Source organism: Schistocerca cancellata, chromosome 7 (genome assembly GCF_023864275.1).
Source record: "Schistocerca cancellata isolate TAMUIC-IGC-003103 chromosome 7, iqSchCanc2.1, whole genome shotgun sequence".
In the NCBI taxonomy this organism is placed as follows: domain Eukaryota; kingdom Metazoa; phylum Arthropoda; class Insecta; order Orthoptera; family Acrididae; genus Schistocerca; species Schistocerca cancellata.
Genome location: NC_064632.1, coordinates 165,325,611 through 165,469,789, shown reverse-complemented (window position 1 = coordinate 165,469,789; position 144,179 = coordinate 165,325,611).

Sequence of the window (144,179 nt, the reverse complement as noted above, 5' to 3'; positions counted from 1 at the left end):
AGGAGAAGATAGACGAGGATGAGGAAAAAGTAGAGGATGTTGAAGAAAGCGTAAATGAAGGAAGAAATAGAGAAGAGGAAATAAAAGAGAGAGAAGTAGCAGTCGAAGCTTATCCTACAGAAAGTTCGAATTCACAAGGGAAATTCCTAAAAAGACTCATGTATGATTCAGCGGAGGATTCGTTGATGCAAGAAGAAGAAGAACAGAACCAACCCTTTCAAATTCAACCAATTGTGAAGGCCATGGTGAAGCATATCCCAGTCAATATTGTACTTGATAGCGGAAGTGAACTGACTGCGATCTCAGAAAATTTATTCATGCAGTGTAATGCCAATGAGGAATTGCCAGTTCAGAAAACACGTAAGATTAAAGTAAGAGGTCCTATTAGAAACAATGCTGCGGAAGTTACGAGACAAACAAGATTAACTCTTTCGTGTCAAGGTCAAAAGATCGAAGCCAACTTTGAAATTATACCTAAACTAACTGTAGATTTGATTATAGGTGCAGATTTTTTAAATGAGAGATGAGCGATAATAGATATGGGGAAAGGTAGCGTAACATTCGGGAATGTCACACTTCTCTTTGAGCAAAAGCTAAAATTAGAAGAAACACCAGTTATAAACAAACAATTAAGAATGATGCGAGATAAAGAGGATGAAGAATTAGAGTGGTATGCACAAAAGGGGGAATCGCCTCGACTCATGTTAGAAGTCCATAAAGAAATCGACGAAAAATTGCAAGAAGTTCTAGTAAATAATTAGCAAAATATTTCAAGATTATGTTGCAGATAAGATCGTCAGGAGAAAGAAGAATGAAGAGAGAGGAAGGTGGGAAAAAGAAAGTAGCTTCAATAAAAACAGAAACAAAAATAACACAAATAGTACCATGGATTAAGGTGAAGGGATAAAGTTTAGATAGTCTAACAGCACGAAATACTAAAATTCTATACACCACAACACTACACAAAAAATAAAAAAAACGAATTTGAGGATTTTTGTAGAAGTTAAGACTCAAAATATCTTAGAATTGTAATATGGAAAGGGCACCAAAATTTGTAAAGCTTTTTAAAAAGGCATAAAACAATGTAGGTACTAGACATACGTTAGATGATTATAAGTAAAACTTTTTGTAAGAACCATTGTAAAAACTCCAGCAGGGACAAGATGCAACAACCCACAAGTTGCAATGCGAGAAGTATCAAGAAAGAAAAGGACGTAATTAGCAAGTCACAATTCCTACAAGGCAGAAGCGTCGAGAGAAAGGAAAGGACAGCGAGACCAACAGAAGGCCCTTGAATCGGAAGTGGTCCGTAAATCTGCCCACTAAGCGGAACCCTGCTGGGACAGGACACGGAACCACACAGTGGCAGAACCCTGCAGAGACATGACAGGACACCGAACGCCAGAAGGAACCGGTGCAGGGACTGACAAGCAAACACCGGACTTTAACTGCTCGTAAACCCCGGAAAGCCCCCACTCAGCGGAGCGAGCAAAAAATGGCCCGGCGAGAAGATCGCTTGGGCAAGCCACCACTGGCAAAAAAAATATGTGTAAAAGTCACACTACTGCTATTAAACAGCACGCTGATGCACGAAACTGAAGAAAACTTCCACAAAGTAAAAATGACACGCCCAAACAATTTATCAAACTGTTACTAAGAGGAGAACTTCAAAGCGACTAGTTATCAATAAATATTTCCATATCCTGCCCAGAGAAGACCCAAGAAGCAAGTAAGAAGCAGAGAAAATGCAGGAAGAACAGAAGTTGAAGATTCGCAAGTTTGAGACCAAGAAAAAAGATGGGTGAAGAATAGACGACATACCTTCCCAAATCCCTATCCTATTGTAAACTAGTCGTCTGCGAAGTATTACAACGAAAAACGACCGCTTTCAGCGACACATAACGATGACTTTCACACATACAAAGCCAGTAAACCACGAGATTCTGCACTCACAGCTCCATTCCATTATGGGGCCTCCACAACAGCAACACACACTTGCAAAGCCAACAGGGAATGATGAATGAAGCTGTACATCAAATACTTGCCCACATCCATCTCGCTCAAGTCCATCACCTTCGTGCAAAAAACATTCGCCAACCTCATGCTTAAACATTCATAGGATTGTGTGAATGTGTGAAATCAAATTATGTGATGTAGGAATTGTGCAAAAGAAATGTGTAAAAAACTAATTAAGTTAAGCACACCAGACAGCTAATAAACTCAAAATAACAGTCATTGACTATGGACTTAAGTAAAAAATAGACTATTGATAAAAATAAGTCATTATTTCTGAAATGGACAGTATATAAAGAACAAAAGTAAGGCATAATAAACACCAAAACTATATGCCACTTCTTTTCTCCTCATAAATTAATAAAAGAATTACTATAATTTACTTATTTTCTCCTTATAAAAACAAAGAATAAAAAATTATCTTGTTGGATGTTTTCCCTTTTTTTTAACATTTGTACCATTTGTTAGGATAATATCTCAATACTTGTGTATGTATATTTCTTTGTCAAAGCAATTCTTGGAAATAATTCTTATTTGTTAGTGTAACAATGTAGAAATGAGTGTCTAGAAACAAAAACAGTTTACTTGTACATGATAGTTAGAAAATGTTTTAGGAATTGATTTTACTTAATTACTTCATTTGTAAAAACAATATTTTTAAGAAAATTGATGTGAAAGACTCCTCACTTACGATAACAATCTTCTTAAAAAACAAACTTCACAATTAAATAAAGAAAGAAAATAATTAAAAAATATAAATTAGTAATACAAACTCGCATAGAACAGAATAACGTGGCTGAACAGTAGGCAACAAAATTTAGATAACGGAATAATTTTTGACTGGCTTAGACAACAATTCAATCATTGCCTAACTTCAGTACAAAAATTAAGTTCGAAGGGTGGTGATATGTAAGGTGTCAGGCAAATCCAACACCTTCCATGAAAACCCTGACATGATAAGCAAATCCAGTAGTATGTCACATAGCTCTGAATAAACCGTGACATTAAATTAACCAAAGTAATACGAGTAACGAGTGAGCAAATGGAATACCACAGACTAACACAAGAATGCCTAAATGCATGTCATACCTTCCCACTGTGTGACAGATGCAGTTCCGAGGAGAAAAATGAGAACAGAAGCCGAGAGCAGAACCGTGTTAAGCTGAAGGCCCTACGATAAGGGACGGACACCCACGTTGCCAGCTAACCGCTAGGACCACCCCAGCCGCAAGTTTTAGCGTGAGACTTTTTCGCGTCTCTGTTATGTCAGGACCACCCCCCAACCCATGTTAAAAGATAGAGCCCTCCAGAAGAACAGTATAGATCTTACGATAATGCTAAAAGGACCACACCAGCTGCAAGTTTGAGTGTGAGACTTTTTCGCGTCTCTGTTATGTTGCAAACTTTAAAAACATTGCCCCATGACGAAAAGTATAACGTTTCTCATTGGATAGACAGAATGTTTGTAGGTGGAGCTTAAGGTTAACATTGAGACCCTGATTGGTCAGATGAAAACACAGCCAGATAGTTTTTTTTAAACCAACTTCGGTAAATTGTAGTAAGGAGAAGTTAGGACAAGAGTTGCTCCCGAGACAGCGAGGTGGGCAGAGCTGTGCTGTCCGCCGCCCCCTGGCGAACACCGACAAGGTAATGAACGCACGCGATGCTGCATAACAGCGCATAAAGCTTCACTCAGAACTGCAGAAGTCTCATCTGTTACACCCCCTTTTTGCGTATTACTAGTGTCGATCGTCAATTAAAGCTCATGGTGTTCACATTTGCCACTTGAAGTAAAAATCTGATACGCGATGATTTTTCTGTTATATAGTTATTGAGAAGCCACATCAGTCACTGTAATTTACGACAAGTTCGATAAGTAATTAAAGATAATTGGGGGGCACCGTAGACCATTTTGATAGTTTTCTCTCTTGTGAAACTTAATTTAAACCTTGATTATAGATGTGATATGGCATAGGTCATCCTTCGATCCACTGTAGAACTTGGAAACCCACTCAGGGAATATTCGTTCACATTTTTGTTGAACGCAGTTGGTTTTTATCATCCTGTATCAAAACATTTCCTTTTATCAATAGTGCAATTCATAAACAATGTTTTGTGAGTAGAATAAAATTTCCAGTGGTAAACTTAACTGCTTTTTCGACGTTATTTTACCAGCTAACTAAAATAGGAAGGCCTTTAACCCCTTCCACTAAATTTAGTTAGTATTAAGATTCTTTTACAGGGAGTGCAGTGGAGCTGACGCTGAAATCATTAAGTATTTGGTTATTTCATCGCTAGTCTCACTGAACTCTTCTGAACTCTACATGTCATGTGTGGTCTGGCGTCTCCTAACCAGCAACAGGTCCCAGGTTCAAAGTAGTCAATTCCCTTAAAAAAAAAAAAAAAAAAAAAAAAAAAAAAAAAAAAAAAAAAACGCGCAGTGCCTCATTGCGCGAAAGTGGTAGGCAGACACGATATAGAACAAACAGACACCACGCAGAATGTTAGATATGGTGCACGCCAGACAATAATTGTGCTAGGAGGAGTGAGATATGAGGAAGTGTGGAAGAACTGAATATTTAGGATAACATCTGGGAATAATGTGATAATTTCACTCGTTTAGAGGGACGTCATGCCCAATACCTATTGTTACGCATTTAGTTGGTGATATTTTTATCAAATGTTTGAAAGTCTCGAGAATGGTAGTCTACACAATATTCACGTAGTGCAAACCTGCTTTTGGTTTTAGCCATTGCCTATGGCAACCTGCCAGAATTTCACAATTTGTTATCGGCTATACATACTAACAGCCGGCTATTATCAATACCCACATCACTGGTTAGTGCGATGAAAAGCGAGCTTCTTGGCGGAAATGACAAATACATCGCATCAGCGTTTAAGACCCGATCTTAAAGTATGCTGTTGATATTGTACTATCGTCAAGAACAAGAACAGAACAGACATAGAGCACCTCAATCGGTTCCTCACTATAACTATTTAGCAAATAACTAGAGATATGTGTACAGAGTACTGACACAAGCACGCCAGCCCTTGTCACCGACTGACAATCGCAACAGCAACGAAACTGAACGATTCGATTTATATCCGATCTGAATGCCGTCCTAGAGAAGATTCTTATAGGACTTAAAAAACGGATTACGAATATTTTCGAGCGCGAAAACATTATTTCGATGGAAACCGGTTTCGGCAAATATTTGACCATCTTCCGACTCTCACACTATGATGGTAAGCGGTGGTGATGAATGGAGTGGGTGTTGTGACTCCACGAACGTCAGCCGCAGTCGAGACTGATAGTAGTTGATTTTTAAAGTACTTTTAGCCAGACCGCTGTTTCTCCACGAGAAATGTTCTCGAAAATTACTCTTATAAAGATTGATGCAGCTTTTCACTGTAGTTCATTCCCCACGATTCATTTATATATAACTGCAACACTGTATATCCCCTAGCACACAGTTAACATTGGGAGGTAGCAGGAATGTCATGAATTTATTTACTGTGTCAGGAGATGGGATGTGAAACGATGGCATATGTGCACTTGGGGAGAAATCTGAATGAGGTGATCTAAAATTCTGTTCTGTTCTTGTTCGCGACAATGTTACTAAAATACCAGCAGCATACTCTTAATATCGGATCTCAAACTCTGATGCCTTGTATTTGTCTGATTCCACCAAAGAGATCGATTTCACTGAATTTACCAGTGGGATGTGTATTTACAACTGTCCGTTTTTTGCAAGTATAACCGATAAAGAAATGTAAAAGCTGGCAGGTTACCACAGGCAATGGATAAAATCATAAGGAGGTTTGTAATACGCGAACAGTATGTACAGTATCATTCTCGAGACATTTTTAAGCTATACCACTGACTACACAGGTAACCATAGTGCATTTGATACGAAGTCCTGCTAAACATGTGAAATTGTCGTATTATTCCCAGCTACTGACCTAAATATGTAGTTATTTACACGTCCTCACAACTCACCCTTTCTAGCGGTCTTTTTGTGTGACGTGCTGTATCGTTCGTCTTTGCATAAAACAGGTGATTTCATATACTCGTAGATCTGGAAACCTAGAACAACCCATAGTAGCACTAGTCTGCTACCGTACTCAATATCCTGATGATCGTAAGCCAGTATACGGAATATAGTGTGAATCATAACAGAAGACCTGTCTATACGGGTCGTGTGCAACCTTGTTCAGCAAAAGACTATCCACACGAGCGTCTTGTTCTAGAAATCGCACCTGCATTCTCCAGAAATGAAGTCTTGTAGGAACATGAGATGTTTATACAACGTTTATAGATGCGTATCCGTTAGACCAAAGCAGCTTAGGTTAGTGCTCGCCAGATATACAACATGGTGAGAGCAGCCTAAAAAGCGTGTAAGGGTGTTGCAGTGTAGGTCGTGCTGAGAAACAGTTGTCAAACAACAACTCGATACGTTGAGCCCTTTGCGAGTTAATTAGCAGTGAAGTTAGCTAATCAGACCGTTGCGCTTGGAATTTCAAGCCGCCCGTCAGAGACAGTGTCGGCAAATGTCATTGCTTCTGGTTTTCTATAACCGAACAATTGGGCGATACAAAATTGGACATGGACGGGTGTAAGGATCGGACACAAGCCAAAGGGTGAGCAATCTCTCACGCTATCATCTACGCTATGAGAACAACTGACACTAAACTACATCTGAGAGGCTGCTTGAATCTGCATGCACAACGGCCTGATTGGCTAACTGCAATGCTAATTAACTAGAAAACGGTGCAGCGTATCGCCTTTTTTTCTTAACAGTTATTTCTCAGAATAACTCACCCTGCAACACTCTTACCAGCTTCTCAGACTGTTTCTCAACAGCGTGTATGTGTGGAACATTCAGCTTCCTAATTGTGGCGACTTTGAGTGCTATCACTGACATCCATCCTGCAACGAAATGTTACTACACATTCTGTCTGACTGATTGGAAAAATCAGAAGTAGCGAAACGGAATCGGACCTGAACTTCGTAAGTGGCTGATATTCCATACCTTCGGAGATCTATCAAAGGCTCGTGTCACGCAGAATGACTGCTGTACTATATGACTTCGGTACAATATTCGCCCAGTTCAGCACAAAATCGTTCAATTTCGACGTACAATTAAACGATTTCACCACTAAATTCACTGATTTCGACTATGAATCGTTTCGATGATTCCAATTTCTCCAACTGTCTAGTTAGAAAGTCCATCACGTTATATAATAGATATAGAAACTGCGGTATTGAACGTTAGATTCTTCGAGAACTTTTATTGCAAAAAGCATTAACAACTGGTCATATCATCCACTCCTTTCAAACTGTAATATGGTATAGCTACTATACACTCTTAGGTAACTGTAAATACCGATATCATGGACCCCCCCCCCCCCCCACCACCAATGAACCATGGACCTTGCCGTTGGTGGGGAGGCTTGCGTGTCTCAGCGATACAGACAGCCGTACCGTAAGTGCAACCACAACGGAGGGGTATCTGTTGAGAGGCCAGACAAACGTGTGGTTCCTGAAGAGGGGCAGCAGCCTTTTCAGTAGTTGCAGGGGCAACAGTCTGGATGATTGACTGATCTGGCCTTGTAACACTAACCAAAACAGCCTTGCTGTGCTGGTACTGCGAACGGTTGAAAGCAAGGGGAAACTACAGCCGTAATTTTTCCCGAGGGCATGCAGCTTTACTGTATGGTTAATGATGATGGCGTCCAGTCCGGAGGTTAAATAGTCCCCCATTCGGATCTCCGGGCGGGGACTACTCAAGAGGAAGTCGTTATCAGGAGAAAGAAAACTGGCGTTCTATGGATCGGAGCGTGGAATGTCAGATCCCTTAATCGGGCAGGTAGGTTAGAAAATTTAAAAAGGGAAATGGATAGGTTAAAGTTAGATATAGTGGGAATTAGTGAAATTCGGTGGCAGACGGAACAAGCCTTTTGGTCAGGCGAATACAGGGTTATAAATACAAAGTCAAATAGTGGTGATGCAGGAGTAGGTTTAATAATGAATAAAAAATAGGAATGCGGGTAAGCTACTACAAACAGCATAGTGAACGCATTATTGTGGCCAAGATAGACACGAAGCCCACGCCTACTACAGTAGTACAAGTTTATATACCAACTGGCTCTGCAGATGACGAAGGAACTGAAGAAATGTATGAAGAAATAAAAGAAATTATTCAGATAGTGAAGGGAGACGAAAATTTAATAGTCATGGGTGACTGGAATTTGGTAGTAGGAAAAGGGAGAGAAGGAAACGTAGTAGGTGAATATGGATTGGGGGTAAGAAATGAAAGAGGAAGCCGCCTGGTAGAATTTTGCACAGAGCACAACTTAATCATAGCTAACACTTGGTTCAAGAATCATAAAAGAAGGTTGTACACATGGAAGAAGCCTGGAGATACTGACAGATTTCAGATAGATTATATAATGGTAAGACAGAGATTTAGGAACCAGGTCTTAAATTGTAATACATTTCCAGGGGCAGATGTGGACTCTGACCACAATCTATTGGTTATGAACTGTAGATTAAAACAAAAAACTGCAAAAAGGTGGGAATTAAGGAGATGGGACCTGGATAAACTGACTAAACCAGAGATTGTACAGAGTTTCAGGGAGAGCATAAGGGAACAATTGACAGGAATGGAGGAAAGAAATACAGTAGAAGAGGAATAGGTAGCTTTGAGAGATGAGGTAGTGAAGGCAGCAGAGGATCAAGTAGGTAAAAAGACGAGGGCTAGTAGAAATCCTTGGGTAACAGAAGAAATATTGAATTTAATTGATGAAAGGAGAAAATATAAAAATGCAGTAAATGAAGCAGGCAAAAACGAATACAAACGTCTCAAATATGGGATCAACAAGAAGTGCAAAATGGCTAAGCAGGGATAGCTAGAGGACAAATGTAAAGTTGTAGAGGCTTATCTCACTAGGGGTAAGATAGATACTGCCTACAGGAAAATTAAAGAGACCTTTGGAGGAAAGACAACCACTTGTATGAATATCAAGAGCTCAGATGGAAATCCAGTTCTAAGCAAAGAAGGGAAAGCAGAAAGGTGAAAGGAGTGTATAGAGGGTCTATACAAGGGCGACGTACTTGAGGACAATATTATGGAAATGCAAGAGGATGTAGATGAAGATGAAATGGAAGATACGATACTGCGTGAAGAGTTCTACAGAGCACTGAAAGACCTGAGTCAAAACAAGGCCCCGGGAGTAGACAACATTCCATTAGAACTACTGACGGCCTTGGGAGAGCCAGTCCTGCCAAAACTCTACCATCTGGTGAGCAAGATGTATGAGACAGGCGAAATATCCTCAGACTTCAAGAATAATATAATAATTCCAATCCCAAAGAAAGCAGGCATTGACAGATGTGAAAATTACCGAACTATCAGTTTAATAAGTCACGGCTGCAAAATACTAATGCGAATTCTTTACAGACGAATGGAAAAACTGGTAGAAGCCGACCTCGGGGAAGATTAGTTTGGATTCCGTAGAAATATTGGAACACGTGAAGCAATGCTGACCCTACGACTTAGAAGCTAGATTAAGGAAAGGCAAACCTACGTTTCTAGCATTTGTAGACTTGGAGAAAGCTTTTGACAATGTTGACTGGAATACTCTCTTTCAAATTCTAAAGGTGGCAGGGGTAAAATACAGGGAGTGAAAGGCTATTTACAATTTGTACAGAAACCAGATGGCAGTTATAAAGAGTCGAGGGACATGAAAGGGAAGCAGTGGTTGGGAAGGGAGTGAGACAGGGTTGTAGCCTCTCCCCGATGTTATTCAATCTGTATATTGAGCAAGCAGTAAAGGAAACAAAAGAAAATTCGGAGTAGGTATTAAAATCCCTGGAGAAGAAATAAAAACTTTGAGGTTCGCCGATGACATTGTAATTCTGTCAGAGACAGCAAAGGACTTGGAAGAGCAGTTGAATGGAATGGATAGTGTCTTGAAAGGAGGATATAAGATGAACATCAACAAAAGCAAAACAAGGATAATGGAATGTAGTCGAATTAAGTCGGGTGATGCTGAGGGAATTAGATTAGGAAATGAGACGCTTAAAGTAGTAACGGAGTTTTGCTGTTTGGGGAGCAAAATAACTGATGATGGTCGAAATAGAGAGGATATAAAATGTAGACTGGCAATGGGAAGGAAAGCGTTTCTGAAGAAGAGAAATTTGTTAACATCAAGTATAGATTTAAGTGTCAGGAAGTTGTTTCTGAAAGTATTTGTATGGAGTGTAGTCATGTATGGAAATGAAACATGGACGATAAATAGTTTAGACAAGAAGAGAATAGAAGCTTTCGAAATGTGGTGCTACAGAAGAATGCTGAAGATTAGATGGGTAGATCACATAACTAATGAGGAGCTGTTGAAGAGGATTGGAGAGTAGAGAAGTTTGTGGCACAACTTGACTAGAAGAAGGGATCGATTGGTAGGACATGTTCTGAGGCATCAAGGGATCACCAATTTAGTGTTGGAGGGCAGCGTGGAGGTAAAAATCGTAGAGGGAGACCAAGAGATGAATACACCAAGCAGATTCAGACGGATGTAGGTTGCAGTAGGTACTGGGAGATGAAGAAGCTAGCACAGGATAGAGTAGCATGGAGAGTTGCATCAAACCAGTCTCAGGACTGAAGACCACAACAACAACAACATCATGTCATCGCATCTTAAGGGATCTAGATGTCTGCATACGCATTAACGTAGCTGAGTGCGGGTAGATCGGCTGGGGGAAGGAGCCCGGACCAATGCATGGCTCTGCTACGTGAGCCACCAATGGTGCGCATTTGAAATAAGATGGTGATGGATGACAAAATATTTTGTTTATGCTATTGGTCATTTTAAGCTTTGATTACTTTCGTATTTCCCCACCAGTTTTCAGTGTGGGTAAAACCAAAAGTGTGTTGCATTTTAAAATTTCACCTGTACTCCAGCTAATGTCACGTTGGTTATGCATGCAGTCCATCACAAACTGCATACTAGTGGTGGAAATCGGAAATGCTGTTCTGCTAATGTCACGTTGGTTATGCATGCAGTCCATCACAAACTGCATACTAGTGGTGGAAATCGGAAATGCTGTTCTGCATTTCGTGTTAGGCATTCGAATTACAGTACACATTCTGCAGTATCTATGTGCTGCTCTCTGCAGTGCAAAGAGCTGCTTGGCGGCTGTGGTAGCGGAAGTGCAGTGGCTCCAACTCTCCGAGGCGTGACTCCAGCGGCTGTGACTCTGGTAGATACACGGGTGACTCGGCTATACTTGGGAATGATACGAGACTTTTGGGGCAGCATGGGGCCATTAATGACAGTGAATTTTTCAATAAAAGCATCTGGTGACCAAAGAGGCAGGCTCTCACTGATGTGATATTTGTTTAAATAAACACATACCAGTTCCTTTTTTTCCTCGCAGTGGTGGCAGTCATTAAAGTATAGCACAACTGGACTGCAGCACCATAGGAGCGTGCATAATCAGAGACTATTTTTTATGGATTTTATCCATAGCGGATGCTGTTGAACTCCGTGAGTGTTCCTTTATAGGTTGTAGAAAAAATTTCCGCTACCAGTCACAATAAAAGGTTATTTATTTGTCGCACGACCTATTTCGGGCTTGCGTCCATCCTCAGGTGTTTATATATTCATGTACATGTTTGAATTGCTGCCGATCACTGTATAAATACAAAACTGTAATTGCATAATTTGTAATAGCTTTCAAAATTTGATGTGTGTAACGTCATTGTACTTCCTAGATCTAAGTTCTCTGACAACAGTGTGGCTCAAAACAGTTCTAGCTGTCATTTTTTAATTTTTAATTTGTAATAACTTTTAGTAATTTCATATATATAATATCATTGTACTTCCTAGATCTAAGTTCTCCACAAAAATGTGGATCGAAAAATTTCATAATGTGCACCAAAAAACTTCGCAGTCTGTAACAGCTTTTTATGTTTCTATATGTGCAACACCCTTGTACTTCCTGTGGCTAAGTTTTTTGACCATAACCTACATGTTTCTGTAAGAGCAACATCTTTACACCTGTTAGGTCTAAGTTCTTTGACCACAGCCCACATGTTTGTATGTAAACACAGTGTACTTCACGAGTGCACATCGCAAGTGAAATATGCAGCTAAACTTTATAAAACTGAAATATGGGCGTGAAAATGATAATAATTGTGTCACTAAGTGAAAAACCTGTCATCATAGCCTAACTATAATAATGATGCTTCATCTTTATGTAAGTACAAATATATTTTCGACAAATGCTGCCTTGCCACTTACAATTGTCCCACTTGTATCTGCTTAGTCACCAGCAAATATTTTTTTGTATTTATACAGTTATCTCCAGCAATATGAACATGTACATGAATGTATAAACACCTGAGGATGGGCGCAAGTCCGAAACCGGTCGTGTGACAAATAAATAACCTTTTATTGTGACTGATAGCGGAAATTTTTTCTACAACTTTTTTTATTATTCCCCCCCACCCCATTTAAATTTAAGATAAATATGGATAACCATGCACACTAGTTCAGTAACACAGGGTCCGCGATTCGGATTTCGGCATCGTACAGGCTGCAGCAGTGTCTCAAGATCCGTCACCTAGGATTCTAACATCGTATAGGCTGATCCTGTATGACAAAGTCGCCATCTTGGACTGTTGCGTCATTCTGTCTGGTGCAGTATCTCAAGAACCGCACCTTGGATTTAGATAATTACCCAGATTGGATTTTTTCATGCCATTTTACATTTCTACTTCCATATTACATCATACAAATGGGAAAAACCCAAGATTTTAAAAATTTCCCACCAACTTTTGAATTTCCTGTCATTATGCATTCTATAGTGTAACTGCTGTGTGTCAGAGGGATGGGTGCGCGGGGTGGGGAGAAATCTGGCAACACTCCATCATGATATTACTGATAAGGGGAGGGAAGATGGGGAATCCGGCGACAATGCAAGGTGGCACGGAACCCAGACAACTATACTACTGAAAGCGCTGTACTTTGGAACCCCTTGCAGACTCCCGATTCTAGCGAGCCCTATAATAGAAGTATAATATACTTTCTTATTCCAATTCGAAATGACAGCTTCAACTTTATATGTGCTACAGTCTTATCTGAATTTATAAAAACTGCTCTGGAAAAGTGAGGTTTTCCGAGCTGTGAAAAACTGTTCCAAGGTGCAACATAGTCATATACCTGGGAATAAATATTCTAGTCAAATTTTAAAGTGCTGCAGCTAACAATATCTTGTCAGTACTCTGTTTAACAGTCTATCTGTTATATCGTTATTCTGCTACACATCAATAATCAGAGGTGAAATCAAATTAAGAAGTATTTTCAAAAAGCTGTAACAAGCTAAAATCATTATTAAATAAAAGCTAATGCAAAATAACACAATTTTCCAGTTTCAAGAGAGAGATGATTGTTAAGTTGCTAAAGAAACTCAGTTCATTTGCAAATATCACGTGTTCCATGGTGGAAGACCTTCCGTGTGAAGGTACAAAACAGTGTATCTACATCTACATCTACATTTATACTCCGCAAGCCACCCAACGGTGTGTGGCGGAGGGCACTTTACGTGCCACTGTCATTACCTCCCTTTCCTGTTCCAGTCGCGTATGGTTCGCGGGAAGAACGACTGTCTGAAAGCCTCCTTGCGCGCTCCAATCTCTCTAATTTTACATTCGTGATCGCCTCGGGAGGTATAAGTAGGGGGAAGCAATATATTCGATACCTCATCCAGAAACGCACCCTCTCGAAACCTGGCGAGCAAGCTACACCGCGATGCAGAGCGCCTCTCTTGCAAAGTCTGCCACTTGAGTTTGTTAAACATCTCCGTAACGCTATCACGGTTACCAAATAACCCTGTGACGAAACGCGCCGCTCTTCTTTGGATCTTCTCTATCTCCTCCGTCAACCCGACTGCTACGGATCCCACAGTGATGCGCAATACTCAAGTATAGGTCGAACGAGTGTTTTGTAAGCCACCTCCTTTGTTGATGGACTACATTTTCTAAGGACTCTCCCAATGAATCTCAACCTGGTACCCGCCTTACCAACAATTAATTTTATATGATCATTCCACTTCAAATCGTTCCGCACGCATACTCCCAGATATTTTACAGAAGTAACTGCTATCAGTGTTTGTTCTGCTATCATATAATCATACAATAAAGGATCCTTCTTTCTATGTATTCGCAATACATTACATTTGTCTATGTTAAGGGTCAGTTGCCACTCCCTGCACCAAGTGCCTATCCGCTGCAGATCTTCCTGCATTTCGCTACAATTTTCTAATGCTGCAACTTCTCTGTATATTACGGCATCATCCGCGAAAAGCCGCATGGAACTTCCGACAGTATCTACTAGGTCATTTATATATATTGTGAAAAGCAATGGTCCCATAACACTCCCCTGTGGCACGCCAGAGGTTACTTTAACGTCTGTAGACGTCTCTCCATTGATAACAACATGCTGTGTTCTGTTTGCTAAAAACTCTTCAATCCAGCCACACAGCTGGTCTGATATTCCGTAGGCTCTTACTTTGTTTATCAGGCGACAGTGCAGAACTGTATCGAAAGCCTTCCGGAAGTCAAGGAAAATAGCATCTACCTGGGAGCCTGCATCTAATATTTTCTGTGTCTCATGAACAAATAAAGCGAGTTGGGTCTCACACGATCGCTGTTTCCGGAATCCATGTTGATCCCTACATAGTAGATTCTGGGTTTCCAAAAACGACATGACACTCGAGCAAAAAACATGTTCTAAAAGTCTACAACAGATCGACGTCAGGGATATAGGTCTATAGTTTTGCGCATCTGCTCGACGACCCTTCTTGAAGACTGGGACAACCTGTGCTCTTTTTCAATCATTTCGAACCTTCCGTTCCTCTAGAGACTTGCGGTACACGGCTGTTAGAAGGGGGGCAAGTTCTTTCGCGTACTCTGTGTAGAATCGAATTGGTATCCCGTCAGGTCCAGTGGGCTTTCCTCTGTTGAGTGATTCCAGTTGCTTTTCTATTCCTTGGACACTTATTTCAATGTCAGCCATTTTTTCGTTTGTGCGAGGATTTAGAGAAGGAACTGCAGTGCGGTCTTCCTCTGTGAAACAGCTTTGGAAAAAGGTGTTTAGTATTTCAGCTTTACGCGTGTCATCCTCTGTTTCAATGCCTTCATCATCCCGGAGTGTCTGGATATGCTGTTTCGATCCACTTACTGATTTAAAGTAAGACCAGAACTTCCTAGGATTTTCTGTCAAGTCGGTACATAGAATTTTACTTTCGAATTCACTGAACGCTTCACGCATAGGCCTCCTTACGCTAACTTTGACATCGTTTAGCTTCTGTTTGTCTGAGAGGTTTTGGCTGCGTTTAAACTTGGAGTGAAGCTCTCTTTGCTTTCGCAGTAGTTTCCTAACTTTGTTGTTGTACCACGGTGGGTTTTTCCCGTCCCTCACAGTTTTACTCGGCACGTACCTGTCTAAAATGCATTTTACGATTGCCTTGAACTTTTTCCATAAACACTTAACATTGTCAGTGTCGGAACAGAAATTTTCGTTTTGATCTGTTAGGTACTCTGAAATCTGCCTTCTATTACTCTTGCTAAACAGATAAACCTTCCTCCCTTTTTTATATTCCTATTTACTTTCATATTCAGGGATGCTGCAACGGCCTTATGATCACTGATTCCCTGTTCTGCGCTTACAGAGTCGAAAAGTTCGGGTCTGTTTGTTATCAGTAGGTCCAAGACGTTATCTCCACGAGTCGGTTCTTTGTTTAATTGCTCGATGTAATTTTCGGATAGTGCACTCAGTATAATGTCACTCGATGCTCTGTCCCTACCACCCTTCCTAAACATCTGAGTGTCCCAGTCTATATCTGGTAAATTGAAAGCTCCACCTAAGACTATAACATGCTGAGAAAATTTATGTGAAATGTATTCCAAATTTTCTCTCAGTTGTTCTGCCACTAATGCTGCTGAGTCGGGAGGTCGGTAAAAGGAGCCAATTATTAATCTAGCTCGGTTGTTGAGTGTAACCTCCACCCATAATAATTCACAGGAACTATCCACTTCTACTTCACTACAGGATAAACTACTACTAACAGCGACGAACACTCCACCACCGGTTGCATGCAATCTATCCTTTCTAAACACCGTCTGTACCTTTGTAGAAATTTCGGCAGAATTTATCTCTGGCTTCAGCCAGCTTTCTGTACCTATAACGATATCAGCTTCGGTGCTTTCTATCAGCGCCTAAAGTTCCGGTATTTTACCAACGCAGCTTCGACAGTTTACAATTACAATACCGATTGCTGCTTGGTCCTGCATGTCCTGACTTTGCCCTGCACCCGTTGAGGCTGTTGCCCTTTCTGTACTTGCCCGAGGCCATCTAACCTAAAAAACCGCCCAGCTCACGCCACACAACCCCTGCTACCCGTGTAGCCGCTTGTTGCGTGTTGTGGACTCCTGACCTATCCAGCGGAACCCGAAACCCCACCACCCTATGGCGCAAGTCGAGGAATCTGCAGCCCACACGGTCGCAGAACCGTCTCAGCCTCTGATTCAGACCCTCCACTCGGCTCTGTACCAAAGGTCCGCAGTCAGTCCTGTCGACGATGCTGCAGATGGTGAGCTCTGCTTTCATCCCGCTAGCGAGACTGGCAGTCTTCACCAAATCAGATAGCCGCCGGAAGCCAGAGAGGATTTCCTCCGATCCATAGCGACACACATCATTGGTGCCGACATGAGCGACCACCTGCATATGGGTGCACCGGACCGGAAGAGTATTGGTTAACCGTCCACACGTTATGTAACTAGTTTTAGAAATATACATAACTTTTACTCAGCATAAAACTCTGTAAATGAGGAATTAACATTATCCTGCAAATAGCTGTAATATATTATACAGCACTTAAACGTGTAGAACTCGTAATATTTACAAACGCTACACTGAACACGTTGTCATACCGCACATCGACAGACAGTAGAAAAAGCCGGAAACTACTTATGGTGGTTTCTAGTGATCATTCCTTCATGCCATTATGAAAGCAGTCACTAGACTGAAACAAAAGCATTTTGAATCTGCTTGATAAAATATATAGAAGACGAAATGTGATACAATTTAAAATTAAATATTATGTTTAGACTGTCAGGAGGTGTTCACACGTACAGAGACCTCTTGGCTGATATGTGCTTCAAATTTACTATGTTGAATCATCAGGAATGAGCGCTTTGTTCATACAATGCATCACACATCAGAAAGCACTCTGTCAGAAAGACTTAAATATTTCTTGTGTACTGCAACTAGACGTTTCTGTTGTGAACCTCATTCGGGGTCACGCACCGATCACTGTCGTTCCATGGTTTTCTTGAAGGAATTGTAATGTGTGTGAAATATTATGGGATTTAACTGCCAAGGTCATCAGTCCCTAAGCTTACACACTCCTTAACGTAAATTATCCTACTGACAAACACACACACCCATGCCCGAGGGAGGACTCGAACCTCCGCCGGGACCAGCCGCACAGTCCATGACTGCAGCGCCTTAGACCGCTCTTGAAAGAATTGATTGAGAATTCTGTTACTCGTCTTATCGCATAGCAGTGAGGAGGCACCGCTGAGGTTAAGTCCTGTTTCAAGCTCCCAAACGAAATTGATGTTTTTTTCACTGAAGAAGTTAGAGCTATCACGCGGCTGCCAGATTCTACCTGGCTATCAAAGTTATAATTTTTGGTAGACATCTCATTCCACATGAATGAACTGGACATTAAACTTCACTGAAACCATAACCTCGTTTGTAATCTCTACAGAGTAATTAAAGGATTTCGAAGAAAGCTGTCATTGTTTGTAACACAACTGGAAGCAGAAAACTTCTCTCGTGTCCACTGTTTCAAAGAGTTTTGTGCTGCAATACTAAAAGACCTCAAACCGTGACTTTCCGATGAAAAAAATATTCGTGAGTTGAAGAAGTGATTTTTGGAGAGATATTAAAATCTTGGCAGAAATGAGAGTGAGTTTCTTCTGGTCTAGAATTCGTTTAATTGTAGCCTTGATGATATGATAATTGAACTACAGCTGAAACTCACTGATTAGCAAGAAAGTGACTTATTGAAAATTTGTTGAATTTTATCGCTGCTTACCTGCTGTCGAGTTTCCGAAACTGAAGAAATTTGCTGCTGATATGGCATAAGTGTTTGGAACAACTTACGTCTGTGTGCAAACACTTTAAAAATACACTCCGTTAAGTTAGCACGTCAAACGAGTTTGACTGATGAACATTTGAAAGCGATTCTCTTGACTGAATGCAAGGATACCAAACCAAACATTGATGACATCTTGAAATCCAAAAGTCAGTTTCACAAATCTCACATACATTTTTCTGCTAAGTTTGTGAAATTCGGATACATGCACACTAGATCTGATGTGGCTGTCTTTTTAATAACTCTTTTAGTAAATAATTATGTGGGCTGTCCTTGTCTTTTGTGCACTGCATGCCACTCACCCATGATTAACACGGAATGCTGAATTTTATTCTTTATCTTTTTTTACCCCAGAGCTTGCGTCCTGGCTCACAAGCACTGTACAGAATGATGATGCGGCCCGTGCTCGACATTTTGTCAGGCATCTGGCCCATTGTGTTAAAACGTTTAGTTATCTCTGCCATACAGCAAACGCTTGTTCACAAGTATAAGCAAATGGTAGAGTGAATTTGCTTTAGTTCACTTCCATTCGCTCCGGTGCAAACCAGGCGCTACACTTGCTGTTTTGACTCGTGTAAGTCACAAAGGAGATACGACACTCCCATCAGGGGTGCTACCGTTTCATTACGCTGACATTTACGCTAGGTGTTCAAAACCTTCTGTGTCTAAATTACACAAACGGTAGGGGCTACGAGTCATCACTTTCAGACGAGAAATTAACAGCCTCAATGAATTTTTTTATTCACGCAAACAACTTAAAAGCAAGAATCGAAGACTTGTTTCACACCAACTGTTCCAAAATAATGACGGACAGTGTCACTGCACGCATTTAACGTAAAGCATTAACAGATCCGATCTCTGGATTAAAAATCAACCGGCGTAATGCTTGCATTGCTGCGACGTCAATACTTGCATAGCTACTCAACCGACGCTCTCTATTGAATCTTGTACCACGCGATCCAACTCCATGTCCTGAAATTCTACTGTTACAATAATGCTTCGCCAAAAACCTAGGCCAACTTTCCGCAGCTAGAACGACCGGCAATAAATTTCTTCAACTTAAAACAACGCCTATTGGAAAACTCTGTTTCTTCCCTCGTTCGGCTTCCCGGTCGGTACACTCAACAACACCACATATTACGATCACGTATGCAGTATTCTGTAGCGAGTAATCTCCTGCCAGCAGCCGAAAACTGAAAAGAGTTGTAAAATCCGCAGGAGACACGCCACAGATTACTGTCTACTATTTTTCAAATTGCACCACCCACGCCGATGCAGAAAAGACTTGTGCAAGTATCGCAACGTTTTGAACATGGCTTCTTGGTTCAGTGACCGTTTATAAATTAAAATTGAAACAAATGAGCCCTCGGTCACAATTTTTTAGTCTTAGTAGCTATGCCTTCATCAGAATTTAGGCATTTATGAGGTCTATAACATAATTACAAATTTATGGGAATTTTCTTTTATTTTATTCTGATGAAGGCACTCTTAGAAGTGTTGAAACCTGGTTAATAAGACTAAAAAATTGTGACCGAGGGCTCATTTGTTTCAGTTTTAATCTTGTGCAAGTAGTTTACAAACACGTAACTAACACAAATTTTGCAACTAAATCTACACACAGTACTTGGTTAAAAGTATCCGGACAACTGTCAGTGTACATTTATATGGAGTATGTCCACCTTCCGCTTTTATGATGGCTGTTCGTGACACTTGAGTGAGATGTCTGCATGTCTGTAGAGAAAAGGCAGCCCATTTCCTCAAGAGCCGGAACGAGAGAAAGCAGTCATGTTGGACCACAAGGAGTGCGAACCGAAGTTGGCGTTCTAACGCACCCAAAAATGGTTGCACTGCGTTCAGGTCTGGAGTGGGTAGGTCAGTCCATTTCAGACATTTTATTCTCCACAAACCGTTGCCTCACAGATGCTCTTTCATGATAGGGTGAATTGTCATGTTGATACAAGCAGTCATCGCCTACGAAGAGTTCGTCTATAGTACTCACAAGGGGACCTCCCCATCGCACCCCCCTCAGATTTAGTTATAAGTTGGCACAGTGGATAGGCCTTGAAAAACGGAACACAGATCAATCGAGTAAACAGGAAGAAGTTGTGTGGAACTATGAACAAAATAGCAAAATATCCAAACAACATCGAGGACAACGTGAGTTAAGGAGCGCCGTGGTCCCGTGGTTAGCGTGAGCAGCTGCGGAACGAGAGGTCCTTGGTTCAAGTCTTCACTCGAGTGAAAAGTTTATTTTCTTCATTTTCGCAAAGTTATGATCTGTCCGTTCGTTCATTGACGTCGCTGTTCACTGTAATAAGTTGAGTGTGTTTTGCGACCGCACTGCAAAAGCTTGCGATTAGTAGACGAAAGGACGTGCCTCTCCAATGGGAACCGTAAACATTTGATCGCAAGTTCATAGGTCAACCGATTCCTCCACAGGAAAACACGTCTGATATATTCTATACGACACTGGTGACGGCATGTGCGTCACACGACAGGAATATGTTGTCGACCCACCCAGCTTGTATACTTGGCGAATGTGTAAAAAGATTATTCTACCTTGCCCGATTTAGGTTTTCTTGTGGATATGATAATCACTCCCAAAAAAGCGATGAAAACATAACGGACGGACAGATAAAAACTGTCGGAAAATAAACAATTAAACTCTTCACTCGAGGGATGACTTGAACCAAAGACCTCTCGTTCCGCAGCTACTCACGCTAACCACGAGACCACGGTGCTCCTGAGCTCACCCGATCCTTGATGTTGCCTATCTTGCACATGAACTACACAGTTTGTATATTTTGCTTATTTTTTTCGTAGTTCCACACAACTTCTTCCTGTTTTCTCGATTGATCTGTGTTCAGTTTCTCAAGGCCTATCCACTGTGCGAACTTATAACTAAATCTGAGGGGGGTGCGATGGGGAGGTTCCCTTGTCAGTGCACATTGGTGTAAAATGGATTCAGAGCCTTCCGAATTTTCTGAAGCACAATAACGTCAACACACACTAAACAAGGAAGACGTGCCCGTGCCGCAACACTATCTTCTGCCTACTTCACTGTTGGCACTACGCTTGACACCAATTACACCACTGGCCATTAAAATTGCTACACCAAGAAGAAATGCAGATGATAAACCGGTAGTCATTGGTCAGATATATTATACTAGAACTGACATGTGGCTACATTTTCACGCAATTTGGGTGCATAGAGCCCGAGAAATCAGTACCCAGAACAACCACCTCTCCGGCACTGATAGGCCTGAGCATTGCGTCAGACAGAACTTGGATGGCGTGTACAGCTACAGCTGCTAATGCACCTTCAACACGATACCACAGTTCATCAAGAGTAGTGACTGGTGTATTGTGACGAGCCAGTTGCTCGGCCACCATTGACCAGACGTTTTCAATTGGTGAGAGATCTGGAGAATGTGCTGGCCGAGGCAGCAGTCGAACAATTTCTGTGTCCAGAAAGGCCCGCACAGGTCCTGCAACATGCGGTAGTGCATTATCATGCTGAAATGTAGGGTTTCGCAGGGATCGAATGAAGGGTAGAGCCACGGGTCGTAACAAATCTGAAATGTAACGTCCACTGCTCAAAGTGCCGTCAATGCGAACAAGAGGTGACCGAGACGTGTAGCCAATGGCACCCCATACCATCACGCCGGGTGATACGCCAGTAAGGCGATGACGAATACACGCTTCCATGTGCGTTGGCCACGATGTCACCAAACACGGATTCGACCATCATGATGCTGTAAACAGAACCTGGATTCATCCGAAAAAATGATGTTTTGCTATTCGTGCACCCAGGTTCGTCATTGAGTACACCGTCGCAGGCGCTCCTGTCTGTGATGCAGCGTCAAGAGTAACCGCAGCCACGGTCTCCGAGCTGATAGTCCATGCTGCTGCAAACGTCGTCGAACTGTTCGTGCAGATGGTTGTTGTCTTGCAAACGTCCCCATCTGTTGACTCAGGGATCGAGACGTGACTGCACGATCCGTTACAGCCATGCGGATAAGATGCCTGTCATCTCGACCGCTAGTGATACGAGGCCGTTGGCATCTAGCACGGCATTCCGTATTACTTTTCTGAACCCAACGATTCCATATTCTGCTAACAGCCATTGGGTCTCGACCAACGCGAGCAGCAATGTCGAGATACGATAAATCGCAATCGTGATAGGCTACAAACCGACCTTTGTCAAAGTCGGAATGCTGTGAAAAGCTAATCATTTGCATATAACAGCATCTTCTTCTTGTCGGTTAAATTTCGCGTCTGTAGCACATCTTCGTGGTGTAGCAATTTTAATGGCCAGTAGTGTAACATTCCCCAGACATACGCTAAACCCAGCTTTTACCATTGGATTGCCACAGCGTACATCGTGACTCATTATTTCAAGTCACTTGTTTTCAGTCGTCCTGTATCTAATGGTGTCGCTCTTTGGGCCACCTCAAGCTTCCCTTAGCATTAACTTCGGAAGGATGTGGCTGGTTCAAAAATGGTTCAAATGGCTCTGAGAACTATGGGACTTAACTTCTGCGGTCATCAGTCCCCTAGAACTTAGAACTACTTAAACCTAACTCACCTAAGGACATCACACACAACCATGCCCGAGGCAGGATTCGAACCTGCGACCGTAGCGGTCGTGCGGTTCCAAACTGTAGTGCCTAGAACCGCTCGGCCACTGCGGCCGGCTGGATGTGGCTGGTGAGGAGCTACTCGGCCATCGTACTCCATTCTTTTTGGACTCCCTACGCGCAGTCATTGTGCTGGCTGGATTGCTGGCAGCACTTTGGAACTCAAGCGTTACCCCTTCCGCTGATTTTTTACAATCACCCTCTGCAAAACTTGACCCTTCCTGTCCGTCAGTTCATGAGGTCTGCATGGTATTGCTTTGGGTGAGGCTGTTCCTTCGCGTTTCCACTTCGAAATCACGTCACCTACAGTTGACTTAGGCAGATTTAGAATGGCTGAAATTTCCTTGATGGATTTGTTACTCAGGTGAAATTCGACCACTACTCCACGTTCAAAGTCGCTGAGCCCTCCTGATCGACCGATCTTATTTATTTATTTAACCCGGCAAGGTTAGGGCCATCACGCCCTCTCTTACATCTAACCATGCGCTCCACATATTTTGCTTTCATATATTTAAGTAGGCATATTAAACTACGTCTAGTAAAAAAAGTGAAATAAACAATTACAAAGGTACACTTGGAAAAATACATACACATACAGTTTATACTCGTAGATGATAAGTACTGCAATGACATTATGAGAAAGGCAGATTTTAGATAGGAGTGCTAGCAGCAGGGGCTTTGAGGGAAAGTGGTTGTGAAGGGAGGGGAACAATCGGGACCTGATGAAACGCAGTTAAGGAAATACAAGGAAAAAGAAGATTGCATGGCTAATGGAGATAGAAGAAGAGGAAGAAGAGAAAGGAACAAGATATTTGACAGAGGGGAAGGTTGGCCTTGTGCATTAATTTTGTGGAAAACGTTATGAGGATGGTAGTAGGAAATGCCTGAACTCCTTCTTAAAAGCGGCAGGGGATTGAATTTTTCGCAAAGTAAGGGGCAGTTTGTCCCAGAGGCGAACAGTGGCAACAGAGAAGGAGTTTGGAAATGTTTTTGTTTTGTAAGTGGGTACAGTTAGGATACCAAATAAAAGTGACTTTGTGTTTCCATTATGACGGCATGAACGGTGTTTTATCTTTGAAGCAAGGTACTGGGGCGCAATGAGGAGCCGGTGAAGTAGACAGCGTGTGGCAGTCACGGAATTTGTCCGGCTGCAGCCACCCTGGCTGGGAGTAGGAAGCAATAACATGATCATATCGGCAAATGTTGCAGGTGTAACGCATTCGTGGTTAGTTGTAATCGCCTTTTATTTTCACTGCTCATGCCATGTTAAATTATATCACAATAGTGGAGGTTCGGTAGAATGAGTGCTTGCACGAGCTGGCGTTTAACGTCCTGCAGAAATACGCTCCGAAACTTTTTGAGAGCATAGAGACAAGTGGACGTCTTCTGCACACTGCGACTGTATTCTCTGCCCACTTGACATGCTCATCCAAAGTTACACCCCAGTTCTTGACTGTTTTCTGGTACGGTATTGGAAAACCGTCGAGCAGAATAGGAGGCAGCCGTTCGAGAAATCTAAAATTAATAATAAATCTTAGTTTTGAAAAGTGAAGAGTATATTTTGTAAGATACGTCGAAATAAACTGTAAGAGACAAAAAGTAAGATGCACCATGAAGGAATTATCCGAATGTGGCGTACATTTACAGACAAAAAATTTTTACAGTTTCTGAAACACTGATTTTTTTTTCAAGAGAAAGGGCAAGCCAGTAATTCATTGGTCCACCTGTCCATAATGCTCCAAATGTCGTCAACTAGGGAGAGACTCGACGACATTGCTGGCCAAGGAAGGGTTTGGAAAGCATGAAGGTAAGCAATAAAAACTCTCCCACTGTGCAGGTTAGCACTATCTTGCTGAAATGTAAGCCCAGGTAGACTTGCCATGAATGGCAACGAAACGGGGAGCATAAGATCGTCGGCGTATTTCTGAGCCGTGACGGTGTCGCGGCTGACCACCAAAGAGGCCCTTCTGTGACATGAGATGGATCCCGAGACCATCATCCTTCGTTGTCGGACTGTATGGCGAGCGACAGTCAGGTTGGTATCCCACCACTGTCCGGGATGTCTCGAGACACGTCTTTGGTGGCGATCGGGACTCAGTTTCGAAGCGGGACTCATCACTGAAGACGATTCTACTTCAGACAATTCTACTCCAGGCCGAAGGTGCGCGACACCGCCGCAGACGGGCTTATTGGTGTGCAAAGGTCAGTGTCAGGGCAAGGGGCTCCGTGATCCCAGCCTGTAAATGGTCACCGGGCGACCGCTACGGTCGCAGGTTCGAATCCTGCTTTGGTCATGGATGTGTGTGATGTCCTTAGGTTGGTTAGGTTTAAGTAGTTCTAAGTTCTAGGGGACTGATGACCTCAGAAGTTAAAGTCCGTTAGTGCTCAGAGCGATTTTTTTGTAAATGGTCCTTGTGGTCACTGAAGCACCAGTTGCAAATCGAATCGATGAATGTGAGGAATCCGGCGCTCTGAGTGCTTTTCTGACAGTAGTTCTGTCCTCATGTTCTGTCATGCCTCTAGGCGGAATACTTCCTTCTTGATGTTGTGCTCGGCCATGGGTCACCCATTCCTGCAAACACCATCGAGTAGTGGTATCGCCCCTATCCAGATGTCGAGCGATTCGTTGATTACGCCCATCCACTTCTTTGAGCCCAACCAACCTAGCCTAACCTAACTTAACACATTCACTCTCAGATGCTGCCATCTACGTGTATAGTTCACGTCCCTGTCTGCGAGGCATAGCTACTATCCAGCTAAGTACATTGCGTACCGTCTGTCCCAGCTGTGGGGTGAAATTGCACTGCAGAGCCAGAAAATCATCCATCGGCCGCCAAAATTTACAATTTTGCATTTTACGCCGATACCTGTATGAAGTGCAGTTTGCGTAACTCCTTCGTGGAGCGTAGCTTTTAGCTTTCAGTACCTCGGTCTGTAAAAACGGAACCTTTATAGTATCGCTTTGTTGTCGGGCTGTCTCACTGTCTGTCTGTCCGTTCTCTCGAACGGATAGACGTATCAAGCTCAAATTTATGACACACATTGATGTCCGTGGCCCTGGGCCGTGCTGCGACTAGCGATGGTGCTGTTTGTAGGTTTCCACCCTCTGTTGGAGGCCAGACGGTATCGTTTAGTTGGCATGGTTGCGGTTGTTTGTCTTCTTCTCATGTTGACTGGCGCTACTCGATTTCGCAAGCGTTGCCTGTCCGCTACTGCCAGTAGCGGAAGTTATCGATATGCAGTAATTGTTGCTCTATCTTTCGGGCGACGTCGTTGTTTTTGCTGGACGCGTGAGTGGGCCAGTTCGGTTGGGGACTCAGGAGGAGGCAGAACACGCCAGGGCCGCTGGCGGCACGCTCGTACTGCCGGAAGGAAGGGCTGTGGTTATGAGGGTGCACTACTTCGTCGTAAACCGGATCCAGGAAGCTTTAAGATGAGTGCATTTCAATACAAGTAGAGAAACCTCCACCACCGTGATATCTCGCGATTGTCCAGTGACTTGGGTTTGTGTTGCTGCTCGTAGTGTCGCCGAGACAAAGAGCAGCGAGTGGAGTGCTTGGGGGAGGCGTATCTGATTATCTTTCCTCGACTCCTTATTACTATTTACTGCGTTCAACTTGTTACAATTTGTTAAGTTCAACCAGCGGTAACTTTTCTTGCCTGGTGGCCGCTAACGCCCCAGTTACCTGCCCTGGGGGTTAGTGTACGTAACGGCTGTGTACGTTTCTTCGCTTTGCCGCTGCTGTCCGGTAAGGCGCGTAGCTTTGACAGCTTTCTTGATTGTAGGTCGGTCGGTGATCCTTCTACTCTGGTTTCTTTCTCGTTCTGGGTGTTCTAAACACAGTATTCTGGGGACGTAGTGCAGACCGCCGGTTTCGATTTTGGCGCATTGTTCCATCGTTGCATTTGGTTTATCGGTTGTCAGGTAGCTTCAGCAAGATTATCATTAATCATTCCTTAGACTGCCACTAGTCTGAGTTACCATCTTGCGAAGTGAATGCAACTCTTGGCTGCCTATCTCATCGCTCGCGAAAGTGTTTGTTGCTGGATCTTCTCAGGGATCGATTCCTGGAGCAACGTCTGTGGCCCCGTGGTTCTTGTAAGACATGTGTGTTCCAAAAGGTCTGATGGCCAGTAGTTCAGTGTAACGCTCCTTCAGCCCACGCTTTTGGTGGGTATGATCTGCCTGAGTACCCTTTAAGGAACTTACGTACTGGTCCTTGTGTTTTATTATTGTGTTGTTATTTATTACAGTACCTTGTAAGGCCTACATTAAACATTATATATGTCTAGTTAATAGTTCTGGTCGACTTCTGGAATAAATCTAGCAGTGCAGTGTTCAGTGGATATTAAGGATTCTGTTACAAAGTTTACCGTCATCTTATTTCACCCGTTTGGTGATCAGTTGCTTGTTTTTTAATTAACCTTTGCTATTGTATTTGCTGTTTTACAGCAGGTTTCTACATTCTTTATATTGTTGCCGTTCCTGGCGTGTATTTTAGCAGTAGGCCTTAAAACCTTATATATATATATATATATATATATATATATATATATATAATCATTTAAGACTGATTATGCCTTTCAGCGTTCACTCTGGAGCATAGCCTCCATGATACCCTATTCAGTGCTAACATTGGTGCCTCTTCTGATGTTAAACCTATTACTTCAAAATCATTCTTAACCGAATCCAGGTACCTTCTCCTCGGTCTGCCCCGACTCCTCCTACCCTCTACTGCTGAATCCATGAGTCTCTTGGGTAACCTTGCTTCTCCCATGCGTGTAACATGACCCCAACATCTAAGCCTGTTCGCCCTCACTACTACATCTATAGAGTTCATTCCCAGTTTTTCTTTGATTTCTTCATTGTGGACACCCTCCTGCCATTGTTCCCATCTACTAGTACCTGCAATCATCCTAGCTACTTTCATATCCGTAACCTCAACCTTGTTGATAAGGTAACCTGAATCCACCCAGCTTTCGCTCCCATACAACAAAGTTGGTCGAAAGGTCGAAAGGTGCACAGATAACTTAGTCTTGGTACTGACTTCCTTCTTGCAGAAGAGAGTAGATCGTAGCTGAGCGCTCACTGCATTAGCTTTGCTACACCTCGCTTCCAGTTCTTTCACTATGTTGCCATCCTGTGAGAACATGCATCCTAAGTACTTGAAACCGTCCACCTGTTCTAACTTTGTTCCTCCTATTTGGCACTCAATCCGTTTATATTTCTTTCCCACTGACATTACTTTCGTTTTGGAGATGCTAATCTTCATACCATAGTCCTTACATTTCTGATCTAGATCTGAAATATTACTTTGCAAACTTTTAATCGAATCTGCCATCACAACTAAGTCATCCGCATATGCAAGACTGCTTATTTTGTGTTCACATATCTTAATCTCACCCAGCCAGTCTATTGTTTTCAACATATGATCCATAAATAATATGAACAACAGTGGAGACAGGTTGCAGCCTTGTCTTACCCCTGAAACTACTCTGAACCATGAACTCAATTAACCGTCAACTCTAACTGCTGCCTGACTATCCATGTAAAGACCTTTAATTGCTTGCAAAAGTTTGCCTCCTATTCCATAATCTTGTAGAACAGACAATAACTTCCTCCTAGGAACCCAGTCATATGCCTTTTCTAGACCTATAAAGCATCAGAGCAAATATATATATATATATATATATATATATATATATATATTCCTGGCGTCTGATGCCTTCTTCTGTGTTTTATGACGACTTACCTTTAATATTTCAATACCTGTAAGTTGTAAATTGCAGCTAGTTTTTAAACAATTCTTAATTTATTGCCATTCCTGGCGTGTAAGGCCTTCTTCCCTGATCACTGTGGCTTGCTTTTAAAACATTATCTGCTGTATCTGTATTTAATGGTGATTTGCTAAATTGTAAGTCACTGAAAACACTGTTATTTACACAGTTGTTTATTCCTTCATTAATAACGTGTGGTATTTTTATTTATTGTTGAGTCTAGACTCTCTGGTTTAAAATAAATCATCTGTAACTGTAAAACGCAAACAATAGTAACTGATTACAGCCCCGTCCACAATCGTAACCGAATCCTGCCTTCCCTTGACTACCATCTTCACTGTCGATGGAATCAAGACAAACAACTATTTATGTCACATATTTTGATACTCGAAAACTCATTCGTTAAAAACCTATAGGGTGTTTCCCGGTGACCTAGAATTATGAACTTTGGTAAGAAGTAAGATTTTACAATGCAGGTAAAGAAAAACTCCGAAAACGGTTACATTTTTAATTATATCATACCAAAAAAAATTCTGTCATTTTTTTATCCATCCAGCTATTCCTGTGTTGAGATCCCTTTTTCTCTGTAACAGGTTGGAGTATCAAGTTACATACTAAAATCACATACTAAAATATATGGTCCTTTGGCGGTGTGAATAATTTAAGTTTCTAAGTCAATGCAGTCAAAAGATTCGGCCATTTAAGTCACATATTTTGATAGGAATTCACTCATCACAACCTATAGGGTGATTCCTGTCGACCTACAATCATGAATTTCGGCAAATATTAAGGTTTCACGGAAGAAGTGAAGTAAAGTATCTGAAAGTTGTCAAATTGTAAGTATATCACATACAAAAAATCTTTTGCATTCGTCATCCTTCAAAGGCATAACGGATAACATTGCTGCATACACACGTAAAACGTAGGATGTCACGTTTTATTAAGTAAAACCTCGGCATTCTATGGTCAAGGGGTTGGACTGTCACGCTGGAGATCTGTCTTCAAATTTCCCTTTCCTTTCTCCCAAATTTATAACTGTCCTTCCGGACATTGACGTGTCTGTTGTCCTTCTATAGTCTTGGCAATTGTCGTGCTATACATTGGCTATAGAACATGAGTCATGTTGTAAGAATATATTACCGCCGCAAGTAAATGTGATGAATAATGCGAGCAGGCAAGATGCATCATAGACCTCTCACAGAAATGAAAACAACAAAGAAACAGGTGTGAACTACATTACAACAAAGGAATTCAAGAGTCAAAACTTCCAAGACGGAACGCGAGTCATAACATGTGATAGTTGTGTAGAACAAGTAGGAGGTACATACTCGTACGTCTGGAGGCCTCTTCGTTACACTGGTAAAACATACGACACAGCGAAAAGAAACGTCAATGACCGGACGGATAGATTACAATTATGATATTCATGACTGTGGCCGCCTGTATTTTATTTTGCTAGAAGCTCACCTTGATGCAGCTAGATACAAGTGAAGTAGCATATAGTACAAAAGTGAAGAGAGGTACAAGCGACAGATGGTGCAGTATGTACCATTCCCGTGGGAGAGTCCGCCAATTGTATTGAACTTGCTTCTGATTTGTCGGCATGTTCGGGTGCTAGGCGCCAAAACGCCTAAATTCTCTTATTAATTACTTATATACTTTTCATTGTATTTAATCAAGTATTTAGGAAGACAATCTCTCATGGTTATCCTGTGAGTCTATCGCTTTTGTTTATTAAATTTCACTAGTTTTGAGAAACGTAAGAGTAACAATATTGCAACCGAAGTGCTTCGGGCAGCTTCGGGTCGCTTTGGCGCACCTGGGAGGCGAAGTACGAAGGCCATCCACAAAGTACATTACGTTTTGGAATTAAGAATAAATAAAGTATTGGAAATTTTTTTATTATATACAGATGAAAGCCACACTTAAATACTACTTTTTTACATAGTTGCCATTTAAATTAAGGCACTTATCGTAGAGATGGACGAACTTGGAAATTCCTTCGTCGTAAAATTCGGCCGCCTGCGCCTTCAACCACGTGGTTACCTCTTTTGGGACAGAAAAGGTGTGATTTTTGTGGATTTCCTCGAAAGAGGCACTACAATAAACTCTCAAAGGTATTGCCAAACTCTGCACAACGTCAGAAGAGCAATACAAAACAAGCGCAGGGGAAAGTTGGGCTCAAAGATCTTGCTGATTCAAGACAACGCCCGGGCCCACACGGCAAATGCCACTCGTGAAGTTCTCGAATCTTTTAAGTGGGAGTTGTTTCCTCATCCACCGTACAGTCCCGACCTGGCACCGAGCGACTTCCACTTATTCCCAGCAATGAAGAAGTGGTTGGCTATGCAGCGTTTTGATGACGACGCACAGCTTCAAGAAGAGGGAACCACGTGGTTGAAGCCGCATGCGACCGAATTTTACGACGAAGGAATTTCCATGCTCGTCCATCGCTACGATAAGTGCCTTAATTTAAATTGCAACTATGTAGAAAAGTAGTATTTAAGTGTGGCTTTCATCTGTATATAATAAAAAAATTTCCAATACTTTATTTATTTTTAATTCCAAAACGTAATGTACTTTGTGGATAGCCCTCGTACTTCGGCTGCGCTAGCCACCGTTGTAGAGGATCGGACACGTATCTCAGTATCGTGCGTTACTTAGATGTGAATATGTAATCGTCAGTCTGTTTTGGGTGTTCTTCAGAGCCGGTCATGTTGTATTATATATCGGGCATAGCTTAGTTGTGAATGTGTAATACTCACTCTGTCTAGTGCGTACAGGAGAGCCGGACATGTGTATCATACTTCGGAAGTTGGATAGAAAAGTACCATACAATTGAGAAAGCTATATCGAGTGTTGTAAAGGACAATGTAAATGTGCGAATATTTGACTAATAATCGAACAGGATAAATTAATGAGAAGTGTCGCCCACCACCATTGTCAGTACCCTCTGTAGATACAGAGACTAGCCTGGGCAAGTGGCATCCCCCAAAAAGCACAATCACAGTTTCAAAGTGACAGCGACCGATGATCTGTCTTCTGCGCTGAGGACACAGCTTTAGAAGACGACACTGTGGTGTCACCGCCAGACACCACACTTGCTAGGTGGTAGCTTTAAATCGGCCGCGGTCCATTAGTACATGTCGGACCCGCGTGTCGCCACTGTCAGTAATTGCAGACCGAGCGCCACCACACGGCAGGTCTAGAGAGACGTACTAGGACTCGTCCCAGTTGTACGGACGACTTTGCTAGCGACTACGCTGACGAAGCCTTTCTCTCATTTGCCGAGAGATAGTTAGAATAGCCTTCAGCTAAGTCCATGGCTACGACCTAGCAAGGCGCCATTAACCATTTCTAGAGAGAGTCTCACTTGTATCATCAAGAATGCTGTATACAAATGATGGATTAAAGTTAAGTATTCCAGCAGCTACGTACTTTTCTTTATAGCATTCATTACGTATCCTGTTTCAGACCTAAGCAAGCCTGCGTGAATTAAGCGCGTGCCCTTTCGGCTTCCTCGCCTTGTGTCTAGACTGTCTTGTCTAGACACAACAGATACCTTGATGGAAAGAACGATCAGAGACTCTTATTCAATCTCTACAGATCCATCCAGCTTCCAGATCAGACTTCCAAAGGGAAACAATTTATTATTCCGTGAAATAAAAAAAAGGGGGGGGGGGGACACGAGACAGATTTGAACCCAGGTCTTCCCTTTATCAACCCAAGACCGTGGCCACATAACCGCGACGCCATGGCTGTACAAATTAGCCCGATATTCAACATCTTAAGCTTGGACCGTTCGCTGTTTCTATCTTGCTTCGTTGTTCACAGTTCAGTTCACCCTCTTGCTATTTTCATGCTTGATCTGTTTTTAGTTTTTGACAGGGTATCCACTGGGCCATCTTATCACAAAATCTGAGGGGTGCGCGATATGGAGCTTTCCTTGTAAGTGTGAGACTGTGAGCAGCCGTCGTTTCGTGAGTTGTGACTTGCACAGTTCTTGGTGAGCAGGCAGTAGCGGCCGATCACCGCAGCTCCACAGACCAGCCCGTTTTTACGGCCGCCAGCGGTCCTCTCCTCTGCTCTGCCCTCCGGAAAGCGTCGATCACCGCCGCGAGACTTGACCAGCAAGCGAGTTCGCCGCTCCCCTCGGCTGACGTATGGTTCCGCGTCGGCCCTGACATATATCTCCATCACGGCGCCAGCGGCTCAAGGATCAGGGGGTGGGGGAAGGGGAGGTGCGGCATTGGAAGAGAGGGAAACACCAGCCAGAGAGCCGACAGAGCAGAAAACGGCGCCATTACACGCCGACTGGACAGCGCGACGAGTCCTACACTACGCTACTACAGGCGTGCTCTACACACCACTATACATGCCGCTGCAATTCCACCACCCACCCATCGACACAGCTGCTGTCGCTACAAGACAGAGCGGTCTGCACTGAGCACTCTCTCTTTGCATTCAACTGGAACGACTCCCGTGCGGGTGACGATTTATACTGTCACTATCCACAATTATTAACTTTTTTTTTGCCCATTCCCTTACAGGCAGCATTAGTCGACCATAATATTATTTCGCCTGGGAATGAGAGCGCTTCAGTCGCCTTAGCATGAGTCAGTGCGTAACTGGGCTTGCGGAGGGATGAAAGGACAGTATAACTATAGTTATGTCGTGAAAACTACACTAACCTTGGTGATCAGAACTACGAAGTGGATGGTCCAACACACAAGGGGTAGTCTCGAAGTTCCTTTAACTCTTTCACTGGGAACGTTCCAGTTTCATTCACCATGTCAGGTTCCACATCACTTTCCCGTCATGTGCATATATCCATCTTCACTCTCCAGACCAAAATTAATTAATGCTACGTAAATTGAAGGTGGATGGGAGAGAAGGTAAAGGAAGGCCAAGTATCTACTGTTGTCAGCTGTATCGGGACTTTTTGCGGAATAAGCGGCGAGTGAAAATGGTTCAAATGGCTTTAAGCACTATGGGAGGTCATCAGTCCCCTAGAACTTAGAACTACTTAAACCTAACTAATCTAAGGGCATCACACACATCCATGCCCGAGGCAGGATTCGAACCTGCGGACGTAGCAGCAGCGTGGTTCCAGACTGAAGCGCCTAGAACCGCTCGACCACAGCGGCCGGCTGGCAACGAGTGAAAATGTGTGCCCGATTGTGATTCGGAATAGGGATCTCCTGCGTACAAGGCAGTTGCGTTAACCAGTGCGCTCTCCAGACACAGTGTTTGTCGCAATTGCGAGAACTATCGCTTCACGCCACGAGTGAAGATGGTTCAAATGGCTTTAAGCACTACCTTCCCACCTAGCGCCACCTATCTGCAGTCCCCATCCACGTTCTCTATGCTCTTCACTTTGAAGTTCCCACAGTAGATCGAACGTAATTGTGCATCCACAGTTAAGGTAGTGGATTCATTGCCGATCAACGTGATTCAGTTACATGAATGCATGGCGTCTGTCCTTTCGGACATCTCAGAAAGAGCAGACATCACGCATTCATATAACTAATCACTGTGTTCTGTATTGCTTCTTCCATTAACCCACCTTTGTGCTAATTTTCATTTTCCATTCCTTCTACAGATTCGCAAGATTTTAACCAATCATGTCGTGTAATCTCAGATAAAGAATCTTGGGTTGCTTGTTTTAGGATACGTAAAGTAATAGAAGAAACTCTTCTGTAATTTCAGATTAGCTCCAAAGAATTCAAACCACAGCGGTATGTTGCCAGCCTCCTTTATGCTTTAAAATGTCATATGCTTTAAAAACAGGTTTTGGTGTACGATAACACACAACTTCTAAAAGCTAATTGCTTGTTAAGTTTGGTTCAAAACTGATTTCATTCTAAATGATCCATTCAGATATATCCTTTTTGCGAGTGGCAGTAGTGAGGGTTTCATTTGTCTGAAGAGTATGATGCGGTGTATTATGAAGAACTACAATACTATCAGCTGGGAGGTTAGGAATCAGTTATTCTTCTAGCCATTTGTGATATTTATCTGCATTCAAATCATCGTTGTAACCTCAGGATTTAGATTTCGAATCATAAATTAACACTGCCCCACGTATGAAACACACTGCTCCTCCAGATCGGACAACGGTAGCTGTCTAGCCCGCATTTTTATTAGTCATTCCACCCAGAACCTCATAATGCTAACAGCACTACTTCACGGCATAATGTGCATGCACCCACGTTTCGTCAGTGGTTATCATTGGTTTTTTTTGGTCCCATTTCACTATTTCTGATTGCTCTAAAATACTTTTGTTTTGTGACAATGTCGGAACCTTCGTTAGTATAGTTCTCCTATTTTTGCATTTTTGAAACAAAAATCCAAATCTTTCAAAATTTCTGGAAATGATTTCCTCCCTCTCTCTCACCCCTCGCTCCTCCCCCCCCCCCCCCTGAAAATGTAGCTCAGTTTTTGAAATATAAGCAGCTTTCTCAACGACGGGATTTCTTTCATCTGCTCATTATACCTCAAAAATTTTCTTCAAATAAGTGCTTTATTGAAATTGTTGTGGGTTGGCAGGAGAGCCAACACCGGGTACTAGAGGAAGGCGAAAGGCATGCGTTTTAGCTCACGCAGGCTGGCGTGAGGTCTGGAACAGGACAAGGAAATTAGACTTTAGAAAAACGGACGTAGCTGGTGGAATACTTTAATCCATAAATGATGAGCGTCGCTCTTGACGGTACATGATTACAGCATCAATAGTAACTGGTAATGGCGCCTTGCTAGGTCGTAGCAAATGGCGTAGCTGAAGGCTATGCTAACTATCGTCTCGGCAAATGAGAGCGTATTTTGTCAGTGAACCATCGCTAGCAAAGTCGGTTGTACAACTGGGGCGAGCGCTAGGAAGTCTCTCTAGACCTGCCGTGTGGCGGCGCTCGGTCTGCAATCACTGATAGTGGCGACACGCGGGTCCGACGTATACTAACGGACCGCGGCCGATTTAAAGGCTACCACCTAGCAAGTGTGGTGTCTGGCGGTGACACCACAGAAATCATGAAGAGAAACTACATTTTTAGACTGCTTTTGTTTTCTGTGAGTTTTAACTTTGCCCTCTTTTTTCCGCTTTCTTAAAGCCTCTCAAAATGTATTTCTCTCTACTTTCTGACTTCCTCACCATTTCTTCCGCTCGCAAGACCGCTTTCTATAGAGGTGCCTAATACTGCTTTTCCTCTTCCTGGCAAAATTGTACAACTTTCAATTTGAACTATTTTTCGTCTGAATGTGTCCGCTTCAACGATGTCTCCTTCTGTTTTCCACTGTCGGAGATATTCACAATTATGGATAACACCGCACTGCACTACTGAAGATATTTCACGAGGAAGGACTTGGTAGTATATGCACAGCTGACCTGAACACACCGACACTGCGATGCGTTTTCCTCAGTAACCAATATATTTGTTTCCTGTAACGTCATAGTGTGTTTCTGGTAACGACCACAGGAGGGTAAGTGCAGCACTACAGTGGTTGGGTAGTACAAAGTACTAGTTCAGGGATGATCACAATGCAGCTCATAAGCTGCATGCAGTTCTTGCGTGTATTTAGTGGCGCTCTTTTCGACCCTGCAAATTCTGAACACGGGCAACCCTTTTGTCACGTCAATAGTGCTGTATACGGCAGTTTACCTCGCTTCACACAGAGATTCGCCGTAAGTTTGGTGGCTGGCGCTCTTCACTGTTGGCTATCAGAGAGTGTGGAGTGGGGACGGATAACTCACAGGCCAAAGCCGTCACGCAGTCTAAAGTCTGCTGCAAGTTGTAATGTGGCAAAATGTCAAGTTCAGGTACAGAGGCATATATAAACGACTCTTTCCTATCTCCTTTGAGTGCACGTGTCATGTGTCACATACAGGGTGTTAAGGGTATAGGTACAGATATTGTGATAATTCATACCTTAATATGTACTCAATTCACTGTGGTAGTCGTTTTTTCCCTGACCTAACAGTGTTCCACAAACACGTCATGTAATTTTCTACCTGATGTTTTCTGCATGGCCGTAATACATCACTAAGTGGACTATACCTGTCAGTATAGACTTTCTGTTTTGCATCTGCACGTTCACACTTCAGTAACTAACCTGCTGCCCAGGGGAAAGTAAACATTAAAGGGTTATTTGTGCCTTGTATATTTGGTGGCACTGACCAACCTAAAAACATACTGCTCGTAGTGGCTATAATTATTGGTCTGCAAATGGGGTAAGTACTGATTTAATGTTGTTCAGAACGCTGCCAACAGTCATCAAAAGAATATCTGTTGTTATACCCTAACGCCCTGTGTACTGGTCAGTTCGAAAATTGGTATATGTCAATATGACGACGTTATTGTTGTTGTTTTGGTCTTCCGTAAGACTGGTTTGACGGAGCTCTCTGTGTTGCTTTATTCCATATAAGAATAATACAACCTACACCCGCTTGACTGCTTAGTGAAGTCAAGTCATTACTCCTACAATTTTTACCCTCCACGCACATCTCTCTGTTACCAAATTTACCGTTCCTAAATGCGTCAGGATTTGTCCTAAGAACCGACCCGTTGTTCTGCAACACTGTTTTCTCCTCAGTGCGATTCAGAGCCTGTTATCCATCCGATTTACCTATCTAATCCTCACCATTCTGCAGTGGTTTCAAAAGCTTCCATTCGCATCTTGTCTGAACTGCTTGTCGTTCAAGTTTAACTTCAGTGTCAAGGTATACTCCAGACAAATACGTTCACTGAAGACGTTATATTAAATGTTAGCAAAATTATCTATTCCAGAAAAACTGTTCTTGCGTTTGCCTGCCCACGTTTTGTAAATTTTCTATTATACGCTACATCAGTTATTTTGCTGGCATCAGCTGACTTAATTTTACTATACTTCATTATTCTTATTTTCTTTATGTTCGTCTTATAACATCTTTTGAAAACATTGCCCATTCCGTCCAGCTCATGTACATAGGTCGTTTGTCGTGTCTGACATGTCGTTGACACATCTAATTGTTTCTGTCACTTCACCCTGAACTTTAATTACGTTGTCCACATTCTGGCTTTACAGCTTTCTCAGAGAACAGAATTGAATAACGTGATGATAAGCTGCAACCTTGTCTTTCATACCTACCTGTTGTTATAAAAATTATAACAATTAAAAACGTCAAGATTGATAAGGGATTCCCAAAAGCCGCATAGTTGTATGAAGGTACTTTATACGCAGCTACCAGTTTCGTGTTGGTATAGACGCATTTTCAGATTTATATTGGTTATATTTTCATAATGCAGGTGAATAATTACGGAGTCCCAGCTTTCGGGAAAGTTATCCACGTTAGGAGTTAAAACCCCAGTTACGGATTGTCGTCTTTTCGGTGTACTCAATTTTGTTACAACAACCCACCACTGTGATTTGGGTCTTAACGTAGATAACTTCTCGAAAACTGGGACACCGTAATGTTGTCCGTTCACATTATGGAAATATAACCATTATAAATCTGAAGTTGCGTCTATACTGACGTGAAATGAAAGCTCATTCATACAGCTGCGCGGCTTTTGGAAGCACATCATTCTTGACTTTTTTTAGTTGTTATCATTATTATTTTTATGATAATGAGAACTGAGTGTTTTTTACTGTTATTCGCAAAGTTTATGAGCTGTGGTTACCCTCCCCAGAAGGCTTTTTATTGAGGTGGCTGTACTTGCTCGAACTCCCCTCCCCCTTCCCCCTCCCCCACCTCCCCCTCAGCCTTCCCGCCAAACCCGACGGTGGGGCAGTGCCTCGATCACTGTACCAACCTCTCTACAGTAGGGGATATCTGACTATGTTCATCCAAAATAGAGGCAGAAACTGTATTCATATGGCACCACTGATCAAGTATGTTCTTCTTGCATTTTCGACGAATTTGTACGTCTACTCATTTACATTCGAGTTTTTGCAAGTATTGGTCAAAGAGCTCTTCCGTTAATTACACTCACTGTTGACCTTAATATGCAACGACAGAACACACAGTAATAATCCTTTCGCTGCATCAGTACCATGCCCTAGCAATCTTTCATAGTCCTGCAATGATTTCCCGTGGGATTCACCACTCTATGAATTTCATTTCTCCCCGCCAACAGCTCGATTTCTGTGCATCTCGGTTTTTCGGGAGACTTCTGCACTCTGTATGGTAATTCTCTGGCACGCGTTGGAGCCTCCGGTGACATTTGCTTTTCTTTCTACCTCACAATGTCAATATTTGCAGATCAGCAGCGCTTACGAAGCTGTAAACTTTTAAAACTCACTGATAACTCACGGTCCCTAATTTCTCCGCACATTTTGTATCATTTTTGAGAACTTAAATTTCGTTTACTAAACAACGTAAACAGCAGGATTCACTTCATATTACCAAAACAATGCTTTTTATTAATTTAATCTCCAGAACTTTAATAGACTTCTGGGGAAGTTACAGTTATTTGTTTCTGTTTCCTTTACGTACGTCGTGAAATAATACATTTTCTCTTTTTTTGTATCTGCTAAGGGCACTTTACTCATTTCATACCTTAATGTCATTTAATTCTTCACAATACAGTTTTAAGGGGATACGGAATCGGATTTTGGGTGAAAAAATTGATTTTCGTTTTATTGGCTTATTAGATTCCTCCAGTTTCCTCTTTAAAATGACCTATCATGCATTGCTCTAGTAGAATTGTAACTAATTTATTTTTATAGATTTGGGAGATCGGCTATTGCGCTTTTATGGTACATTTCTGTCATGGTTGACCATAAACTTTTTGGCAGTATATTCATGTGACATCAATTAAAATATTCCACTTTCCAGCAACTCTTTAATCACCATTTGTCCGAAAATGTTTGTTTCTGCTTCCACGAAGGTACTCTTTGTTTTTTGACTTTGGATTGTTTGTAAACAGTGTGCTATACGAAAGCTTTTGTGTCTTCTTTTTCGAATTTAGTACCTCATTATACGCAGTGAAGATACTTAGAGGTAAAGCAAAAGTGTTTAAAAAGTGTGTAAAATGGCAAAATAAAAGAAACAATATTTCACTAGCAAAGCGATGCACTTCTTCATCATCATTGTTGGAAAAGGTGAGTTCACTTCTGATTTTCAGAACGAACTTACTATAATAGAAAACAGTGCTTCTCATAAAAAATGCAGAGATTTGGAAGAGAAATATAATTTATTTGATAAAGGAAAGGAAGTTTTTGAACTCACGCCTCCAACAATAGTGTTGTCACAGCAACTGGTTTTGACACTTGTAAGGTTCTTGATGTTGCGATACCGTCCAAATACTGTAGAATCATAGACAGGGTGAAAAATAAACATGATGATGACTTTGTTGCTGATTCTTATAGAAGTAGTGGTGGCATGGAGGCTGGTGGGGTGAAATAAAAAATTTCATCGCTCTTCTGATTGATATACTGTTCGCTATCTCCAGTATCTGGGAAATGGTGACTCTAAAGCATTCAAAGAAGCTTTGGAAAGCAAACCATATGGGAACAGTGCAAATATAAGCAAACGTGAATGTATAGGACAAGTGCAGAAGAGGATAGGTGCAAATCTGAGAAGGTTCAAATGGTTCAAATGGCTCTCAGCACTATGAGACTTAACTGCTGAGGTCATCAGTCCCCTAGAACTTAGAACTACGTAAACCTAACTAACCTAAGGACATCACACACATCCATGCCCGAGGCAGGACTCGAACCTGCGACCGCAGCGGTCCCGCGACTCCAGACTGTAGCGCCTAGAACCGCTCGGCCACCCCAGCCGGCATCTGAGAAGGTTGGAATCAATTACTAAAGGAAAAAAACTAGATGTAAGGAAAACCCTGAATGGGAAAGGAAGATTAATTGATTCCATGATGGAGGCTACATTCTGAACTGCTGTGGCCTAGCAATCAGGCGTGGTATAGGCAAACTTAAAGGCACGAAGAAAGCTATATACCCTTTGCATTTCCACACGGCATCCACAGATGAACATCCGGAAGTCGATTTGTGCCCCAAAGATGAAAAGAGCTGCTATAATTACAGTAGGGGACTAATAACTGGACAGAAATACAGCCATCACCACAGCCTACCAGCAGCCGTCATGGAAGAAACGAATCACATCTCCAGAGATCTGTCTGACAGAAGTCTTATGATGAAATGTCTTCATGGAAGAACTCAGAACCCCAACAAGTTCTTGAATAGTGTGATGTGGCATCGCCTCCATAAAACAGCGTTTGCTGGAATTAATACACTGCATTTTGGAGTGTATGATGCTGTGGCAACCTTCAGTCTTGGGAAATTTACTAAATGCCAGGTCCTTCAAAAGTGGGGTTTGCGTGTTGGTTCCCGCACAATACCTGCTATGTTGACTTTAGATCGGCACAGTCCAAGGCACGCAGACACTATAATGAAGACATTGGTGAAAATAGCAAGGTAGGTACAAGTGGTGCCAAAAGAAGACTTGAAGATGATTATGGAGTCTGTGAAGAGGGTATTAATTATGGATCAGCAATGCTTTAATCTTCTTTCTCCATTTCCCGTAAGTTTACTTTTTACTACTTGTAGAACGTTATCTCAGATAACGTTGACCCTAGTAGTCTGAAATTTTTATGGCATAGTCACATGAGTTTCTTGTACATACTGAAACAATGATTTTTGAATTACTTAGTTTAAAAAAGATTTAGAGGAGATAATACAGTGAAAAGTGTTGAAAAAAATTATCGCGCGTCAAATGTAAAGCATCTCTGTAATTAATTGACAAAAACTATTGTTTCAGTATTGCTACAACATGTTAACACACATGCAGTAATAATTATATCCCTCTAGCTTCTGTAGTTTGAGTGAAAATTTTCTCTGTGGTAGGCATAATTTAACATTGCGGAATAAGCGATTCCGTATCTCCGTAAATTTTCAAGGTTGTTTTTAAGAAACTGTGGTAAGATACTGCCAAAATATTCACTTCTTGTCTTCTTTCCACATGGTCACAACATACATATATTTGTCCCATTACTTCCTGCATGCATATTGTAATGTAACAGACTAGTGTAGCACTCGGTCCTTCCGTTTAGTGAGGTTCTCGATACCAGACCGTGAATATGGAAATACTTTAGAAGTATAGTTTATGTTTTTTCAAAGCGTTATTTAAAACTGTATGGGATCACATTTAAGTAAAAGAATATAACTTTGTTTTCTACGATACGTCAGCATTCACGTAAAATTGTCTAGTGAATTCTTGTGATAGACATAGTAATTTTGGTTGTGTCCTACAGTATGTTGCACAGTCACCTGAAAAAAAGCGTACATCTTCCGTACATCACCTTGTACAATCGTGAGTTATTAATGTAATTATAAAATAAACTAATGTTTTATGGAAGTAATTGTTTACAAATTACATCACTTTATGTACATACAAAAGAAAAAACAACTTTTCTCAATCCTTTATTAATGACAAACATTTTCTTCCTTTTGTAAAACATAATGTTATACTTAAACGTTCATAAACTCACAACTTGTTATCTTACGTGTATTTTAGTACAAGTTCAAATCGTGGATTTGTAAAATGGCACTGCTATGTATTTATCTGTGGTACGGTGGCGGCATCTGCCACGGCACCACAATAGTTACAGTCTCGGTGTTCGTTACGTCTGTCCTCACCAGTATGGGTGTAAAAAGTATTTTGACGATTTTAGTACTAAAAACGAAGAATTACAAATCTCTGTACTTAACTGGTGAAACTGGTAAGATAGGAAAAGAAGATAAAATGCAAATAGTTGTCAGGTTACTAATCTATATGCAAAAATCCAAAACCTGATTATTCAACACCCCAAAACTTAAGTACTTTATGTAAAATTAATTAATCTGTGCGTTGCTATTCGATGTAAATGTCTCTTGGTTATGTTCTTCGGTTTGTTGTCGCGATAACAGTCATCCGAAAATCGTAATTTCAAATTATAATTTCAAATACTAATAACTAACTGTTAGGGACGTTTGAATGTATGAACTCACCAACTTTTATTGTTAAATACGGCAGGACACACCGAATTAACAAGGTGCTAAGACGGTTATGTGAAGGCAACTTTATGTCCTTGGCCGTTTTCTTCAGCATCTAGGGAGACGACGTGCAGAACAAACTTCTACGCAGTTTCTTCGCCAGGATACGCCCTGGAAAAGATAAAGCTGCCCTGTGCGCTGAAATTTATTTGTTTATTTACCAGCTTCTGTGGGACCACGTGTGACAAAGCTGCTTGGTTACGGAACCGGTCAGTACGTAGTTTACGGAACTCGTTAGAAAACTCATGAGGGAAGAACAAAAGACCTGTTTTGAAATTAATTTATTTTCCGGCACAATCACAACATATTTAAGTTTGAAATTAACGGCTTTGGCTGTGACTGGCCGTCTTCAGACATAAGACGTGTGCCGTGATCCTCTCCAACCACTATGGAAACCACCGTAACTTTCACTGTGTACCGGTATAACTTGACCGTTAGTATGATGCATGGAGCGATTGATTGAGCTTGGGGATCACACCTTTAACAAAGCGTTTCTTACAATAATGCCCAAATTTTACATTGACTTACATTTCTGTATCTCAATCAGTTTCATGGAATTAGGTCCCGATAACGGGTAACGTGACTTCCAATTTAAAAGAAATTTTTAGATCCAATTTATCTCAAGAGAAAGTAAATTTATCTTTATTAAAAAGATGCGCAATAAATCATTACTACAGAAGAGCGTCTGGTTAAACCAGAAATAATGTGCTTAATCAAGTTGATAAATTTACTTATCTAGACAGTAATGTTACCAGGGATGTAAGGAGCAAGGCAGAAGTGAGAAGTAGAATTGTTCAAGCAAAGGCTGCTTTTAACAAGAAGAAAAACGTCTTAACATCTAAGAGCATCAGCCTTTAAATCAGGAAAAGATTTTTGAAATCATATGTGTGTAGTTGGCATGGTCTTGGTGTGAAACATGGACTCTCGGGACAGAGGAAGAGCAGAAGCTAAATTCTTTTGAAATGTGGTGCTATAGACGCATGCTCAAAATAAAATGTATCGACAAGGCCACAAACGAAGTGGTTCTAGAAAGAGCAAGTGAGAAGAGAAGCTTCTGGAGTTTCATTGTTAAAAGAAGAGTGCAATTTACAGGGCATCTATTAAGACATAAAGGACTCCTGAACACAATCATAGAGGGATATGTCGAGGGAGAAAGACCAAGAGGAAGACCACGACTGAGGTACATGGGTCAAATCGTGAAAGATGTGGGATGTAACACCTATAGAGAAATGAAGAGAAAAGCTGAAAGACGCACAGAATGGAGACAAGCTGCCATTGTAGCTGTTGCAAACCAGTCCTTTGATTGACCACTACAGAAGAAGAGAATGTGCTTAAATTCAATATCCCACGCAAATATCTTAACGAGGAATAGTTTAGAGAGACAATTAGTTTTAGAGACTCAGTGTTGGAGCCGGCCGAAGTGGCCGTGTGGTTAAAGGCGCTGCAGTCTGGAACCGCAAGACCGCTACGGTCGCAGGTTCGAATCCTGCCTCGGGCATGGATGTTTGTGATGTCCTTAGGTTAGTTAGGTTTAATTAGTTCTAAGTTCTAGGGGACTAATGACCTCAGAAGTTGAGTCCCATAGTGCTCAGAGCCATTTTTTGAACTCAGTGTTGGAGTACAGCCACCAGTAACAGTCACATTTCTCTACAATTACGTACGTTAGCACCATTTTTTGAAATAGATAAAATTGTGTGAGAATCTGAGCTCAAGATTATAATCACTAGTCACAATGGTATCAATCTGGAAACAGTACCTTCACATTAACATGGCTTCCGAAAATGTTCATTCAATTACACCAACAAATTTGACACTAACAGAGAACACAATTTCCCTTACATTCAAAGCATAAAACTGTCCGATGGCCTATAATGGCGGCTTACTAAGAAAAATAATTGCTTTTAATTATACATCTTTACAACCATAACGTAGAAGTTAAAAACCTTAAAAACCAGATTAAGGCAATGTTTGAAACCTTTTCCGATCAATAGGTAAAATTTGAACTTTGGAAAATATCATGATCATATTATCTTTTAGATGCACAGTACCTTTTGTAATACACAGGTCTGCACCAGACTTTCAAGTGATGAAGCACATGCCAGATATAGCTTCCCTGGTTAGCCAGGAACTGAGTCATCTTACAATGATTTCCGCGTGGGGTAGATCTTTAGCAAATGGCCATTTCAAACTCAAATGCATTGAAGTGATTTTATAAATACGCAGAAATACGTTATTATGAAAGGATTTCAGTTCTTCCAGTTACCATAATAACAAACAGCGCACAGCCACACACGCATTTGAGAACAGTCAGATAACCTGAGTTAACTTGGCTTGCAAAACTAGTTAGCAAACAATGCCCCCGTCACACAGCCCAAACGCTCTCCATTGAACTCGCTGTAGCTCACCACTATTCCTCGCAGAATGTCACAAATATCTGTACCATTAACACGGAACCTAGGAAGGGCACAGCCAGTTTCATATACCATACATTCACCATCTATGACCCGCTGGATCAGTGCTTGCCACAACACACTCAGGCAGCCCACAGATCCAGTATCAGGCGTCCAACCAGGTGCGAACAGCGCTTCCAACGCTAGGGCATCAACAACCAGCACTTCCCAGTCACTGCTCAACAACTGATCCCTCCTTCCTCTTTGCTGCTCTCTGGTAAACCACCTGTCTCACCAGCGACATTATGAGCTCAGAAGGCGGAATTATGGCCAACCTCTGTATACAGTGCCAAGCCTGGCACTATTGTCTACGTATGTGCTCCGACCCTCACGTTGGTTGTGGTGTAAAGCGCTGCTTCTTCACGGAGCGAAATCTGTTATGATCATACCAGTACTCCAAATTGACCTGAGCGCTGTGTAAGTCACTTTCGTCAATAATGCTGAAGGGCAACTCTCGGTTATGTCAATAAAGTTGAACTCAGTTGGCCCCTAAACAAGACGTAGTGAATTTTGTGAATTGAGGTTGGCAACTAACATCTACTCCAGAAATAAGGCTGTAGATAATCATCTGCTTTGAAAAGGAAATTTGTGGTGAGGTCTTCTGGGACAAAACTGCTGACGTCATCGGTCCCTAAGTTGTGGTTGGCAACTAACATCTACTCCAGAAATAAGACTGTAGATATAATCATCTGCTTTGGAAAGGAAATTTGTGGCAAGGTCTTCTGAGACAAAACTGATGACGTCATCGGTCACTAAACCTACCCACTACTCAATCTAACTTAAGTGGGGTAGGACGTCAAACGGGATGACTTGGACGAGGAGAGACACCACAGGAATTTTTAATTTCCACTGTCTACACTTTTAAAAATAAAATCATAAAACTTTTTCAGAATGACCAGAAAGGATTCAGGATTTACACTTATAGTGGTAGAAGTTCAAAAACATAAGAAAATAATTTATTTTTTTTTACATTTGTATTTCACCTTTTGTTCACTTACCATTGACTGCATTTGTTGCTATAGGTACACTTTTCTTCATAAGTAAGGGAGATTTTTCGATGAATTTTGCACAAATACAAATCATACTTACAGGTGTATGAAACTCTAGAATTTTCCAAATCTATTAAAAACTGTCGTAAAAATTGAGATAATTAACTGTAAAATTTGAGTTTTTCTAAACATGAAGTTTAAAATATAACAGCACATTCATTTTTTCATAAATTAAATAATTTCTAGAGTTTCATACGCCTGTAAGTATGGTTTGTATGCTGTGGAAAATTCATCGAAGAATCTCTCTTACTTGTGAAGAAACGTGTACCTATAGCAACAAACGCAGCCAATAAAAGTGAAAAAATGATGAACTTTCACATGTAAAAAAAATTATTTTGTTATTTTTTTGAACTTCCACTGCTATGATTGTGAATCCTGAATCCTTTTTGGTCATGCTGACAAAGTTTTATGAATTTATTCGTAAAAGTGTAGACAGTGGAAAATAAAATGTCCTGTGGTGTCTCTTATGCTCAAAGACGGCCCGTTTGACGCCCTACCCCCTTAAACTAGCTTACACTATGGACAACACACACACCCATGCCCGAGGGAGGACTCGAACTTCCGAAGGAAAGAGCCGCACTGACTGTGTCGAGGCGCCTCAGACCGCACGGCTACCCCGCGCGGCGATCATCTGCTTTCATACAGTATTTTATGTAATGAAAGTGGTGTTAATTAGATATACAGAAAATAATGCAGTCAGTAATGTAATCGTTTACTATTGTAGCTTGTCACGGCGCTGTAGAGAGCTTTTATCTACTCATGTTTAGTCGTTATTTCGGCACGGAGTTTAGCGTGGTAGCTTCACCGGGCCCATACTTATTCCGTAATTATTCCCTGTTATTTCGTTGGTAAGAAAGTTCGTAAGGAAAGGAATTAGTGAAATTATCATTGGCACAAGGGAATATACCATTAATTTAATGTTCCATACATTTTGAGCATAGTTGTACATATTCATGCAATATTCCGTCGGTACTCGGAGGATTATAGACATATTAAAAACTGAAAGACACAGTACTAACGTCCCACAGTAATATTTACGATATTTTGTTGTGAATCGGATTTAGGACTGAACAGACAGCGCTCACACCAGAGAGAGCCTCTTGCTGTACAAAGACTGTTATTTCCAAAGACGTGTGACAGTTTTACGGCTTCTATATGATAAACATAAAATGCAATAACTCAATTTCACAGGCGTACAAAACATCTGCATTGCATCGTTAAGGATTAAGCCACGATATTTTGATGTGTGATTATTGATAGTGGTTATTGATAGCCGTAATTTCCAACAATGTTAGTTTTTGTCTTTGTTTTAACTATTCGCAACACTTAAAACCACAAGAATGTCATTGGTTAAGAATGCGCACAGCAAAAATGCAATTATTCTTTCGTAATTTCCAACTCATTTTCATGTTCAAATGGCTCTCAGCACTATGGGACTTAACTTCTGAGGTCATCAGTCCCCTAGAACTTGGAACTACTTAAACCTAACTAACCTAAGGACATCACACACATCCATGCCCGAGGCAGGATTCGAACCTGCGACCGTAGCGGTCGCGCGGTTCCAGACTGTAACGCCTAGAACTGCTCGGCCACCCTGGCCGGCATTTCATGTTCAATCAAAGTACTAGTTATAGCCTTACCTTACTAACGTAATTATAGTCTGACATACAAATTGCAACTTGCGTTTTTTGTATAGATACAAGGGCTATCCACAAAGTACATTACGTTTTGGAATTAAAAATAAATAAAGTATTGGAATTTTTTTATTATATACAGATGAAAGCCACACTTAAATACTACTTTTCTACATAGTTTCCATTTAAATTAAGGCACTTATCGTAGCGATGGACGAGCTTGGAAATTCCTTCGTCGTAAAATTCGGCCGCCTGCGCCTTCAACCACGTGGTTACCTCTTCTTGAAGCTGTGCGTCGTCATCAAAACGCTGCATAGCCAACCACTTCTTCATTGCTGGGAATAAGTGGAAGTGGCTCGGTGCCAGGTCGGGACTGTACGGCGGATGAGGAAACAACTCCCACTTAAAATATTCGAGAACTTCACGAGTGCCATTTGCCGTGTGGGCCCGGGCGTTGTCGTGAATCAGCAAGATCTTTGAGCCCAACTTTCCCCTGCGCTTGTTTTGTATTGCTCTTCTGAGGTTGTGCAGAATTTGGCAATACCTTTGAGAGTTTATTGTAGTGCCTCTTTCGAGGAAATCAACAAAAATCACACCTTTTCTGTCCCTAAAGACACTCGCCACGTGGTTGAAGGCGCAGGCGGCCGAATTTTACGACGAAGGAATTTCCAAGCTCGTCCATCGCTACGATAAGTGCCTTAATTTAAATGGCAACTATGTAGAAAAGTAGTATTTAAGTGTGGCTTTCATCTGTATATAATAAAAAAAATTTACAATACTTTACTTATTTTTAATTCCAAAAGTAATGTACTTTGTGGATAGCCCTCGTATGTAACAGTAAAATCGCCACGTACCTTTGGAATTAACTGTCATTGTACAGCTAGAAGCTCTCGCTTATGTTGTGTGGACTATTTGGTCAGTCTTAAGTTATATGATGAGGGCCTAGAAAACCGAAAGCCGTTCACAATGAATTTATAACAAATGTCATTGTGGAACATAAATACTGTGTAGTTTTTAATATATACACGTTTATCAGACATCGTAAGGAATGGAAATGGGACTGTGACCCACCACTACAGTTCAGGGTTCAGGCAAAAACGCCCACCCTGACAGCTTCTGAATTTAGCTGGACAATTTTTCAAGGTAGTCGTCGTCTCCCTTTCCTGCGGGGCGCAGCAGAGTGGCAGCCGTCTTTGTCTCCGAGCCTATCAACCATCTATTTTCTTATTTAATCGTAGCCTAAGCCACCACGAGCTGGAATAACTCGTGGTTTGAGCTGGAGTCTCAGACAAGACGGTCAGCCGTATCGGTGTCTGCACCAGCTAATTTATGTCTGGGAAATCCTCCACTGCTGCTTCGATAGGTCGGAGGCCCGCTGGAATCTGCGGGTAGCGCTGTGCCGTGTTCGACATACTATGGTGAACCTCCTTCCAAAGACAGAGACGCCTTCTCCAGCGGCTGTTCCACCTATACAATATATGTATGGAGTGAGCATAGTCTATTGCGCATGTTCTCAACATCGTACTCGGCCAGTCACGTGAATTTGGCACGACGTTGCTGAACAATTTGTGATAATTTGAATATTACATGTATTCGTCTTGCTTTAAGTACGTTTCTGCACGTTTGAGTTTTAGTAACCACTATGATGCAGTGTTGCTCTAAGCACTATGGGACAAATGGTTCAAATGGCTCTGAGCACTATGGGACTTAACATCTGAGGTCATCAGTCCCCTAGACTTAGAACCACTTAAAACTAACTAACCTAAGGATATCACACACATCCATGCCCGAGGCAGGATTCGAACCTGCGAGAGTAGCAGCAGTGCTTTTCCGGACTGAAGCACGTAGAACCGCTCGGCCACAGTGGCCGGCTTGCTACAGATGTAAAGAGAAGTGTGTGAAAGGAGGACCAGTTGCTTTTCATAGGTATGTACAACAAATCTGTAATTTTAAATGTCGTATTGATTTGCGGAACTTTATGTGTTGAAAAATATTGATACACGGTACTACGAAGTCTTATATTTTAGAAATAATTTCTGCGCGGGAGAAGTGCTAGATAAATTTTCAAGTGTGGCACGGTAAACTGCCAATCAGTGTATACATACTGGTGCTATGTTCATATACAGATAAAATTTGTACATGACAATCTGATTAATGTCCTGCGATTTATACAGGTTCTCAAACCCTTCTGTTTATCTAAGTATTTCTGTATGAGATAATTTTCTGTACAGCATCATTGTAATACAGTTAATTAAAATAGATTTGACAATAAAATCAAGGGCTGTCACTTCTTTTGTTACTCCAAAATTCGAACACTGATCTTGTATTTTTTTGCGTAGTGTATGGTGTAACTTTTGTGATGAGATGGCGAAAAATTGTTAGCGAAATTTACTTGTCTATAAAAAGCAAAAGGGTAAATAAATCCGCGCGGGATTAGCCGAGCGGTGTAAGGGGCTGCAATCATGGACTGTGCGCCTTGTCCCGGCGGAGGTTCGAGTCCTCACTCGGGCATGGGTGTGTGTGTTTGCCCTTAGGATAATTTAGGTTAAGTGGTGTGTAAGCTTCGGGACTGATGACCTTATCAGTTAAGTCCCACAAGATTTCACACACATTTGAACATTTGAACATTTGGTAAATAAAGAAAAACTGAAAATAACAATTCACAAGTAGGTAGTGCAAATTGTTTACCATATTTACGTGGCAGTTCCATAGCTCCAAATGCGTCATTTTTCGTGACACTTCGGCGCCGTCTGTAGTGTCATTGTTACGTAATTAATTACAACATAGATGCGGCAGTATGAGTAAATGCAATAGAAAGTCCAAAGAAATATTGTTGGCTGTATATAAGTATATGTATACCATATCAAGGGGCAACGCTTTTAGTAAAAATCTCGAAAAGTTTTTGACCTGGTGAGGGATAATCGAAAACCTAATTACAGCATTCAAACAGCCGGCCGCTGTGGCCGAGGAGTTCTAGGCGCTTCAGTTTGGAACCGAGCGATCGTTAACGGTCGCAGGTTCGAATCCTGCCTCGGGCATGGATGTGTGTGATGTCCTTAGGTTAGTTAGTTAGTAGTTCTAAGTTCTAGGGGGCTGATGACCTCAGATGTTAAGTCCCATAGAGCTAAGAGCCATTTTTGAGCATTCAAACAGGACAATCTGAATTTAAAACACATTTACCAGGCTTATGTACGAACCGACAGGTCGTTCAATGATTTTGTAAAGATATGTGCAGATTGCTGGAATCAATCACTGTATGGATTTCTCGTTATTGATAAAACAAGAAAACTGAATGATGGCAGGTACAGACGGAACTGCCAGGAGTTCCTGTGTTTACAACCAGGCAAAGAAGTCAGTACATCAGTATACGCATCACCATGGATAAGTTCGCACGCATGCCGGTAGCTCACTTTAATGGGATGGGTGCACATAGACAAAACATTCGGTTGTACGTGGACGCAAAATTTCAAACTCTCAAACATAAAGTTGGAGGTGTACGCAGGGAACTAGAGACGTATTGTCAAACCCTTCTGAGACTGAACAGTACACTGAATGATCGTGTTAATGTAATCGAGCATAAAGTAGACAGTTTTACTAAAGGGCAGATAGCTGTCATTGAGAACGGGACATTGTATGAACGTGTTAACGCAACTGAAAAGAAAATAGCCAACTTAACTAAAGGGAAAGTAGCAGTTACCAAAAGGGGGGAGTAACATAAGAAGAAGAAGTGCGGATACACTACTGGCCATTAAAATTGCTACACCACAAAGATGACGTGCTACAGACGCGAAATTTAACCAACAGGAAGAAGATGCTTTGATATGCAAATGGTTGCCGCGTGGGATTAGCCGAGCGGTCTACGGGGCTGCAGTCATGGACTGTGCGGCTGGTCCCGGCGCAAGTTCAAGTCCTCCCTCGGGCATGGGTGTGTGTGTTTGTCCTTAGGATGATTTAGGTTAAGTAGTGTGAAGCTTAGGGATTGATGACCTTAGCAGTTAAGTCCCATAACATTTCACACATATTTGAACTTTTTTTTTCCAAATGATTAGCTATTCAGAGCACCGGTGACGACACCTACAACGTGCCGACATGAGGAAAGTTTCCAACCGATTTCTCATACACAAACAGCAGTTGACCGGCTTTGTCTGGTGAAATGTTGTTGTGATGCCTCGTGTAAAGAGGAGAAATGCGTACCATCACGTTTCCGACTTTGATAAAGGTCGGATTGTAGCCTATCGCGATTCCGGTTTATCGTATCGTGACATTGCTGCTCGCGTTGGTCCAGATCCAATGACTGTTAGCAGAATATGTAATCGGTGGGTTCAGGAGGGTAATACGGAACGCCGTGCTGGATCCCAACTGCCTTGAATCACTAGCAGTCGAGATGACAGGCATCTTATTCGCATGGCTGTAACGGATCGTGCAGTCACGTCTCGATCCCTGGGTCAATAGATGGGGACGTTTGCAAGACAACAACCATGTGCACGAACAGGTCGACGACGTTTGCAGAAACATGGACTATCAGCTCGGAGACCATGGCTGCGGTTACCCTTGACGCTGCGTTACAGACAAACGCTTACACGAACCTGGGTGCACGATTGGCAAAACGTCATTTTTTTGGATGAATCCGCGTTCTGTTTACAGCATCATGATGGTCGCATCCGTGTTTGGCGACATCGCGGTGAACGCACATCAGAAGCCTGTATTCGTCATCGCCATACTGGCGTATTACCCGGCGTGATGATATGGGGTGCCATTGGTTACACATCTCGGTCACCTCTTTTTCGCATTGATGGCACTTTGAACAGTGGACGTTACATTTCAGATGTGTTACGACCCGTGGTTCTACCCTTCATTCGATCCCTGCGAATCCCTATTTTTCAGAAGGATAATGCACGACCGCATGTTGCAGGTCCTGTACGGGCCTTTCTGGATACAGAAAATGTTCGACTGCTGCCCTGGCCAGCACATTCTCCAGATCTCTCACCAACTGAAAACGTCTGGTCAATGGTGGCCGAGCAACTGGCTCGTTACAATACGCCAGTCACTACTCTTGATTAACTGTGGTATCGTGTTGAAGCTGCATGGGCAGCTGTACCTGTATACGCCATCCAAGCTCTGTTTGACTCAATGCCCAGGCGAACCTAGCCGTTATTGCGGCTGGAGGTGGTTGTTCTGGGTACTGATTTCTCGGGGTCTATGCACCCAAATTGCGTGAAAATTTAATCACATGTCAGTCGTAGTATAATATATTTGTCCAATCAATACTCGTTTATCATCTACATTTCTTCTTGGTGTAGCAATTTTATTTGCCAGTAGTCTATATAAAAAGTGCTCGACGTTCAACGTCATTAAGAAACATTTCGAAAAGTTCTCGACCGGTCTACTTCAATTTTTACGCGATACGCTATTAAACGTTTTTGCCGGCTGCGGTGGTCTAGCGGTTCTAGGCGCTCAGTCCGGAGCCGCGCGACTGCTACGGTCGCAGGTTCAAATCCTGCCTCGGGCATGGATGTGTGTGATGTCCTTAGGTTAGTTAGGTTTAAGTAGTTCTAAGTTCTTGGGGACTGATGACCATAGATGTTAAGTCCCATAGTGCTCAGAGCCATTTGAACCATTTTTAATAAACATTTGGACGGACAAAGGCTACAAACTTTGTTAATATATACGGTATATGAGCGTATACATATACTCTATAAATGGGCATCATTGTTATCAAATATATCGAAAAGTTTTGCCGATGTACTTCAGATCTTTTACACGATATTCTAATGAAAATTTGGACGGACGTAAGCTATACATTTTAATGTATAGAATATGTAAATAAACATGCAATATATAAAGTTGAGACTTTGTTTCCAAAAAATCTGGAAGAGTTCTTGACCGATATACTCTGGCTAGAGGACAAATGTAAGGATGTAGAGGCTTGTCTCACTAGGGGTAACATAGATACTGCCTACAGGAAAATTAAAGAGACCTTTGGAGAGAAGAGAACCACTTGTATGAATATCAAGAGCTCAGATGGCAACCCAGTTCTAAGCAAAGAAGGGAAAGCAGAAAGGTGGAAGGAGTATATAGAGGGTTTATACAAGGGCGATGTACTTGAGGACAATATTATGGAAATGGAAGAGGATGTAGATGAAGATGAAATGGGAGATAAGATACTGCGTGAAGAGTTTGACAGAGCACTGAAAGACCTGAGTCAAAACAAGGCCCCGGGAGTAGACAACATTCCAGTAGAACTACTGATGGCCTCAGGAGAGCCAGTCATGACAAAACTCTACCATCTGGTGAGCAAGATGTATGAGACAGGCGAAATACCCTCAGACTTTAAGAAGAATATAATAATTCCAATCCCAAAGAAAGCAGGTGTTGACAGATGTGAAAGTTACCGAACTATCAGTTTAATAAGTCACAGCTGCAAAATACTAACGCGAATTCTTTACAGACGAATGGAAAAACTGGTAGAAGCCGACCTCGGGGAAGATCAGTTTGGATTCCGTAGAAATGTTGGAACACGTGAGGCAATACTGACCTTACGACTTATCTTGGAAGAAAGATTAAGAAAAGGCAAACCTACGTTTCTAGCATTTGTAGACTTAGAGAAAGCTTTTGACAATGTTGACTGGAATACTCTCTTTCAAATTCTGAAGGTGTCAGGGGTAAAATACAGGGAGCGAAAGGCTATTTACAATTTGTACAGAAACCAGATGGCAGTTATAAGAGTCGAGGGGCATGAAAGGGAAGCAGTGGTTGGGAAAGGAGTGAGACAGGGTTGTAGCCTCTCCCCGATGTTATTCAATCTGTATATTGAGCAAGCAGTAAAGGAAACAAAAGAAAAATTCGGAGTAGGTATTAAAATTCATGGAGAAGAAGTAAAAACTTTGAGGTTCGCCGATGACATTGTAATTCTGTCAGAGACAGCAAAGGACTTGGAAGAGCAGTTGAACGGAATGGACAGTGTCTTCAAAGGAGGATATAAGATGAACATCAACAAAAGCAAAACGAGGATAATGGAATGTAGTCAAATTAAGTCGGGTGATGCTGAGGGAATTGGATTAGGAAATGAGACACTTAAAGTAGTAAAGGAGTTTTGCTATTTAGGGAGTAAAATAACCGATGATGGTCGAAGTAGAGAGGATATAAAATGTAGACTGGCAATGGCAAGGAAAGCGTTTCTCAAGAAGAGAAATTTGTTAACATCGAATATAGATTTAGGTGTCAGGAAGTCGTTTCTGAAAGTATTTGTATGGAGTGTAGCCATGTATGGAAGTGAGACATGGACGATAACTAGTTTGGACAAGAAGAGAATAGAAGCTTTCGAAATGTGGTGCTACAGAAGAATGCTGAAGATAAGGTGGGTAGATCACGTAACTAATGAGGAGGTATTGAATAGGATTGGGGAGAAGAGAAGTTTGTGGCACAACTTGACTAGAAGAAGGGATCGGTTGGTAGGACATGTTCTGAGGCATCGAGGGATCACAAATTTAGCATTGGAGGGCAGCTTGGAGGGTAAAAATCGTAGAGGGAGACCAAGAGATGAATACACTAAGCAGATTCAGAAGGATGTAGGTTGCAGTAGGTACTGGGAGATGAAGAAGCTTGCACAGGATAGAGTAGCATGGAGAGCTGCATCAAACCAGTCTCAGGACTGAAGACCACAACAACAACAACATACTCTGATGAACAAATGTAAAGGGGAAACATAGTTACCAGAAGTTTCGAAAAGTTCTTGACTGATTTACATCAAATATTTGCACAATGATCCAAAATCATTTGGAAGTACATAGACTTTATATTTCTTTGGCGCAACGTATAAGTTCTCTGTGAAAGCCGACTGCAGTGTAGAAAATGCTGTGCTGTGTAGTGGAAATTTGCGGTTTAGATTTCTTTCTTTCAGTCAGTTTCAACTACGATAGCAGGGCATGTAAACCATTAGAAAAATTGGATCCTCAATATTTTTCTGCCTCCTAATATGTATTGTCATACCTACTATACCGTCCAACCAGAAAAATAGTGCATTTGCGTTCGGTGTTGATAACTGTACTACATTTGCAAACAATATTAGAATACATGGTGAGAATTGACGTAATGATCGCTTGGGCAGAACTGACTTAACATCGAAAAAATTACTAAAACTGACGGAAAATACGTATAAATTGAGGGAAAATACGCCAAAATGAGGGAAAATTGAGGGGGAATGAGGGAGTTCTTACGTATCTTCTGCTTCGTGCAGGAAAATGCTTGTACATGGGAACGAATATGTGAGACCAATAGGAATACGAGATAAAATAGACATGGAAGCACTGGGAACCAAGGAAACAGTTATATTCGTCGACAGCGATAAGGGTGCTGGAATAGAATGTTTAACGTGGGTTATCACCAAATATAGACAAATAAATGTATATATGGCGAATCACAAGCCCAGGTGTGACATCAAAGTTACCGGCAACCATATTACAGTGTCCTTAGCTAAAGAGCGTTGTGTTACCAGCTGGGGGACTACAATAAAAAACGACAGAATGGGTCGTGTGTTTGACCCTGGGCAGGACAGTTTAGGTGTTTTAAACCCTAACAAACAGGATTTACAATATGCTTCTCTGTACTCTCCACCAATCACAACCAGGTAGTGTTAGCTAGCAAATAACTTACAGAACAGGTGCTGCATAGTTTTTATTAACATTGTACTGCATATCTATTGTGGTAATAGTGATACATGCAAGTCGACTGCTGTCTTTGATGGTTTCCTGGAAAAGAGAATCATCTGCCTCTAAACTGACGTGGATCTGCGTTAAACGACGATAGAAAGTAGATGGAGTGGTCAGTTTAGAGGGGTTGTAACGAGGTATGATATAATGGTAGACTGATGATACATTCTAGAGGGAGGGGTCATGTTTCTACAGATCATGAATTTAACCATTTTCTTCCATTTCTCCCTCGGGGGTGCATCAGTTGTGTGGTGTAACTTGCGATCGACTCTTATATAATTGTTGATCTGTGTGTGACTTAGAACACTATATACCTGCGGTCGTAAACATCTAACCTTTCCATACCACAGTCAGCAGAGGATTTCCAACGCATGTATGATGAATCATGTCCGTCTATAGAAAACGTATTTCAACACTCTGCTCTAGAGGAGCGAATATGCATCGGAAGTCCTCCAGTTCTCTGCCACATATTGGACATACAGTGATTCTAAGTTAGTGACAGGTGTTTGTGAGGGTACTGCAAACATTATGTATACATTTTATTGACATCTGTCCTGTTTACGGAGCTAGTGCAGCATGATGTGTAATTTCACATGTCAAACACCTCTGCTCCGCGTTTGTCTGTTTCCTTGTAAGAGGCATTTTCCGTTGCTGACTATCATTTTATGGGTCTGATGCCAGCATATCATAATTTCTGAACTGTGATCGGGAAGCTATATTGTGCATGTATTACAAAGAATCTATGTTTTTCTTTGGTGTAGAAGTAAGTAGTTCTATCATCTTGAAGTTTGCCTCAGTGTAATGAGTGGAATAGAAAACTACCACTCTGCTTTAACATTGTAGAGTGTGTAAGTGCAGAATATGTAGCCCTAGGAGTGTGTGTGTTTAAGTTCAACGATCATTTCTCTCTTGGCAATATCTTCTTGGTACTGACCCCAGACACTAGAACAACACTTTGCAATAAATAGGACAGTTGATTCGTGTAATATACTTCAAGCTCCATCTGTCTGGAGATCCATCGTGCATAAACCACATGTTTCTTCTTAACCATCTGTTGTATCGCCACAACACTCTCATATCTACTATTCACCGATAAGGACTGCTAACCTCCTCGACATGCGTGCATCTGGAAAGATCTTGTGCTCTTCGATGGGTGCTGTGAGTAAGACTAGTGTGTAACAGTCATCACTGAACAGCGGTTATGAACTCAGCTCACTCTGTTCCTTCACAAGACGTGGAATGTAGCGAGTATCGTACCCTCCTACTTCTGGTCAGCTATAAATTAAATCGGCGACATTGTTGTAGGGGGGGTTGTTCAAAAACATGCAGGGTAATGTTTCAGTCTCCAACTTTATTCTATGAATGCAAGAATACTCTGTGACTCCCATCCACACAAGGTGAAACGTCCCCTTAGAAAATTTATAAATGACAGTGCTGGAAAACCTGTACATTATCTGATTTTCAAACAGCTGAGCAGAGCTGAACGTACTCAGATATTTCTCTCTTTACTTATTCTGATCAACACTAAACTGACACACACATTTTTATGTATTTATTTATTTATTTATTTATTTATTTATTTTTTTCGCAACGCACTCTGACTTTCAATAATCTCTACAAAAGAATGGCCCTGACTAACGATAACTTATACGTTTCATGAATCACTTACCTCATAAAAATCTTCGTTACTCGAACTACTGCAATACAGTGAGCGCCAATACTGCCAGCTAAATAAAAGATTCTAACTACTGAAGGCACTAACTACTGATAGGCATAGTTAGCAAATGAAAGATTTTGATAGAGAACAAACAATGTATTTACCTTAATAATATTCAAAAGTCATCGTTTCATGATATACAGTATTAAAAATTTACTCTTTCTGATGGACACACGTCTAGATCGTCCGCTCTCAAAATTCTGCCATCTCTCTCCCCACATCCACCACTGGTGGCGGCTCACCTTCAACCGCGCAACGCTATGCGCTGTTCACATCCAACGGCCCAACACTACAATAGCAAATATTCCAACAATGCAAATCAGCCACAGGCTGCACACAGCACAGTCAGTGATTTTCATACAGAGCGCTACGTGGTATTACCGACATAAAAACCTAAACAGCCTACTTACAAGGGAAAGATGGGCTATCGTAATCATAAATTATGCTCTATGACCGACGTGCTGGAAATATGTAGATAACCTAACTGCATCAGTATAGGATGGAGTCTGGTATACTTTGGTATATATGTCTGAGTATTAACCATGAATGGGCGTACTGCACAGTTATCTATCTACAGTCAGAATGTGGTATATGTACACACAAAGTAGTGGAGGGGTGGTTTAGTGATGATGTAGAAATTGTGAAACATGCTGCGTATCATTGGTTGGCACTGAAAGTATGGAGAAACTGGTAAAATTGCTAAAACTGATGGCACTGTCAACTTTTATGCTTATTACAGTACGTTGTCTCATATCGAAGGTGCCTTTTCCATCACATCCATCCCCTGGTATGCAGTTGATTACCACATAATGATTGACTGACACCACTTGTTTGAGATGGAGAGAGTCTTGGTGGGAGCAATATCTTCTGGGGATGGACACCATCGAAACAGTGAACGCTTACATGGCAGCAATATGAGGAATTAATACTCTTGGTCTCTTCAAAACAGAACACCTAGAGATCTCCTACCCCGTCACTGTGCACGTTGCACGGCTCCTCCTGCCGGAGGCTTGAGTCCTCACTTTGGCAAGGGTGTGTGTGTTGTTCTTAGCATAAGTCAGTTTAAGTAGTGTGTAAATTTAGGGGCTGATGACCTCTTCAGTTTGGTCCCTTAGGAATCCACATACATTTGAACACACACACTGTGAAAGATGAGATAGCTGTTTGGAAATGCTACACAATGCTGCAAATTCTTCCAGTTTCCATATGTTGTGGTGTCCTCCATATTTGGTTAATAAGACGCACCACAACTATCTTTTATTTCAACCAACCTGTGTATTGCGGGAGCAGCTAGTTTACACAATGTGTTGTCCAGCTTCCTGTGAGAGCCAATGGATCAAAACATATTAATGTCGATTTAACATCTGACACAAACCTTGAAGTCATGGTGGAAGAACAAAATGTATGGTGGTGTACAAAGCTGTTGTCATACACTGCTTGAATGTCTTGCAGTAAAAAAGCAATGTATAAAACTGCTTATGAAAGAACAACACAGCGACCCTTTCTTGTGATTGGTAGCTGTGTGATATGGTCCTCCAACAATATGGGCGACAAATCTTTACATTGGTCTGTTCAAGTGACTTCGATCACTGGCCGCCTGCTTTAATGGACCAGTACCTGTAGATTTAATAGGATTGTCACATATGCTCGATGTCAGCATGGAGGCGATATTTGTTTTCGATACATCAGGATAATGGGATGCTGTAATATCTTATTGACTTCTCTACCGCATGATGTTAGTGAAGTTTTTATAGTTCTTAGTTTTTCTCTATTAAATGGTACAAAATAACGAGGATTATGTTTGGATGACAGACATGAATGCACCCTGAGGGACGCAGATCTCCTTTCGACTGCAATACCTGTACGTGGTTTGAAAATGCACTGCAATGCACTAGCAAAATCTTTGTCCTTCTTCCAGTTCCTGTATTATGTGAAATATTTCTAATTTTCCCAATAAGAAGAACCACTGTAATTTCTCATAATGTATTTTCTACTACCTCGTAGTGCAGGAGCAATCTTTGTTTGGCGCTGGCCTTACACATTGTACACAGTTGGCAGAGCTATGACAGCATGTTCCCATTTCCACCCAATGGTCAAAACATGATCCTGTCACATTAACTCAACTCACCGTATTTCTCCACAGAATGCAGAAGATGGTAGATACAGCGCTCTCCAACTTCCGCTCAGTTCCACCTTAAATTGGAACGATCACGTGGAGAAAGTTGTAGGGAGGGCGGGGTAGAGACTGAGGAACAGTTACACAATGCAGAGAGAATCTCTAAAACCGCAATGGAGTTCTGCTGTATGGGATCCTTAGCAGATAGGTTCGAGATATGAGAGTGCCACGAATATGATTTACCTGTTGTTGTAATCATTAAAGATATCTCCATAGGAATTAACACAAGTGTGTGGTTGAATGGAGAGACTTGACTCAAAATCACAGACAACATTTCTGCCAGACAGCGTAAAACTATAGATCTGAAGAGCCAATGTATTGTTCATAGGATTTTGTGCATTTCTTACGACTTCAGTCTAGCAGTGCATGTTGTCTGTGATTTTGAGTCAAGTCTCTCCATTCAATCACACACTTGTGTTAGATCCTATGGAGATATCTTTAATGATTACAACAACAGGTAAATCATATTCGTGGCACAGACAACATTTCTGCAAGAAAGCGTAAAACTATAGATCTGAAGAGCCAATGTATTGTTCATAGGATTTTGTGCATTTCTTACGACTTCAGTCTAGCAGTGCATGTTGTCTGTGATTTTGAGTCAAGTCTCTCCATTCAACCACACACTTGTGTTAGATCCTATGGAGATATCTTTAATGATTACAACAACAGGTAAATCATATTCGTGGCACAGACAACATTTCTGCAAGAAAGCGTAAAACTATAGATCTGAAGAGCCAATGTATTGTTCATAGGATCTTTAATGATTACAACAACAGGTAAATCATATTCGTGGCACAGACAACATTTCTGCAAGAAAGCGTAAAACTATAGATCTGAAGAACCAATGTATTGTTCATAGGATTTTGTGCATTTCTTACGACTTCAGTCTAGCAGTGCATTTTTTAAGTGATTGCTCGTATAGTACACTATGTACTGTATGTGATAATTCTCAGTCAACCACTATACTCCCTCACCTATAACCCCATGGATATAGCACAGAACCTCTATTACACTCTCTTCATGGTATCGAGGTAGAATGCATACAAATACTATTGGTTAGCATGGGAAATATCTAGGAGCGGAATGAGGAAGTTGCAAATATCGGGATAATACCATGTACCTTAGCCAAATCACTTTCTAAATTCCGTGAGAAGGTTGCATTTATTATGAGCTTGAACCGCTGCTGGCAATGTGCACTCGCACTTTTGGTCTGTTAATACACACTGCATGGTCACTGGTTATAGTCAACAGCCAAGCGGAGTGGACGCGAGGTTAGAGGCGTCATGTCACGGATTCCGTGGCCCGTCCCGCCGGAGGTTCGAGTCCTCCCTCGGGCATGGGTGTGTGTGTTGTTCTTAGCATGCGTTAGTTTAAGTAGTGTGTAGGTCTAGGGACTGATGACCGCAGCAGTTTGGTCCCTTAAGAATTCACACACATTTGAACATTTTTTGTATTCAATGTCACAGTATTTGTGTGGAAGATCACTTCATTTAGAAGCAATATCATACATTGCTATATAAAACATGTATAGTTCTTATCACGGACATCATTAGCGATACTTGTGTGTGCTCTAGAACCAAGACCGCTTTTTATGCAGCGTGACAGTAACATGGTCATTTAGATCGTGTTGTTAACAGCTTCCCGCTTATAAGACAATTATGACTCTCTTCCTAAGACACACTGGTACCACTCGCATGAAAAACAAATGAGGCATGTTCATCCGTCACCAATTTTCGCTTAATATTATTTGGTGCCACCAGCATTCAGTTAATGGCGATGTATTATACTTGGTGGGGGATGTATGACAGAGTACCTGTGGTCAACAGCCTCAAAGTTTGTGTTGCGGTGTAAAACTACTGTGGTCATTGTTCCAACATGTGCAAAGAAAATGACTATGTTGGTCGTAAGGGAGGTATGAATTTGACTTGAGAAACTGTGACTTCAAAAAACGAATAGCCGTAAAAGGGTTGAAGGATTTTACAGCGAAAGCTACGTCTGGTCATGAGACGGATATAGATATTATATTTCCATAGCCACATCTGTCAGGGGGAGGTAATTCCGATACTTTTCTCATTGTTAAAGGTCACCATCTTGCTCCTACAATCATAATACACTCCTGGAAATGGAAAAAAGAACACATTGACACCGGTGTGTCAGACCCACCATACTTGCTCCGGACACTGCGAGAGGGCTGTACAAGCAATGATCACACGCACGGCACAGCGGACACACCAGGAACCGCGGTGTTGGCCGTCGAATGGCGCTAGCTGCGCAGCATTTGTGCACCGCCGCCGTCAGTGTCAGCCAGTTTGCCGTGGCATACGGAGTTCCATCGCAGTCTTTAACACTGGTAGCATGCCGCGACAGCGTTGACGTAAACCGTATGTGCAGTTGACGGACTTTGAGCGAGGGCGTATAGTGGGCATGCGGGAGGCCGGGTGGACGTACCGCCGAATTGCTCAACACGTGGGGCGTGAGGTCTCCACAGTACATCGATGTTGTCGCCAGTGGTCGGCGGAAGGTGCACGTGCCCGTCGACCTGGGACCGGACCGCAGCGACGCACGGATGCACGCCAAGACCGTAGGATCCTACGCAGTGCCGTAGGGGACCGCACCGACACTTCCCAGCAAATTAGGGACACTGTTGCTCCTGGGGTATCGGCGAGGACCATTCGCAACCGTCTCCATGAAGCTGGGCTACGGTCCCGCACACCGTTAGGCCGTCTTCCGCTCACGCCCCAACATCGTGCAGCCCGCCTCCAGTGGTGTCGCGACAGGCGTGAATGGAGGGATGAATGGAGACGTGTCGTCTTCAGCGATGAGAGTCGCTTCTGCCTTGGTGCCAATGATGGTCGTATGCGTGTTTGGCGCCGTGCAGGTGAGCGCCACAATCAGGACTGCATACGACCGAGGCACACAGGGCCAACACCCGGCATCATGGTGTGGGGAGCGATCTCCTACACTGGCCGTACACCACTGGTGATCGTCGAGGGGACACTGAATAGTGCACGGTACATCCAAACCGTCATCGAACCCATCGTTCTACCATTCCTAGACCGGCAAGGGAACTTGCTGTTCCAACAGGACAATGCACGTCCGCATGTATCCCGTGCCACCCAACGTGCTCTAGAAGGTGTAAGTCAACTACCCTGGCCAGCAAGATCTCCGGATCTGTCCCCCATTGAGCATGTTTGGGACTGGATGAAGCGTCGTCTCACGCGGTCTGCACGTCCAGCACGAACGCTGGTCCAACTGAGGCGCCAGGTGGAAATGGCATGGCAAGCCGTTCCACAGGACTACATCCAGCATCTCTACGATCGTCTCCATGGGAGAATAGCAGCCTGCATTGCTGCGAAAGGTGGATATACACTGTACTAGTGCCGACATTGTGCATGCTCTGTTGCCTGTGTCTATGTGCCTGTGGTTCTGTCAGTGTGATCATGTGATGTATCTGACCCCAGGAATGTGTCAATAAAGTTTCCCCTTCCTGGGACAATGAATTCACGGTGTTCTTATTTCAATTTCCAGGAGTGTATTTAATTGGTGTAAAATGGCTCTGAGCGCTATCGGACTTAACTTCTGAGATCATCAGTCCCCTAGAACTTAGAACTACTTAAACCTAACTAACACTAAGGGTATCACACACATCCATGCCCGAGGCAGGATTCGAACCTGCGACCGTAGTGGTCGCGCGGTTTCGGACTGTAGCGCCTAGAACCGCTCGGCCACTCCGACCGGCCCAATATTTAATTGGAATTATACTGATAAATATGTGGCTGGTTTCATAGGACGATTTTGAATGGGGTTCAGGTGCGTGGCGGAGGTAGCTGGTGACCAGAACGAATTGACATATTCGGCTTAAGGTGTGAGCCGTCGCAAAGCCTCATGAACTGGGCGGGCAGGATAGAAATGTGTCACCCTCTAGGGAGGCGGATAGCGAACTAATACTCAGTATGTGTTGGGCAGCCTTCGCAATCACGTGTGTTGCAAGAATTCTTCGATTTTTATGTAGAGATTTGAGATGATTCAATATGGCGAGCGTTGGCGCTGGACATATCGATAATTTCCAAATTCCTACAACTGCAATCATCTCCAGATGCTCTCCATGATCAGACAGTTCTCTCCAGTGGGCCAAGTCCGGCTGCAGACAGGGCGCAATCGCTGGCATGCGGTGCGAGACATCTGGCTTGAGCTGTAGGGTGTGAACACTGGGATATCAGCATTCGGGATGTGTGAGTGTTTCAGCGATCTCCAGCATAAAGCCATGACAACTATTACTACGGATTGGATCGTGGTTTAAGCGTGTCATGTTTAGCGCTTCTCAATACATCACAGTGGACTCTGTCTTGTAATGGCATTTCTTGTTGTTACTATCGTATCACGCGGTGGGCCCTTCCTCCTCCTTCCGAATGTAGCAGAGAGAACAAACACAGGAACTTTATAGTGCTTTATAAAATACACTTAGCAGACCTGTTGCTGTTGGGAATTCCACAACCGTGATGTTATAAATTCACGCAGAAATTTGAAATTCCAACTATTATTTTATATACCACCGCTTCCAATCGAGACGTGAAATTCCTGGTTGATTATTTCAATGTGTCTGATAGTGATATTGTGAGCATGCATCTGTCCAGCCCCTCATGCAAATTAATGACTTTGTTCCATCTGCTCCATGTTTCCACAGCAGTGGAAGTGTGAGAACAAAGGGCTATACCCCCTAACAACATCGGGTGTGCATCAGTGATGAGGGGGCAGGCGAGGGGGATGGAAGGAAGGAGGGGTGGGGAGGGGGGAGATCTTGGTTTGTATGTGTTTGCATATGTTGGTTCAGACAAACAGGAAGCATTCACAAGACAGAGAGGGATAGAGAGGGAAAGAGAAAGGGAGACAGAGAGAGAGAGAGAGAGAAAGCATGCGTTTCGAGAGGAATTTCTCAGGTATCAATATCTGAGAGTTGCCACCAACTGATGCTTTGTAGTATGGCCCAGTCGCTGCTTCAGTGGAGTGAGCCCAGCGTATGGATCCAGTGGCAAGGCTCTGACAGAGGCTTCTAAGCACACGCATGCCTAACGGTCTGGCTAGTGACGTGGCTACTATAAGGGACACGTGGTATGCTGGTCTTTCTCCGTAACTGCAACATTGCTGCTCGCGTTGGTCGAGATCCAATGACTGTTAGCAGAATATGGAATCGGTGGGTTCAGGAGGATAATACAGAACGCCGTCCTGGATCCCAACGACCTCGTATCACTAGCAGTCGAGATGACAGGCATCTTATCCGCATGGCTGTAACGGATCGTGCAACCACGTCTCGATCCCTGAGTCAACAGATGGGGACGTTTGCAAGACAACAACCATCTGCACGAACAGGTCGACGACGTTTGCAGCAGCATGGACTATCAGATCGGAGACCGTGGCTGCGGCTATCCTTGACGCTGCATCACAGACAGGAGCGCCTGCGATGGTGTACTCAACGATTAACCTGGGTGCACGAATGGCAAAACGTCATTTTTTCCGATGAATCCTGTTTCTGTTTACAGCATCATGATGGTCGCATCCGTGTTTGGCGACATCGCGGTGAACGCACATTGGAAGCGGGTATTCGTCATCGCCATACTGGCGTATCACCCGGCGTGATGGTATGGGGTGCCATTGGTTACACGTCTCGGTCACCTCTTGTTCGCATTGACGGCATTTTGAACAGTTGACGTTACATTTCAGATGTGTTACGACCCGTGGCTCTATCTTCCATTCGATCCCTGCGAAATTCTACATTTCAGCAGGATAATGCACGACCGCATGTTGCAGGTCCTGTACGGGCCTTTCTGGATACAGGAAATGTTCGACTGCTGCCCTGGCCAGCACATTCTCCAGATCTCTCATCGATTGAAATCGTCTGGTCAATGGTGACCGAGCAACGGGCTCGTTATAATACGCCAGTCACTACTCTTGATGCACTGTGGTATCGTGTTGAAGCTGCATGGGCAGCTGTACCCGTACACGCCATCCAAGCTCTATTTGAGTCAATGCCCAGGCATAACAAGGCCGTTATAACAGTCAGATGTGGTTTTTCTGGATACTGATTTCTCAGGATCTATGCACCCAAATTGCGTGAAAATGTAATCACATGTCAGTTCTAGTATAATATATTTGTCCAATCAATACCCGTTTATCATCTGCATTTCTTCTTGGTGTAGCAATTTGAATGGCCAGTAGTGTATTTATTCACAACCGATACGAATGTGTTACAGGTTTGCACCAGTTACTGTCCTTCAAAGTAGTCACCAGCACTGTGTAGAACCTGTTACCAGCGATGTAGAAGGTGTAGTATACCGTTAGCCGAGCCCTTTCGGTTAATGGCGCGAGTGGAGAGGTCTACTGCCTGTCGAATCTCTGGAGCAGCTATGAAGCGAATGCCACGAAGTGGTTCCTTCATCTTCGGAATCAAATCAAAGTCACAAGGAGTTAAACCCGGAAGTATGATGGATTGTACAGTACTTCCCCATCCCATCGATCGAACAGAGCAGCCACAGCTTGCGTTGTATGCGCCCGCGCACTGTCGTGCAAAATGATGGATGGGTTGCACTGAAAGTATCGCCGCTTCTCTCGCAAAGCTGGTCGCAGGTGATGCTCCAAAAACTGTGCATTGACGGTCTGCCGCGGAGGAACGTAAAGCGTCTACACGAGAATCACCGTAACGTTAGACCGCTCGCTCACAAGTGACTGTGTTTGTTTCGATTGTGCGCACGTCGGTGACATGGAACAGGCGAATCCATTTGCTCAGAGGTAAGGTAGGTATGTCAGCAACGTGTGCTATTAGCGAGAACAGTAGATTCCATTGATAGTGTCTCCACTGTGGTGTTGCCACTATATAAGTTCCAACCTACGTAATTACAAGTGGTGATTATTTTGTGTTGACGGTATTCTTTGTGCAATCGGAAAAACGGCACAAATTGTTTAAATATTCCACACACTGCATTACATCCCACAAATTGCTTAAATGAGCAATATTCCATACACTGCAATCAATTTACTGACAAATTCATTAAGTAAATAAATAAACTATATTCCACACACTGCCTTCTATTCCATAAATTGTTTAAATAAACAATACCGTTTCTTCCAAATTCACCAGAAACAAATGCAAAATAATTTTATTTAAAAAAAGCGGATAAAATGTCACTAGAAACCTTCCTAAGAGACAATCTCCATTCCTTCCGAACTGACAATGCAAATGTAGACGAGATGTGGCTCAAATTCAAAGATATAGTGGCAACAGCAATTGAGAGAGTCATACCTCATAAATTGGTAAGAGATGGAACTGATCCTCCATGGCAGACAAAACAGGTCCGAATGCTGTTGCAGAGGCAACGGAAAAAGCATGCGAAGTTCAGAAGAACGCGAAATCCCGAAGATTGGCTAAAATTTACAGACGCGCGAAATTTGGCACGGACTTCAATGCGAGATGCCTTTAATAGGTTCCACAACGAAACGTTGCCTCGAAATTTGGTAGAAAATCCGAAGAAATTTTGGTCGTATGTAAAGTACACAAGCGGCAGGACGCAGTCTATACCTTCGCTGCGCAGTGCCGATGGTACTGTTACCGACGACTGTGCCGCTAAAGCGGAGTTATTGAACGCAGCTTTCCGAAATTCCTTCACCAGGGAAGAATTTGAAACACGAACAGCTGCTAGCATGAGTTTCTTAGAAGTAGATACCTTAGGGGTTGCGAAGCAACTCAAATCGCTTGATATGGGCAAGTCTTCAGGTCCAGATTGTACACCGATTAGGTTCCTTTCAGATTACGCTGATACAATAGCTCCCTACTTAGCGATCATATACAACCGCTCGCTCACCGATAGATCTGTACCTACAGATTGGAAAATTGCGCAGGTCGCACCAGTGTTTAAGAAGGGTAGTAGGAGTAATCCATCGAACTACAGACCAATATCATTAACGTCGGTTTGCAGTAGGGTTTTGGAGCGTATACTGTATTCAAAAATTATGAATCACCTCGAAGGGAACGATCTATTGATATGTAAACAGCATGGTTTCAGAAAACATCGTTCTTGTGCAACGCAGCTAGCTCTTTATTCGCACGAAGTAATGACCGCTATCGACAGGGGATCTCAAGTTGATTCCGTATTTCTAGATTTCCGGAAAGCTTTTGACACCGTTCCTCATAAGCGACTTCTAATCAAGCTGCGGGCCTATGGGGTATCGTCTCAGTTGTGCGACTGGATTCGTGATTTCCTGTCAGGAAGGTCGCAGTTCGTAGTAATAAACGGCAAATCATCGAGTAAAACTGAAGTGATATCAGGTGTTCCCCAGGGAAGCGTCCTGGGACCTCTGCTGTTCCTGATCTATATAAATGACCTGGGTGACAATCTGAGCAGTTCTCTTCGGTTGTTCGCAGATGATGTTGTAATTTACCGTCTAGTAAGGTCATCCGAAGACCAGTATCAGTTGCAAAGCGATTTAGAAACGATTGCTGTATGGTGTGGCAGGTGGCAGTTGACGCTAAATAACGAAAAGTGTGAGATGATCCACATGAGTTCCAAAAGAAATCCGTTGGAATTCGATTACTCGATAAGTAGTACAATTCTCAAGGCTGTCAATTCAACTACGTACCTGGGTGTTAAAATTACGAACAACTTCAGTTGGAAAGACCACATAGATAATATTGTGGGGAAGGCGACCCAAAGGTTGCGTGTCATTAGCAGGACACTTAGAAGATGCAACAAGTCCACTAAAGAGACAGCTTACACTACACTCGTTCGTCCTCTGTTAGAATATTGCTGCGCGGTGTGGGATCCTTACCAGGTGGGATTGACGGAGGACATCGAAAGGGTGCAAAAAAGGGCATCTCGTTTTGTGTTATCACGTAATAGTGGAGAGAGTGTGGCAGATATGATACGCGAGTTGGGATGGAAGTCATTAAAGCAAAGACGTTTTTCGTCGCAGCGAGATCTATTTACGAAATTTCAGTCACCAACTTTCTCTTCCGAATGCGAAAATATTTTGTTGAGCCCAACCTACATAGGTAGGAATGATCATCAAAATAAAATAAGAGAAATCAGAGCTCGAACAGAAAGGTTTAGGTGTTCGTTTTTCCCGCGCGCTGCTCTGGAGTGGAATGGTAGCGAGATAGTATGATTGTGGTTAGATGAACCCTCTGCCAAGCACTTAAATGTGAATTGCAGAGTTATCATGTAGATGTAGATGTAGATCCCACATGTTGCCTTGTCTATCAGAAATGATTTACACAATATTCAATACATTTTAATCGATTTGCCACTAAATTCGTTAAATGAATAAATAAACTATATTCCATACATGGCCTTGTATCTCATAAATGGTTTACATAAACAATATTCCACATATTGCTTTGTCTACCAGAAATTGTTTAATATGGCACAGGGTATGTTCAAGATAGAATCAGGATAGAGCTCATAGGTGGATCCACAATACTGTAATTAAGTAATCATAAAATGTAGTTTCTGCCTGTGAGCTTATCCCACGCTATGAAAGAGAGGTCCAACCTCGGCAATTTGAATTTTATGAATAAACAATACATCCTCTGCTATGTAACTGATACTGATTTGAATTTTGTATCATGAGATCCTTCCTCTCTAGCGCAGACTCTGTTTACCGATAAAGGAGAGAAGGGGAGAGCTGAGCTGATTCCCAGGAGGGGAAGGGGGTAATTCAGTAACCAGTGAATTAACATGATATCAAAAGTGTGCTTGTATCGGCGAGGGGGGAGAGGGGAGAGCTGAAGATTTCCAGAGGGGTAGGGGAGGAGGAGGGGGAAGGGTGTGCGGTTTCTTAGAAGGATGTATTATCCCCAAGGGGTCATAAACGAATTAGCAGAACAGTAGGTTAAAGTCATCAATCAACCATGTTTGCCCCTGATTTATACAACCTGCAATGTGGGGTGAGACGAGCATTGTCCCCCTACTACTAACTTCGTAGACGCATTCCAGCACAGTATTGGCGCGTGCAGATTTTGTTGCGAGTAGAGGGCACTAACAGGGTAAAACTGCAAGTGAACGCTCGATATTCAAGCAGTTCTCAACAAATGGTCTACGAAATTTATTGTACATTTTAACAGTAAATGAAAAATCGATTACCGAGATTAAATTTTGCAGGAAAGAATGATTAATGAATAAAACCGACCTTAATCGCTTTCACTACTGGCAAAGTTCTCGTTGCTGCTGCTGCAGTCATCTGCTTCGATCAGGATCGGTTTTATTGCAATGTCGAGGTAGTGGGCTCTTTGTGCGTAACTGTTTTCAAGTTTAAGTACAAGACTCACTAAATTCCTCCATACACTTTGGGAAACGTTTTGCAGAGAGGAGCGACACGACTGCAAAGTATCCTTTACCTTAAAATTATTGTTGTGCTTTGCTACCTTGTACTTGACAAATTCTCAAATAAGTTCAGCGGCGCTGGATTCGCAGTGCGCTACAGGCAAGCACAGAAGTTTAATTGCCTTGTGCACTGAACACAGTACAATTTTCAAAAGGAATACTTGTGACCTGAAGTGCGATCTCGCTTGTTCCAGTAGGCCAGCTTCAGTAAATTCCTTATATGATGTGGCATTACACGGGAAGTCTACAATACCGCTTTCTATCGATTCAAGAATAGAATCCTTCCTCCGTTGCATAGACGGATTTCGCGATGCTGGATTTATCATCGAGGTATATGACGCCTGATCTGAAACAATTGCAGTTCTGTTTGATAATTTTTCGAGAACGCTCCTAAAACACGCTTCGTAGTCTCTGGCATTCATATCAGAAAGACAATCTGCAATTCTTTTTGTCCATTTGCCACCACTTTACGCAAATCCATATTCGTTCCTAATGTGGCCCATTATAATCCTTTTTCCAGAACAGGACGCTGCTTGAATTCCTGCTTTCCAGCCATTCCATTCTTGAACACTTCCTTTTTCGTAAAGGGTATACAATTTCTGGTGTTTAAAGCATTTTTTGTTTCTACCATTCGAGCCATATGATATGATTTGCACTACACCAACTACCATCAGAGTAATAAACAGTGCATTCAATGTTTCGCAAGTGTCTCGTTTTCTGCAAGGATTCGTGTCTTTTTCCTGCTACTTAGTTATTTTCCATCAGCATAAGTTTTTGTTGAATGTTTTTGCATCTGAAACTCAATTTCCGAATAACACGTCATTTATATAGGGAAAACCCTTCATTACAGTCTGTATCTTTTCCAGTACGGCTGCTACTGTTAAAAAACTGCTTTTCCACACAGAAGTCATGAATTTTCTTTCTTGTGTCTCCCTGCGTAAACTCGTGCAATGTAAACTCCTAACGCCTGTCAGAACTCCTTTTTATTGATGCGAGACATGAAGTTTCTCTGTATCCTCTCTAAATTCGCTTCACTAATCCTAGACATTCAGAAGTTATCTTTACTGGCTGTGATACGGAACTTCTTGTGTCCTGTTCTTTTTCGGCCTCAATGTAAGGACGCACACTGGTCACCATAGACTTTTTAAAACTGTGTAAATGATGCATGATTTCACAAAAGTCAAATGCAACTACTTATGTTCTGACTGTCTTACATCATGTAATCTCCCCACGGAAAATTACCCTCTACCACGCACCAATTAATCATTGTCAATCAAACCATCCACATTTATTTATTTTGGAAAAGTATCTGATCTGATTTTCTAGTAACATATGCGGCGACAGCTCGGCGACGCCAAAGTATTTTCTAGTACGTTTATTCTTTGGAATAACAGAGATACATATATGTATTCTCCATGGTTGTTAGACTGGTAACGAGGACAGCTTCGGAAGTATCTGTTGAAAGATTGACGGGTTTCTAAGAGAGACATATTTCCTTTTCTTCTCGCTAAAGCGAGCTACTAACATTTGTGCCACTAGCGGGTTATTTGAAGAGAGAGAAAGACTGTAAACGGAAAATAATTAAGACTTGGAACCAACAGAAATTTGGACATGTAATGGAGATGGATTGAATATATAATTTCCTTCATAAATAAGGTTTGTGACCCTTTTATTCTGGAGTGAATGAACGAATGACTTCTTTGTCTGAATCATTGATGATCGCGTTGGCCCTGTAATTGGTGGGGCAGTTTCAGCTGTGTCGAAGAGAGCCTGCAATCACCGAGTCTTTGTTAAATCGTCCAAAAAGGTTTCGTACACATCTGGAATTCGAAATCTTTCGTAAAAGGAACGAATTGTTCAAACGATTGATTTTCCCAACTGAATGCAGCGCTTAACAATAATAATAAATGTAAAGATCTCTTACAGCAAGCCAGCCGCTGAATACTAAGACGAAGGGCTCCACCAGAGATTCTATTGGGCTGATTTCACGTAATGAAATATTATAGTTAAAAACTGTACATAGATAAAGGAGAGAGAGAGAGAGAGAGCGAATGAAATTAGAGAAAATACTAATAATCCTCCATTAGTCTAACTTTTCGCCTATCTTATCACGGATCAGCCTAAAGAAAAAACGGGAGGCCCTTACTTTACTGTATAGATTTATGTGTGAAAGTGAAGGGATCTTAAAGGCAACAGATACACGTCTATACAGACAAAACATTACACAAAGTTAGCGGCAAGCTGCATGCATTCATCATTCAGCATCTATTCTCCTTACATTTATACATTATAATGGCCAATCCGTGACAGGACACGTTTTTGGACGTTGCTAAAATAATTTTGTTCTCTGTTTCATGTGAACTACGACGAGCTAACTTAACTGACGCGTGGAAAAGAGAGGAAATACTCGCAGTCAAATAAGAACGAAAGACAGACAGCACGCTGGGCGCAGAGACAAGGCCAGATCTATAATTTTATTATTAAAGCTTGCTAGTATAGATGAAGTATACGCTTTTCTGTTTAGTATTATTGGATATTTGAACATTGATTAATTGTGTTCACGCTAGATGTAGTTTGAGTGACTTGCCCCAGTTGCATTTATCTGTATAAGTACAGTAAGAAAGTAGCCACAGAAGTACTCTTGTGTGAACAGAGTTACATATCGTGACAGTAGAAGGGAGATATATATATATATATATATATATATATATATATATATTGACAGTAAAACCTTTATATGGTTTTAACTAGGGCAATGTTTAGGATGAGTCAAGCAGAGCAGAGCAGCACGCAACAGCCTTCAGCTGTTAGCACTGATAATAATGATGCAGTAACAAGTGTTGTAGAACCGATCGCTACAGATAGCGCAATAGAACGCCCTGTAGACACGGCTGGAGATGTAACAGCAAGTACGCAACATGGATTAGATCCATTGGTAATTATCATGAGACAGATGCAGATGATAACCGAGAGCATGAATAATATGAAAACCGACATTAACGCGAAATTAGCCTCAGTTACTGAAGGGCAAAATGATTTGAATACAAAATTAGCCTCAGTTACTGAAGGGCAGGGAAATTTGAAAACCGACATTAACGCGAAATTAGCCTCAGTTACGGAAGGGCAAAATGATCTGAACGCGAAATTAGCCTCAGTTACGGAAGGGCAAAATGATTTGAACGTGAAATTAGCCTCAGTTACGGAAGGGCAGGAAAATCTGAAAACCGATATTAGAGCACAGTTAGTGACAGTTACTCAAACTCAAGAAGAAATGAAATTAGTCCAGACTGAGATTAAGCAGCAGTTACAAGACAGTTTTTCCGAATTAGAGCAGCGGATAGAGGCGAAGACCAAGGAACTCAAAGATCAGGCCGAAGAGACGGAACGAAAATTAACGGCACAAATAGAATTGGTGAAAGCTCAATGTGAGGAATCTACTCACCGCGTACGTGTAGAAATGAAGGAGTATGTGGCTATTAAGATAGATACTGTACGGGAACAGGTGAAAATGGTTCCGCAATTAGTACAAAAGCAAGACGCCATGTCATGTGCAATTGCGCAACTTCCTGAATTGGCACGTACGCAGACTAACCTAAAGGAAAGTGTTGAACATCTGACAGAGCGTCAAGACGTTATAGACAACCAAATTAACGTATTAACGGGTAAATTATCCGAAATCACATTAGAAAACAAAAGGCTAATGTGTGAAAGCGTTGAGCAAAATGTTAAGGCAGCATTCCAGAGTTTATCTGGCAGACAGGAAGAGAATTTGTTTGCGAAAGGACTTGAGGAGGTGCGACAGCAGTTAGGTGCTGATTTCGAGCATTGAAAACAAACGATAGAAGAGTCGATGCGCGCTTCACAACAAAGCTCAGAACAAATGAATACAGGCCAGCAGCAGAAGTTGGCAGTTACTGCACATTCGCACACGATACCGACTTGTGTAAGTAACTCAAACAGTAAATTGCCACGAGCTAGTTGTTCGCGTGAATTCTTATCTAACGGAGATTACGAAACCCTTTGCCATGCCGAAGAAAAAATGATAAAGCATCGGCAATTCCAGATTTTTAACCCTGATAAAAGGGGGGTCCATTCAATTGTTTTTATTCGAAGTTTCAGAGTTGTGCTACCCAGAAATTGGTCGGAGTGGCAGAAGATCAGTTTTGTTACAGGATATATACAAGGTTCGGGGGCGATCTGGGCCTCGGACATGACTTCTGTTTGCTCGACATATGACGATTTTGAGAAGGCGTTTGTGGCAAAGTTCTGGTCAGAAGGGGTACAGGAACGCCTAAGGCAGGAGGTGCTCTACCCAGAGCCTTTCTCCTTTTCAAAAGGAAGCCTTAGGAAGTATTTCGAAAAATATATAAATAAAACAAGATACTGGGACAGACCTATGCCCTTGCCAGACATAATAAACATACTTAAGGCAAGACTACCAACTAGCATCCGGAATCAATTGATTTACGGCAACGATAAAGACTTGGAGTCGTTCCTCACGACGCTAGACCATATAGACATTATCGAAGAGAACAACCAGAAAGCCCGTAATAACAGATTCCAATATAGGGAGATAGAACCTCCGCCAAACGGTAGGCAAGGGAATGAACAGAGATCGTTAAATAATGGAGAAACCCCTCAAAATCTCAATAGTAATCCCGGAAATAGTCTTGCGAGGGGCTATTCAAGGAACAACAGGAACGGGAAAAGATACAATCCCGTGTGGGGGAACGAAAGGAATTTCAGACCCCTAGCCTGGAATAATAACAATAATAGAAAGTGGAATCAACCGGGGGGAATGAATTCAAATAACCAACATCAGTGGGGACGGACATCTGCGAGTCAACCGGTAATTACCGAAGTGACGGATAATGTCAACCAGCAGACAAATCAAAATCCAACAAACTTGTAAGGACCCACTCGTGCCCCGGAGGAGCGGTCAACAATTGGTCGAGGGGCAACAGGATATGTGTACCCATGCTAACGTATAACGATGGACGATTACTGGCAGATGAACTGACCGAGGACTTAGAACCACAAGATGAGGGTAAGGAACAGGTGGCAGTAGCCGAAGTGCAAGACATTTTGGAGACTGTACCTATAGTGGCGGTTTTAGACACAGGTGCAACCACAAATGTTATTTCGGAGGCTCTATTCAACAAGATCAGAAATATAAGACGAGTACCAATTTTTCCAGTTCAAAATTACAGAATAATAGGCGCCGTTGGGGCTAGATCGGCTAATGTAAAGGTGCAGTCACTACTTAGTGTAGAAGTCGGAAATGTAGCAATATTAAGCACATTCCTTGTTGTGAAAAATTTTGTGGTAGATTGCATTATCGGAGTCGACAGCCTACGTCAATACGGATGCAGAATAGATTTTAAAACAGGAAAAATTTGGTTGAATGTTGATAAACAAGAAATTGAGTTGGAGTTGTTGAAAAAAGAAAACCTTACGAGAAAATATAATTGTGGGATCAGTGTGCAAGTAATCAGGACGGCACAAAATTCGAAAGAGCACGTAATTAATGAGTTCCAAGTCAAAGAAGATTTCGGTCAATTAGTGTGTGAAAAGTTAAGTGAATCCGACTGCATTATAGAAGATCAGAGGAAGCAGCTCAATGAATTATTATTAACGTATGAAAACGTGTTTGATGAAAGGCCAGGAGTTATTAAGGGATACATATGCCATCTCTACGTTAAGCCGCACGAAACGTATTGTAGAACTTTCTATCCTGTTCCCTGGAGGTTGAAGGCTCAAGTTCAAAAGGAAATAGATCGCATGTTGAAATGGGTTTTAATCGAACCCTCTACAAGCCCATACTGCTCCCCATTGTTGGTCGTGCCAAAAGCAAATGGGACTGTTAGACTGGTACTCGACGCCAGAGAAATAAATAAAATCATAATTCCAGTAAGAACACATCCGGAAAACATAGACGAACTTATACAACGGTTCCAGGATGTCCAATATTTGACGAGCATTGATTTGCGGAGTTCTTATTGGCAAGTCAAGCTAGATGAATCATCAAGGAAATATACGGCTTTCATTTATTCCGGAAGAAGTTACCAATTTACTGTAGTTCCTTTCGAACTCAACATTAGTGCGGGAATCTTTATAGCAGCTCTAGATTATGCACTAGGCCCAGAACTCAGAAGCAAGATAACAGTGTTTGTTGATGATTTGCTTATTGCATCGAAGACTTGGGAGGAGCATATTACCTTACTGAGCCGGGTGTTGGACGTGTTCAAAACCATGGGAATAACTGCTAACCTACAGAAATCCCATTTTGCAGTAAACAGAATTAAGTTCCTGGGGCATATAATTGACGCGAAGGGAATTTTACCAACCAAGGAGAAAAAAAAAATTTAATGAAGATTAGAAGATAGCGAGGAATGGGGTTCCGCGTGACAGAGATGAACGCTCCTAAAAACATAACAATAAACTGTGTGTGTGTAGAGTTAGAAAACTTTAAACTGAAATAATTAATCAGTGACACAGATTATAGAAATAGTGACAAACAATTACTATCGAGTGCTGCAAAGAAGATAGTGGAGATAGGTTTCACCTGTGTTTGGGTAAACATGGAACTTTAGCATTGCAAATGTCATCAAGATTTATAAAGGATCTGACTGACCTTCAAGAAGAATGAAATGGTTCCCGCAAATGACGCTGCATAATCAAAAGAGGTTCCTAGTGAATGTTCATAGATAATTTCAAGTGCACGCTTAGATGTGTAAACGTGTGAAGGGATGCGTTTAGGCAGTGAATCATGAGTGACGGTTAACGCCGCAAAGATAATTTCCCGCGCAAAACAGTTGACGTCGGAGCGAGAGTTAGAATCGATATAGACGACACAGATAGGCTTTGTAAGAGACTCGCATCAAACGCGAGGGGAAACTGATTGATGTTGAACGTAAAAAAAAAAGTGTTATAATTAGACGTTAAGAGTTCTTGATTTATTGTTGAAGGTTAAAAGAAAGTAATATTCATAGAATTAGTAGTTATTTAATGGGTTTTGTTCGTTTTGGAATTTTGTTTGAAAAAATCCATTTCCATATATGTGCATGTATGAACGCCGAATGAATCAGAGAATAAATGAAAGAAGTGAATCCGCATTCCTCAATGCTAATAACTTTTACATTTCAGCAATCAAGCGGAGAAACATATGTATTTAGGATAAAAAAAAATTTTTGAGTATAGATAAATTATATGACCTTTCAAGGAAATGATGGATTATGTCTTTGTATAAAATGAACCACACTTTCCATTATTCGATGATTTGAATCCAAAATCTACTGTAAGTTGCATGAATCCTTTAAATTACGAGGAATAAATCATTGACAGAAATGTGTCAGAATTTTTGGACTTATAAGCACAAGTGGGGATGCAAAGTCCAAAAGAATATTCAAACTATAGTAAATATGTTGATGTTTTTGGCAACAGCATTAGTCAATGGCTAAATGGAAAACTTACGTCAATGGCTAAATTCCTTGCAGTACATCGTAAGAAAAAGGATGCATGAAGCCATAAGGATTTTGTTTTCAAAAAGGAGAATCTTGGACGGTGCAACCTAACTAGTTCTTTTACAGGAAGAGTTTCCCTTTCGGTCATTGCTAATTCTTTTGGAATGAATGTTGCATGTGAATTCGAGTATCCCTGTCCCTTCTACTCTTCCCATTGTGGGCCGCGTAGAAGACCGACTACAAATGTGGACGTCGGGGACATGCAAGATCCGGGGGAGTTTCAGCACCGCAACGGGGACATGCAAGATCCGGGGGAGTTTCAGCACCGCAAGATATTGTCCTAGGAACAAGATTGTAAAACGAAAACTCACGTTATTTATTGTAAATTTTTTTTTTTTTTTTTTTTTTTTTTTTTTTTTTTTTTTTTTTTTTTTTTTTTTTTTTTTTGCTAGAGGCACAAATCACTCTTCTCCAAATCATTATAAATCGATCCCTATCTTTCCTTTAGAGATCTATTTCAAAATTATTTTTTTTCTTCTATAGGCTTTCCTATCTTCTATGTACCGTAGGCTGGGGGTCTAGGCTTAAGAGGTTTTCCAAGGTTTCCCTGCTTAAGAAAGTTCCCGAATGGGTAGACCCTGATAACAGTTTCATGAAAGATCATCTTCCTTGGTTGTGCACAGCAGACATAACACCTTGATGCACGTAAAAGCAATACAGCCGCGGTACCTGTCTCTACATTTCTTCTGTTTTCAATGTTTCTTTTCTTCGTCTGTCTTAAACATAATATTCTTTTTCAGTCGGAGGACTGACAATCTTCACTTCCGGGTTATCCACACTAATAGATAGCTCGCGAAGTGTGTTCGGTAAATCAAAATTAAGCTCACAAACTTCGCTCGCTGCGAGAGGCATTGTAATCTCCCCACGGAAAATTACCCTCTACCACGCACCAATTAATCATTGTCAATCAAACCATCCACATTTATTTATTTTGGAAAAGTATCTGATCTGATTTTCTAGTAACATATGCGGCGACAGCTCGGCGACGCCAAAGTATTTTCTAGTACGTTTATTCTTTGGAATAACAGAAATACATTTATGTATTCTCCATGGTTGTTAGACTGGTAACGAGGACAGCTTCGGAAGTATCTGTTGAAAGATTGACGGGTTTCTAAGAGAGACATATTTCCTTTTCTTCTCGCTAAAGCGAGCTACTAACATTTGTGCCACTAGCGGGTTATTTGAAGAGAGAGAAAGACTGTAAACGGAAAATAATTAAGACTTGGAACCAACAGAAATCTGGACATGTAATGGAGATGGATTGAATATGTAATTTCCTTCATAAATAAGGTTTGTGACCCTTTTATTCTGGAGTGAATGAACGAATGACTTCTTTGTCTGAATCATTGATGATCGCGTTGGCCCTGTAATTGGTGGGGAAGTTTCAGCTGTGTCGAAGAGAGCCTGCAATCACCGAGTCTTTGTTAAATCGTCCAAAAAGGCTTCGTACACATCTGGAATTCGAAATCTTTCGTAAAAGGAACGAATTGTTCAAACGATTGATTTTCCCAACTGAATGCAGCGCTTAACAATAATAATAAATGTAAAGATCTCTTACAGCAAGCCAGCCGCTGAATACTAAGACGAAGGGCTCCACCAGAGATTCTATTGGGCTGATTTCACGTAATGAAATATTATAGTTAAAAACTGTACATAGATAAAGGAGAGAGAGAGAGAGAGAGAGAGCGAATGAAATTAAAGAAAATACTAATAATCCTCCATTAGTCTAACTTTTCGCCTGTCTTATCACGGATCAGCCTAAAGAAAAAACGGGAGGCCCTTACTTTACTGTATAGATTTATGTGTGAAAGTGAAGGGATCTTAAAGGCAACAGATACACGTCTATACAGACAAAACATTACACAAAGTTAGCGGCAAGCTGCATGCATTCATCATTCAGCATCTATTCTCCTTACATTTATACATTATAATCAGTACACAACAAAGAATGAAAGCTCGGTTATTTCCTATCTCACGGGAAGCCCCAATGTTAACACTCCAACAGTGAACGATGAAGTGGGAATATTGTTCAGAGGTCCGGCAACAGAGCAAATGCGAGAATGCGGCGCATACAGACCAATAAGCAAATAAATTAAGCACGTGGTATTAGCGTTTTGTGTAGATTTATGAGCATGCAACAACAGGGCTTGCATTTCTATTTTTCGTCTTGCTAATTCGTGTCACCACACACGATCTATGGCAGTATATATCCACCGTTATTAGGACAAATCGACTAATCGGAGAGCAACGAAAACTCGCCTGAAGTAGAGAATGGTTGTATCTCTGGTACCGCGTGCCGCGGAATTTGAATCCCCGCCAGACGTAATGGACGTCGAAGACCCCTAGAGGTCTCTGCATCATCGCGCCGTAAGCTGTGGAGGCGAGCGCATACTGGCCTGCATGTAGTGTGAGTGCGCAACAGTGGAACACGTGTTTCCAGCAGCCAATAGCGGCGCCCCCGACGGAGTATTTAAGAGCTGGCCTCTCGCTCTGCCAGCTCCATCTCTACACCCTTCATCTCCTTTCCCAAGGTGGCTTCCATCAACTCCCCCTCCCGGATGATGCCCTCTCTCCCTCCATTTGTCCCTCCTATCAACTCTGATCCTCACTCCCCCTCCTTTCCTCTGTCCTTTTCCTGGGCTCCCTCTCCCCACCCTTCCATCCTCTTTTTTCCCCACCTCCCCTCTCTCTGCCCCCTTCTCTCCCCCGAGTCCTTTTGCATTTCCCTCCTCTGCCTCTTCTCATTCCCTCTCGCATCTGCCCTACCCCTCTCCCCCCTTATTAGTCCTCTCCCTCCTTGGTTCCCCCCCCCCTTTCGTTTTTTTCCTTTCCTCCCTCCTTGTTTTTCCCCCTCCTCCAGGTCACCCCCCCCATCTGCCTGTGGCTCGGGAGTGTCATCTTTGTGCCGCCATTTTCATGCAGTGTTTTACAGTGAGTGTTTTACAGCGAGTGTTCCGTGTTGCGTCTTTTGGGAAGTGTTGCGAACGGCCATCATACTGTCGCTGGATGTGATTTTTTATCTCTTGCAAACAGAAACCAGACTGTCATCATGTTTTTTAATTGTGTGTCTACTATGTTACTTGTCTGATTCCTGTGTATTTTATTAACATTGCCAACCCCTTTGCTTTCTGTTTTAACTTTCCACATTTTTCCGCCATTTTACACTTTAAGTCACCGTTTTATCGCCTGTTTTTCTTGTTTCTTTTCTTCTTCCGTTCTTAAAAAAGTCTGTAGGCTGTAGAGCAGCGTACTAAGCTGCTGCCAGCCCGCCCCCTTCGGAGGGAATTGCAATTCAATAAAGAAAAGAAAAAAAAAGAAAAATCTGCTAACGAGTCTAATCGTTGCGTGAGTCTCGACACATCGCCTCGACAAGACTGCGTGTTCATTGTACTTTGATCTTGTTAATCGTGGGCGTCTTGGTTGTCTCTGTCACTCCGGTGCGTCTTGCGTGTTGTCGTCGTAAGGTCTTTCTCCGTCGTCCATTGTTGTTTCGTGTCCCTCCTTTCCATTCGTTTGTTTGTGCACGGGCCGCGCTTTCTCTGGTCGCGGTCACAATAAGTTACAACACTATCTTTAAACTGTGCAAACGAAATTCTTAATTGCGATCCTCAAAGTCGTCATTCGCCAAAAAATGCTAGAAAAAGCACACCTTCTCTTAAATGTTACAGCACATGTCACTCTGTTTTCAAGTGAAATGTATTTTTCCTACATCCTACAAAGTCGTCATTCGCCAAAAAATGCTAGAAAAAGCACACCTTCTCTTAAATGTTACAGCACATGTCACTCTGTTTTCAAGTGAAATGTATTTTTCCTACATCCAATAAAAATAGATATTTCCACGATTCCGGCAAGGTACAGCACATCGATGTTTGTCAAGTGATGCAACCAGAATATCAGCTCAAAGTCAGGGGTCAATCGCTACTGAATGGATAATATGTTCATTTGCTGCAACGACGTAGTAACTCAAAAATCGTGATTTATTTTCATATAGACACAAAGCGAGGGTTACCTTGCCTTCAGCTATTTACTTTCAACTACTTTTCACTGTCACCCAAGTACACACCTCATAGAAGTTCGGTGATCTTTAGAAGTAGTTAAACTTAAAACGTTGTGTTCGGTCTTATGGCAGGTCTTGTCATGGGGGAAGCCTCATCAGAGAGATCCACCGCATGTGCGTCTAGGGAAACGATTCCAGTGGGGCTCTCCCGTTGCCTTCCAGTGATGATGATGAAATGATAATGAGGACAACACCCAGTCCCTCGACGGAGAAAATCTCCGACCCAGCCGGGAATCGAACCCGGGCCCCTTGGCGTAACATGCCGCCGCACTGACCACTCAGCTATTGGGGTGGACAGAAGTAGTTAAAAATTGGTAGTTGAAGGCAAGGCAACCCTCGTTTCGTATCTATATTGAAAAATCATGTTTTTAGAGTTAGGACTATGTCGTTGTTGCAGCAAACAGTCTACACTCGAAGTGACTGAGTTATACTGATCGATCCATTGTGCTGTTACTGCGTCTCTATTGGCACACGGTTCTAGGCGCTTCAGTCTGGAACCGCGCGACCGCTACACTCGCAGGTTCGAATCCTGCCTCTGGATTGGATGTGTGTGATATCCTTCGGTTAGTTAGGTTTAAGTAGTTCTAAGTTCTAGGGGACTGATGACCTCAGATGTTAAGTCCCATAGTGCTCAGAGCCATTTGAACCATTTGAATCTCTTTTTACACTCACGAGCCCACCACTAGTGACGTCTGGTGGCCGGTTCTGCATTACATACAGGCGCCCTCCTACTTTTGACCAGATGGTGTATGTTACAGAACACCAGGAAAAGAAACTTTTTGAATTTTTTTTTACATCTCGTAGCAGACACGTTACACGTTCCACAAACGACTGACCTACTATCCCAAATGCTATCTAATCACATATGTTTACCTGTACGGTTGAAACTCATTAGGCTGTGCTCTACTGTTGTAGCGATCAGGCAGCTTACTAGTGAGGGAATTCAGGCGAACATAGTCACATCTCCGGCGGTACCTTGCTACGAGTACCGCCCTTTGAAGGTGCCATTCCAGCACTGATCGAAGCGTTAGGGTTGCAGGTGCCAGCCGTCTAGCTGTCCAGCCATCCAGCCGAGCAGCAGCAGCAGCAGCAGCAGTAGCAGCAGCGGTCACAGCGGTCCAGCCAGACAGCCAGCAGCAGCGGTCCAGCCAGCAGCAGTGGTCCAGCCAGCATCAGCAGTCCAGCCAGCCAGCCAGCAGCAGTGGTCCAGCCAGCAGCAGCAGCAGCGGCCCCGGCCCTGTCCGCAGGAGCAGCAGCTGCGGCGTTCCTGCCAGCCATCGCCAGCGCCAGCAGCGTGGGACTCTGGTCCTCATCTTCGTCCATCTTCGTCCGTCTTCGTCCGTCTTCGTCCATCTTCATCTGTCTTCGTCCGTCTTCGTCCGTCCCCGGTTTTTTCCTCTCCTTTTCGTCCTGTGCTGTTTCAGTTCATCCCTGTCGTCATGTCAGCCCCCACCACCATTACCACCACTGCCATAGTGTATACTTCGCCCTCTGCCGCCGCCACCACCACTATTACATGGTGTGCCCAGTGCCCCCCCCCTCTTTCCATCCCTCCTCTTCTAACTCTCCCTTTGCCCTCGCTCTTTGTCGCCCCCTCCCCAGATTCTTCCTCCCACTCCTCTCCATCTGATCCTTTCCCCCACTCCCCCAGCCTGTCACTGCAGCTCCAGCTAGGGTGGTGGCCCATCGGGCCACTGCCCATGCCCAGCTCTCCCCATCGCCTTCGCCATCACTGCCACCACCATCGCCATCGCCGTCACCATCGCCTTCACCATCACCATCTCTGGCGCTGACTACTGCGTCCATGCCGGGACCTTCCACTTCCCGCCACCTCCCTATAGCTCCCGTCCCTCATGTCACCACCCACCCTTCTACCGCCCTCAAACGCCCTAGTGGCACCACCACCTCCTCTGCTCCCAAAAAGGCCCCGCCCTGTCCTCCTCCCCCCCCCCAGGATGCCTTGGATGTCTCCCCACCTGGCCCTACTCCCTCCTCCTCCTCCTCCTCCTCCTCCTCCTCCTCCTCCTCCCCTCCCTCTTCCTACAAGTACGTCCTCTCTCATCCCGATCCTTCCCTCCTCGAGGCCCGGTACCTCTCCCTCCTTCTCCGCCAACACTTTCCTGCAGCCCCCATCTCCCTCCTCACTCCCAGAAGAGACTCAGCTCTCATCTCCTCTCCCAGCCCCACCCTCCATACCGACATCCTCTCCCGCCCTAACACCTCCCTCATCCCTGCTCCTTCCCCGTCTCCTACCTGCCAACCCCAACACCCACGTCGCCTGCCAACCCTCACTACCGTGATCATTCGGCTTAGTCTGATGATCATGGAGGAGGAGGTGTTGGCGGAGCTCAAGGCTCATCCCTCGCTAGAGGTGCGGGCGGTCCGCAGCATCTTTAACTCCGCCGGCCCCACCTGCCTTATGTGGGTTTTCTCAGAGGACACCCCCTCCATTGACCGCCTTCTGAAGGAGGGTGCCCTCCTCTTCCACCAGAGATACAAGGTTGACCCCTCCCGTTCCCCTCCTCAATCCCTCTGCTGCTAGAGGTGTCTGCACTACAATGCGCACACAACAACTGAGTGCCGCGAGGCCCCCACCTGCCCGCATTGTAAACAAGCGCACTTCCTCTGGCAGTGCCCTAACCTCCAGTCCCCTCCCTCCTGTAATACCTGCAATCTCCCGCATCCCACCTACTCCCAAAAATGTAAGGCCCAACCCCCTCCGACCACCCCTGAACTCACCGTCCCTGTCCACCCTCTGGGCGCCCCCACCCTTCCTGGCAATTCCCTTCGTCCCCCTCCCACCGCTGAGGACATCATCAGGTTCCTCACCATTGTACTGCAAAATGTCCACCCATTCCAGCGCCGTCACACCCTCCAACAGATATCCCTCGCCAACCGTTCCATCTTTCACCTCAAAATGTATGCCACCTACTCCCACAACCAAGCCCATTTCACCTTCTCCCATCTCGACACCCTTGTCTAAATCTCTCTCATGGTGCAACAGCACCATATCCTGTTCAACAACATCCGTTTCCTTCCCGCCAACAAGAACCTCTTCATGTACACCCTTGCAACCCACCCCGTGGATGCCTTCCTTCTCAATGAAACCTTCCTCCAAACCCACCACATCGTCCACACTTCACCCTACCTTCTCCACCGCTCTGATAATCCCTTCCCAATAGCGCTTGGCGGAGTTGCCATTGGTCACCGCCACCAGATCCCTGTTCGGCTCCAACCTCTCCTTCCTGACCCCACCGAATACCTAATCCTTAGTCTCTTCTTCCCCGGCCTTACCGTCACCTGTGCCACCATCTATGTCTACCCTAAAACCCCTATTCCTTTCGACTTCCTCTTCCACATTGATCGTACCTTCTCCTCCTATGTGATTGCTGCCAACCTCAACATCCATGGTCATTCCATCACCCAGTTCCGGTGGTGGCATTGGTTCCTCTCCACCCTCCAAGGCGACCTCGTCCCCATTCCCCAGCACAACCGCCCCGAATCCAACTCCACTCCTGATGTCATCCTCTCCTCCCCCAACCTCCTTGTCCGCATAACGATGGATGTCCTGGACCCCATTGGTAGTGACCATCTCCCTGTCCTCCTCACCATTTCAGACACTCGTCGCCCCCTCCCCAACCCCCGTCATGACCCTCCCCCAAAGTACGTCTATGATTATTCCTGTGCCGACTGGAATGCCTACCAGGATACCCTCTCCACCCAGGTCGATGGCCACCCCTTTACCTACCACCACCCTGACGATATTACCCATGCCGCCTCCTTTCTCCAGCAGACCTTGTCTGAGGCCGTGGTGGCCCACATCCCTTCTGTCGCCATCCACCCCCACCTACGTACCTCACCCCCACAGGCCGTCCTCCTCCTCCATGAATCCCGCCATCTCTACCATGCCTTCCTTCACATTCGTGACCCAGACACACTACGACGCCACCGGCAACTCCAGAGACACATCCGTAACTTGCTCGCGGCTAAGAAATGCCGGGACTGGCGACAGACATGCACCCACTTAAACGCCACCCTTCCTATCAACTCGTCCAAGTACTGGTCAGCCTTCTGCCGCCTTACCGGATCTAAACCCACCCCCTACTATCCTCTCCTTCATGACAACCAACCCTTTCCTGACGCCATTAGTAAGGCCAATCACTTTCCTTCCTACCTCTCTGACGTCTTTACCATTCCTGAAGATCCCCAGTTCGATTACTCCCTCTTCCCAGATGTCCACAATCGAACTGACACTTCTGTCTCTCCCCTCGCCCCTGGGTTCCAGTACTTGAACAACATTGCAAACACAGGACTCAATGCCACTATCACTACACAGGATCTCATTGCTACACTCCGCACAAAACACAACACCGCTCCTGGTCACGACCGTGTCACCTATCATCATCTTCGTGAAGCTCCTGCCTCTTTCCTCTCCACCCTGGCCAGGCTCTACAATGTAGTCCTGTCCACCGGCTACTACCCCGACCTGTGGGAAACCTCCTGTATCCTGATGTTCCTTAAACCCGGTAAACCGCCATCCTCTGTCTCCTCCTACTGTCCCATCAGCCTTACCTCAGTCTTCAGCAAGGTCCTGGAATCCATCCTCATCCAACGCATCCACCAGCATCTCCACCAGCACCGCCACCTTCCCGTTACCCAGTGTGCCTTTCAGCCATCTTTCTCTTCCGATGACCTTCTCCTTCACCTCACTCATCTCCTCTCTGAACAGCTTAATTCCCGTCATTCCACTATCTTCCTCTCCCTTGACCTTGAACGAGCCTATGACTGCGTGTGGCATTCCGGTCTCCTCTTCAAGCTCCAAACCTTCGCCCTTCCTATTAACTACGTCCATCTGACCGGCTCCTTTCTTTCCCACCGTCCTTCCTATGTCACCATCCACAACATGGATTCCTACACCTTTTTCCCCTCCACCGTTGTGCCCCAGTGTTCCGTCCTCTCCCCTCTTCTGTACCTCTTGTATACAGCGGACATGCCGCCGCCTTCACCTTTTCCAGTACGCCGATGACACTGCCTTCCTTGCCCTTGCCCCCACCCTGCAGCGCTCCCAACACCTTCTCCAGTCCCATCTTGACCGGTTCACCGCTTGGTGCAACCAGTGATTGCTTAAGGTCAATCCTGCCAAATCCCAGGCGATCATAGTAGGCAAAACCACTCCTTCCTTCCGTCTCCTCGACTTCTACATCACCATCTATGGCCGTCCTATCGCCCTCACCCCCACCCTTAAGTACCTTGGTGTCATCCTTGACCGTCGCCTCTCCTGGACCCCCCCACCTCTGGACGATCCAAGCCAAGGCACACTCCCGCCTCTGTCTCCTCAAACTCCTCTCTGGCCGAACTTGGGGTCTGGACCCCTCTACCATCCTCCATACCTATAAATCCCTCATTAGCCCTATCCTTTGCTACGCCCACATTGCCTGGATCTCCGCTCCCACTACATTTTACAAATCCCTTCAGATCCTGGACGCCATGCTCTTCACCTCGCCTATCGCATCTGTCTCCCCTCCCCCACGCGGATCCTGTACGACCTAATTCCCTTCCCCCACCTCCTCCTTTTCCTCTACACCTCCCACAAACTCGATCCTCCTCACCCCCTGGTCTCTCCCATCCTCTCCCACCCCCGTCCGCTGCCACGCCTGTACTTCCATGTCCCACCTGCTCTCCATCTCTCCACTCTCGACACCCACTCCGAAGGTGGCTTCCGCCAGCTTCCCCTACCTGATGATGCCCTCCCCCCCTCCATCTACCCCTCCTACCAACTTTGATCCTCCCTCCCTCTTCCTGTGTTTGTTTTCCTTTGGACACCCTCTCTCTCTTCTCTCCCCCTTCTCTCCCTTCTCCCTTTCTCCCGACTCCACCCCTGGGCTTCCCCTACCCCCATCCCTCTACTCCTCCTCCCATCTCCTCTGCCATTGGCATCTCTGCTCTCCCCTCTCCCTCCGCCTCCCCCCTCTTCCCCTCTTGGCAGGTCCCCAGACTCGCACACGTTACGTGAACATTCGCGCGCCGGAGATCATTGCCATCAGTTTCTCGTGTGTGTGCCGTCGTGTTTGTGTTAGTGTTCACCGTCACACTCCTACGTTCACATGTGCCGTCGACTCATCAGTGTTTGTGCGCCATGCCAACGTGTTTCAGTGTAATTTTCATCGAGTGTGAACGGCTCCGTGTTTTGTATTTTTGTATGTCTACTGTTTTTTTACCTGTCACTCTAACTATTATGTATCTTCTTACTGTTTTTTATCGTTGGAAAATCGAAGGCTGAAGAGCAGCGTACGATGCTGCTGCCAGCCTACCTATGTCTTTGTGTAGGTATGAAAATTACAATAAAGGGAAAAAAAGCGAACATAGTACATACTACAGTAGAAAAAGGGATACGTCTTTCGTGCATAGTGAACGCATTTCATCCTATTTCGCTCGCAAAAGGAGCAACAGGCATACGTCGCTGTAAGTCGTGCAATGCGATGCTCTGAGAGCAACGGTGTGCGATGGCGATGTGCCACTGCAAGGACGCGACCCAGCCAACGTACTCAGTGACAATGCAGATCTCGTAGGAGCAGAGCCGCTAAGAACTGCAGTGGAACGTGCTCTCTTCGGGCCGTCTCAGGCACCGACCCCTGATGGCCGCAGAGGTCTGCTGAAGGTTAATTCCGGGATTCTGTTCCCGGAGCTTAAGAAGATGGAGGCCATCGCCGCTTGGGGAGGTAGCTGGTAATGAAACGGAGCGCTGCGAGCAGAAGAGGTGTGCATGGAGGTTTCTGGCGCTGCGCCAAATGTAAAACTCTCGTCTGCAGCTCAGTGCAACAACGCAGTACGATCTGGCTTCAGTCCTTACAGACAGAGACCACGTCATCTGACCAGGGACTGAAACAGCGTGAGAGACCTCTTCACGCCCCTCACATACGGGAGACGTTGTCACAAAACATAGAAAAGTGGCGCACTATTGCCGTAAAACAAATGACAAAGAATTTTGTTAATGTTATCCACATAAATAAAAACCAGCTGCCGCATGTATGAAAGATCATCATCTAAGAACGGTGTGACCGATTTGGTTGACTTTTTTGTGTTGTGTATTGTCAGGACAAGGTTTGTACGAAAGAAAATTTTTGGAAAATACAGCGGGTAAAAAATTGACATCAGTTGCCGCATTATGAAATATCATCAGTTAAGAACGGCTCGACAGATTTGGTTGATTTTTGTCTGTTGCGTTCGTAATTGTCAGGAAATCGTTTTCATGAAAGACAATTTTTGGAGAATCGACCGGAAAGGAGAGATAATTAAATTAGCTGTGAAAGGTCATCTCTTGTGAAGTGTCCCGGCTTGGGGCACTTTCACACTAAGTCAGTTGATTACATTTAAAAATAAATTTATTGGCATAATCAGTTTATGTTAACAAATATAAGTTCTGCGTTCCGTTAGCAGTTGAAATAAATTAGGAAAAGTCCTTCTTGCAAATAAAGGAATGAATGAAATATTCTGATTTGAAAGTGAGAGCGAAGATGACTCAGATTCAAATCTTATGTCGTGACCAGTGGTCTTAGATCAAAATTGCAAATTCTCTATTTTAAGTTTGTGGGGATAGTGTACTCGATCGAATCACAGTGTGACAGTGGTCTTCCAAATCTTCCAAAGGTATGAGGACAATCCAAGGACTGCCGGCTTGTATCTGCAACAGCGTACACTTCCGCTGTCACTATTGACAACATTTCGCAAAGAGGTCGATGCGGAACGCGTGAATAAATTCGAAACGAAGCAAACATGTCTGTCTCTCCAATGTTCAGAATCATGACTGGGAAAGTTGAAAGTTTTTTGTTGCATTCGGATATTTGCCAACTTTCATAGGTTCAAATTGTTGCGTGTCAATCTACTCTTATCTTTAATAGCACTGATCGGCTTTCATTACAGGCGTCTGTTACGGTAAGATATCTGTTGAGGTTCTCTGGCGTATGAGTGGCCTAATCAAGAAAGTGCTTAGCCACGCTGTCACTGGTCATGCTTTTGCAACTTTCAAAAGAGAACTGTAAAGGCGGCCTCCTCCTATTCCGCTCATGACTGTGTTACGGATAAGATATTTTTTCCAATAATATGAATTTGAGTGTTACTGCAAGTGGCTGCATTTGAATACGCTGAGGAAGAGAGGGAGAGAGCCACATATACACATACACCGGGATGACAGAGAGTCAGGGTATAATGATATGAACATATACTGAAGGCAACAATAACGCGTAAACAAGGTATAAAGGGGTAGTGCACTGGCGGAGCTGTCGTTTGTATTCAAGAGATTGATGTGTAAAAGTTTCCGACGTGTTTATGGCCACACGACTGGAATTAAAAGACTGAACGTGGAATGTTAGTTGAAGATAGACCCATGGGACATTCCAATTTGGAAATCGTTAGGGAATTCAATATTCCGAGATGCACAATGTCATGAGTGTGCCGAGAATACCAAATTTCAGGCAATATTTCTCACCACCGACGTCGCAGTGGCTGATGGACTTCACTTAACGACCGACAGCAGCGGCGTTTGCGTAGAGTTGTCAGTGCTAACAGACAAGCAACACTGAGTGAATTAATAGCCGAAATCAATATGGGACGTACAAAGAACATATCCGTTAGGACAGTGCCGCGAAATGTGGCGTTAATGGGATATGGCAGGAGACGATCGACCAACGCGAACGCTTTTGCTATTAGCACGATATCGCCTGCATTGTCTCTCCCGGGCTCGTGACCGTTTCGGTGGGACCTTAGACGAATGTAAAATCGTGACATGATTAAATGGGTTCCGACTTCAGTTGGTAAGAGCTGATGGTAGGGTTCGAATGTGGCGCAGACCCCACAAAGACATGGATCCAAGTTGTCAGCCAGGCACTGAGCAGCCTGATGGTGACTTCATAATGGTGTGGGCTGTGTTTACATGGATTGGACTGTGTTGTCTGGTGCAACTGAACGGATCGTTGGCTGGAAATGGTTATGGTCGGCTCCTTGGAGACCATTTTCAGTTATTCATGGACTTCGTGTTCCAAACAAAGACGGAATTTTTATCAACGACAATTAGCCATGTCAGCGGGACAAAACTGTTCGCCATTTGCTTGAAGAACATTCTGGACAATTCGAACGAATAATTTGACCATCCATACTGGACATAATCGAGCGGTCGGTTCACACACAAAATTCTGAGCCTGCAATACATTCGCAATTGTGGACGGCTAAAGAGGCGCCATGGCTCAGTATTTCTGCAGGGAAACTCCGACGATTTGCTGAGTCCATGTCACATCGATTTGGTGCACCGCCCTGGGCAGAAGGATGTCCGACACGATATTAGATACTCTCCCATAACTTTTGTCACCTCATTGTTTTCACATTACATGTGAAAGCAGCAATGGTTTGAATGTGTGAGGTATTTTATTAAAACAAATCTCCTCTATTGCGGCAAAATGTAACAGTTTTGCATTACTAAACGCGGGAAAGCCATGTTGGCTTGTGGAAATCTATCTGGCTCAAATATTGATGGTTGTGGCGGAATGATTCTCACGGATACCATTCAAAAGGGCAGCTTACATTTGTTTATTAAATGCATTTATCTCGCTATCAAGTCAGTGTTTAATTTAGCAAACATGTGGTGTTTTGCATGGTTTTCCCACCTACCTTGAAGAACTCACCTTTGTATGTGTATGCTAAAGACAGCACTGTTCCGTCTCAGTTTAACTGGTATGGACTATGCAAATTTTGTATGTATGAGACACAATAATATTCCAGATTAACCCAAATCTTATACTTTTATTTCAGTTCCATGTCATTCACATATTCACTCAAATGAAGTACAGTTCTTGTGAGATAATACACACGACCAAATTTAAGATTTTGCATGAATACTTTGTCTGGAATTAACAAACAAGATATTTTCGTGGTCAATCCAATTTATATGAGAGCTATTCGGAAAGTGAGGAATGATCAAAAATGGTTCAAATGGCTCTGAGCACTATGGGACTCAACTGCTGTGGTCATAAGTCCCCTAGATTCAAATGGTTCAAATGGCTCTGAGCACTATGGGACTTAACATCTGTGGTCATCAGTCCCCTAGAACTTAGAACTACTTAAACCTAACTAACCTAAGGACATCACACACATCCATGCCCGAGGCAGGATTCGAACCTGCGACCGTAGCGGTCGTGCGGTTCCAGACTGTAGCGCCTTTAACCGCTCGGCCATTCCGGCCGGCGCGGAATGATCGATTGCGAAATAGAAACCACTGTGAAAATCCGACTAGGCTTTTCACAGACATTTCACGCAGTGTCTCTAATATGCCCATCGATCGCATCAAGACGCTCTTCTCAGTTGTGAGCGAGTAAAGGTGCCTAGAACAACGATGTCTCCCACCAAATGGGAAGGCCCGCTGAGAGGCTTCGCCTTAATGAATGCAGCCCACCTAGCACATCTGCTATGCACTTTCTTCTTCATGGCAATTCTCAGCCGCACTCTGCAGGGGCAGTGAAGACGCTCTTGCAGCCTTTCCGATGGGAAGTGTTCGATCACCAACAACACAGCCCTAATTGGCTCGTCCTGAGTATCATCTCTGTTCACATGAAACACTGGATACGAAGACAACACTTGGACGCAGGCTACGCGCTATAGACCAGCGTAGAGAATTATCGGAAAGTGCAGGCGGCTGCCTTCTATGACGATGGTGTTCGAAATTTGATATAACGCTCTGATAAATGTCTAAATCGGAGCGGCGACTATGTAGAGAAGTGCCTCCTGGAAAGTGTAGCTAAATGTGCAAAGAAAACAGTTTGGATTTTCACTGTGGTTTCCATTTCGAGACCGATCGTTCCTTACTTTCCGAACAACCTTCGTATTTTATTCAACAACGCTTTTTCTGTAACTAATTGATGTGTCATGAAAGCTGTCAGTCGCCGACGCAACACTACACCATACCGCCATCACGTTGGTTGCCAGCTCAGCCCCTGCGACTACACGGCATTCCGGTTCCGCTATTTGGAACGCGACCTACAGAAGGCCTTTGTGCATACCGGACCAAAGCACAGAGGGCGTGTATATCAGCAAGAGAGGTCGCTCCTGCCACGAACCTTTTGCTGCATCCGCCAATGTCACGCACAGCCAATCAGGAGGAAGTGTACGTCCCCCATTCGGGTATTTAGGACCGCGCCCTCGCCGATCACAGATCATCTCCCACCCCACGTGTCTCCTGCCTCTTAGTGAACCCGCTGACACCCCTCCTCTCTTCATCCCGCCACTTCCACTGCTGCTCCTTGCACTCCCCTCCTTTTCCACCCTCTCTTACCTTTCCCTCGGCAGGTCCCACCTGGCAGTTTTATTCTTCATTGTGTGTGCTACAAGTGGGTTTTAAGTGTGCTGTTCTGGTGTGTTTTTAATACTGTGGCCGACTTTTAACCTGTGCATGTGCATTCAGTGTCTTCTCTGTGTTTTAAGAATCGCCAACTGTGTTTTTTAACTTTCTGGTGACTTATTTAACTGTCCCTCATGAATTTCTCCATGTCAGTCTGTCTTTACCTCCATTTTCGCCCTTCACTCTGTTTTATGTTAACTTTTTTTATCGCGTTATGTATGTAACATTTTGTTCTTATTTTAGTTGCCATGTCACTCGGCTGAAGAGCGGCGGATTGTGCCGCTGACAGCCCTCCCCTGCCCATATGGGGCAGGGAAATGAAATCACAATAAAGAAAAAAAATGCCGATCACGGCACTTACGATGCAGCCCGCCAAGCGAGGAAGTCTGTTCCGGATCCAGAGCCATCTTGAGCGCACGGCGCCTTTGCCACGAAGGAGCCTCGGCAAAGTTCTCGCGGGCCTGTTGATATTGTGTCACACTATTTGGCAAGACTGTAGAAACTGTGAACTTGTACATATCGTAAATTACGTTTTTCTCTCTTCCAATGTGCTCCGCTCAAACAGAGTGAGGATTGAAACATATGTTAGTCAAACTATTGCAGAACGAACTCTGGTTGTAGAAGCTTTAATTGTGTTGTTTCCTCAACCAAGGATGGTAATCCAAGTACTTGAGTTTATTCGTGAACATATTTTCCTTTTAGGACCTAGATACAAAGTTTGTTACTTATTTGTGATGGTCAACGAAGACCGTTTGTGCTGATTTCATTGGGTTCTTATATATAGAAGATGAACTACATGTTCGTGTATTTATTGCGGAATTCTTCCAAGCTCTGGATAGTTTACTAATATTCATAAATAAGCCACTCTCTGCATTATTAAGTCACACACAGGTCACGTAAGGTAAGTCACCTTGATCGAGGGCAACTGCATCGGGTTCCTGCATCCAAAATTTTTGTTAATCCAACATTGAGGTCGCAATCTGCTTTGTCGATATGAGCTCTCGAAAATAATTCTTTCGGCATACATGTTTTGTGATAAGATGGTATTAGACGCTCGCCACGGCAAATGACAGCCATGTTGTATATGAATGCACAAACTTGGACCCATATCTTACTAATTAGGGACAAGTTGGATGTAGGGAACATTTTGCATCGTTTCAGTAAAAGGAAAGTGTGCGTTAAATTATTTCAGGTATGAAATACAACGTCCGTTACAGTATTTAAATATCGCTGTCTGAGAACCGTAACTGAGAATAGAGAATAGTCAGACTGCCTTATCTTAATTGGGAAATTCGTGTTTGTACCACCAAGTGCTTTTCTTTAAAATACACTTCACTATGCCGGCTGCTGTAGCCGAGCGGTTCTAGGCGCTTCAGTCCGGAACCGCGCTGCTGCTACAGTCGCAGGTTCGAATCCTGCCTCAGGCATGGATCTGTGTGATGTCCTTAAATTAGGTTTAAGTAGTTCTGAGTCTAGGGGATTGATGACCTCAGATGTTAAGTCCCATAGTGGTTAGAGCCATTTGAACCATTTGAACACTTCGCTTTAAACACACCATGTAAACTACAGAACAGAAAAGACACTGCAAAGAAAGTTCGTTGCCATTCGAGTGGAGAGCGAAAAACCGCGAAAGGTCAGTTTCTAAACACGGCTGTTGCCATAGATGAAAGATGGGTTCTATATTTTGAGCCAGAACTGAGATCTCATTCTTCCCAGTACAAACATCCCGACTTTCCTCCGCCCAAAAAAATCCCGTTGCCTAATGCTCTAAACCAAATTGATGATGATTATGGTTCATGTCAAGAATGGAGTGAAAACAAAAGACACGGTGACTTAGGAAACCAATGTAACGATGTAATACAACACAGACTTCCTGTGAAATGTTTTGCTTTCAACGATTCGTCACAGAAGGTAGGACACATTCGCAGCTGAAGAGCTCATTCTACTTGATAACTCACTACCGCATACTGAAAAACTACTACGCAGAATTTTGGGGATTATTGATGGGAAATACTTCCCAATTCACCCTACAATCCTGATATGAATGAAGCCATCACACTTGGGTTTGTCTCCACAATTCAGGAAATCGCTCCAAGGGGAACATTTCCAAACGATTGATGAGGCTTCTGATGCGGTGACCCGAGTAATCTGTCAAATAAACAATGATGGCTTTCCAACTGCAATACAAGACTTGCCGAAACGCTGCGTCGCTATTATTAACAAGAGTGGAGTTTACATTAAAGGCCTGTAAAATCATTTTGTGAAAAAAGAAATTTCACAATAATTTTACACTGTACGGAATTTTTGAAATGACCCTCGCAACTTTGGCGTGTACTGTATTTCTAGGTTATTATAATACACTAACACACTAATATATTGCCGTAGAAAACATATTTGTAATTTACGGACACTTTAACATAAGATAGCTGCATAGTACCGTTATTTTGTAGAGCAGAATGCATGTGCAGTTGGTTAAAAATGTGTAGTAATACAGTAACATAACTCTGCAGTACTAAGACAGCAGGTCAAAATTCAATGCCCGCAAATAAACGAAAATTGAGCACTTCACAGGAAAATAGCCTCACTTTATTCATGAAGAAGGTTATTCGTGTTTTGCAGCGTGTGGGTGTTAATGACGACGCTCGTAGGATGCCTTCCGTGGACGCACAATATTGCACAGCGAAACAACACGAGATCTATTTCGAGACGACACCTTAAACCTCTAAGACGGTCCTAACAAGGGAAACTCCCCACCGCAACCCCTCAGATTTAGTGGTATGATGGTCCATTGGATAGCTCTTCAGGCGGCCGGAGTGGCCGTGCGGTTCTAGGCGCTACAGTCTGGAGCCGAGCGACCGCTACGGTCGCAGGTTCGAATCCTGCCTCGGGCATGGATGTGTGTGATGTCCTTAGGTTAGTTAGGTTTAATTAGTTCTAAGTTCTAGGCGACTGATGACCTGAGAAGTTAAGTCGCATAGTGCTCAGAGCCATTTTTTGGATAGCTCTTCAATAACTGAACACAGATCAAGCATGAGAACAGGAAGATGTACTGAAGTCTGAAAAAAAAGAGCAAAGTAGAAACAGTGAACGGTACAAGCTTAACAACTTCAATATCGAGAGAATTTCAACAACCGCTGCGTCGTGGTTAAGTGATCACGGGCTGGATTGCAAACCGGTCGCTCTGTATTCAAAACTCCCTCGTGCCATTTTTCCTCCTACATTATGAACTGTATTGTGTATCACTGTTTAGAGGCACAAAACGCGTGGGTGTTTTCAGCTCGTTACTAAATGCAAATAAGTAGGTGGCCGAGTTGATAGGAGCTGAAGGAGTCCAGGTTGCAATAATATGCGGTACGGCACACTGTTACAGAAAAGGATTATTATTCAAGAAACACATAGTATAATGAAATTACTTATCTTCAGTAGGTTGTAGGACTGCAGCTGCGGCTATGAACTGACAATCTCGTAACATGGAATACTAATACAACATATTCTCACGGAGTAAGCCTGAGCCGCGCGGGATTAGCCGAGCGGTCTGAGGCGCTGCAGTCATGGACTGTGTGGCTGATACCGGCGGAGGTTCGAGTCCTCCCTCGGGCATGGGTGTGTGTGTATGTGTCTGTCTTTAGGATAATTTAGGTTACGTAGTGTGTAAGCTTAGGGACTGATGACCTTAGCAGTTAAGTCCCATAAGATTTCACACACATTTGAACATTCTTTGAACTAAGCCTGATGGGCCCTCCTCAGAGAATCAATGCAAACATTACAGAACTGACTGAGGGCCTGTTGTGGACTGACAAGACAGCCAGTCCACAGTGACGGCTAACCGAAAGGCACGCGTTTACACATGCCGGCTGGCGTTATGGTCTGAAACAGGATACGTAATGAATGCTATAAAGAAAAGTACGTAGCTGCTGGAATACTTAACTTTAATCCATCATTTGTATACAGCATTCTTGATGATACAAGTGAGACTCTCTCTTGAAATGGTTAATGGCGCCTTGCTAGGTCGTAGCCATGGACTTAGCTGAAGGCTATTCTAACTATCTCTCGGCAAATGAGAGAAAGGCTTCGTCAGTGTAGTCGCTAGCAAAGTCGTCCGTACAACTGGGGCGAGTGCTAGTACGTCTCTCTAGACCTGCCGTGTGGTGGCGCTCGGTCTGCAATTACTGACAGTGGCGACACGCGGGTCCGATATGTACTAATGGATCCGGAACCGCGCGACTGCTACGGTCGCAGGTTCGAATCCTGCCTCGGGCATGGATGTGTGTGATGTGCTTAGGTTAGTTAGGTTTAAGTAGTTCTAAGCTCTAGGGGACTGATGACCACAGATGTTAAGTCCCATAGTGCTCAGAGCCATTTGAACCATTTTTTGTACTAATGGACCGCGGCCGATTTAAAGCTACCACTTAGCAAGTGTGGTGTCTGGCGGTGACACCACAGGGCCGATTATGAAAGTGCGTCTGCCTAGGTTGAAGTCTAGGTAAGAAGTGAACGGGGCACACTCCAGTTCCGTCGAGCTGCACAGCCCGCCAGAGTGCGCTGTGCTCGGCAGACGACGGGCTGCCAACCTTGTGCTGGCGCGGCGTTGTAGTGGTGTCTGTGGCAATGACACTACAAACTGTCCATCCGGTCACTGAAATGTTTGTTTTCCTTCTGTAGTCTTGGCAGTTGTCATACCATACATTGGTTATAGAATATGAATCACGTGGTAAGAACACGTTACCGTCGCACGTAAATGTGATGAATAGTGAGAGCTGGCGAGATACCACATAGACGTCCCACAGAAATGAAAACGACAAATAAACCGGTGTGAATTACGTTACAATAAGTGAATTCAAGAGTCAAAATTTCCAAAATGGAACGCAACTTCAAAAACGTTACATGTAAAAATATATCTTTTGACATAGCACAGACAAACTGTGTGATTCAAATGCTTCAAATAGCTCTGAGCACTATGGGACTTAACATCTGAGGTCATCAGTCCCCTAAACTGTGTTGATTGTGAAACTGTGGGGTTCACTTGTTGCAGCTTATATGACAAAACTGTTATGCTTTCGTCATTTCCTTGGGAGTGACCACATTCACAGTCATACGAACACCTAAGTCGGACAAGTATACATATCTCACTCTTTTACCAGGCATACAACTTAGGAGCGTCGATAAGAGATTTATATCGTATGACACACGTACGTCACTAATGCCCTGTATGATACACCAGACGTGGTTTCCGGTGGAGGATTCGTCTGACTTGTCGCTTTGTCATGAAACGTTTGCGGTTCTCATTCGAAGGCTGCTAATAAAGTTATGCAGAATCAACTGTCATTGTAGGTCCCTACCTTACACCTCGATGTTGCAAACGGACGTTACACCACGACACAGACACAAATCTGAATACAGCGAACAATGAAGAAGGAAAAAAAAAAAACTTGTCACTAGGGAGTAACAACATGGCTCGCCTGCTTGGTAGTCCAACATCATGACCACCTTTTTTTCTTTTTTTTCATTTTGTTTCTTTATTGTTCGTTGTGTAAGAAACTATCAGCCTCGACTGTGGTAATGAAACCAACATTTATCTAGGTTTCAGCCCAAATAATTGATCCTTCTTCAGAAGATATACCTGAATCTATAATTTGTCTAGAAATAAAACGAAAACAGCCTGAATAGGCGTAGTCACATTTTAAAAATGCGGCACATAAGTACTAAATCAGCACCAAGACTTAACTTACACTCTGGCGTGCGCCTCGTCTTCATGAGATCATGACTGTCAAAGTTAAAGACCAACGCAGTTATATCTTAAAACAAATAATTTACAGAAAGGTTGAAAATCTTAAATACTACTATTTCCTATGTGTCTTTTCGGGTGAAGCACGTTTTATCATATCATATCTATTTAAAAATAGCCTTTAATATAAGAGGCGATAATTCACTTTTGTAGCGCGTAGTGAAACTGACCTCTGTCGGTAGATATACTATAAGGGCGATGAAAGGCCGTTGCACGTCCGTTCACGCAATTACCATATTTTTTACACGTGAAACATAATTTGACCTATGCTGGTCATTTGCTATTACATGGCGATCAAGTGTCGTTCTTCGTTGAGTCACGCGTTATTTTTAGTAATAAGATAAAAAATTATTCTTGATAATATTCATTATTCAGTGCCTGTCAGCAATAAGAGGTATATCTACATGAACTGATAAAAACACCTACTCGACCATCTGTGTACAGGTTAACCGAGATTATTGTATTATGGAGTTTACATACTACAGTTTCGCTGTTTTATGTCCTATGTCATCTTTCATTAATAACGATGGATGCGTTATGTAGCATTCGTTGTGAAAGGGCCGATATATTCTAATAGTGTAAGTCGGGGTAGTGTGTTCGAACTTATATAAAAAAAATCAATACTTAGTTTGTTACATTCTAGTCATAACCTGGTGCAGAGGCTTTATGTTTAAGATTTTCAATCTTTCAATAAGTTTTAAGATATACCTGCGTTGGTCTTTTATCTTTGACAGTCATGGTCTCACTTAGACATGCGCAATGTTCCCCGCCATGTTGTTTTGCAGCACGTTATCCAGTCCTACTTACAAGGAGACGGCACGACCCTGGGGTCCGGGATTTGTCCGAAATTTTGTGTGGTGAAAGAGGACCCCTAACACCTCACGTGGTTAAAATATTAGGGCGCACTACTAGGAAAATCCCGAGAAAAGTCGAGCCAAATTTTCTTAGGTGCCTTATGAGTATAAAATGTTAGTCCACTGCCGAGCCGCCGTCTGGCCTATATACAATACAAAATGAAAAGTTTTAAAAAAATCAAAAATGTTCTAAAATTAAAGAAATAAATAAATAAAACAACATCGACAAACCCACTACATCCTCTTCCTCATCCTTCGATCCTCGAACTCGAACACGTTGCTTGGGCGTGGCGGCGGGATGGCCAGGCTTCGGATGTCGACCCCTGCCCTACCCGTCGTCCTGCCCCTGCAGCGGTTCCTTACAAAAAAAAAAAAAAAAAAAAAAAAAAAAAAAAAAAAAACGGTTAGCAGTCGGACCCTTACGCCAGAGGTCTCGGGTTCGATTCCTCCTCTGGCACTTTCTTTCCTTCTGTTGCTTGCAAAATTGCAGCGCATTGTTACAGGAGAATCGTGAAATTAATTCTCATGAAGACTGTATAAAAATTCATTCTATAATTCACCATCAGTTATCGTCACCAATATTCCGAGACATGATTCAATATGCCTGGTTTGGCTCAGAATTATCAGAAACTCAAAACATTTTCGTAAATGTTAATGAGGCATATATTTGTACAGATTTATTCCAGACGCCCTGTGATTGTAAAAAATCTGCTTTTATATGTTGCGCAAGATGTCGCAAAAATTATTGCTTTGTTTGTTTTTACGATAATTACCACTGCGGTTCTTGTTTATAATTATTACATGTATAAAAATTGAATGTTTCCCAATCGAATTTGTTATTCTGATTAAAAACTCAATGATTCTCCTTATATACTTTACAATGAAAAATGGAAAACCCACCGCCATGAATTGTTCAAAAAAATGGCTCTGAGCACTATGGGACTTAACATCTATGGTCATCAGTCCCCTAGAACTTAGAACTACTTAAACCTAACTAACCTAAGGACAGCACACAACACCCAGCCATTACGAGGCAGAGAAAATCCCTGACCCCGCCGGGAATCGAACCCGGACGTGGGAAGCGAGAACGCTACCGCACGACCACGAGATGCGGGCCCCTGAATTCTGTTGTTGAAGAAAAAGAAAATAATTTTTATTCAATAATGTAACTAATTTGTTAAAGATATTGTAGATTTGGGAAACTTTCTGAATAATTGGTGGACTAACAAAAGAAAATGAAATAGAAGAAAAAGAAGTGCCAGAGGAGGAATAGGACCCGAGACCTCTGGCGTAAGGGTCCGAGCCCTAAACACTTTTTTTAATTATACAAAAACAGTAACAAAAATAGCTACAATGAAATGACATAAATAAGGTGACAGATAGGCCAGACGGCGGCTCGGCAATGGACTAACATTTTATAGTCATAGGGCACCTAAGAAACTTTGGATCGATTTTTCCCGGGATTTTCCGGGTAGTGCGTCCTAATGCTTTAACCACGTGAGGTCATCTTTCACCACACAAAATTTCGGACAAATCCCCGACCCCACGCTCGTGCCGTCTCCTTGTCAGTTTCGCGTGAGCTCCGGAGGCCCACCGCACGGCGTCCATGGAGACGAGGCGCACGCCAGAGCTTAAGGCTTGCTGTTGATTTAGTACTTGTATTTTTAAAATGTGACTACCCCCATTCGGGCTGTTTTAGCTTTATTTCTAGACCATTCCCTCTCAGACAAATTATAGATTCAGGTATATCTTCTGAAGAAGACTCAATTATTTGGGCCTGCCGGAGTGGCCATGCGGTTCTAGGCGCTAGAGTCTGGAGCCGAGCGACCGCCACGGTCGCAGTTTCGAATCCTGCCTCGGGCATGGATGTGTGTGATGTGCTTAGGTTGGTTAGGTTTAAGTAGTTCTAAGTTCTAGGCGACTGATGACCTCAGAATTTAAGTCGCATTGTGCTCAGAGCCATTTGAACGATCAATTATTTGGGCTGAAACCTACGTTAAGGTTGGTTTCATTACCGCAGTCGACGCTGATAGTTTCTTACATATTAGATTATCACGATTGCTGACAGGGCTGCAACGTTGAAGGTATAAAATATTGTTCATTGTATTTGGTCTTAGCGGACGTCACATGACATACGTTGAAGTTCGTTGTTGATCGTTTCACTCAGTTTTTTTTATTATTATTATTACAGAGAACAGCCAGTTCTCTGACCGAACACGTTGAGCTACTGTGCCGGTGCTTAACCACGATACCGTTGCTGCATTGAGCTACTGTGAATTGCATTTCTTTTTTCGTCGGACCATCCACTGTTTTTGCCCGCAGCTCGTGGTCGTGCGGTAGCGTTCTCGCTTCCCGCGCCCGGGTTCCCGGGTTCGATTCCCGGCGGGGCCAGGGATTTTCTCTGCCTCGTGATGGCTGGGTGTTGTGTGATGTCCTTAGGTTAGTTAGGTTTAAGTAGTTCTAAGTTCTAGGGGACTGATGACCATAGATGTTAAGTCCCATAGTGCTCCGAGCCATTTTTTTCCGCTGTTTTTATGTTGCTTTTCTCTTTCACAGTTCAGTGCACGTCCTTCGGGAATTCATGCTTGATCTCTGTTCCGTTTTTGATGGGCTGTCCACACGGCCCTCTTACCACTAATTCTGAGGGTGTTGCTATGGGGAGTTCCCCTCGTGAGGTGCGCTGAACGACTAGCAAAGTCTTGCTTGTACGGTCCCTATCGCGTGCCGCAGCAGCCTCAACACGCGGCTTCAGAGCGTCGCAACTGCGTGTAGCGGCTGAGGGGAGGTCAGTGTTTATCTGGCGGCCAGTTTGTCCCTTTAATGGCACGCCTCCCCAGGGCGAGCGCGTATTTACCGCCTCCTGGCAGTCAGTTAGCGATAGCACGGCAGCCTCACTGTCCTCTGGGGACTGCGGGTCAGTGACCGCCGCAGCAGGCGGCCACGTCGCTTCGCTCCACTGTCTGCAGCCTCGCGGACATTCCACTGCCTCCCACGCAGCGGCGTTCTGCTGTCTCTCACACCAACTGTTAAGTCTTTTTGCCACTATTATTCACAGTCGAGCCCTACTCAGGGGCGTACTGATGTGGTCCTGCGCCTCTACAACTTTTTCTACGCATCTTTAGCTTATTTAATAATCCTGTGTGCCTGATAATATGTTGACTTAAATATTTAAAATGCTGAAGATAGCGGGGGTAAAATACAGGAATCCTTAAGTTATTTACAACTTATGCAGAACCAAGCCTGCAGAGTTGAAACACATGAAAGAGAAGCAGTAGTTGAGAAGAAAGTGAGACATGGCTGTTGCCAATCGCCAGTGTTATTCAGTCTATCCTCACTGAGCTAGCAGTAAAAGAATCCAAGGAGAAATTTAGGAAGAGAGTTAATTTTCAGGTAGAGGAAATTAAATCTAACGAGATTTGCCAATGATATTATAATTCTGTCAGAGATTACAAAGGGGATTGGAGTAGCAGCTGAATGGAAGAATAGTAGCTTGAAAAAGGATATAAGATGAACATCAACGAATGTAAAACAGAGGTAATGGCATGTTACCTAATTAAATCAGGCAATGATGAGGAGATTATATTAGAAAATGAGACACTAAAACTAGTCGACAAGGTCTGCTATTTGAGCAGCAAAATAACTTACTATGGCCGAAGTCGAGTGGGCTGACAATAGCAAGAAAGAGCTTTTCAAAAACAGAAATTTTCTAATGTCTAATACACTGCGTTGATACATAAGTTCGTAACGTTTCTCCCACAGCACATACACATAAAAGAGACTTAAGTCATCAATAGTAGACTATGTGATCAAAAGTATCCGGACACCTGGCTGAAAAGACATAAAAGTTTATGGCGCCCTCCATCGGTAATGCTGGATTTCAATATGGTGTTGACCTAGCCTTAGCCTTGATGACAGCTTACACTCTCGCAGGCAAACGTTCAGTCCAAACAAATTTCGGGCTTGCAGCCGGTCGTCGTTCAATACTTCGCACGATATTTCAACTGGGCACCTGCCAGTCATCTTCAGGTGAGCCGTCGCAGACTGGCGATAACGTTTTTTTTTTTTTCTTTATTGTATTTCAATTCCCCATCGGGATGGGCTGGCAGCAGCATATGCGCTGCTCTTCAGCCGAAAGACATAGAACAAACAATAGAAGACATTTAAAAAGAACAAAGGAGAGAATATGGTGAACATAGATATAAAAAAGGGGGATCATCATGGAAGGCAATAGACAAAAAACGGGGTGACCGTAAAATGGAGATAAAAAACTGTTAAAACTGTTTAAAAGTAGCACACACAAAAAGCCACACATTGCGACAATTAAAAGAACACAAGGCACAGTACGACTGGAGCATGAAAGGTATCGATGGATGGTGTACCATATAACCAACACTGATGGCGAACCTCAAGGCAGTACACAATTAAAATCACACCTCTTGACGCACAGGAGAAACAGCACTAAACACAACACTGATGTGGCACACTGACGATGATCAAGACAGAGGATCTGCCAGGCGCAAGGAGATGAGGGAGACCGGAAGAAGGGAGGGAGGGGAAGAGATGGGGGAGATGAGCGGAGGGTGCGCTGAAGAGGGCCAGGTAGGGAGGGACGTTGGAAGGAAAGAGGCAAGTATGGGGTGCAGGGTCTCAGGGGGAGGGGGGGAAGGCGGAAAATCCGCTCTGGGAGAAAGAGGGAAGAGGAAAAACGGGAGCCCTGGGGAGGGGGGGGGGGGAACAAGGCCAGGTTATAGTTGGAAGGAAGGGTAGATGTCACGGTGAAGTTCGTCATCTGGGAGGGGGAGGCATGGGAAATTGCCCTGATGAAGGAGATGGAGGGTGTGGAGGTGGAGAGAGAGAGGGATACAGCGATAGAGGCGTGGCAACGGGCGTGGGGTGGAGAGGAAGGAGGAAACCAGAGGGTGGGGGGGATCAAGCCTGCGGACAATGTAAAGGATGCGGAGATGTTGGAGGAACAGGAGGAGGTGGGGGAAGGGGATCAGTTCATACAGGAGCCATGTGGGGGAAGGAAGGCGGATACGGAAGCCAAGGCGGAGCGCATAGCGTTCAAGTATTTGGAGGGCCTTGTAAAAGCGGGTGGGGGCGGAGATCCAGGCAATGCTGGCATAACAGAGGATAGGACGGAGGAGGGATTTGTAGGTGTGGAGGATGGTAGAAGGATGCAATCCCCATGTCCAGCCAGACAGGAGTTTCAGAAGGCGGAGGCGGGAATGGGCTTTCTGCTGGATGGTCTGGAGATGAGGGGTCCAGGTGAGGTGTCGGTCGAGGGTGAGGCCAAGGTATTTCAGGGTGGGGGTGAGCTGGATAGGACGACCATAAAGGATGAGGTAGAAATCATGGAGGCGAAAGGGGCGAGTAATGCGGCCTATGATGATTGCCTAGGTTTTGGAGGGATTGAGACGGAGGAACCACTGGTTACACCAAGTGGTGAACTGGTTAAGGTGGGTTTGGAGGATATGTTGAGACCGTTGAAGGGTAGGATAGAGAGCCAGGAAGGCAGTGTCATCAGCATACTGGAGAAGGTGGACTGGTGGGGGTGGCTTGGGCATATCAGCTGTGTACAACAGATAAAGGAGAGGGGAGAGGACAGAACCCTGGGGGACACCAGCTGTGGGATAAAAGATACGGGAGTTGGTGGTGTGGAGGGTGACATAGGAAGGACGGTGCGAGAGGAAGGAAGCGACCAGACGGTCAAAATTGATAGGCAAGGCGTAGGTTTGGAGTTTAAAGAGGAGACCGGGATGCCATACACGGTCATAGGCATTTTGGAGGTCAAGGAAAACAAAAATGGCGGAGCGACGGGAGTTGAGCTGGAGGGACAGAAGGTGAACAAGGTTGAGGAGTTGGTCTTCAGCAGAGAAGGAGGGTTGGAAGCCACACTGGGTAAGGGGGAGGAGGTGGTGTTGAGCAAGGTGCTGATGGAGATGGCGGGGGAGGATGGATTCAAGGACCTTACTGAAGACGGAGGTGAGGCAGATGGGACGATAGGAAGAGGTGGCAGAAGGGGGTTTGTTGGGTTTGAGGAATAAGAGGATGCGGGAGGTCTTCCACAGGTCAGGGTAGAAGCCAGTAGAGAGGATGACATTATAGAGATGGGCGAGGACAGTCATGAAGGAATAGGGGCTTTCTCGAAGGTGACGGTAGGTGACACAGTCGTGACCAGGGGCCGTGTTGCATTTGGACCGGAGGATAAGTTTAATGTCTTGTGCTGTGATGGGAGTGTTTATGTTGGAGGGGGGCAACTGCCCCAAGTACTGGAGACTAGGAGCAAGTGGAGCGACCGAAGTATCAGCACGTTCCATGACGGTGGGTAAAAGAGAATAATCAAAGTGGGGATCATCGGGGATGGAGAAGACCTCGGAAAGGTGGGAAGCGAAGTGGTTGGCCTTACTGAGGTTGTCAGGAAGGGGGCGATCGTTATGGAGAAGGGGGTAGTGGGGAGTGGAAAGGGAACCAGTAAGGCAATGGAAGGCGGACCAGTACTTGGAGGAGTTGATAGGGAGGGTGGTGTTGAGTCGTGTACAGGTGTGGCGCTAGTCTCGGCGCGATAACGTCCTCCGCTCCGCAATATATAGCGTACTGTAACTATTCTGCGCATGCGTCGAAAACTTGATAGCTGAACCAACACTGCCCGCCGGCAGCGCCCTCGCTGGTGGAATAGCGGAACTCAGTCGCCCTCTGCGTTGCTGTTTGCCACGGCCGTCGACGCACTCTGTCGTCTTCGATTTGAGCAAATCGTGGAGATGATGGGATTCCATGCACTGTCCAGCTGGTAGCCGCTGTCACGGTTTAACAGATTTTCCGCCAGTCGTATTTCTACGGATTCTTTAATAATGGAGTCCCAGAAAGACGTTGCTGTGGACAAAATCATTGTTTTCTCATACTCCATTGAATGTCCAGTAGAAATACAATGTTCAGCAATAGCGGACTTGCTTGGCTGCAAAAGGCGGGTGTAACGTTGATGTTCAGTGCAGCGTTCTTTCACGGTGCGTGTGATTTGACCTATGTAAGCCATACCACATTGGCACGGTATCTTCTAAATTCCGGCCTTTCGAAGTAACAGATTGTCCTTAACTGATCCCACAAGGTCCGCAATCTTCGATGGTGGGCGGAAAACCACTTTTACCTGAAATGTTCGGAGGATTCTTGCTATTTTAAACGAAGTGTTGCCAACGAAAGGAAGAAAAGCTAAAGATTGTTCCGGCATGTTCTCCTCTTTATTCACTTCCTGCTTCTTAGTTTTATCTGTTTTATGTGTGCAGATCTTTCTACGTGGTGTTGCTGCTTTGTTTGAGCTCAACGATTCCTTTCTTTTCATTATATTAGTATAAAGACACCATTTCTCATCACCAGTAACAATACACGATAGAAACGTTGGGTGGCGTTGGCGAACCAATTGCTGGCGTGCAAGCAGATATGCACATACATGTATGGACACTTGTTGATTTTTGTGATTTTGTCTTACAGTATGCGGTTCCCATACGCCTTATTTTCGAACCTTCACCAGTGCACGCAAATGTAGCACGGTGGTGGAATCATTACAGTTAATCTCAACTACCAGTTGTTGAGTTCATTGACGGTTACCATTCTGAAATAATACTTTTAAATGACCTTCATCAAGCCCAAAGGTCTCCCTGAACGTGTAATATCAAAACTATCCTCCATAAAACGAGAAAAACATTTTCTTGCTCTGTCCGATGGCATTATCCTCATACACAGCCCGCCTGGTTGGCCATGCGGAAAGGAGCGCCTGGAGAGCGTCCGGTGAACCGGCCAGTCTGTGATGATTTTTAGGCGGTTTTCCATCTGCCTCGGCGAATGCGTGCTGGTTCCCCTTATTCCGCCTCAGTTACACTATGTCGGCGATTGCTGCGCAAACAAGTTCTCCACGTACGCGTACACCGCCATTACTCCACCACGCAAACATAGGGGTTACACTCATCTGGTGTGAGATGTTCCCTGGGGGGGGGGGGGGGGGGTCCACCGGGGGCCGAACCGCACAATAACCCTGGGTTCGGTGTGGGGCGGAGGGGTGGACTGCAGTAGTCGTCGTGGGGTTGTGGATACTGCGGCTGCGGCGGGGACGGAACCTCTCCGTCGTTTCTAGATCCCCGGATAACATAGAATACAATACAATACAATCCTCATACACGGTGCAAATTCTTCTGGCTGTCTCCGCTGCTGTTAGCCCCTCTGCTGGACCCAAACAGAAGAGGGGTTGAGTTGTTTTGGGGAAGGAGACCAGACAGCGAGGTCATCGGTCTCATCGGATTAGGGAAGGATGAGGAAGGAAGTCGGCCGTGCCCTTTCAAAGGAACCATCCCGGCATTTGCCTGGAGCGATTTAGGGAAATCACGGAAAACCTAAATCAGGATGGCCGGACGCGGGATTGAACCGTCGTCCTCCCGAATGCGAGTCCAGTGTCTAACCACTGCGCCACCTAGCTCGGTCCCAAACAGAAGAACATACAGCAAGTGTTCCAATTTCTCCTCTTGGCTTTCCATTTTCTAGCGTCCCCAGCTTTGCTCACTGTCTCCAGATTACAAAATGACAATACGTAAACTCAAATAGCAACATTGAACTACAAATAAAAAAAGACAATCGATAAATAAACCCACAGCAACCGGAATACTAACATGTAAAACAAAAATGCTACAAAGTTATACACCAGCCTAATAAATTTAAATAGTAGGAAGTTCTTTCTGAACAAATTTGTCTGCAGTGTAGCCTCGGATGGAAGCGAAATGTGGACGACAAACAGGTCAGACCAGAAGAGCATATAAGCTTTCCAAGTGTGGTCCTCTTTCAGAATGCTGCAGAAGAGATTGGTTCGTTCAATACCTAATGAGGAGATACTGAATCGAACTGAGAAAATCCAAATGTGCTACAACTTGACTATCAGAGGACATGGGTTAACAGGATTATTTATGAGGCATGATGCATCTAGAAATCGTCAATTTGGTAATGGAGGCAAGTCTGGTAACAAAACCTCTAGAGAGAGACCAAGGCTTGAATACAGTACCGTAAACAAGTTGAAATGGATATAGGTTGCAGTAGTTATGAAAAGATGAAGAGGCTTGCACAGGATACAATAGAGTGAAGAGCGGTCTTTAAACTGTGGACAACAACAACAACAACAACAACAACAACAAAATGGTTCAAATGCCTCTGAGCACTATGGGACTTAACATCTGTGGTCATCAGTCCCCTAGAACTTAGAACTACTTAAACCTAACTAACCTAAGGACATCATACACATCCATGCCCGAAGCAGGATTCGAACCTGCGACCGTAGCAGCCGCGCGGTTCCGGACTGAGCGCCTAGACAACAACAACAACAGCATGCTTGATAAGAATAAACCATCACTGAAAAGTTACACGAATGAATTAGATTGACGAAGAATTTGACACACAACAAATTAAATGTATCATTTCACCAATTATATTACAAGCTGCGTATTTATTTAGTTAACCATCGTTCAGGGACCTCGTAGAACCATGTGCCTTCCTTAAAAACTGCCTCCGATAGAGCCTGTCCTGTGCAGAATCCATCGAGTTTCCTGTGAATCGTAGCTGTTGCAGGTCTTCCCGTAGTCCATCTTCCCATCTTGTTCGTGGTCTTCGCTGCGGGCGCTTTCCCTTTGGCCTTGCTATCAACACTACATTTCGAATAGCGTCATCTCTCATCACTGTAACATGCCCAGCGCATTACAGCCGCTTAACCTTGACTCTTTGTGCAGTATTATACTTGTTCATCACAGCGCATATTTCTCCGTTTTTCAGTCTCTTCTACCCTGTTACTCCCTTCAATTGAGTGTCTCCTTTAGTTGCCACGAGAAGGTTCCCTCCAGGTGGACTGCATCAATAGCAAATCACGTCACTAATATTGCACACACACTGTACATTAACATCTACATTGTCCACTGCTGTGATATACCACATATTGTGAGGTAATGGGCGAGTTGTGGCGCCCTGAAAGTATTCTAAGTTCGGAGTTGGCGTGCCCACACGGGCCGCTCGGCTAGCCGGGGCTCGTCAGCAACCGTGTGGTGCCGAACATAAGCTGGAGCAAGAGGGGTAGCGTCAGCGCGTGGTCCAGGCCGACCACGTGGGTAGGAATCCCATGTTGACGATGAGTCGAGGACTGGGCTATGTGTCGATGAATGTTGGGACTGCCAAAGATGGCAGACTTCGTGAATCCATAATGACAGAGATTTCACAGTTCATATAGAAATTAATAATAGCCAGAGGAATTATGATACCTTAAAAAGTAACGTGTACATTACCATTATTTGCACGACGATTCTGGTCGTGTAATCAGATTTTCAATATCTTTATTAGTTTAAAGTTTAGTATGTGACTGTAAATTATACAAGTAATAGCGAGCAACGAATTTCCAAAATCTAAACGATTCATCCGATTTTGACTATCGTAATGTCTTTAGAAATCTATTAGTGTAAATCTAAATTGGTATGAATTACAGGCATGTAACTTGAATAGTACGTGAGTTATTGGAGGTCAATGTGGCTGATTACTGTTGATCGTGTCAGGCCATAAGTACTCCACAGTAACACGAAAAAACGGTAGCATGATGCTTATAAATACAGGGTGGTCCATCGATCGTGGCCGGGCCAAATATCTCACGAAACAAGTGTCAAACGAAAAAACTACAAAGAACGAAACTTGTCTAGCATGAAGGGGGAAACCAGATGGCGCTATGGTTGGCCCGCTAGATGGCGCTGCCATAGGTCAAACGGATATCAACTGCATTTTTTTTTAATAGGAACCCCCATTTTTATTACATATTCGTGTAGTACGTAAAGAAAGATGAGTGTTTCAGTTGGACCACTTTTTACGTTTTGTGATAGATGGTGCTGTAATAGTCACAAACGTACAAGTACGTGATATCACGTAACATTCCGCCAGTGCGGGCGGTATTTCCTTCGTGATACATTACCCGTGTTAAAATGGACCGTTTACCAATTGCGGAAAAGGTCGATATCGTGTTGATGTATGGCTATTGTGATCAAAATGCCCAACGGGCGTGTGCTACGTATGCTGCTCGGTATCCTGGGCGACATCATCCAATTGTCCGGATCGTTCGACGGATAGTTACATTATGTAAAGAAACAGGAAGTGTTCAGCCACATGTGAAACGTCAACCACGACCTGCAACAAATGATGATGCGCAAGTAGGTGTTTTAGCTGCTGTCGCGGCTAATCCGCACATCACTAGCAGACAAACTGCGCCACAATCGGGAATCTCAAAAACGTCGGTGTTGAGAATGCTACATCAAGATCGATTGCACCAGGAATTGCATGGCGACGACTTTGAACGTGATGTACAGTTCTGCCACTGGGCACAAGAGAAATTACGGGACGATGACAGACTTTTTTGCACGCGTTCTATTTAGCGACGAAGCGTCATTCAGCAACAGCGGTAACGTAAACCGGCATAATATGCACTATTGGGCATCGGAAAATCCACGATGGCTGCGACAAGTGGAACATCAGCGACCTTGGCGTGTTCATGTATGGTGCAACATTACGGGAGGAAGGATAATAGGCCCCCATTTTATCGATGGCAATCTAAATGGTGCAATGTATGCTGATTTCCTACGTAATGCTCTACCGATGTTACTATAAGATGTTTCACTGCATGACAGAATGGCGATGTACTTCCAACGTGATGGATGTCCGGCACATAGCTCGCGTGCGGTTGAAGCGGTATTGAACACCATATTTCATGACAGGTGGATTGGTCGTCGAAGCACCATACCATGGCCCACACGTTCACCGGATCAGACGTCCCCGGATTTCTTTTTGTGGGGAAAGTTGGAGGATATTTGCTGTCGTGATCCCCCGACAACGCCTGACAACATGCGTCAGCTCATTGTCAATGCATGTGCGAACATTACGGAAGGCGATCTACTCGGTGTTGAGAGTAATGTCGTTACACGTATTGCCAAATGCATTGAGGTTGATGGACATCATTTTGTGCATTTATTGCATTAATGTGGTATTAACAGGTAATCACGTTCTAAGAGTATGCGTTCTCAGAAATGGTAAGTTCACAAAGGTACATGTATCACATTGCAACAACAGAAATAAAATGTTCAAACGTACCTACGTTCTGTATTTTAATTTAAATAACCTACCTGTTATCAACTGTTTGTCTAAACTTTTTAGCATATGTTTGTGATTATTACAGCGCCATGTGTCACAAAGCGAAAAAACATTCATATTTCTTTACGTACTACTCGAATATGTAATAAAAAATGGGGGTTCCTGTTTTAAAAAAACGCCGTTGAAATCCGTTTGACCTATGGCAGTGCCAACTAGCGGGTCAACCAAGGCTCCATCTGGTTTCCCCCTTCAAGCTAGACAAGCTCCGTTCTTTGTAGTTTTTTCGTTTGACACTTATTTCGTGAGATATTTGGCCCGGACAAAATCAATGGCCCACCCTGTATATTTATTCATCTGTGTCTTTATTTATATGAAATATATACTATTCATGAAGAAATTGGTCAAATATTTACTGTGTTTTAGAAATTACAGACACATTAGGCTACTGGCCTACTTTTGTTTCTATTCCTTTGATGTATGTTTATTTGATTTTCTTATGTGTTTAATAATGTGTGATAGAGCGTGTTTATGGCCCAGCCAAAGGAATATTTATTTAATTTCAAGTTATTTAAATGTAAATCCAGTATTTCGTATGTGTTTCAATATGTTTGTGAGTGTGCCTTGGCTTGGAGACATGGCGGGAGCGCTCTAGCCAATCACAGTGCTCGTTACTACGGTAGGCGACTACTGTAGTCAATGGAAAGACGGATGGAAGAGGGGCAGAAGCATCGGGTCGCACATGACAGGAGAGTGCTGGACGGGAAGGCGCAACGGACGGTCGCAGGAAATACTTGAGAGTGTTGCGAGTGGTCGCGGGAGACAGAAATATTTCGTAGTGCTGAATGTGCACTTGTGACATTTCCGAGGCTTCTGCAGTGAAGACATAGTATGAATGTCTCAAGAGCTATGTTGTTGCTCATAACTAATTACGTGAAGTAGGAATCTATTGTTTCCCTGTTATTCAACTTATGTTTTATATAACTGCTGGGCTATCGATACCGATAAGTGTTTTACAGTAATAAAAGACATTGTTAAAGGTACTTGTGCTACTGTACTCATCATTTAAAGTCATTAAAATTGTACCTGCAGATTTTATTTAATAGCAATCTTTCATTTATAAATTTCTATGTTACATTCAAAATTCGCAATTGCCGAGTGACAAGAACCTTCGACCATTCGATTCATGTGTATATTCATATTGTATACTGAAGACTCAGCAGTATTTGGCTTGTAATGTGGCAACTACATATCCCAGCTCCTAGACAACGAAACCAGCCAAAATTTTTAATATTTCAACTCTGAGTCTGAAGGTACATAGTTGAGGGTCACATTTTTTTATCTGAAAGCCCGAAATATATTGTTCACTTCTTTCTTTTTCAAATGTTAAGAACATGGATTTCGTTACATTGAAGCTTGAGCTCTGATGAAGAAAATATGAGGTTACAATTGGCACAAAACCAGCTGCAACTAATCGCAGCTCATTGTAAAATCATAGAAGTGTCGTGTACATACTTTATCATGTGTGAGTTGGGGGACTGAGTAATCTTACTGAACACCAGGAAGAGAAACGGACCAAGAACTGTACCTTGGGTACATCCAGTATTGGGTGAGTCAAAAAGGTCGATACAGCTTTGCAATTATGAAGAAATTTATTGAGATAACTTACAGAATCGGTAGGTGTGTCATTTTGTACCAAACAACCTTACGTTTCCATAAAATTGTCAAGCATCATGTTGGTTCGACGGTACTACGATGCGGAAAACATTCCCCTGGTAATCAATTTCTTACCACAGTTGTTGCAGCAAATGAGGCATAACTTGTGCAATGGCAGCGTAGATTCGATTTTTCAGGTCGGCCAAATTGTTTGGTAGAGGTGGAACATACACACGGTCTTTGATGAAACCCCAGAGGAATAAATCCATCTCGGTCAGCTTCATCGACCTATGGATTTAAAAAGTTTTCAAGCATATCCAGATACACAATACAAAAACACACTCTGCAACTCCGCACCTGTCAAAATAGCAATTTTAACTGTGCACTGCGTTGGAGCTCCTGGTAGCGGATTGGAGTACTCACGCACTACATGAATCAAACTTGATGTTGTTTGCTACAAAATGATACATACACCGATTCTGTAAGTTATCGCAATAAATTTCTATATCAATCCAAAGTTGTAAAGTCCTTTTTGACTCACTCTTTATTACTTTAAATATGCAACCATTTGCTGGTATGGACATTTTATTGGTCTTCGATTGTAACATCACAACATATCCAATATCCTCTTGAAAGTAACCCACTCATGAATAAAGCTAGTACCACTACTACACCACTTTACTAGTAAGATAGCACTATATCACATAGCAGTAGAATGATGAGGCTCACTATGTTACCATCTTTTCTTCTAGGAGTGGCACAAAGATATCTGAAGTGACGAGACAGGACGCCATTTTTGTGCAGTGTTGCTGTCACATTAACTGTATTTCGTAGTGAAAAGTGGGTTACATTATTTTCTAGGATTTGATATCGAATAAAACAACAAATTTATTTATATCCACAATGTGTTTTGAAGATTTAAACCTCCCTCATATACAATAGTATCTTAAACAAATCACTGTTTGGGTTTCAAAAGAGTTGCTCTACAGAGAATGCCATTTACACGTTTATTCACTATACTTTACAAGCATTTAATAACAAAATAGTGTCGTTTGGTATTTTATGCAACCCTCTAAGGCTTTTGACAGTGTGAATCACAATATTTTCTTAGGTAAATTGACATTTTATGAGAGTGATGGCATAGCCAACTAATGGATAATGTTACATCTAACCTAAAGAATGCAGTAAGTTGCACTTAGAAATTCATGCGATATGGTCAGAGACATAATTCTGAAGAGAAACTTCACATGGGGTTCCTCAAGGTTCAATCTTAGGTTCACATGGGGTTCCTCAAGGTTCAATCTTAGGTCCACTACTGTTCCTCAAATATACAAACGATCTTCCATCTAGCATACAACAAGCAAATCAGTTCTTTTTGCACATGCTATTACTACTGTAAGCAACCCAGGCACATGTACAGAAACAGAAAAAATGGTAAAGAAAGTTCTTAAAAGTATCATTGACTGGTTTTCTACAAATGGTCTCGTCCTCAATTTTCAAAAGACACAACATATTCACTTCTGCTCATCTATAGGCACTACATCATTGATAAACGTAACACATGGTCATGAAATAATAAATGAGGCGAGAACTTCAAGATTCTTAGGGGTCCATACTGATGAGAGACAATGGCCTTGCTGCAGTAGTAACACTGGTTCCCACTAGATCAGCGAAGTTAAGCTCTGTTCGGTTAGGCTATCTCTTGGATGGGTGACCATCTGGTCTGCTGAGCGCTGTTGGCCAGTGGGGTTTGAGGCAAACTGAGGAGCTACTTGATTGAGAAGTAGAGGCTCCAGTCTCGTAAACTGACACAGGGCCAGGAGAACAGTGTGCTGACCACATACCCCTCCATATCCGCATCCAGTAATGCCTGTGGGCTGAGGGTGATATGGAGGCCAGTCAGTATCATTGGGCCTTCATGACCTGTTTGGGCGGAGCTCTGTTCAGTTCCATATTGATGAGAATTTAAATTGGATAAAACACGCTTTGGAACTCCTAAAACAATTTAGTTCAGGCACATTTGCACTTAAAAGCATCGCAAATCTTGAGGAGAGATAATTCAGAAAGTTGAAGTAGTTTGCATGATTTCATTCAATAATTTCATATGGAATGAAGTTCCCAGGTAACTCATCTTTAAGAAAGTAAGTATTCATTGTGCAAAAACGTGCTGCAAACATAATACGTAGTGCTCACCACTATCTTCTTGTTGACATCTCTTTAAGAAGTTGGACATTGTGACTAGTCTCCCAGTATATTTATTCCCTCATGAAGTTTGTTGCAAATAATCCACTACAGTTCAAAAAGAGCAGTGAGATAAATAATTACCACACCAGAAGTAAAAATGACATTCATCACTCCACATTAAGGTTGTGTTTAGCACAGAAAGGGGTGTACAATGCTGCAATAAAAATGTCTGATCACTTGCCCAGTGATATAAAATGTATGACTGTCAGCAAAGTAAAGTTTGATAGCAAACTGAGAAAGTTTCTCCGTGACAACTCCTTCTAGTCCACAGAAGAATTTCTGTTACTGTAATGTGTAGAAGGTGGTGGGTAGTTATTGTAATGTGTGAAAGTTGGTGGATAGGAATTACTAACTCACATCTGTATCTTTTTGTGTAACAAAAAAAGAAAACATAAATGTTGAAAATGTAGTCGTATGAACAAATTAATTTGTGTTGCGAATGTAAAATGACTTGTTCCACATCATTACGATCTATCATGCAAAATGATCCATGGAACATGTGACTAACTAAACACCATTTCAGGACAGTGGTTTCTGGGAGGTCTGTGACTGAAAACTAATTGTATATCTGAAGGTGGAAATAAACAACTAAAACATCTCATAAAATCTTGCAGTGGCGACATTCGCCTCAATCGAAATTGCGTGAAAAATAACGTCTTTCCAAATTATGCCAAGACTGACATCCAAACAAACACAGCAACTGCAAAGAAAGCATTAGAAGATGGGTAAGAGCTATGGGTGAAAATGAACTGAAAGTACGTTATAGTAAAGAACGAATGTTCAACGCACTGCTTTATAGTGAATAGTTGCCGTAGGGCAAGTTGCCTCATAGACTAGAAGATGATTCCACAACTGAAAAGATCAGGAAGTACACCCTCTGCCTCTATCCTTTCACCCCTATTTCTGAATCCCAGGCAAAATCGTTATTTCTATATCATTTTAACTCTGTTGGCAACGTAAGTATTGTACTTAATGTTTGCAACGATTCACCTGATTATACAAACGAGTATGAATTTCAGGCTATATAAACTTGACAGCAAAGAATTTGTATACCCCTTGAAACAGTTATTCTAACGCATCTATTCAACTACTCAAAGATCTTCACAACCCTTTTAAAACTTATTCTAAAATGATACTGTTGTTATGATATAGCCTTTATTCTTTGTACTCAAAAATGTTTCTACACTATTGGCCATTTAAAATTGCTACACCACGAAGATGACGTGCTACAGACGCGAAATTTAACCGGCAGGAAGAAGATGCTGTGATATGCAAATGATTAGCTTTTCAGAGCATTCACACAAGATTGGCGCCGGTGGCGACACCTACAACGCGCTGACATGAGGAAAGTTTCCAACCGATTTCTCATACACAAACAGCAGTTGACCAGCGTTGACTGGTGAAACGTTGTTGTGATGCCTCGTGTAAGGAGGAGAAATACGTACCATCACGTTTCCGACTTTGATGAAGGTCGGATTGTGGCCTATCGCGATTGCGGTTTATCGTATCGCGACATTGCTGCTCGCCTTTGTCGAGATCCAATGACTGTTAGCAGAATATGGAATCGGTGGGTTCACGAGGGTAATACGGAACGCCGTGCTGGATCTCAACGGCCTCGTATCATTAGCAGTCGAGATGACAGGCATCTTATCTGCATGACTGTAACGGGTCGTGCGGCCACGTCTCGATTCCTGAGTCAACAGATGGGGACGTTGGCAAGACAACAACCATCTGCACGAACAGTTCGACGACGTTTGCAGCAGCATGGACTATCAGCTCGGAGACCATGGCTGCGGTTACCCTTGACGCTGCATCACAGACAGGAGCACCTGCGATGGTGTACTCAACGACGAACCTGGGTGCACGAATGGCAGAACGTCATTTTTTTCGGATCAATCCAGGTTCTGTTTACAGCATCATGATGGTCGCATCCGTGATTGGCGACAACGCGGTAAACGGACACTGGAAGCGTGTATTCGTCATCGCCATACTGGCGTATCACCCGGCGTGACGGTATGTGGTGCCATTGGTTACACGTCTCGGTCACCTCTTGTTGGCATTGACGGCACTTTGAACAGTGGACGTTACATTTCAGATGTGTTACGTCCGTGGCTCTACCCTTCATTCGATCCCTCGATCCCTGCAAAACCCTACATTTCAGCAGGATAATGCACGACCGCATGTTGCAGGTCCTGTACGGGCCATTCTGGATAAAGAAAATGTTCGACTGCTGTCCTGGCCAGCACATTCTCCGGATCTCTCACCAATTGAAAACGTCTGGTCAGTGGTGACCGAGCAACTGGCTCGTCACAATACGCCAGTCACTACTCTTGATGAACTGTGGTATCGTTTTGAAGCTGCATGGGCAGCTGTACCTGTACACCCCATCGAAGCCCTGTTTGATTCAATGACCAGGCGTATCAAGGTCGTTATTACGGCCAGAGGTGGTTGTTCTGGGTACTGATTTCTCAGGATCTATGCACCCAAATTGCGTGAAAATGTAATTACATGTCAGTTCTAGTATAATATATTTGTCCAATGAGTACCCGTTTATCATCTGCATTTCTTCTTGGTGTAGCAATTTTAATGGCCAGTAGTGTATGTCATCGTAACACATGTAAATCCACAAGCTGATAAAGGGTTAAACCTTCTAAACGCGTTGTGGATATAATTAGTGACTGGTAACAGTAAACGTGTTGTTTAATTCGATATCAGTAACAGTCACGGTAAAGCCTAACCTAAAATATACGCGTTTAAAGTTCCAGGGCTTGTTTGGTGCCGGTGAGGATCGCATCGCGTGCGCTGTCGCTTCAGGCGCCGCCGCTGCCGGAAGACGGCGGGGTGTGGCTCGTCAAGTTCCGTTTCCCTCTTCCTCGCCCCTCGTTTCCCTTTATATCCTCTTTCTGCCGCCCTCCGCGCCGGAACGACCACGCCCGCTCCCCGCTGCGACCTAGCACAGCCGTCAGCCGCAGTAGGACGAGACACGTCATCCGCTTTCAAGGAAATTGCTTCGCCGCGTCTGCACCTCAAAGCGCGGCTCTGCCCACCACACTCGCTGCCTGCCGGGTAAATAAACGCACCGCACCTGTCTGCCGGCTCTTCGAGAGCAGCCTCCCGTTATGTGGCCAATGTTAGCTCCGTCTTCGACAGTGCAACTTGTAATCGTACAGTTAGTGTACGATCGGAAGTCATAATGAAGAACCCGTTACAGACTTCGAAATTATAGCTTTTGTATTTACCGTAAACTGGGCTCATTTCCAAATTTTTGGTGGATTATTCGGCTGCAAATGTAATTAAACCTTAATACGAGGGCTGTCCAGAAAGTAAGTTACGATTGATCGCGAAATCCTAATCACAGTGAAAATCAGAAATGTTTCATTTGTAACAGTTAGCTACACCTTTCAGCTACTTCTCTACGTAGTCGCCGTTCTGACTCAGACATTCGTCGTAGCGTTGTACCAACTTTCCAATACCCTCATCATAGAAGGCAGCCGTCAGTGCTTTCCACCAATTCTCTACGCTGGCTTAAAGCTCGTTGTCTGTGCCAAAATGTTGTCTTCATAGCCTGCGGTTCGTTTGAGCAGAGATGAAACTCAGTGGGAGACAATTACGGGCTGTATTGTGGGTAACCAAACATTTCCAATTGAAACGATGCAGGAACATCTTCATTGGCCCTGCAGAATGAGGCTGAGAATTGTCTTGAAGAAGAAACCGCACGACCGTTATGTAATGTTGGTTGCATAGCTTCAGGGGAAATTCTCACCAGGCCCTCGTACTTGGCGGGTGACACTATTTTCTATAACATCTTTACGCGCTCGCTAAGAGCTCAGGAATGAAAAGAGCGACATAATTCTACCCAGAGTCATGCTAGAGACACTGCCCAACACATCTTTGCAAAGGTTTATCGGATTTTCATAGTCGTTTCCATTTCGCGACCGATCGTAACTTACTTTCTGGACAGCACTCGGACTATGCCATCAGGTGTCAAAATTGTTATTCTTTCACTTAAAACTCTTTTGGAATGTTATGGAAGACATTTAGACAACTTGAAATTATCTTAAAAATGTTTAAGAAATTTCATCCGAACATTTGACAATATAAATATGTCACCCTTGTGTCAAAGGCTCTGGGAGAATGTCAGTGTGACTTAGGAAGTCGGGATGAGGGGTTCACTTAGCATGGAAGGTCAAGGGCCCTACTATGTCACTCCTTAATACAACAACCAGCAAATCAATAATTGACAATTTATTCAAAACAAGCTTTTGTAAGACATATACGAGACAATCAACAAGTGGCCGTGTTTAAGAGAATATCAAATATACAATCACATGACTTAAAAGATGAACCACGGAGAATTCAATACTTAAGAAACATAAATTACAATCTGAAGGTGATTTTAAAAGGTGGCACTGATTTTTTAGGCATTAATCTGCAATATCAACGTGATTTACAAGCACACCAGTTCGTTACGAACCCAAATAACACAAGGAGCACAACAAGTTAATTAATACAATTGATTCACAAGCAAATTAAAAAACCATTTTGTATACATGACACAGGTTAAACGGGCAATGACGCCAGGCTGCTCTGGGCAAAAGGTAACTTGACTTAAAATGCAGACCAGCAAACCAGCCGTCCAAAACAACACCTAAACGCCGGGGACCAACTGGGAGTCACTTCCCACTAGACGGCACGTCACAGCTTCTGTGCACCGAAGCGGAACGTGGCGTCGCTCCCACACACCCCAACTCGCAGAAAAATGGAACACAAACAGACCGCAGAAAACACGGCAAACACCAAGGACACATCAATTAATATAAGAGACCAATAAACAACAATATATATGAAGACCCAATAAATGCTTTCAATAGAAGTGACAATTTTTACAACAATATCAATGATGTAAAACATTTCAACTAAGAACTGTTCAAATGGCTCTGAGCACTATGGGACTTAACATCTATGGTCATCAGTCCCCTAGAACTTAGAACTACGTAAACCTAACTAACCTAAGGACAGCACACAACACCCAGTCATCACGAGGCAGAGAAAATCGCAACTAAGAACTGTACACAAATCCAATGCTGAAAATATAATATCAGACTTTTATACTCTCATAGTTTGCCAAACAATATTTCCTCATATGATTAAGACCGACAATGTGTACAAAGATGAAATGGAAAAAATTTCAAGATAATATCACGTTATTCAAACGCACAACTTCAGAACGATACTAGGTTTTGTGCACTTTAATTTGGTTGCATAGGTCTCCAATGTAGCTGCCAATTATGTAAGCTTGGTATGCAGAAAATTACAACTAGACTATGACCTAATATGTTCAATACCTTACAGTTACTACCTCATATGGGAAAACCGTTTTTTCAAAGGAGGTAGTGACTGCTGTTCTCCATGCGGTCACACAGCTCGAGGGCTACTCTTACTTCAGCAACATGTACTTTAGGGCAACTAACCAACAAGTACACTCGCTGCAACGCAAATCGTTCAGCGAAACGAAGGCACCAAAATCACTTACGCCTTCGATGGAGAGCGTTGTTCGAGATGGTCTCGGGGGATGGGTCTCTCCGAGAAAACAGGTACCAAGGCAATGCGACGAACAGCACCCGGAGTTGACATCAGGCAGGTCCACCACAAACTGGCGACCGTCTTGCAAGGTAGACCGGCCGCGCCGCTGCTGGCCGAGCCCGCGAGTTTTCCTCCTTTGTCCCCGCGAGCACGTCCTTCCGCCTCGTAGCGAGTCCGACCCCAACTGCCGCGACCGCAAAAACAGACCCCAGATCACAACAGGGGCAAAGATCATAGTACAGCCGGGTAATCGATAGTGACGTGCCAAAGAGCTGGTGTGCCAGAAGAGGCTAAAAATTCAAATGGCTCTGAGCACTATGGGACTTAACATCTGTGGTCATCAGTCCCCTAGAACTTAGAACTACTTAAACGTAACTAACCTAAGGACATCACACACATCCATGCCCGAGGCAGGATTCGAACCTGTGACCGTAGTAGTCGCGCGGTTCCGGACTGAGCGCCTGAACCGCTAGACCACCGCGGCCGGCCCAGAAGAGGCGCACCACGTCTCAGTTAATATAAAAAAAAAGAACGGCTTCATTAAATTTTTTCCGTACTAATTGTTTACGAAATCTCTTACTCTAAATTTTTATCTAAAATTGTATCGCTATATAAATGCTGCTTATATATTTTTGGTAATGAAACCTGTATTCAGATCATCAGACATTTGTAGCTGTTAATTATAACTTCAGTTATGCACTCATCTAAACCATACTACACTGCTGGAAAAAAAATTAGTACATTCTTTAGGGGTTTCCGGTTCACTACAAATTTATTTATTTATTTGTTTTTCTTTAATTTGTGGTAAGTTCCTATTGACCAAACTGGTGAGGTCATTGGTCCCTAGGCTTACACACTACTTAATCTAACTTACGCTGAGGACGACAGACACACCCCCATGCCCGAGGGAGGACTCGAACCTCTGACGGGGGGAGCTGCGCGACCCGTGGCAAGGCGCCACAGGTTTATTATTGCAACAGTGGATATGGAGTACATGAAATGATTACATCTACAGATCAGTAGCACAAGCACTTCTGAAACGCTCATATTGTTATGTGGTGTAGTTTCCATAGGCAGCAATCCAAGCACTGACTGTGGCATCCAGTCGATTGTACGGATGGCGAATATTGTCCTGCGATACTATATTCCACGTCTGGTCGACTTGTTCACGTAGTTCTGTAAGAGTTGTTGGGTGACGAGCTGTATGATCCACTTCTCGTCCTGTCATATCCCACAAGTACTCGATTGGAGACAAGTTCGGAGATCGTGCTGGCTGGAGAATTTGCTGCACGTCTTGCAGAGCACATTGAGTTTCACGGGCAATGTGTACCCGACCATTATCCTACTGCAACAACGTATCACCTTCCTGTTGCAAGAACGGCAAAAGATTGAGTCTAACAATATTCTGCACGCACTGAGCGCTGGTTAGCGTCTTCTGCAGAAACGCTAAAGGTGAACGAGAGTTGTAGCTTATCGCAATCTAGATAATAAGGCTTGCAGTGGGGTCTTTGTGTCTCGGACGAAAGCACTCTGCGAGGCAGAACTCACCAGATCCACGCCGTATGCTAAAACGACCATCAATTACGTGTAGGCAGAATCATCGTTGATGACCATGGTGCGACATTCCATCTTCCAATTGATTCTCTGACTGCACCAGTCGTGCCGTGCATGCCGATCCTGTGGCGTGAAAGGAAGACAGGCTAAAGCTGTGCGTGTCCGTAGTCCCCACTGCTAGAACCGGTTCGCAACAGTTCGTGATGACATGTCTGGTCTCACAGGCCGCATTACTTGTGCGTACGATCTTCCGCTGCTGCCCTTCCAATACGATGATCATGGGATGCGTCTATGCTGCTTGGACGTCTAGAACATCTACGGATGTGAGAATGTTCACGTGACCACTGATACCATCATCGTTGCTCAACTGACGCAGCATGTCCAGCTTGTGTGGAAGTTCTCTGAAAAAACCACCCCTCCACCACGAAGGACCCAGTCTGACTCCTTTCAGACTTGCTCAGTTGGCATTGAGAAACACGAGTGCATGTCCGCGGCATGGTTGCCTGCTTGTTTCACACGTTTGCACCACTTGGCTCTCTGGTAGCGATGCCATTGCGCTATTTGTTAGCGAACGACGCTGAAACCATTGTCAGTACATCCACGATACCCCAGGTGGCATAAGCCGTCATCGTATCAAAACTGACGTCGTTTTTCTAGGTGTACACACTTTTTCTGGCAGTGTACGCAAAATTTTCATATTGTTGAATGTTATTTATTCCATGAAGGAGGCGCCCTCAAATCTGTCTGAGTTAAATCTGATTTCAGTCTACAATGAGTTGAAGTTTGTTTCAGTTGTGGTCAAATCATTTTAACCTCATAAAGGGCTATAGTAATGTTAATTTTGTCTCGTGCAAGGTGATACAACAAATGAAGAATAAAGTGGCAAAGTTGCACAGTTGTTAGCGTAGTTACAAAAAATTCAGGCTTCTAATTGAATTAAATTTTGCACAGTTAAACACACTTTTTAAAGCTTTTATTAGTTGTGCGTTTGCCACTCGACGTTTCACCTCAATGTGATGTACATTGGCAGTTGCTCTAATAAAATCACTCTTAGCTTTTCGAAGTACATGTTTTAGTAGTGATTACGATATCGTTCCACTTCGTAAATTGTCGCATGGTAAAATCACAAACTACTGTGATGCAACAACAATGTTTTGTTGCAAAAAGGGTGGGAGTTCGTGACTTCCAGCCCCGAAGAGCACTGTGGCTGAAAATTTGTGGACCAGGACTCGAAAAAATGGAAACATGTAGCATTTAATATATATATATATATATATATATATATATGGAAACATATATATAAATGGAAACATGTGGCATTTAATATATATATATATTAAATGCTACATGTTTCCATTTTTTCGAGTCCTGGTCCACAAATTTTCAGCCACAGTGCTCTATATTTCAACATTTTGCGGCCCTGTCAGCAACTGTGTGAATATAATTTTAATTTTAAAAACCAGCAGCCTCAGTTGCAAAGATTATCTAGATTTACCTAGGTTTCAGTCGAGATAACCCTACTACCGTTTGTCCATAGTGGACATCGTCTAGCTAAAACTACAAATCCATAAATTATCGTCAAACTGCCGAGGCAGTTTCAGATAAGTTTTTACAGTCTGACGATAATTTATGGATTTGTAGTTTTAGCTTGACGATGTCCACTATGGACAAGCGGTAGTTACTTTTTTTCTGAAGAAGGTTGGGTCATTCCGACTGAAACCTAAGTAAATCTAGGTAATCTTTGCAACTGCTGCTGTTGGTTTTTAAAATTAAAATTAATACATACATACATACCACACCTAGAGTACGTGCTACTAGTACCGAATTGTGCTCTAAGTAAAGAAACAAATAACAGAGGGACTATCCATGCCGACGCAGTATATATGGGGAAACGGAAAATGTGGGGAAAAATCTTAGCACCATGCAGAGGGTTGCACCTCTGTTCTCGTTACACTTGATCTTACACATGTCTTCATGCATGTCACCGGTTATCCCACTGATAGCCTGTCGTTTTGTCTCAGCTCAGTCAATGGGTATTTACTCCTACTGTCGATAACCACCTGCGTCGAGGGTGGCGTAGGGCTCTCAGTAAGTAATTCGAAAAATGTTGCCTGCACTTTGGGGTCGATCCAATCTTACTATGACGTTCTTGTAGGTACTTCCGAAAGTCCATTATAATTTTAAGTCTATCGTTAAATAAACAATTCACTGCCTGCACATGGACTCACGTGACGGGGTTGGTTTTGGTGCGCGAGAAATACAGTTCATTCACAAAAAGTAGAAGCCGATATCCGATATGTTCCGCGGTCACTCGTAAAAACTGTGCCAAAATTTGCCACACCATGTGCCATACATTTTCTGCATAGTCATACCTGAGACGGTGCTCATTCCGCGCATAGAGGCAAGTCCACCGTATGTATCTTGTGGAGGCGTAATCGTGTGACCTGTTTACGATTGACTATGATGTATCATGTTAATCGGACGTCAGTATCTAGCGCAACCACCACACCACCTTCCAACTAACATGAGGGTTCCTGGCCTCCACGACGTTTGGTGGACGCCTCCATTGTAGGACGCGATGTATCTCCCTTACAGTTGCCTGTTTCATCACTTACCAGTGATGTGTTCGAGGTAAAAGTGGTCGAAACAGTAGAAAGGTGGGGGTATATCTTTCACGGCCAGTGGGAGCATAAGGGATGGCGGAATAAGGGATTCCAGCAGCAAACCTGTCAAACTTTCCTGCCACTGGCGCCACAGCTTCATGTGTGAGCTAACAAAGAGGGGCAACGCTCTGTCATGGACGTGAACTAGGCCAAGACCTCCTCTGTCTGCAGGAAGGGTCAGCAATTCATAGCTGACTTTGAACTTGTCGGTATTGACATAGGCTCCAAATGCCGCTAACACACGTTGAGTCGTCAGTAACGGTATTGGAAGTTTATGCGCTGTGTGTGGAATACCTGATAGCTAATTAAATATTGACCAAGTGCGTCCTTTGGAGAATATCGAGTGTTCGTAAATGGAGGTAGGCGATCTTGACCAGAATTTGTTGTAACAAGCAGAGGTAGTTACTGGCCGCGGTGCGCCGTATGTTGTCATGGCACTCTGCTCTGAGGTATTTGATAGCACCGTTAAGCTGTAGGTTGTCGACACATGTTGGCGCTAACTGTGCTCCTGTATTCAAGGCGACCGATTTGGTAACATTGAAACAGCTGCCGGAAGCCACAACGTTTGTGTCAATCCATTCTAGTGCATAATATACTCTTCGGTGGGGCATCCACAACTGCTGCTAAAATTTTTCATGATGAATAATTCCGATCCAGTTGTACTTGACAAATACTTTATTTGGATAAAATCGTACAGTCGAACCGGGTTTCAGACTGTAAATCCCATTTTCAGGCGCTACAAAAACCAAGGAAAAGTAAGAGGGATTCTTCATAAAATTAATTAACCTTAAAAGCTCCCATACAGATTTGAAAATTAGGTTAAATCTTCATTGCGTACGAGAAAGTCGTACCAGTAATGTAAAAAGAAATCCAGAAAATTTATCAAGTAGCAGGTCAGATTCCGTCCGGGTAAGGCATGAAACGATACTCGAGTCGACCACTATGACACTAACCGAAAAAACATGAATGTAACCACACATAAACAAATATTGCCGGCCTAATGAGACTCCTACGTACACATATACGTCAGAGAGTGGTTGCCACCGGAACAAATACCGAGAGCGGGAGAGATTACCGACGAAATCATAGCAAACAACACGGCCGCACGCCCATGGTTGCGTGACATGTTAACTGTGTGGTGTCACATAATCTTTTCAAAACAAGTTTTCTTTTAATGGCTTTTACCGAGTACCTAATGTGTAACTGTAAAGCTAAGTATATATTTGGTATTTTCTGGAGTTTGCTAGTCACACTGGCTTCGCCATTACTGGAGATTTTATACGCCATAAATACGGAGGTTAGCCTACACCTTATGTTGCCCTATCTGCATCCACAGCCTTGCATTCTTAATATGAGGTACCTGTATATTGTTAGATCTTTCACTACTATGTTTAATGTGTGGTATGTCGATTTGGCCCATTTTAAATTTTATACCATGGATTTATTTATTTTCTTATCTTGTACTATGGTATTGTTAATTTGTTAATTTTATTTCTAGACAATTTCATTGCACGTTATATATACACTCCTGGAAATGGAAAAAAGAACACATTGACACCGGTGTGTCAGACCCACCATACTTGCTCCGGACACTGCGAGAGGGCTGTACAAGCAATGATCACACGCACGGCACAGCGGACACACCAGAAACCGCGGTGTTGGCCGTCGAATGGCGCTAGCTGCGCAGCATTTGTGCACCGCCGCCGTCAGTGTCAGCCAGTTTGCCGTGGCATACGGAGCTCCATCGCAGTCTTTAACACTGGTAGCATGCCGCGACAGCGTGGACGTGAACCGTATGTGCAGTTGACGGACTTTGAGCGAGGGCGTATAGTGGGCATGCGGGAGGCCGGGTGGACGTACCGCCCAATTGCTCAACACGTGGGGCGTGAGGTCTCCACAGTACATCGATGTTGTCGCCAGTGGTCGGCGGAAGGTGCACGTGCCCGTCGACCTGGGACCGGACCGCAGCGACGCACGGATGCACGGCAAGACCGTAGGATCCTACGCAGTGCCATAGGGGACCGCACCGCCACTTCCCAGCAAATTAGGGACACTGTTGCTCCTGGGGTATCGGCGAGGACCATTCGCAACCGTCTCCATGAAGCTGGGCTACGGTCCCGCACACCGTTAGGCCGTCTTCCGCTCACGCCCCAACATCGTGCAGCCCGCCTCCAGTGGTGTCGCGACAGGCGTGAATGGAGGGACGAATGGAGACGTGTCGTCTTCAGCGATGAGAGTCGCTTCTGCCTTGGTGCCAATGATGGTCGTATGCGTGTTTGGCGCCGTGCAGGGGAGCGCCACAATCAGGACTGCATACGACCGAGGCACACAGGGCCAACACCCGGCATCATGGTGTGGGGAGCGATCTCCTACACTGGCCGTACACCACTGGTGATCGTCGAGGGGACACTGAATAGTGCACGGTACATCCAAACCGTCATCGAACCCATCGTTCTACCATTCCTAGACCGGCAAGGGAACTTGCTGTTCCAACGGGACAATGCACGTCCGCATGTATCCCGTGCCACCCAACGTGCTCTAGAAGGTGTAAGTCAACTACCCTGGCCAGCAAGATCTCCGGATCTGTCCCCCATTGAGCATATTTGGGACTGGATGAAGCGTCGTCTCACGCGGTCTGCACGTCCAGCACGAACGCTGGTCCAACTGAGGCGCCAGGTGGAAATGGCATGGCAAGCCGTTCCACAGGACTACATCCAGCATCTCTACGATCGTCTCCATGGGAGAATAGCAGCCTGCATTGCTGCGAAAGGTGGATATACACTGTACTAGTGCCGACATTGTGCATGCTCTGTTGCCTGTGTCTATGTGCCTGTGGTTCTGTCAGTGTGATCATGTGATGTATCTGACCCCAGGAATGTGTCAATAAAGTTTCCCCTTCCTGGGACAATGAATTCACGGTGTTCTTATTTCAATTTCCAGGAGTGTATATATATATAATGCAACCGTCAATAAATAAATAAATATAGGTGTGTGTGTGTGTGTGTGTGTGTGTGTGTGTGTGTGTGTGTATGTGTGTGTACACACGAGTCTCATTGTGGTTTGCTCGGCAGTCTGTTGACCGGTCTTGCTAGGCTTCCACGATATGCGGCGGGCTGCCGACTTACATGGTCAGCTAATTTTGACTTTCACATATTTGCCTTCTACGGCTTTTATACCTTCATTTTAATTTCTTAAACCCACATGTCTACGCGTTCGCAGTTGGTTCAGAAGTGACATTAGGCTGGCAATATGTGCTTATTTGCTACTACATTCATGTCTTTTCGGTTAGCCCATGTTTACCCAGTGTGGGACTGGTTAACTCGGAGTGCCTTTTCATGCATCACCTGCATGGGATCCCATACGCTACTTGATAAATTTGCCGTATTTTTTATATGACTGGTACTACGCAGTCAAGGTATAAACTGATTTTCACATTTGCATGGGCCATTTTTGCGTTAATTAATTTTATGAAGAATCCCTCTTAGCTCTCCTTGATTTTGTAGCGCCTAAAGACGGGAGTGACATGAAGGTATCGTCTGTACCCGTCTCGGTTCACGAGGCCTATATATGTGCCGTCACTCTTCGTCGCCAACGGCCCTGGCACAGTCAACAACCCGGGTCGTGCGTATGATTTTATCCGAATAAAGGATTTGTCAAGTACAACTAGGAAGAGTTTATTCATCATGAAAAGCTATTCTAGGGCGTTAGTTACATCGCCACTGTTGCCGAGCATGAACATCAGGTCGTCTGCGTATGCTATACAGTGAACTGTCACGCCACGTAACGGTAGTCTCCTGAGGCGTTTGTAAGTAGGCTGTTTATGTTTTCTTATTGGCAACGTTACGTAGCGCTCTATATGAAAATCACTGGCTGTGCTGTGTGCAGTCTGTGGCTAGTTTGCATTGTTGTCTGCCATTGTAGTGTTGGGCAGCGGCAGCTGGATGTGAACAGCGCGTAGCGTTGCACAGTTGGAGGTGAGCCGCCAGCAGTGGTGGATGTGAGGAGAGAGATGGCGGAGTTTTGTAATTTGTCATGAACTGATATATATATTATGACTATTAAGGTAAATACAGTGTTTGTTCTCTATTAAAATCTTTCATTTGCTAACTATCCCTATCAGTAGTTAGTGCCTTCAGTAGTTTGAATCTTTTATTTAGCTGGCAGTAGTGGCGCTCGCTGTATTGCAGTAGTTCCAGTAACGAAGATTTTTGTGAGGTAAGTGATTTGTGAAAGGTATAGGTTAATGTTAGTCAGGGCCATTCTTTTGTAGGGATTTTTGAAAGTCAGATTGCGTTGCGCTAAAAATATTGTGTGTCAGGTTAAGCACAGTCGTGTATAGATTTTTCTAAGGGGACGTTTCATATGTCGACCCTTAGCCTAGGATACCTCACTGGAATCTTCTGATTTTTTTCTTGTAGTTTGTGTATTTAGTGTAGCTTTTGTTTATTGCTAGCACGTAATTATAGAGAGAATTTCCTTCGTAGTTGTGGTTTTTCATTGTTGCACAGTAAAACAGTTGTGGCATGCTTGTAGATTTGCACCAAGTATTTCGCAGCTGCAATTAACTAGATATTATTTTCAGTGCTATGTTAATGTGTTCTCTTATTTTTGCTCTTCAAATTATGTTTTTCTGTGTTATCGTGTGAAATATTGTCACAATAATGGCGTGTGAAAAACGTAAAACTAGGCTCCAAAGTAAACTGAGAAATAATAGTGACGAGGAGCGTAGCTTATCAGCACCACTGGGTAGTGAATTACCAGACATTCCAAGTAGTAATTTGGTAATTGTGCATAGGGAAATGGAGCGGGCGGCAAATAATGGTGTAGACGGTGAAACAATTAGTGAACAGGGAATCGGCAACAGCTCGCCTCAGGAATCCGAAATGACAGAACACAATATTGCAAATACTGTAGATTCAGGTTTTGCGTTCTCACCGTTTTCTCAAATAAGTCAAGATACATTTTCTGCTTGTCAAAATGTGAATGTTGCTGGTGCAAATGCACTGCCGAAAAGCGTAGAGGAACAGATTCCAGACACTAATGCATTGTTTTTACAATTAATGCAACAAATGGGACAAAATATTCAAAAGTTAGACACAATGGAACAAAATCTTCGGAAGTTAGACACCACACTTGAACAAACACGTGAAGATTTAACTACTGAGTTACATAACATTGAATCGAAATGTCAAAAAGTCTGTAATGACGTAAAAACACAAATCTGTGAGCATTTTCAACCTATTTTTTCGCGGCACGAAAATGCATTACAGAATCACGAAGCAGCCATAAAAGAACTCATGAAAATCATGAGACCTTGTGGGCTAAAATTGACTCAGTTGCATCTACCGATTCAGTTACGCAACTTGCAAAAACTCAGGAAAACTTAAAGGACACAGTAGATTCGATTTCAACACAAATGGACACTCTGAAACTTGGTTCAGAAAAACACACTGAGGAAATGTGTTCACTATCGGAGAAAGTAGCCGAACTTTCGGATCAGGTCACTAACTTATCTACAAAGGTAGATGATGATCTGAATGACACAAGCCTTTACTGACACAGAAGAGTATGAACAAATTAGAAAATTCAAACAAAATCAAAATCAAAGCAATACACAGTACAAAAGAGAAATCCGGAAAGTACAAGATCAGTTGACGTAGGTAATACAAGAATTACATATTTCAGAGGACACTCGCGCTCCAGTACGGGAAGAGGGATATAGAAATACGGAACAACCACAAAATAATAACACAGGACACTTCGGAAATTATGAAAGAAATTGGCAAGGCGCATTGGATTTTGAGATGAAACCGCCGAAACGAAGTAACAATGAGCGATGTGCGACTCGCCGACACGATGATTTCGACTATAAGCTGTTCATTACTATGCGTAAATTCAAAACATTTAAGAATTCTGACAACGACATTCATCCACAAGCATGGCTTCATCAATTTTCTCATTGTTTTCCTCCCAACTGGTCATTAGAACACAGATTAGAATTTATGTGTGGCTACTTGGAGAATGAACCAGCTGTAAGAATGCGATCGGTCATTCACGATTGTCACAGTGAAGGAGAATTTTACCATGCGTTCCTCTCAGCATATTGGTCACAAGCTACACAAGACCGAGTAAAACATAGCATCATGATGATGAAACACTTTGAACAATCTGAATTTTCCAGTCTTGTCAAATATTTTGAAGACATGTTGCACAAGAATCAGTACCTGTCAAACCCATACAGCCCCTCAGAACTCATCCACATTTGCTTAATAAAACTGCCTGAACATTTACGGCATATTATTTTGGCAGGACGTTGCAAAGACGACATTGAAGCTTTTCAGGGACTCTTACAAGAATTAGAAATTGACACAGACAGTCGCGGGATGCGAAAACGGGAAAAAAATCACTACAGGGCACATCCGTCACAATTCCGTGATGACAGAAACAATAACAGGACATGACAAGTCTATTCTTACAACGTAAATCGTGACCAAAACAGACACCACCCATATGACAACCACTGGCAGAGTAATAGTTACAGGGAAAGATCACCTTTCCGCGGTAATGACTATCACAGAGACAATCAGAGAAACAGACAATATGGGAACCAAAACAATTATTATCAAGGGAGACAGAATAACTTTAGACGCAACGGTCCAGCGTGCAGTGATAATTCAGGGAGAAATTCTCCACCATGTGACCGACACGAAAGAAACTGTGTAAACTACCGACAAAACGACAGACCTGAATTCCATCAGAACTGGCGAGCTTTAAACAGAGCTGGGCCCTCTCAGCAAGGCGAATTTGTGGAAGTTAGGCCTCCTAATCCCAGTAACAACGCGCGCCAACAAAGAAACAGACAATGACTCACACCGCAGGCAGCCACTTGCGCCCGCAGGCTCAGGGAAAAATAACATTGACGCTAACCTTGAGCAAAATTCCAGTATTCTTTACCGACGTATACCACATGTTAATTGCGTTAAAGTTGAAACTCTGCGTACTAGGAAGAGCAAAGGGTTACACCACATTTCACATGTAAAACCATTTATTGAGAGATAATCTGCTTTTAACTTTGTCTTTGCCATAAAACGTTTCACTTCACATTTCTAGTATGCATTGTCACACTTAGAAACTGTTATCATGCTACAATGTTTGAAGTTAAATATCCAGTCAAGAACCAAGAGAACTAATTTAAATAGAAATTACCACTGCATTGTGATAGTGAACAGAGGACACAGTGTTATTGTGTGTGTACATTCTTGCTTGTTAGTTGCACGATTACGTAACGACTATAAGGCTCACATACTTAGAACATTTACCAGTACTGCTAATGAGATTCTAATGCAACATTTTGGTTTACTTGAAAATACATTCTGGATTTAAGGTACTTTCTGTGAGATACCAGATGAGACAATGGTTAGTTTATGTGACAGCTACACGATTTTATCACGACGCTACTAATGAGTGACAATTTACAATGTTGCTTTTGCGGTGTTTCTGTTTTATATCTGCACAGTTTTTCTGTATTATTCTGGAAAGTAAAACATGTTTTAATAGTAACTTTTGTGGTATAGCTACAATGAGACAGCCTTTTCCGTAGCACAACAATACGTTACAGCACAGTAATTTCTTCATCACAACAATAAGCGTAATAACTAAGATATCTATACGCAAAGCATTTCACTTTTGTTTATCATGAGGTAAGTACATTGGCTTCTGCAGAACTTAGCTAGCCGGCCGAAGTGGCCGCGCGGTTCTGGCGCTGCAGTCTGGAACCGCGAGACCGCTACGGTCGCAGGTTCGAATCCTGCCTCGGGCATGGATGTGCGTGATGTCCTTAGGTTAGTTAGGTTTAACTAGTTCTAAGTTCTAGGGGACTAATGACCTCAGCAGTTGAGTCCCATAGTGCTCAGAGCCATTTGAACCATTTGAACTTAGCTTTCGGAGGACAATAACTACGACACTTCCACAGAGATTATCTTACAGCAAGACGCACATTTAGCGCTACAGGACACGTATTTGAGTGATTAATTTTGTACTTAAAACATTTATTTTTAAAGATATTTGAAGTACAATGATACAAAGGTTTTCCGCAATACATTTCATTCCATTCTTGTAATCTGTAACACCTGAGGGTATAATTACAATAATCCTCAGGGGGGTACACGCTTACTTTGTGTATCATGTGTTTGGCAAGCACAAGGAGCCCTAGCTAATATGGTATTTGCTTATACAACTTTACACATCGGTACCATATTTCTCTAATACATAAATTACACAGCTATCTGATCATTTAACTGAGAGATAAACATGTTTTTTACTACGTCAGTGACAGATGTTTACGTGATTACACCATTGGATAACTTCACATTTACGAAATTGTATTTTGTCAGTACTTTATGAACTGTTCATATTTTTTTGGTACCATTGTGATACTATGAGAGCTTTGAATGATGTATTTGGTAAGGAAGCATGATTTTAAAGTACGTTTGAGGAGATGACACTTTTGACATGAGCAGAGAATTTTTAGGTTTTGAAATTATTGCAGAAAGCTACGACGTTTTTGAGATTTGACTGAGGTGTTTGATGTTATTATTACGACGACGATGTGTATTATGCTGTTGAGGTATGTTTATGTCAATAAGATGATGCTACCATATATGAGGAATGTGATTACGTGTTTATATGTATATGAATAATGAATAGAAGTTAAGGACTCTTGACTTGTGAAAAAGGATGTTGGAAACCGAGAATCGTACTTTAAGAGTTATGAAATGTGTGTGTAAATGCGTGAATGTATCACAATGCTGGCGAAAATTTTTTTGGACACTGTTATATTCATAGGATTTTATTTCTACACATTTGCAACGTAAATTTTCGACCTGTGAAATTTTCATATGAGACTGTCACTGTAGCGGAAACTGGTGTCGTAAATATTTCCGTAAGAAAGTTAGGTGACCACCTGCACGTGCGTCATGGGCACCCAGGTGTGTCAGACGCCTGGAGAACAAGCCATTAGAGTGCGTGCCTTTCCAGAGGCAGAGGTAGAAACGAAAAAAAAAGGGAGGCCATTATCCTCGCTATTGACGTTCCTTTGTAGAAAGCATCGCAAAAACGACATGGTCGAACTTGAAAACATATGATTACACAGTGGAGCTCTTAATTTATGATATTTACTGAAATGCCTAATGAAATGACGAGAAATATTTTTATGTCTATACACCTGATTATGACTACTGTCTCTCTAGTTGAGAGATTTTTCTACTAACTTATGAAATGTCACATGACTATTGAATGATATTTTTATGCTTTGGTTTGCATAATTGCTTATTTCATTTAATATCTGGTTTCCAGCTGTGTTGCAGCATTAGTTTTATAAAATAAACTTAGATGCATTTGCTAATGTGAACACTTTCTGTCTACAGATCTATTAAATAATTATTTTGTAATCCACATTCCTTAAAAAAGGAGCACTTGGAAAGGAAAGAACAATAAGAAGGGACTAGTAACAGTAACTGGACACACAATTTTCTTTTCAAGTATATGGTAAAATTTTTTTTACAATAAGTTGTTGTGGTGCACCACTTTAATTACATAGACATTAAGATGACCACTTTAATTACATAGACATTAAGATGTGAATATACATTTCCCTTATCTGCATTGTTGTTTTAGTGTAATATTTTTTCTGCTTGAGCTATGTCATGTTCAGGTATAAGTTACTGCTGTTTGCCAGGCGTAGTGTTACTGAATTTGACTTTGTGTTACTCTTCTAAGCTAGTTTTCCTTGTTTGCTGCACAGTGCCTTATATTAGTTGTAATATTACAATTGCTTTGCTAATTTCTTAATGCTGCTTGCTTCGCTAATCTGCGTTTTTTTCATTTCTGTTTATATTAATTGTTTTATGTGATGCTGCATTGCCTTGTCCCTTGATATATATATCTGAGCTCAGTAGATTTAAGTTAGCTTAAGAGGGGTAGACTGTATAAGAAACTGACTATGGAGAATAGGTAAAGAACGCATTGCGAAGTTATATGAAAAAGATTTGGGCCAAAATGAGTATTGTACAATGAGAAACATTTATTTTGAAAGGGGATGAGAACAGAATACAGAAAGCCGGCTTAGATAGTAGTTTTGGGAATAATGCTGAACAAAGGGAGATCTCCATGCAAAATACTGCAGTAAAACAAACCCTGTCCTTTCCTTTTGTGTCATCCCTCTATATGTTTGTGTACCCTTGTGTATTTGTGTTTTTCCTGTCTTTATGTGTTTAGCTGATGAGAGCTATGTTGTAGAATTTTCCTAATACTATGTTATTTACTTTGTAAAGATGTTGAGACATTATTTATTCTGTTTTGTTGCTCATGTGTGAAGTTGATGTTTCAAAAGTTATTCTGATCTTTTATGTATTTACTTATGTCATAATTCCTGTAACACTGATGTATACGTCTATTTCTATTCTTTTGTACAGCCTGTACTACAAATCTTATCTGTATTGTTATGTTCTTTAATGATGTATTTTGTACCTTTGTAATCGTATTCTTATGTTATAAAATTGTAATTGACACCAGTTCATCATATTATTAACTTGTAAGTTACATTTCACTGCACGCTTTTCTGTTGGTCATAGTATATGGACAATATGTGAGAAGTAGGGACTGTTAGTGTTTGCACGTGTGTTAATAATTCAGCAAGGGACTGGATAACAGCATTGCTGGTTCTAAGGACAATTCCAAAAAACTTTGTGAGTGCACAAGTGGTGATTATGGACTTGCTATATTCTCTGCAAGACTTTTCGATGGTGATTGTGCACCTGCACAGTCACAACAGATGGCTGCTGGCCATCTCTACCAGGACTACAGTGGGTCTACACCTTTGATGAGCCACCAATACCATTATTTCTACCAGGACTACAGTGGGTCTACACCTTTGATGACCCACCAATACCATTATTTCTACAAGGACTACAGTGGGTCTACACCTTTGCTGACTCACCAGTACCATTATTTCTACGAGGACTGCAGTGGGTCTGCACCTTTGGTGGCCCGCCAATACTGTCACCTCTACCAGGACTACAGTGGGCCTGTCCACAATTTCTACAAGGACTGCAGTGGGTCTGCACCTCTGGTGGCCCACCAATACCGTAATCTCTACCAGGACTACAGTGGGTCTACTCTGTGATGACCTACCTACCAATCTTCTTCAAAACGTCGAATGACTCTGCTGTGGGTTTGCTCTGTTGTGGCTCATTACCTGTCAGCATGTCAAGAGTCAGCACTGCCTTTCAGTTGGAAGGACAACACTACTTCTTCAAGACTGCATGGAAATCCACTACTTCCGTGTGCATTCTCTTTTACTAATGAGACTTTGTGAGATACAAAAACTGTAATTACTTTTATGATGAATGATCAGGACTATCTTTATGGACTGTGAGAAAATTTTAGCTTTTGACTAACATTGTATTAATAAGTGTGTGCATTTGATATCTTTCTTACTGTAATTATGAAAAAATTTTTCAAATCTGTATTGGCCACTGCCCAAAAAAATTTGTAAAATTTTTTGTGGGGAGCGTGGGGGCTATGTAAGTAGGCTGTTTATGTTTTCTTATTGGCAACGTTACGTAGCGCTCTATATGAAAATCACTGGCTGTGCTGTGTGCAGTCTGTGGCTAGTTTGCATTGTTGTCTGCCATTGTAGTGTTGGGCAGCGGCAGCTGGATGTGAACAGCGCGTAGCGTTGCACAGTTGGAGGTGAGCCGCCAGCAGTGGTGGATGTGAGGAGAGAGATGGCGGAGTTTTGTAATTTGTCATGAACTGATATATATATTAAGACTATTAAGGTAAATACAGTGTTTGTTCTCTATTAAAATCTTTCATTTGCTAACTATCCCTATCAGTAGTTAGTGCCTTCAGTAGTTTGAATCTTTTATTTAGCTGGCAGTAGTGGCGCTCGCTGTATTGCAGTAGTTCCAGTAACGAAGATTTTTGTGAGGTAAGTGATTTTGAAAGGTATAGGTTAATGTTAGTCAGGGCCATTCTTTTGTAGGGATTTTTGAAAGTCAGATTGCGTTGCGCTAAAAATATTGTGTGTCAGGTTAAGCACAGTCGTGTATAAATTGTTCTAAGGGGACGTTTCACGTTGACGGAGGCTGCAGAGGAGCGGTTCCAGTGCCAGGGCGTAGAGTAAGGACGACTGGAGGCAGCCTTCACTCACTGACGTGGGCATCGGGAGGGACTGCATGAGACGCCTGTTGCTGACCACCTTGGAAGTCACTCATCAGAGGGGGCACATCACGACTTCTACGGTGAGAATAGATGTCAGGTAAACATGTTCCACCAGATCAAAAGCTTGGCTAAAATCTAGTGACGCCTGTGCTTCCAGGATATGTCGTGCTCTCGCTAGGGATATTATGTCACGTTATCGACGCTGTGGTGTGTCGGTGTTAGTCATGCCCCCTGGGGAAGCCTGATCTGGCGTTACCGCCTACCACGCAGAGGGCCCGGGTTCAATTCCCGGCAGGGGACTGGGTGTTGCGTGTCCATCATCATTTCATCATCATTGACTCGCAAGTCGCAGATGTGGCGTCACCTAAAAAGAACTTGCAATACAGCAGCCGAACTCCCACGAAAGGGGCCTCCCGGCCAACAATGCCATATGATCATTTCATGTGGACTGGTATAAACATTCCTTCGACGAAGCCTATGGGGAAGGCACTGCAGTGAAAATAAACTCCCGACAGATGTCCGTCCGCCTGGGAACCAGTAAATCCTCAAAAGTTCTGTAAAACTCAGCAGGGAGTCCGTCAGAGACAGAAGGCTTTTCCAATGCTCCTTTATCTATGGCGTCGCTAACTTCACTTCTACCGTAATTTCGCCCAATAATTCAAATTGTAAGTCCTGTGGAACAGTGCCATAAATTAATAGTGAGGCACCTATCACCATCGTCGAATCTGAGCATTGAGCCAAATAGTGTCGTGCATAATGGTCAAAGGCTGCATGGTGAAGCGGCAGGCGTCCACGGGAGTGATGACATGTATAACCGCCCGTAGTCGTTCCTTACGTTCTTGAATGACGTCGGTCATTCAAGTCGTTCCGTTATTATTCAGCAGTGTGTTCGCGCTTGTATGATCGTCCCTTCAAGGTAGCGGCACATATGGGGTGCGATCCGTGCCTTTGCACGGTGAACTTTCATCTGTCAATCTGGCATGGGGACGGGAAGGCACATTAACGAAGGAAGGTGAAATATAAATCAAGGGAGCTCTGCCTCCAAGCCATGTCTCACTCCCGTATGTGGTCAGTGTTCTTTATAGGGCCGTTTTGGCACAGTTTAACCACCAACTGATCGAAGTAGGATGCATTGGGAGGCAGCGGACGCACGAACTCCATGTGACCTCTATGGCGCAGCGACAACCCAGAGAAGAGAGATGAGCGACGTTTAACTTAAAGGGATGTCGGCTGTGCCACAGTCGTTGGCGACGAAGGTTGGTGGCACATATATATAGGACTCGTGATCCGAGACGGCTATAGGCCACACCTTCATGTCACTCACTGTTGCAGAACAGGAGACGTAAGTCCTATTAATGCGACTTTAAAGCGACTCGTAAAATGAGTGAATCCTGGCCGATTTCCATGGACATGTTCCCATGTATCTACCAATTGGAAGTCACTGATGAACGCCCAAGTTTAGGGAACGATGAAAAGCGTCGCAGCTAATCCTTAGCCTATTTGACGCTACTGAAATCGCCTCCTAGCAACAGGCCTTTGCACCTGGCCGAAAGAGCGACGCTACTCCTTCCTCCAAGAAGAGCGATCGTTCACGACGTCGATTCGTTCCAGAAGGGGCGTACACATTCATTAACTGGACACCTAACACAGTTACGGCCATTCCTCAAACGTCGGGGAGATACAGAGCTTCGTCTGCCCCGAGGCGGAGGAGAACTACAACACTGCTGTTAGTTGGCGAAATATGGAACCTACGACCCGTATAACAGTACACACCTGGTAAATCGTTGACGTATACCGCTTCGAAAAAGTCAACATCGATGTCGCTGCATTGAACAAGTCTGTAAGCACAATTTCGTACGTTTCTGAATGGTTTTAACATTGATGGTGTCCGGTCCCGGTAGCTGAATGGTCAGCGTGACGGATTGTCAATCCTCTGGCCCCGGGCTCGATTCCCAGCTGGGTCGGGGAATTTTCTCGGCCCAGGGACTGGGTGTTGTTTTGTCCTCATCCTCATCCTATCATCCTCATAGATTGCAGGCCGCCGAAGTGGCGTCAAATTGAGAGACCGGCACCTGGCGAACGGCCTGCGCGATGGGGGACCCTAGCCATACGATGAAATAAATAAATAAATAAAACATTGATGGTCGCTAAGTGATAGGTCTGTAGCTCATATCGCGCAATGGGGACCATCTTCAGCATCGCCGTCATTTGCAAGCTGTGTCCTCGCCGTCGTCTTCCGTAACTCAGGAGGGACCAAGGTGTGTGAGGAGACACCCCTCTCCTCAACCACCACTGTGGGCGTAGTACGTTTTTCATTGTTTATCCCCCAAGATCCACAAGTTGACCGTGGCTGCGATAGCATATCTTCGAGTTAGATAACCAAAATTGACTCCGCGATCATTTCCTTCTGTGTACTGATGATTGGTGCTGTCCCCATGATCTGTTCGTCCGAGACACCAATAGCAGATCTGCGTTGTAGTCAGCGAGAGCAATACGTGAGGACAACCTTGTATTATCCATGTTTCCTGTGTCGGCGGCCGTCAGGTCACCAACCGGGGTAGACGTTCATAGGTTTCAATGTGTACGGCATCGCTTTATATGTTTCCTCAGTGACCACTGTTTGCGGACGTGGGTTTCCTTGTTCTAATGAGTGAGTGGTTCCTTCATCACATCCCCTCTCAAAGAGAAAAGCGGCAGACGGTACAAAACGTAGTGTCGAATTCCATTCTATCGTACAAATCTCCATTCGATGTACGAGGGTAAGTCTATTTTCCACATTTTAGTTATATGTTTGTTTATTTTGGCAGTACTCTCGTTTTACGTTGATGACGCATGCTTTGTTTATTTGCTGTTGTATCTTTGCAATTATCAAGTTGTTAGGTTAGTTTCGTTATCGCTGCCGTGTGGTTAATCATGGATGCTCCGCTGTCTATTTGCACCAAAGAGGAGCAACGTTCAGTGATTCGTGTTTTGTGGTCGGAAGGCGTATCAGGGTCCGCAATTCATCGAAGACTTTCGGCACAGTACGGGAACAGTGTTTTGCCACAACGGAGTGTCTACGAATGGACTGCAAAATTCCGAAATGGTCGCACAAGTGTTACGCACGATGAAGGAGCCGGTCGACCGTTTACCGCCACAAATGAAGAAACTATTGAGCGTTCACGTAAAATGATTCTCTTAGACAGACGATTAACTATTGACGAAGTTGCACATCGTCTGCAAATTAGTCACGGTTCTGCCTACGAGATCATCCACAACAGACTTGGGTTTCATAAAGTTTGTGCAAGATGAGTCCCAAAATAACTCATACAGTTGCATAAACAAACGCACTTGGACATCTGCAAAAAACATTTGGACAGCTACGGCAACAAAGGGGACAACCTCTTAGACAGGATCGTTACTGGTGAGGAAACATGGATCCATCATTAAGAGCCGGAGAGTAAACGGCAGAGTATGGAATGGAAACATCCAAATTCGCAGTGCAAGAAAACGTTCAAGACCCAACCGTGCGCAGGAAATCTGATGCTTACGATTTTTGGGACGCACAAGGTCCAGTACTGGAACATTATAGGGAAAGGGGCACAACAGTAAACATTGTACGTTATAGTGAGATGCTTACTACCAGACTAAACCCTGCAATTCGAAGGAAACGCCGAGGATTGCTTTCAAAAGGTGTTGTGTTGTTGCACGACAATGCCCGTCCGCATACTGCTGCCCACACTGCTGAAACGCTCCAGAAACTCAAATTTGAAGTATTGGATCATCCTCCATATAGTCCCGAACTTGCCCCTTCTGACTGTCACTTGTTTGGTCCACTCAAACAGGCATTAAGCGACTGCCGATTTGCCTCGGTCGAAGCAGTGAAAGAAGCGGTGCATTCCTGGCTCGCAGCTCAACCAAGAACCTTCTTTCATGAGGGCATCAGGAAGCTTGTACAACAATCGACCAAGTGCGTTGAAACGCAAGGAGACTATGCCGAAAAATGATGTTCTTGTAGGTTTCCTATTTGATTACAATAAAATTTTATAACTACTTTGCGGATGATAATTGACTTATCCATCAATCTGTGACGATTCTTACATGAAGTCGGACAATGCGCGACTTGCTACTGTAACGGTATGTCGGTCATGTATACGCTTATTGTGTAACGGCACACAGTTTGTTTGACGTGTTCTTTAATTATGTCTATTAACATCAATGTTCATATGTTTAAGAAACTAATATTGTATAGTAAAATCCGAAGTTTGTTAATTTCAGTAGCATATCACTTAGTATCATTTACAATAATGAGTGTAGTTAACAGTAGAAAAGCAAGATTTCCAATTTAAATCAGTAAAACGCCGGCCACCCATTGACAAAAAAATAGGAATGTATTCGGTGCACAGACGTGGGAAGTAGCCTTGCATATGGCGACTCGTGTTTGGACCTCGATTCCTATGCAACTTCGAATACGACGGAGAAGACATCACAGCAATTAATTGGTGAGCCAGCAGCAATTCAGCACAGCAGCGCTTCGAGTAGAATTCGATTCAACGTCGTGTATTAGTGCCTGGGAAAGCAAGAGTATTGGTGTTAATAACATTTCATTAGGTGGAAGAAGTATTCTAATTACACATAAGCGGTAACTCATAACAAAAAGTGACTCTTGATAACACTGTTAACATGGCCGACACAAAGCAAAACTGTAGTGTTGAAAATGAAGAAGGAGAGTTTAACGATTCAGTAAACGGAGAACAGAGTAATGTGCTAGAAAATACCACAGCCGAATTAACAGAAGATGGCGGTCTTGTTACCTTTGACGTGCCCAAGCCTAGTTCAACGCCGTTGGCTATTCAACAAACGGGAACCACTGTTGTAAGTAATGACTTCTTTACTCAGTTATTAGGGAAAATAGAATTAATCATGGATGACAAAAGCAAAGAATCGTAAAGGCAATTAGAATTTGTTCAGGAGGAAAGCAAAAGATCGCGGAAGGAAAACAAAGAAATGCAGGAGGAAAACAAACAAATTCAGTAGAAAAGAGAAACTAAATTGAAAAGATTAATACATACTGTTAATCATTTGTGAATCGAGCTTACTAAGACTTTCTATGAAAAATATGATCAACTCAGAGAGGAATGTAATGTCAAACACGAAGAAATTGAAACGGACATCCAAGAACTTCGGACCAAAGTTGGCGAATTACTCCGTGAATTTCTATTAGCTGATATAATTCTGCGCCAATAGCATAATCGCTTGAATCAGTTCCGAGATAAAATTTCTTATTTAGATCAGGGTGGTGCAGTATTGGTGCTTCATATACTTCCATTAACACAAAAAAAAATTCAGGCAGAAAACGGCGATAGAAATTACAGAAACCGATAAAAGATTTCGGCCCCTTGCGGCATTTCGGTAGCGGATAATCCCTCACTGTGCCCATTTTTGCTGGATCCACGCGACGTAATAACATGGCCAAGAAACTTATTATGTTAACGTTAACTTAAGCTCTTCTAAAAGCGTCAATACTCGACAAAGCATATCCAGATCTTCCTCCCAGGATGTAGTACTAACTAAAATGTCATTAACGCAGAGAGTCACATGCTTTAATAAATCTTCTCCTAGCACTTCATCAAGCGCTCGCATAAAAGCTGCTGAATATATTGACAAACCAGACGCCATGTTCTGAAGCTGCTAGCATCTTCCATTGTTTAGGAATGCTTCGTATTTTCTACTATTTTTCGTCTAGG